This window comes from Pteronotus mesoamericanus, unplaced genomic scaffold, assembly GCF_021234165.1.
Source record: "Pteronotus mesoamericanus isolate MK-2021 breed Mesoamerican mustached bat unplaced genomic scaffold, CSHL_Meso_final contig_68, whole genome shotgun sequence".
Classification (NCBI taxonomy): Eukaryota; Metazoa; Chordata; class Mammalia; order Chiroptera; family Mormoopidae; genus Pteronotus; species Pteronotus mesoamericanus.
This window is the reverse complement of record NW_026555234.1, coordinates 12,604,431-12,748,609: the sequence shown is the minus strand read 5'-3', so window position 1 is coordinate 12,748,609 and position 144,179 is coordinate 12,604,431. Positions and strand designations below refer to the sequence as shown.

Sequence of the window (144,179 nt, the reverse complement as noted above, 5' to 3'; positions counted from 1 at the left end):
TATTTTTTTGAAAAAAGCATTTGTAACTATATTTAATTCAATTCTACCAGGCATCAGGCTCTGTATTGAGTGCTTAGTACACATTATATCATTTAATAAAGCATGCTTTCTGAAAATTGCTAGTCATCTGCTTGTTACCTTCCAAAACACTGCATTTTGGTACGAATAAAAATAAAGCTGGATGATAGAAGGCACTGTGAATCAATTTTCAATATGCTCAAGAATCAACATTACAGAAAGCAGACATCTTATTACCTTGGCCAAACTACAGAAAGTGTTGGCTTAGCTTTTAGCTATGGATTTAAATCTGTTCTGATAATGGTGACAGAAAACACAACAGAAAACTAAAACATATCTGGCATTTTCCTGTCAAATAAACCAACCATTACTTTGGAAATGAGACATTAGTCAAGAATTTAGGTTGATTCATCAGGACCATTCTAGGACATATCAAAAAGTCTGAGTTCTTCTAATTGACTTAAATCTTTCCTGCTGAGTTGTACACTCTGCCAGTTATTTGCAATGCATAAGTTGCTACACATTCTACTTTGGACCCTGGGCTTGCCTTTAAATCTGCTGAGTTTAAGGAATTAATGTTTAGAGACTTTATTAAAACTGTCACCATCACGAAGAGACTCGACTTTGGGTGGTGAACAAGCAATACAATATACATATGATGTATTATAGAATTGTACACTTGAAACATGTTATTTTATTAACCAGTATTATTGCAATAAATTCAATAAATATTTTTAAAAACCTGTCACCATCACATCCTATCACTCTCAAGCAAATGGTTGTGTTGTAGATATGGTGGAAGCCTACTGGGGATTCGATGGAGAAAGTTACTGAAAGAATTGTCCAATGAGACTAGACAGATTCCTTATCATGCAGCATGTGCAGGATCTTATATCTTGGCTTCATCTACATTTCTATATGTATAGGCTCAACACAAACAGACTAAAATCATTTGTTCTCAAATTTGGAGATAGTCATAATCAAAAAAGAAACATGTTAAAAATGCAGCTTCTTGTTATCTTATTCTAAAATGCGTATTCAACAGCTCTGGATTAAAGTATATGATTCTTTATTTTTAACATATGCCCCAGGTGGTTCTGATGCAGATAGTCTGGACAACAGATTTTAATTTGAAAATCATTAATCTAGAGGCAGCTTGGCTGTCATCCACTTATCCAATTTTAAGTTATAAAACTTAGTCTTTGTAAGCAACTGTGAAATTGGTCTAAAAATGGATTCCTGTAAAACTAAGATCAAATAGGCCAAGTTATACAATGGTTAGATCTCAGAAAAATCAATGAGAAAATACCATGTTGACTGGCATAAAGTTTGTATGTTCACATACACACACATACACCAGCCTAGTGGCTTGACAGACAAAGCTATTACAGCATCTCATCTCAGTCACTCAGCAGATAAATTATCAAGTATATCAGAGACATAATGTAAAGAAAATAACTATTGTAAAACCAACAAGAACTGCTATAACCAAGTTGCCTGGTAGTTTTATACATACTAGTATGACCACAATAAACGAGGTACTCTATTCCAGGGTAAAGCCAACATTAATGGACTCGGGGTAAAGGTTCAATACCCAAGGACTTCCAAATTCTCAAATCTTGCCATGATGATTATTCTTATCTCCCCATAAGGTTCCCAAGAGAAATATATCCAAATGCAGAAGTAGCATGTTTAGCATAAAAGAACCACTAAATTAATAGCAACACAAAGTCCTCCTACCACTTTACGCTGTTACCCAGAAAAATCAGAGCAAGTCTGTTTTTGGTGGGTACCTAAGAGGTGCCTTAAATGTCCCCCCTCTTCCTGCAAATCTGAATTTTTAGACAATGATACAGAGTCAAATCTGTGGGGGGAGGAAGGGATGAAGGGGTAGCAGATGGAGGGGAGAGTACAAGAAGAGAGAAAATGAATGAGTAGACATGGAGAGCAGGCCCTGGCCTGAGTCACCTACCCCATCATAAGCTGAGAAATATTGAAGAATAAGTAACTGTGGTTCCCTAGGATGGCGGCCCTGCCCTGATCTGCTTATTATATGAAGAGAAATCATAAAAGAGAAAGAAAGATGCCATTCCCACCTTTAAGGACTGTAAGCACACCTGTGACCCTAGTAAGACCCCCAAGGAGAGCTTTGATCTGATCTATCATATTAGCAAATGCTTCCTAGGTGGCAAGAACAAAAGACCTAGGGTAGTGACAGTAGAAGGGAAGTCCTAGTTTGCCCTGGCTATGATTCACTTGATGATGGGTTTGGATGTTGACATGAAATGGTCAATCTCTTCCCTCATTCCTATTCTCCTTTCTAAACCATAGCCACCTTTCAGGTTTCATCTAAAACACACTCTTCTGCCTGATACCTATGCAGACAGTTCTTTCACTGTGATCACATGGCTTACACCTATATCGTTCATTAGCCAGCTCACCTGTTGACAGATTGTGAATAATTATACTCATTAGAAAGGAATCTAACCCTAGCATGAATTCACAGAATAATCAGGAAGCATCTTAGATATGTGATTATGCCTTGTCTTCCTAACTAGATTCTCTGTTCCTCAAAGAAAACAATTCTGTTTTGAATATTTTTGTAATCTTTGTATGACCTGTAATGTATAATCCCAGAAATCCCCTCAGTTATGAAATTCAGTTTGCAAACTTTCATAGAGACAAAGTTTCTCACCCAGACAAAGTGAAGCAATCTGCCAGCCATCAACAGATGGTTGGGAATGGTCCCCTGAGACATGACAATCAGGCCTTTTATTAATTAATTGAATGTCTGAAGCAGTATCATGTTATCAACTTATTTGCAATAAAAAAGAAAACTATGAGCATGCAAGTATATTTGAGAATTTTGGGGGGGTTTTAAAACTCAGAACTGTCAAATACTTATAATTCTTTTACAAAACTTCACACAAATATGCTAACAAGGTTTGCTTGTCAAGTGTTCTGGGACTTCTGAACAAGTGGGCCACCCAACTGTCTTTTGGATCCTGACTTGGTCTTAAGTTAAAGAGTTGGACTATCTGTTCCATGTGGTAACTGTTCAGTACATTTTGATCTGATTTTATTTTAATTTCTTTGACTTCACAATTAAATTTTAACCTTTTCAAATACAAGGACCACATCAACTCCTTCTTTTATATCCCCCTCAGATGACCAAACATAATGTTAAACAGAATTGTCAACCATAGAAAGAGAACGAGATTAAAAAAATCAAAATATATTCATAACACATATATGTGTGTGAGAGTGTACCTGCCAACCCAGATATTTTCCCTCCAAGAAAGAACCCAGGGAATAAAGGGAAAAGAAAGAACCTGGAGAAGATTTTCAGACTCCTGTCTACAATGGAGTGTGTAGGTTTAGGTCAAACAGCTCCATTTCTTCAGTGGGAGGCACTCAGTAAGTACATAACATTAGGTAAATTGCCTAGCTATTCTGTGCCTCAGGTTACCTCTCTGTAACTGGGACTGACAATAGTAGAAGGACTCATTTATGTTGACACTCTGAGGCTTAAGAGTGTTAGGGGTTGGAAAACTATAGTCCATAGCACAAATATGGCCCACCACCTGCTTCCTATAAATAGAGGTTTATTAGAACACACACACACACACACACACACACACACACACAAGTTAATGCATGTGAAGGTCTTAGAGCTTTGCCTGTCCCCCAGCAAATGCTCAGTGAACATGTGTTATGGTTTTTGTTGTGTCAGAAGACATAGTAAATGTAATTCTAGTTCTGCCACTACTGAGCTTGTGATTTTATGTTTCCTCATCTGAGAAATGGAAATACTTAAATATTTAAGCCAGATAATCTCTAGCAGTAATTCTAATTTTGGCTATCCACAGAAGAAAATACATATGGTGTTTGAAATACCATATGAATACATACGGTATTTGGTATTTGACAAGGGGAACAGAAATAGAACAGGGTAAATTATTTGACAAAAAGGTTTCTGCCTTACCCTGACTAGTGTGGCTCAATGGGTTGGGCATCGTTCTGCAAAGCAAAAGGTCACCAGTTCAATTCCCAGTCAGGGCACATGCCTGGGCTGCGGGTTCTGTCCCCTGCAAGAGGCAACCAATCAATGTTTCTCTCTCACACTGATGTTTCTCTCCCTCTCTTTCTCCATCCCTTACCCTCTCTCTAAAAATAAATAAATTTTAAAAACAGATTCTGTCTCCCCCTTTCTCACCCCAAGTAAAAAGCAGCTAAATCAAGAGACAGGATATAAAAAGTGATAGTGATATTATAACAAGAAGGAAGAGACAGTTGTTCATTCACGGGTCTATTGCTTTTATTAACTGGGAGACACATTCACTCAGAACTTTTAATTCTCCAAATAACAGGTGTTGTAAACACCATTATCTGTTTGCTTGTGCCTGTAGCATTTACCCTAATTCCTCAGATTAAAACTGCAGCTTCTAATATTACAGGACAAGGATGGAGTGAGGAAGGCTTAATGCAATTCAAGATATTCAAAGGTAAAAAGCTGCAAATGAAAATTATCACAATGAACAAGAATAAAATTATTATAAAACTGTCACATTTCCAATATTTCATATCACTTCTGACCATAAGCTCTGAAGCTATAAAAGCAATATCTTTTACTCCCCAGTGTGCAGTAGTGATGGTTCGCATTCTTCAAGGCTTATGATGTTAAAATGCCTTTAATTATGTTCTGGATAGCTATTCGTAAAGCATTCTTAAACCTCTCCAAGGTCAACGTCTTCCTTCTCACTGTTCCTCAGATCATCACTCTCTGATTCTAGCTTCACTGACACAGTATTCATTTTATCCTGGGGAAAGACACAGTTGCTGAATTGGTCACACTGGCATCCGGGACGGGAGCAAGAATTGTCCCAGAAGGTTCCTTTGCTGGGCACTTGACGCCTGCATGGGTCTCCTCTGCCATTCTTTAGAGGTCAGCCAGACAGAAAATTCAGGCTGCTACTTAATGCAATTCAAATCCGAGCTCTGCGCACAGCCACCACCTTTTGGGGCCATTCGGAGACCTTGAGTATCAAGCAGATGGTAAGCTGCAGAGCCCCTTACGGATTTGTGTTTCTGGCGACACCTTGCAAGGGGGGACATGAAAGCAATGTTGAGTCGCCAAGAGCAGTGCTAAGTGGGCACCTTGAAACCTGGAAACCTAAGTCAATCCATTGTTTAGCCTGAATATAAACAATTGCTGGCTATGCTGCATACAGTAATCGACTTTCCTTTCAAACCATTAATTTAAATGCTCAGGCACCAAAACCCAAAAAGGAATCAACTTCATGGATCGCTGGCCTTGTTAACAAATAGCGAGTGGGGTAAGTTATATTTCAGGAGCCCTGGCTCACCAAGCTCTTGTTAAGGGCAGAGCAACTTTGGAAACGTCCTTGCCTTCAGGGACTTTCTTTTCATCCACATACGCATCCACCCACACAGGCCCATACATCTGTTTCCCTTCTGTGAAATTTCTGTAAGGCTGTGAAAAACAAGTGGAAAGGAAAACCAAAGCCCAATGCTATGCAGGAAAATAACCCAAGAACAACATGGGATATGAAGTCATTACCAAGGGCCACCCAAGTGATGAGGAACTACTTCATTTCCTTTTAACAATTTTTACTAGTAATTTTAATGTGGTTTCTCTGCTTATGGAGAGAAATCTCTGCCCATTATAGGAAATGTGGAAAATACAGAGATAGCATGCAATAAGTGCTACTACTCCAAAACCACCACTAATAACATTTTGATGTATTTTTACCTAATTTTTTCTAAGCATCATTATATTGTCAATTTGCTTTACAGCTTTTCATTTCCAGCTTAGACATAATCACAACCTTTAAATACTTCGCTTATTTATTTATCACCTGTCACCCCATCACTGCCCTCAAACCCTCCTCCTGTTCTAAAAATTACACTCCCAAGGGAAGAATTGTGTCTGAGTCTGAGCTTTGCAGAACTCAGGACCAATTAGACAATCAGGGGTATCCAACCCACGGCCCATGGGCCACATGCATCCCAGGATGGCTATGAATGTGGCCCAACACAAAATTGTAAATTTACTTAAAACCATTTTTTGGGTCATCATTTTTCATTAGTTTTTGTGTATTTAATGTGTGGCTCAAGACATCTCTTCATCTTCCAGTGTGACCCAGAGATGCCAAAAGGTTGGACACCTCTGTAAGATTATTGAATGCATAAATTAACTGGCGTTCTATGGAACATGTAAGTTTAGATCTTACATTTCTCCCCTAACATTATAGCAGTATAGGGAGCGCACCTGTGTCTCACTACACAGTGCCCGCAATCTCTACACTTCCTCCAAGTGCTGTAAGAACAACAGGTCCCTGCAGCCTTGAAGAGTTTCATGCAAGAGCAGCTGGAGGATGCCTCACATGGACTTTTCTTCCAGCCTGAGAGCTTCCCTCATTGCACAAACAGGGATCCTCACGGAACCCTGTGGACAGCCTGGAGCTATGCCCATGAGGCCTTGACTAACGGTCAAGGAGCCAGTGGATAAATGCTTCCTCTTTCCATTCTTGAGAGAGATGGTTCTAAGTTATATTTCAGAAAACCTCTCTGCAAATACTGGTGGGATTGAGCTTGTGGGCATGGACCACATAAAAACACACCCTTCTTTGGGTCCTCACTCTCTGCTCTGCCAGCCTGCTGCACGGAATTCCCACCCCAATGACACGTCCTATGCACAAGCCTTCATCTCAGATTCTACTTCATGGGAAATCAACCTAAAAAACAGAATTTTTATACAGCATTAAAAATGATTCACAACATGGTTTTTGTATAATAGTCCACTAATAGAATACTACAGTCTGTTTAACAACTTTAATAATACTGGAACTTTAGGGTGTATATAATTTTTAATCTTATACATATAGCTACAATAATCACCTTCACATGTAAAAATTTTCTTTATTTAGGAAATAGAATCAGTGAGTCAAAGCTAGGAAATTTTTAAAGTTTTAGATCATATTGACCGACTAGTTTTCCAAAAAGCTGTATCATTTTATAGTCCATTAACAATATATGAGCTTTTATTTGTTTGTTTGTTTGTTTTTACCTCACTGCAACCTTGCCCGCACTGAGTATTATCCTTGTTTCTAATTTTGATAATTTGGGAGGTGAAACATAATTCATTTTAATATTCAGTTTTTTATTTCTAATATTTCCTCCTTTAGTTACTGCTTCTTATTGAAGACAAATACTTTCTAGAAGTTTGTGAATGTCTAAGTTAGACATATTATATGACATGATCCAGATCACCCAGCAGACAGCCATTGGAATTTGTGAGTGTTGGAGAGGAAGTCTGGGGAAGGCGTGAACTGGAACAAAAAGGGGAAGTGAGCTCTTCAATTGAATAAATATGAGTGCCTATTACATGTGGTTCACATGGGAAGATATTAGAGATCCAAAGGTGAAAAGGACCCAGAACCGTCATCTTGGAGCTAGTCTAGGGATCATGCCAAAGAAAGAATTGAATGCCTGATCTAAAGTCATCTTACAGGAAGCTTCATTAAGTTTGGTTAGACTGGAAAACAAAACAAAACAAAACAAAAAGACTAATTCAAAATCCTCCCAGAGCAGGGCAGGAAAAGTGGATTGTGTGGGCTGTACTGAGTTTGGTTATAAAAAAATATTAGACAATGCTGGTAGATTAGAGATAGACAACAGGTTTAGGCTGAAGTGACATGTAGCAGGGTAGAGGGCAATGTAATATTATAAGAAGAAGTCCTGAGCATAAGCAAAAGGTCACCCTGGTTTCAACAGTGAAATCAACAACTTTTAGCTTATGGCCTGAGGCAAGTTAATTTCTCTGGTCTTCTATTACTTGTGAAATGAAAATTATAATAACTTCTTGACAGTGTTATTATGTGAATTTAAATAAGAGACTATATAAAAGGGCCCAGGAACTTATAAAGGCACAACATAAATAACCAAAAAAAGTCAAAAAGAAAAAAATGATAATGCTTTTTTAAAGTCAAGGACAAAATTCCTCTGAGGATGAGGAGTGTATTTTGTTAAGTAAAATATATCAATATCACATTTGACTATAAAAAGATCAACCCAAGACCAGAGTCTGAGGATAGAAGAAAGACTCTAGAAGAGAGAAACTATTAAGAAGGTAAGAAGTAAGAACAAAAACAAACAAACAAACAAAAAACGCTGATTAAAGAAACTTTCCCAACAACTTTTTCAAGAATGAAGGATATGAATGCAGTATATGGATGATGTATTATAGAGCTGTACACTTGAAACCTGTATAATTTTATTAAGCAATGCCACACCAATAAATTCAATTAAAAATTAAAAATATACATACCCTTTTTCTAACAATCTTATCATAAGAAGAATTTTTCCATTTAAACAAAACACCAGTATGAAAAAAAAGAATTAAGGATATGAAACATTCACATAAAAGTTTTTTGCTACGTGGTGACTATAGTTAATAACACTGTATGGTATAATTGCAATTTACTGGTAGAGTAGACATGACATGTTCTCATCAACATACACACAAAAGGTAACTATTTGAGGTGATAGATATGTTAATTAAACTGGTTGTGGTAATCATTTCATGATATATATGTATATCAAAGCATCACATTGTACACCTTAAATATATACAATTTTTATTTGTCAATTACACCTCAATAAAGCTGGAAAAAAAATAAAAATGACTTTTCCTTATCTGCTCACCAAAACTGGATCTGCAAATTTTGATCAAAAAAAATTTGTGCAAATTTTTTATTTAATAATTGTTCTAAATTGCATATTTTATAATTAGTAGGGTTGAAGACATTCTTCATTTTGACATAATAAAAATATTCTCTTGTAAAAAAAAATTCTTTCTGGACAACACTGAGAGATAAACCCCTCCTTCTATGTCCAAACTACAACACAAGCACCTCTGTGATGCATGTGTTAACTTGACTGAGGGAATCACTTCACAATGTATATGATCTCAAATTACCACATTATATACTTTAAGGATATTACAATTTTTTTGTCAATTATACCTCAGTAAAATCTGGGAGAAAAACGAACACCTCTAAAAAAACTTTGCTATGCACATAGTTTAATACCAACTGTGTAAACTAATACGTACATGTGGGCTTAAGATTACTAGCAGCTCTCATTTTCTTCTGTAGTCAGGACTGGTTTATTGAAAAAATTGGTTAGATTGGGGAATTATAAAAATTATACATACATACCTAAAATATTTTTCTACTAATCTTCACATTTGAGTCCAACACCGTCTCAAGTGAAGTTCTCTCAGTTAGCGTCCCTGTTATCTTTCTTACATAAACCATACTTATAATACAGCATTAATTTATATTTTTAGTTCTCTGTAGGGGAATGAGAAATTAAAGACAGTTGCAAAGTAATTTGAGTACAGAATCTTTCTAGATCGTTACAAATTTTCCAAATATTTTGCTGTTGTTTTCCCCAAGTTTAATTCAATGCTCTTTTATTAAACAACTGATCTTTATTGAGACTTGCCATCATAATTTAATAATAAATAAAAGCTCTCTTAATTACTTAATCAGGATAATAGTTATATAAATTAATTGGTTATTCCAAAAGTTCTGTAGCAAACAATTGGAAATAACAGACACCTCTATTTTGCTAAGCATTCAGCTTGACAGGTAGAGGTGTTTGTGCATGGGCTAGTTCCTGAGGATGACCTAAAATGACTTTTCTTTCTAGCAGTATGGCATGCTAGATAATTCTAAACAACTCTCCAGATAGAAAGAGCTAAAATGTTGGATTAAAATATATATGTATATATACACTTCAATCTTCTAAACTCATTGTTGAGTTGGCACAAAGGGAAGTAATTCACAGGGGCCAAAAAGGTGATAGCAAGAAGCTTGAAAGGTAAGATGATACCAAAATGAGATTATATGTACAGATTTTTGGTAAACCCTATTGTCCTTGAGTGTGTACTCTAATGTTGTAAAAGATGCAGCAGACTGGAATTAAAATCTAGGATGAGCCCAAGGATGGAGCCTATGAAGACAAATTCCATAGGGCTCAATCCCCAAGGACTACATACCCACAGTGAAAACCGATTCAAGGAAAATAGCATTTAACAATTCATTGCATTTATTGATTCTATATTGAGTGAAAAGGGGGTAAAAGACCCCTTCATTCAAGAAGTTGTTACCAATAGGCAACCACTATAGAAGCTTAAGTACAAATTCATATTTCCATTTTGGTGAAAAAAAAATCCCACAGTGAAGTAATCCTATCTTGATAATGCTGTCAAATAGCCTGAGCAGTTACAAATGTGGTTTAGAGAAATTCAACAACAATGCAGGTCTCAAGAAATTCTCACAGATAAAGCGCCAAGGGAAATGAGCAACTCACACCCCAAAAATCACAAAATACAAAAGGAAACACAAAAGTGACAGCCAGCACAAACCAAGAGCTGGCAATACCAGAACTGAAACTGCTCAGCAATTGCAATATCAGATGCAGAATATAAAATATACAAATTCGATATGTTTTTAAAAATAAATGATAAGCTTGAAATATAAGTATAGAAAAATAGACTATAAAGAACAACTAAACAGAGTTGGAAAAGATCCAAATTACACTCCCAGAAATAAAAAAATTAATTATTTAAAATAAAAACTGGAATGGGTAAATTAAATAACAAATTAAAGACAACAGCCAAGGGTGTTAGTAAACTGAAAGATAGATCCAAATAAATTACATAGAATTATCTCAGAAAGTAAATATTTTGAAACATTAAAGAAGTTAAAATACATAGGGGGTGGAGGGATAATGTCTAACATTAGCATCATTGCTGGTCCAGAAAGAAAAGAAAATTTGTCAAAATGGGCTAACATGGTGTAGCAACAGTGTACGCCTCAAATTTACTGCCTTAACAGAGTGTATTTTTTATTCACATAAGATCCAGTGTGAATCAGGCAACTGTTTAGGGAAATATTCTCTCCTGGGTATCCCAGAGATTTTTTTGCTTCTTCCATCTCAACAAGTGATCTCTACAGCTATTTCCAAAAGAGAAGGGAAAGCTGGAGCGGTCACAGAATAAGCAGGAATGGTATGGGACATGCACAGCATTATCTCTGCCGCCATTTGCTCTTCAGTCATCATATCATTCCATTTTTCTACCCACACACAGAACACACTCAGCCCCAATCCAAAGTCCCATCTAGTCACTGCCCTCTGTTCAAAATCGAAGAATTCTGAGTCATGTTTAGATTGGTCTCTTCAAACATAGCATCCCTTATTCCTGAGATCTAGGAACTAAAAAGTTACCATAAATCTCCAGGCCACCAAATCAACAATGGTGAAATGAACAAAATAATTACAATGAATATTCCCATTCTGAGAGGAAAAGAGCGGGAGGCTGACGCCAGTCTCTGAAGTCCGCAGAGCAGACGCTGTGCGTGCTCCTTACTCAAGAAACAATTTTCTTCATTAAGCCCTGATTCCCTTCTTTGGAAGAATTTTTGTCCATTGGTTTCATGTATGCGATGCCATTCTTCGTAATGCTATTCCTTTTTAATTATTGTCCTTGGCCACATCTGAAGTGGGCTTGGGGAGTCAACCATTCTTGCGGTCTAGCCGGGTTTCACAACTGACTTCCTGTTTATGGAAAGTTGGAACTAAAAGACTATTTTAAATCTTAAAAAATACCATCTGTTTCTTAAAAAAAATTCATGCTCATAACTTCTTTGTCAATATAGGTTTCCTCAAAACTTATTAAGATTCTGATCTATTTGCTTTCAGTCAGTTACATACGCTAATAATGATACCAGACCTATGCTTAGAGACATTGTTTTCAGATATGATTTCTTTGTTTTCTGATCCTACACATCTCTTTCTCTTGACTGGCTGATACTAACTAACTGCGGTAACAAATGGGGTAGCCAAATCTATAATGTGATTTTATCCTGGGTCATTTTATCTATTGATAGATTTTGCTGGCAACTTTTAGATCTTTTGATATTCTCAATTCTGTAAGGCTCTGAGTTTCCAAAATCTCTTTATTTCTTATTATTGTGCTTGAAAACTGGCCCCATCTCTCTTACACAAATCCCATCTTTATACCATTGTCATGAGTTGAAGCTCATTTCAATATAGAGTTTTTATGTACAGAATTTCTCTTAAGGTATGACCTTGGGGTCAGGTCCTATGAAAGGGAAAGGAATGTGCCAGGATGGAAGAGAGGGGGAAATTGAGACATGAAGAAGACATAACAGCCTCAGCCAACCCCACAGGGAACTGTGGAACTAAGCTGGTCCAAGAAAACTGTCACAACTGTGGTCAAAATGGCTGGCTGTTTATACATCTGTTTTGATCAGCCATTGGGTGTGAGTCACAATCAGGAAGGTAGTGACTTTGGGTAAGTTGACTATCTGCAGCTAAGGACTTCTGCGAAAAAGCTGTTACAGGAATAAAACTGTCAGAAACAAGGGAGTAAGTTCTTCTGTGAAGAGAAATCTAGGCAAAACCTCTCTTTGTCCATTGTAGGCTATCCTTTGTGTCTCTCAACCATATATCTTAGTATATTTGAGGAGCTACTCCTTCATGACTCCAGGAGGCCTCTTTTTTGGGGGAGGGGAACTTGGAAGAGGAAGGTTAATGGGAAAAACAGTCCCACTACCATAAATGGTATCTGGGCCACAACTGATATTCAATGTTACAATCCCCTTCTACAGGATAAAATCTATGAATGTCATGGTGTAGAGTCAGTTGCATATTTTTTTGGTATAAACTTGCATATTTTTTGGTCCCCTGGTCTGACCAAAATTATATGGGATGGACCAGTAGTCAAAGATCTGTAAGTCTTTTAATTGTGGTGCTGTTTGAGGTCCTACAGGCAAGAAAGAAAAATGTGTACACAGACTATATGTCTATTCCTGTAGGAATCTATCACTGGACCCTCAATGGTAGACAGAGCTAAATGTAGTAGTTAACTTGCCACTACAGTAGCTATTGGTCTCCTCAATAAATGGTGCTATATCAGGGCCTCATCCTTCATATCTGGTATTGATTATGTGGACATTTGGTAACAGCAATAGCTACATCAGCCTTGGTGAGTGGGAGCCCATGCTATCGAGGCCATTCATGGCCTCATCTCTGGCCATCCAATTCACCTGTCCATTATCCAGCATGAGGGTGATAGAGGCGAGTCAATGTCAATCAGCCAAGTTATTTGGTCCTCTTCCACAGTGGATGCTCTCTGATGGGCACTAATATATCTTACCAAGACCTTTACAGGTGCATTCACCCATCTGCCTCTATCCCAGATCATCTTTGCCCTGGTCATCTAATATTTCTCTTTCCAGATGTTTGACCCATGTCCAGGGTAGTTGCATCTTCCCATAAATCAATGTTTATTTGAACCTGAGGTGATCACTCCTCTGGCCCCACGAAATTGATGATCAGGCGCACTGCTTGTATGTCTGCCAAGACTGGATGGGAAAGAAACCCCTTCCACCCACATTCCATTGTCCATAACTTGGTCACGTCATTCCTAACTGAAAGAGAGGCTAGACAAGCTAATCTTATTCTGTGCCTGGTACATTCAAAGTACTGTCTTTGATTCAGAGATAATAGCGAATAGAAAAAAGGTAATGTTCAAATTAACAGTTGTTGAGAACTTTCCAAAACTACTTAAAGACACCAGTTCTCAGAACTAATAATTGAAACATATCCCAAAAGGATGAAATAAAAAGTATCCACACCTGGGTCATAATAATAATACTGAAGAACACCAAGAAGAAAGACAAGGTCTTAAAAGACAGATTGCCCACAAAGGAATGGTAATTAGATCTACTGATGATTTATCAACTGCAACAATAAACACCAGATAATATTAGAATAATGCTTTTAATGTATGAGAAAAAAAGTTGAACTATTATTCAAGAAAAAGAATAAAGACATTTTCAGATAAATAATATATGAGAAGCTCAACCTAGTACAGACACTCCCTAGAGTACAGTCCAGGGACTGTACTTTAAGCAGAAAGGAAATGATCACTGATAGAATAATTGAGATAGAATGGTGGAGAAATATAGATGAGAATTAAAAGACAGAAAAACAGCTATATTTAAACTGGGGAGGAAAGTGATTAAGAGTTAGTTATTTAGGTCCTTGAATATCTGGGAGGATGATAAAGTGAAGGTGGTGGTAGTCATGATGGTTAAATGAGTGTGTTAAAGGTGTTATGGTAAAGGAAAGTACATTGAGCACAAACGTCCAAACATGCAGAGGAAAGAATAAAATGAGAAGATCATTATATATGTATAAGTGCAATAACATGATTATATTAGAAAGCATCAGAATGAAACAATATCTTTTTAGGTGTTTATATCAAACCATGAAGGAAATTTAGAGAGTAATTTAGAGAAAATTCAGCACAGTGGTTGCCCTGGGGAGAGTGCAGGGTGGGAGGCAGCAAGAGAGATACAGTGATGGAGGGGCACACAAGGTGTCTATTGGCAAAGCTGGAAGTGGGTGCTAAGGGATTTATTAATTATTATCTTTTAAAGGAATCAGAAATGTGTTTAGTTTTATTTAATATGCATGGCATATTTTATCAAAAATAAATATATTTTTAAAAAGATGAATATGTGAGTTGATGACTAGGTGCATTAACTGGATTAGGGGAATCCTTTCACTATATATATTATATATATATTATATATAATCCTTTCACTATATATATATATCAAATCATTATGCAATTTAAATACATTATAACTTTGTCAATTATACCACAAAAAAGCTGAAAAATAAATAATAAATTAAATAAACAAACAGACAAGGAAACGAACTTAAAAAGCCTGGCCTGCTCACTCTGAGTAGTCAGAGTATCATGAGTGTTAGTCAGTATAGGTTGCTAGCACATAGGTTATTTTAGAGAAGGAATGGAGGGTATCAATGAACACAATCAATAAATCCATCAAATATATTAAATGTTAAACATACGAATCTGCCAACTTGATTAAGCAGAGGCCAGTTAAGAGCAACTCCACTCTGGGAGTGTGCAACCATGTGGGTGTGCCCCCGCCCCCGCCAGGGGAGGGGAGCGGAGCAGAGGAGACCTAGCAGCCTTCACTGCTTCTGGTTTCGTTTCTTGGAAACCACCCTAGATATTGGGTGCAGGTTTGTCTGACTGTGAGTGTTAAGACCCTGTATGTATTCACTGCATTGATACCGTGTGCATATTGAATTTCATCCTGTGGGCTCTGTCTCTTTCTATGCAGCATACGTTCCTCCATGAAAAGCACAGCAACAGGTTACTGTGTAACCAAAAAAAAAAAAAAATGAGAGTGAATCAGGCTTGTATTGCTTCTAAAGTTGCTTGAATAGTGTCTGCTCAGCTCCCTGAAGAAACTTGGATAAAATAATGGTGTACATTTTAATAAAATATGCAAGGAGTTTGAACATTAAAACTGCCATTATCAGTATTACCATTATCAGTAGAGAAGTTGTATACCTAATTCTCCATACATTATGCTAAAAATTAAAGCATTATATCTAATACAATGTCAAAGACAATGTTAATGCAAAAATTAACTACAGCAAAGTACAAAAGCGAAAGAAGGGAATTCTAAATGAAAAGATTAGAAAGATGGTAGCAAGAAGATATTATTAGCTTCTAGAATTAATGTGAAGTTTTCTAATGCAGCACTTTGAAAAAAAAATCACTCATGGAAGTTCCACCTGTAGTCATTTACAATTTCATAAATGATATGTAAATGGCTAGTTAAAATGCAGTATTGACATTAGTATGGTAATGAATAAATAACCAAGAAATACCCAAGAGTGTGTTCATCTAAACTATCTCAATTGGCCAGACACTGTGCTTGGTCAGAGTGAACGAAGAAGACGAGTAAGGAGATTCTGTGCTCACATAGTAAGTTCTTGGGTCCCATATCTCTGTCTCTTTGTAGGTGTTTATTGACACATTAGTTGAATTATGGCAATGTGGTATATTGGATCAAAGTGCTTTCAGAATACCAATGAATAAGTAGGTTAATATCCGCCCTGAATCTTTAGAGAACAGGACATTTCCAAGAAGAAAAGTATTCAGCTAGCAGAGATCAAGGGAAAGAAAGATTTTTTTTTTCCATTGAAAAAGTAAGGTAATGCAGAGGTAAATGGATGTGAAAGGTTCAGAGTACCTGGAATAGAGGACAAGGATAGATGGGGGCCATATTAGGAAACATACTATTCCAGACCAGAGGCCTTGTACTTTTTCCTATAGAAGACATAGAACCTTCAGAGCTTTTTCTGAAGGGGAGTATATGCACAGGTTCCTTTCTATAAGGAGGACTTCTGAAGCAAAATGGATGGTGGATTTGGGGAAGGGCATCATGTCTTAAGCTATGTGTTAGTGATCAGCGAAAAATAGAGACACTATCATGGCTGTCCAGATGCTGGAAGCCTAGTGGGGTAGTCAAGTAAATCAGAGTACTGGCAATTGCTATACAGACTATTGTGTTGTGATAGATGTATGCACTGTGATGTTCTGGAAGTGTGCAGAGGGGCTACCTACCCCAAGGTGGAGAAGTCAGGGAAGCCTTCCAGGAGAAAGTGTCAGCTGAACTGAGCCTAAGAAACGAGGAAATAAAGGCTGTTCTTTAACTCAGTGCTCAGACTATACCATAGTGTTCAAAGATCATAACTGATTCTTATCCAATGGTATGTAGTTTAGGGAACATGACAGGGCATCTATCTAAACATAATTAATTTAATCAGTCAATGAGATCATAAGAACAGCATTTAATCTTGTTAAGCACAAGGAATGTTTAATTTATTAATCATGCACAGAGAATGTTTGTCAAGGACTAGGCACCAAAGAAGCTTCCAGAGAATTTTCAGAAGTGCCAAAACTGTAACCAATGAGATTCTCCCATTGGGGTGGGGGTTAGAAAAGGGTCACATTTTGTTAAGTCCCTTTGGATATTGAGGTTTTATCCTCTGGAGGATAGTTCTGCCACCCTCTAGCTCAAAAAGCTTGTTACCTAATTGATATAGCAAACTTTTATGCCAGAAAAAAATAACAGTCTAAAACAAGGTTCATTAAAAAGGTAGTAGTAAGGGGAGTATGATGCAAAAGAAACTTCTCTGGGGGCTCTGAATGAGGAACTGAGAAGTGTGCACTAAAGGATTCCAGGCAGAGGGTTATTCTGAACAGACAGCCTCCCTCCCTTCCTACTTCCCTCCCTCAATAGCTCTTTCCTCATTCCTTTCTTCTAATAGGTATTGAGCCTAGAATTATTTTTGTAATCAAAACCGTAGCCCTTCACCGCACGTGGCTCAGAGTTCGACAAAGGGACAGCAGAAGGAAATGCACCCTGCCCCCTTCCCTCCTGCACCTACCTCCCTCTTATGGAGGCACGAGGATGGGGTTGATCATGAAAAACAACCTAAAAAGGTGATGCTCCAACTAAATCAGGAAGCTGGAAGGTCTCCAGGCAGAAAATAGCTCCCGTCAAAACAAAATAGAGACTGTGCCTTATCCCAGGAACTGCACGGATTGGAGTGCAGCAGGAGCTTGGGGTGTGCCCGAGAGCGACAAAGGGCAGGACCCGAGACGCAGTGCAGTGATGACCCACAGGACAGGACACTGCCCTGGCTCTCCCAACAGGGAACAATAGGAGATAAAGTTGAGTACCTTATCGAAGGTCCTGCTAGGAGGGGTCCTAGAAAATAACAGATGGACTTTGCGTAAAAATGGTTCCGGATAGCTCTTCAGAACTCTGTTTGCTAAGCAATTTTACACACTTGAAAACCATCTGGATACTTTAGGCCTTCTCACTATAGTTTGTTACCTGTAATTATTATTAATTAAGGCTGAGACTTGTGTGTATGAAAGGAGTGTGGAAATCTGCGGGGTTCATTTTCATATTTGTCAACTTTTATTTGAAAACAGCAGGTTAAATTGTGATGTGAGCAACGTTTAGCCTCAAACTCTCCTGCAAATTGTTTTGGTATCTATGTAATCGCAGAAGACTGCTTTGGTCAAAGCTCCTGAACACTTTTTATTGCCAGTTTTGGCAATAAACCTGTTAATTAGTTAATTGTAAAACACTAGTGAATCAAGCAAAAAGAATCCATCTGTTTATAAAATTTCAAAGATCTCTTCTGGGCATAACATTTAAAAACAAAAGCTGGCCTGCACTGTATTGCCTACTAACTACAAACCATCTCCGGAATATTTGTACAGTCTCATCTTAGGGCTAAGAGGTGATATTTTTAATGCAACCATTTGTCGTATTTGAAGGTAATTTTGCAGGCACATGGTGCTGCATACAATTTATTTCAGGGACTGCCGGAAATGGGAAAATTGGTGAGGGATATACGACTTTTTCATCTATATCCCAAGCTGAACCTAGAAATAATTAGCCAGGCAGGGGGAAAAAAAAAAAGCAGAAGAGCATTTCACACAGAGAAGCACAGCTATAAAAGCCAGAAGGAAAACAAAAATCAGAGGACTGCGGAAATTCCTTAAGGGAGGAAATCTGTAGTGTACCTATGGGAAGGGAAAGGGAGAAGACTTGCGAGCTGGGCGGGGGCCAGAGTGAAAAATTAAATGTCCAAGAAGAGGGATCTTCCTGAAATGTTACCACCGAAGTTATCTAGAGAGTCTGATGAAAATCTGTTTTTAATAAATGTCGTGGAAAACTGGGAAGAGTCCTCGGGGCCTCCTCCCGGTGCCCAGAGGGAAGTGCAGCAGGAAGCCCAGGAAAAGCCTGGATACTCAAAATAAAGTAGGGGAAAGGTCACGAGATTTGAGTCAGTGATGTGGGCTCTAGGCTCAGGTCTGACCAGCTGGTGAGCGAAGCCTTGTTGTTTATCTTTCCCGGGCTTCTATTTTTCTCTGTTAATAGGAAGTGATTTGGGGACACATTTACTCTGGGTTTAGGGGGATAGATTTATATCGTTCCATTCATAGTCAGTTCTATGTATAACTCAATTATTGATAACCATCAGGAAGCAGGGAGGGCTTTAGGAAATTTCTGCTACTGATTAACCTGACCTGTTTCCATGAAGGTGCAAGGCCAGAGGCCATATTGCAGCATGAGCTAAGACACCCACAACTGCAAGTATTTAGGTACTGGGGAAGAAACAAGGTTTGAAATATAAGGTGGCAAAAACTGGCCTATGGTCTACAATCATAAGCAGAGTTTTGATGGACACCTAATCATAATGAAATTATTGCTTTTGTTGTCTCGAATTTTTTGTTACTATTTGCCTCGCATTGTCAGAATGATTTCCATTGATTTTTTTTTTTTTGCTGCTGATCTTCCTAGATTTTGTTTTGTGTTCCATTTATTATCTGACTCATTCTCTCAGATCTTCAATAAACAAATTTCAAGATAGCACAGGAAGGTACCCTTCAGATATGTCTACATTCAAATCATTTGTTCCGTTTCTTTAAACATTCTCAGATATCTTTCTAAAATGTCATTAAAATGAGAATAGATTAGGGCTCTGGAGAGGAGCATCAAAGGCTCTAAAATTTTCAAACATTCTCTCTTTCACTTCTGCTTTCCCTTTCTGTGGACTTCATTCCTATGTCCCGATGCAGCTAGCTATCTCAGCACTGCGGGGCTACTACTAACTTCCATGCTCATATTTCTGCCTTTCCCATAGATTGCCCAGTTGTAAATTAAAATTCCATTTATTTAATTATTTTAAGGCTTTCTTTCCTTTGACATTCCCATCTCAGGACCCAGTGGACATTTGTTATTAAATCCTGATTTGTTCGTGAAGCCCTTACTTAACTATCCAGCAAAACTTGAAGAGAAGGTAGCAGGATGTGATAAAGTAGTGCACTGAGTTGGGAGTCAGGAAAGGTGGCCTCCAGTACAGTCCTGAGAGCTTTATCACTTTTAATAATTCATTTAATCTCCTTAAGCCCCAGTTTTCTCTACTAGCGGAACAGGGTTGACCAGATATCATTTGAGATTGCTTCCAGTTAAAACATTCTGAGATTTGATTTCCCAGGCTGTTTGGGGGGCATCTATTTGCTTTCAGCCCAGGCAGGAAGAGGCCAATGCTATTGCAACCTGACAGCTGGGGAGAGAGAAAATGAAAGCTTTCCTGAGTGTCCCTGATGCTCCTTTTTTGTAAATAAATGAAAAGACTTCACTTTCCAGAGCAAAGCCTGAGTTGCAAATGTCATTTTTTTTCTTCATGGGGAGGTGAAAAAATTAGCATTTAAAAATGTGCCAGCATGTAACATTTCGTTTGTTTCCATAATGTCTGATTTAAGGATAAATATTTTTTTTTAACACTAAAGGCAATATTTCCTAATTCATCTGGTTTACAGGATCATTTACATAGTCAATGGAACATTTATTTTATCTGACCAGAACTGAAGATGATACAACATTCTTGGCTGATATTAAAAATATATAAGGATGGAATATTGATGGCAATACACAATATAGAGAACAGCCCAGCCGATGCTTTACAGATGATAAGGATGAAATGGTTCCTAGCTAAAGTAAAATGATAACCTCAAAAGATATAGATTAATGACAGTAGTTTTTAAGATTGAAAAAGGAAAGGCAAGGATAAAAGAGGAATAAATTTAAGCATTTCAACGAAGGATGGAGAAATTGAAAGGATAATGTTAATTGAATTATGTGTTGTAACCAGATAATACTCTATTATACAAAGATGAAAGCCACAGTCATATCAGACCATCTAGTGGAATGATGTCAACTGGAATCCACAAGGGTTATTTTTAAAGTGGCAGATTCTAATGTGAATCCAAATTTTAGGCATACAATTTTACTTTAAGCTTCTTCATTTACAATGGTGATAAACTTGGTTTGATTGCTTACGAACATATATCCAGATTTATGGCAATATCGGAATAACTACATGCAGTTATATTTCATCCACAATTCATTGATTCATTTTATATACTTATCAAGTTCCCCTATGTGTCCATAATCCCAAATGGTTCAAAGGGTCCCATTTGTTTTTTCAATATTCATTTGTTCAACAAACCTTTCCTAAGTAGCTTCTGTGTGGAAAGCACTGTACTATAAATTTTAGAGCCTGAAAAAAATTAATACGCTCTTTTAGGGCAAGTACTATATCATCTTTATCTTCCCATGCCTAGTAAGAGGACCTAGACTAATATATGTAGTTGATAAATGTTAAAGGGGATTAAACACTTTAGGGAGGCAGATATACATAAAACTATGAACTAAAAGAACCAAATAATATCTTACATGCCTAGAATCATGAACTGAAAAGGTTGGAAGAGATCTTATATGTCATTGAAGCTAAGGTTTCCTAAGTTTGTTCCATGGTATAAAAGTAATGGGTGTTACCAAAACAAAGAGGATTGGGAGATTTCTTGGTCAAATAAGTTTGGAGAAAACAGAATCAAACAAGTTTCTTCACTTCTCAGGGACTTTGGTGTGCTAAAATTTTGTATTTCTCAAAATCAGATATAGCACATAGCATTTCCAACCGTATTCATGCAGGGGGTCACTTTTGTTGAGCCACATCTTGTGAAACCAACGGTCTGATTTTGGGAAGGGGTCAACTAGTACATTTTCTTAGCTTTACCTCTCAATCCAAACCACACCTCACTCAGTGAAAGAGAATTTTATAAATCTGTTTAAATAGCTCTATGAATGAGTGATTCATCCCTTTTTTTTTTTTTTTTTTTTTTTGAGCAAACAGGTTTTTATTATTAGATAGCTCTCATTGCTAGAGGTCTTTTGGAATTTGAGCTGCAATCTGCTTTACAGTCCATTACAAGTGTTGGCAAACAATGGTCTGCAGGAAAAATCTGGCCAATGTCTCCTTTTGTGTGGCCTTTAGGCTAAGAATGGTTTTTATATTCTTAACGACTATAAAAAATATGCAACAGTGATTATATGTGACCCATCCAGCCTAAAATACGTATAATCTGGATTTACAAAAGAGTTTGCAGAACTGCACTCTAAAGAAAAGGTGTCCATTTGTACCCTTCACAACAGCATGGATGGAGCTGGAGAGTGTTATGCTAAGTGAAATAAGAGACATTGAAAGGCAAATAACATATGATCTCACCTATAAGTGGAACCTAATGAACAAAACAAACAAATGAGCAAAATAGAACCAAAGACATGGAAATAAGGAACAAACTGACCAGAGGGGAGGTGGGAATGGGATAATGGGGGAAGGGAGGGGGAGGGTATAGTCAAGAAACATGTATAAAAGACCCATAGTAATGGACAACAGGGTGGGGATTGACTAAGGGAGCGGGGTGGTGGGCAGGGCAGGAGAGAGCAATGGTGTGGGGGGAATGTGGACAACTGTAACTGAACAACAATAAAAAAAAGAAGTGGTGTCTGGACTTTTCAATCATATACTCTGTGTTAAGCACCTTCTAATTTATTGCCAAAAGGTCCTTTACAATTAAGTGTTAAAAAGACTGGCTTCTGACCTGGACTCTCTCTTTCCCTCTCTCACCCACCTGCTCTGAAGGAAGCCAGTCACCATATTGTGAGCTAGTCTATGAAAAGACAAGGAAAGGAGAAAAGCCTTTAGCCCACAGTGAGGAACTAAGGCCTTTATTCCAACCGTCTACTGGAACTGAATCCTACCAACCACCAAGGAAGTGAGCTTAAAGCAGATTCTCCCCCAGCTGGGCTTTCCAATGTGATCACAACCCTGGCCAACAGCCTTATTTCTAGTTCATGAGAGACCTTGGACTAGAGGAAGCCAGCTAATTTACACCCAGATTCCTGGCCCATATTAACTGTAAGATTAGTAATGATTGCTGTTTCAACATGTTATATTTTGAGGGTGATTGTTACCCAGCAATATATAACTAACACATATTCTGATTCATAAAAATAAAATTTGGTGTGTGCAGTTCATATGTGTGTGTATGTGCATATATATGTGTATATATATATAGTTATGAATTATAAACATGCACTACTGCAAACTTTTACTTTAAATACTACCAAAGCTGACATTTTTCTTAATTTTAGATAAAAATAAGTAGAGAGAAAAGTTTTAATAACCTGTTATGGGTTCAGACCCTGCTAGATTGGTTTGCTTATCATTTGATGCGTCTACATCTACTTTGGAGAACACTGTGCTGGCAATGACACAAACACTCCCAAAACTGTGGACACTGAATTTTATTTATCTGATAACTGTGTCATTCAGTAGAATCAGATCTTTTTGTCTGAAATATTTTATTTGTTCAGAAGTGTTCACTCCTTATTTATGTTAATCAATGGGCAACTCATCACAGATGTCACCTTGGAAACCTATACTTAGGTTTGTAGGAAATTTTCCGATGTCTAAGAGAGTTTATCTGTCTTAAGAGTTGCCTGGTCACTAAAAGGGAATGTTAGCAGCTGTGGGAGAAGCAATTAGTGTCCATTCTATCCTGATTGACAATTCTGTAAAAGGCCCAATGGCATTTTCTATGGCTTTACAAAATGGTGACCTTCTGTTTCAGAGTGCTGGGTAGCTATTGAGTTCTGGATACAGTTATCATCATGCAGATGCCCCATGTGGTTTCCAATTAGGGAATCAAGCCTAATTTCACTTCCCAACCAGACTGAAATATAAAAGAGAGAGATAAGACCATCATAGTGAGGTATGAACAGAGATTTCAGGCAAGCAGAATACATGAATATCAACTTTTAGGAGCATTCAATTAGAAATGCAAAGGCAGAGCTCTCTGAGAAACTGGGAGGCTCTGGATGAAAGGAGGGAGATTAGTAAGAACCCTGCGATGAATGCACTGTTTCCATACAATGCCCTAATCAGGAGGACAAGTGGCAGTTGTTATGAAGCAGTGAGATTCAGAACAATGCCTTTCCCAGGAAAGCAGTCACCACGAAACAAGGGCTGCAGGAGGACAATACGGACTTGTACACTTGAAAGAGGATAATTACTTTAAGACATTATGCCCAACATCTGGTGAGTTTCCTTGGACCAAAAACAAAAATACTAGAAACTTGGAAGTAGTGGGTTATTTTTCCCTTGACTTCCAAACTTCCTATTTTTCTCACTATGCATTTCATATTATCTCAATTATCTAAGTTAGTGCATTAATATAGAAATACCATGATCTTCCATTTTCCCTAATTAAGACTATTAGGAAGACATTTTATGCTCTTATTTTTTTAATGAAATTCAATTTGAAGTCACTGTATCAGATCTTATTAGCTGCTACATTATAACATATAATATTTCATTGGGGGCAGAATGCCTAAATCAAAAACTAGATCCAAACTTGAAAAATACAAACTATGATGGTAACATAGTCATGGTCCTTTGCATACATTTCATCCTGCATAAAGGAAAACTTTCCCTGTGTCAGGTTTTAATCACCAGTGTCCCCAGGAAATACTACGGCACGAGAGAGCTGGGAAGGAATTTTACCATTCCAACTTTTTACTAATAGGATGTCTAAATTAAAGTTTGCACATATTTTAAGAAGGGGGTGAGAGGTGAATGATTTGACCCACATTATAAATATTTAAATTTTTAAATATGATGGGAAATTTTTATTTAATTAATACAGCAAGTACATTTAAATGTTATCTGCATGTTAAGTGTGAAGCGGGGCACACGGGGAGGGGCATACTGGAAGAAGCGGTCCCCAGTGGCCAGCACCCCGTGGCTGCTTAATACAAGGTATTTGAATACATGACAAAAGGCCTTACTCTCTTTTCTAAAGGAACAAGTAATCTAGTTGGAATTAATAGACATTTCTTCATGTGATCTTCACAATGCATCTGTGAAGTTCTGGAAGGTTGCTTCCTCAAGGTCAGAGAACTAGGGAGTAGTAGAGCCAGGAATTTAACCCTGTCTTTCCGACTCTGGAATCCAGGCTGTTAACTTAGACCTTCATCTTTCAGCTGCTGACATTTCCCTATTCTGAAAGCTAAGGACTGCTCTCAATGATGTCCTGCTAGTCTTGCAGTCCTGGACTCTTTTCAATGTTTTCTTCCCTCATCTATTATTCTCCCTTCAAAATGCTATAGAATAACAACCCAGCCTCCTACAGGAAATCTTCCAGCCATAATTATTAAAACACAAGTAAACATGTATACCCTCTCCCCCGGAAAGGTTGAGGGGAAATCATCTTTCAAGTCAAACCTTGAGGCTACCTGGCAAGCCATTTGGCATGTACCCAGAGCTCAGAACAACCACCACCAAGACAATTGATACTCAGGGATGTTTTCTTTGTCATTGCTGAACAGGAGGGACCTTCTTCAATGATTTTCTGTCACCACATGAAAGTGATAAGTTCTATGAACAGTTTAATGGCCAAATAAAGGATTTCTGGATACCCCATGGAGGGGATTCTCAATTTTGCTGTGCTCCCAGTACATCTCACAGATGTGCTTCAAGGACACATCGATGTTCAAATTTTCTCCAAGGCTCAGAATTGTCCATTTCTCTTGGAACAGCTCAGCACTGGCAGGGCTCAGCTGAGACTAAAGATCAAGCATCTCAGGAAGTTGACAGTCAGTAAAATATGGGGTCATATTCATAGTTGATGGGGACAGAAAGGCTTTTCATTTAAGGTCTATTTTTAGAAAGCCTTAAGAATAAATTTGAATAAAAGGTACTATACAATAGCAAATATGCCAAAAAATAAAAATGACAATTAGGATTCCTCAAACAACAAGAATGAGTTGCTTCACTCAGCCAAAATAGCTTGTTGCATGATTTTGATTTTTGTTTTTACAGCATTATATTTAAACTATACCATTCTTTCTTAACACTCCATCACTCTTGGAGGAGGTTCGGCCACTCATAGCTAATAGGATTCCATTACCCGGAATCCAATCTGAGGAAGAAAACTGACAACTCTGGTTCCCCATAAATGGACAGATTGCCAAATGTAACAAACACGGAATTCATGGAAACACCACAGAATTGGTTGCACTCAGTTTTTCTGTTATGTCTTACCTGTAGTGTACTCACAGTATATGCTGCATTCTTCCTGTAACCATGATTGTTTAAGGTCAGAGACTTGCTCTCTCTGTCCTCTAGGAAGTCTTCCCCCATCTTTGGGCCATTGTCCATTGGACACACTAGACAGTGATATATGATCATAGTGAGAATTACAAAAAGTTTTAAATCTCAGGTAGTTTTTTCAGTTTACACTATACTTTCAGATCTATAATTTGGCCCTTGTAAAACCTTTGCTATGAAAACAAGCATTTTATAAATTAAGGAAGAAATGTGGAGAAGTTCAACAAGATTAAGATGACGATGAAGGCATTTACACAGTGGAGTGGAAATCTACTCAGATCTTCTGATTCCTAGGCCAATACTCTTCCCACCTCCCCACCATTAAAACTAACTCACTGTATGCATTGAGAGCTCTCAAAGTGGGCAGTAGCAGTATCACCTGGCAGCTCATGAGAAATGCTAATTCTCAGTCACCCCACACCCAGAACTGCTGAGTCAGAAAGTCTGGGACTGAGCCCAGCAATCTGCGTTTTGACAAGCCCTCTGGGTGAGGCTTATGCCCACTGATATTTGAGAATCACTAGCATATGCTAAACATGGTAGCCTAGATGATGCTGTGATTGATATACAACTTTATATTAGACTTCCCAAGGACCATGCAACATGTTCCTACCTACACTATCATAAAGTCATCCCAGAAGCAGTCCCTGTATGAAGCCTCCAGAAGATCTCAAAGCCATGAAGAGCAGAAAGGCTTATCCATATAATGCAGGTGACGTTGCCTTTACTTAGCTTCTCTTCTCCTTTTCCAGACCATGTGGAGATAAAGAAGAGGGTTTTTACTTCTTGAACTCAAGATTCTCCAATAACAATTTTATTACAGTAAAAATTCTTGATCTCAATGCAAGTCTTTTCTTAAGAGTCTTCAAATCTTTCTTAATCTGCCCCAAACAGTGTTCTCACTCAATTCAAGGGCAGCCAGAAAGAGTGATTTCTTCTCTCCACCTTCACGCACTCCAGGAACTGTAAACATCACTTCTTTCAAGGTCTTCTTCCCACTGTAATTTAAACTGTATGTGTCTTGGATTTCATCGAGAAAAAAGAAGGTTAGGCCCCCGTCATATGCTCCATAGCTCTCTCCTTTATAGCACTCATCACACTTCTAATTACTTGTTCAATGTCACTTTCTAATTACTTGGTCCCCACATGGTCTCTAGTAAGACTTTTAGAGGCCCTAAGCTCTGACAAGATAATGGTGTCTCCTCTGACACCATATGGATTTTGGAATTAAGAAAAACAATCAAAACTTTCAAGTAACTTTAAGATGTCCAACAAGGTTTCCATAGTTCCTACCATGATGGCTTCAATGCTTTACTCCAAATATTATAGACAAAGCCTAGTTTGTAAAAGAGGGAAGCGAAGGCAGCTCCTCCCTTGCTGGTTCCCTAAGCATATGTCTGGTCCTCGTGTTGGATAACCCAGCATTGTTTCCATGTACATTGCAAGCTTCACAAAAACCAAAGCTGTATCTGTCTCAGTCACAGTGTAATCCCGGCGCCGGCACAATGCCTCACTCAAGATAGGTTCTTCAAAAAAAGAAAAAATTGTATTGAATTTATTAAGGTGACATTGGATAATAAAATGATATAGGTTCAGAGGTACAACTCTATAATACATCATCTGTATACTGTATTGTGTGTTCACCACCCCAAGTCGAGTCTCCTTCCATCACCATTTATCCCCTCTTTACCCTCTTCTACCTCCCTCCAACCACCTTCCGCTCTGGTAATCACCGTAGTGTTGTCTGTGTCTATGGGTTTGACTGATGAAAGACTAAGAGAGTGAGAGAGTTGGTGAGTAAGTGAATGAGTGAATGGAGCAAGGGGAAGAGAATGAGGTAGAAAAGATAAAGCGGCAGAGAAGAAAGGATGAGAGAAAGAAAAGAGGGTAGTAGAAAGGAGGAAGGAAGGGGGAGATATGGTAGAAGGGCAGGAGAAAATAAAACCAGTGGGTTACTATCTTAATTTTGCTCTAGGTTAGGAGGGAGATAAATTGACACTAAACTCCCTACTCCATTGCCACCGCTCAAAGAATCATGTTCCATTATTGCTTAATTCTAAAATAAATGTTGTCATCATCCTTTATAGAATTATGAACTGTGTCTTTATTTATTTATATGGCACCACTTTCAAATATGTGACAGCCCATTGTTCATGTTGTCTTTGCCATGGAATTAGGGAAACGTAGCATAAGCTTTACATTTGCAGCTGCCATCCAATCAGTAAGGCGGGCCCACTGTGCAGGTAGCACTGTGATACATGAAGTTAGCTATTCAATGGTCGCAGTCCTTGGGACTTTTGATTTCTGTCACCCTGGAAAATAAACAGCATTTGTGCTGACAGCTTTTTTTTTCCCAATTCACCCCTCTCTAATGAATCTATTCTAAACCAAGATATGCATTTAAATAAATTTTACACACCTATCAAAACAGCAATATTAACAGTGCTTGTTGCCACAAAATCCCATGCAAATTACAGGGAACTTACACATGCAATATATTTAGCCAAAATGGGGCTTTTAGATGACATCAATCTTATGAGTTGTCAACACACAGCAAGGATACGCAGACCTTATTTTCTGCTTTCTCTTGGTGAGAACAAAAGTAGGCTTTGGCACAGCATATAAATTCATCAAATAAGCACCCAAGAACAGAGTTACTGCACAGGCTAAAGTTGAGTAAAGAAGGCCCATATGCTGTATAAAAAAGCTTCTATATCTTTAGGTCCCCAGATCCTAATGTGACAAGGATATTATTATCCAGTAGAGTCATAAAGCCTTTTATAGAGATATTTTCCCTTTAGCCCTGTTATTTTAATTTGTGCACAGATTTTAGCACAGGCCATTTCCCTCTGCACGGGCTTTTCACTAATAGAATTATACTGTCTTAGCTCAAAATGGCCTTTGGTTCTTAGTCCACTGGGCTTAAAAGATTATTTTCTTACGGTGGAGAGCTCCCCATACTGCCCGGGAGCCCACCGTTTTCTGCACGGAACACCCCAACCCTCTACATTCTTCAAGAGGTTACACAGCTGGGCCCAGCAGGAAAGTGACAAGCATTGGAAAGCTCCAAGAGCTTATTCTCCTTTGGCTGGGCATCTTGGCTTCTGGACCCCTGTCAACGCTATCACAGCACATGCCTTTCAATAAAAGGAGACCCTAACAGGATTAAATGTAATTTAGAGTCAATAAGGAGAAGTTTGCCATCGGGCAGAATTATAATAGACAGTATGATCAGAAAATAGACAATCTGGAAGGTTTTCAGAGATGTATTCTACTGTAAAAACGAAACTCAGAAAAGAGAAGAAACTTCATCCCTAGCCCGATTCTTTGACTATTTCCATCTTGCATATGAACACATTGGCAGTCTATTAAAGCAACAAAAGCCGTGTGTTGTCATTCATGGGGAGGAAAAAGAAAGGGGAAGACACTTCTAGGAGAATTCAAAACAGAGTGTCATTTTTCCGTCTGTCTTCCTCACTTACGTAAGTGGTAAATAACGTTTCCAGTTCTGCATGATATGGAACATGAAGCCATGAAAGGTACATGGAGCCCACCACAGAATTGAATTCAATGCAGGACCATCCCTAAATCATCACCCAGCAGGCAGCAGCATGGGGAAGGCAGCCAGTGTTCTAGAAGGCAGTCCCCATTTTCTGGGCAGCATGGATCTGGGGAAGTCACTGAGGAACTGAACAGTGGATTGGAATTCTGGGCCAGGGAAGGATAAGCCTCCCCTCTCAGAAGCAGGAGCTGTTTCTTTGAGCTGTAGGTGGGTACCCTGCACTAAATCAACTGCTCAGTGCAGACGGGAGGAGTGAGGAAGCAACGCAGGCACAGAACAAGAGTTGATTGCCTGAAATAATTCCCAAAGTTGAGTAAAGAAGGCCCATGTGACTCAGTTTTGGAATCTTTGCACTGATATTAACAGAGAAAAATCATAAAAGCTTAATGGACATTGCAACTACTACTCAGTGGACAGTGTTCTAAGTGACCTTGCAAGTACCATTTCATTTACTTCTCAGCAGGAAAGAATCTGAAGTGGTATTTTGGTGCCTGGAATAGGCTGTGTGGGCTGCAGTGCTGTCTCCACCACTTACTAGCTCTATGGTCTAGACAAATGATCTTCTGCCTGCCTCAGTTTACTTGTCTGTACCTCACAGGGTTCTTGTAAGGTTTAAATGAGTCAACCTATGTCTTAAGTTTCTTTTGCAAAGAAGAATTTGACTACCTAACATTCAGAGCACCAATGTTTTAATACACATTTATAAATTGCTTAGATATGCCCGATAGCATGCTAGGTACTGGAATGATGACAATGAATAACACCTCAAATCATTTACCATCTAGACGAGTGTCAGGTGTGACAGAGATATAATAAATTAGTGATTACAAACTAGAGGTAGCAATTATTTTTTGAATATCTCAAAACAGTAACATGTACATAAGAAACACGAGTTGCCATGACATGTTTAAAGTACCACCTTGATGAAGTAATGTGTGTACGTGCCAATTTCTGTCAATTTCACCAATGTTCCCAGGCAAAGCCATTGCTGACTTACCTACCGCCATTACACCAACAGCACAGGAATCACCTGGACTGCTCAAGTTTGTCTAAAGGACAATGCGGATGTGGGGTGAATGTGGTAGAGGCAGGTGGGCAGGGCAGGGAAGAGCAATGGGGGAAAATGGGGATAACTCTAATTGAACAAAGAAAGTTAAAGAAAAAATTAAAGACCTGTGGAACTAAAAAAAATATATATATATATTCTAAAAATTAAAATAAAAACAGAAAACAGGAGCTAAGTAAGGAAAACTTGAGAACAAATCATAAAGTAAACAAAATAAAATAAAAAATTTTAAAAAACTATAATATCACTACCCAGAGAAAGAGAAAAAGGAACTATCAGGACATTAACAGTAGTTATTTCTTTCCTATTTTTTATCTCCGTGTGTATAGTTTAAAGCATATTTCTCTATCTAATACATTCTTTGAATAGAGTATTAACTCTTCCCATGTACATTTTTAAAACTTTGGGTAGGGGATAATTTTAGATTTACAAATGAATTGCAAAGAAAAAAATAAAGCATTTCATATATTCTTCATCCAGTTTCCCCTAAAACATCTTACATAACCATCGTATATTTATTTATCAAAGCTAAGAAGTTAAGATAGGTAAAGCATTATCAATTAAACTAAAGACTATTTGTAGTTCCCAGTTTTCTTCTGATGTCCTTTTTGTTATTGTTGTTCTAGGATCCAACCTAATAAACAGTGTTGCAGTTAGGTTCCTGTGTACTTTTCAGGCATTAATTACACTTTAACTCTTCATACATGTACTCCCCACCTTAAATAGGACCCTTACCACATCTACTACACGTATTCTGCTACAAGAAGCTTTCAATCTGGTTCCTCCATCCTGCTCTCTTTTCCATCTTTCCACAGGTTGCTTTGGGACATGGACATGCTACTCAGAAATCTTCCACTTTGAGGTAAGATAAAGCCAAACATCTTTGAAGGAAATCAGAGAATCTCCATAATCCAGTGAAAACCTGTACACGCTCTTTGCTAAGATGAACTGCCCTTCAGCTCAGCAGGCCTTATGCTTTCCACTTCCATATTTTTACTTATATTGTTTATATTATCATAGTATTCTTTATATGAATATGCATGGTTTTTCCTTGCCCATTAAGACTTTATCTGCCCACCCCAGCAAGCAGAGAGCTCTCCCTCTGGTTAGTGCATGGAAGATTCACCTGGCATTGTCTACTGCTTCGCGTCTCTATCTTAGTTCCTCAACAGACCTGAACTTCTCTGGACAAGAACTGTCTTGTCTGCAGGATTGCACCTGTACAATGTAATGCACAGCTTAGTTTAATAAATATGCACTGATTAGGCTGCTGGAAAACTTCAATCCCAATTATTATAAAAATAATAGTGACTTCCCTTTTCTGGTCCAATATACTCGTATAAAGGAGCTTGGAAGTCATTGCTCCCTAACGAGTAAAAGCTGAACAAACTGATTATTCACAACTCTTCTTAGATCAGTCAGAGACTTGATGTCCCAGGGAAAACAGCTGCCACAAAAATTAGAGAGAAAATTGGAGAGACAGTGAATTGCAACTTAACAGAGCAGACACCTCTGCAGGAACGGAGGTAGGAACAATCTGAACTGTAATTGATGAATTACTTTCAGATCACCTTGGACAAGTCTGACATTTGAAAATAATGGCTTACACTAATTGTACCCTTGCCATGTTCCAGGAACTGTTGTAAGCATGTAGCAACCATCATCTTATTTAACTCTCACAACAGCCTTATGAGTAGCCCGTTTTACAGAGAGAAAACTGAGGCGCAGGGAAGTTCAGTAAATTGCTTAAATGGGAGAGCCAAGATTTAAATACAGGTGAACTGGCTCCAGAGCCTGCATTCATAATGATCACATTATATTTATTTGCCTTATATTGGATACCAATAACCACTCAAGCAAGGTCAAATGTAGCCAGTCATGGGTCAGGTGACACTTGCAGACACCAAGAACACCTGAGACAACAGACCCTGGCTACTTCTACAAGCAGCACATTAATTCTCGCCTTTGGGAGTCTCTCCCCGTGACCCTAACGCAGAGCTTCTCCACATCTTCCCGGCTTCCCTACTGCCATAATTAAGAAGGTTGATTCTCCTTCATGCTGCCATAATTCTAAAGGCCATCACAAAGTGTCTTTACGTCAAAATGTCTTCTAATTTCATTCTTTAAGGCTCATCATGCTTTGTGCTCAGTACTATATCCCTCCCAGGACAACTGTAGCCTAAAATATTGTGATCAGTGATGAATATGCATTCTCTGGGTAAGGTGTATTGCTAGTAATTAAACAGTATTAATTCCATCAGCTTTGATTTATTCTGCTCTCTCGGTAATGAAGCTCAGTATTTTATTTTCTTTCTGCTTAGCACTGAGCCATAGAATTGGTGTTTAAGGATTATCATATAAATCTACTTTTTGGTCAGTCAGTGTTGGGGAATTTTTTCAATATATTACAAATGTATTCATTATTCCCTCGTTCATAAAAATAATTAAAAGCTACGGGCCAAACACAAATTCCCTGAGCACAAAAGCCTGACTGGAACTCTACTGCCAAATACCAAGGTTGCCAGCTTTCTTAGTTTATGGGTTTCTTAATGAGAACTCATGCCTTCTCATTCACTAAAGGGCTTAGGTGGACACTTTCTGGTGGTGGTTGTGGGAATTATAGAACTAAAGCTCTACATCCCAAAATGAAAATGGGCTACTGTTATCTTCTGCAAGTTTTTAGCAATTCAGAAATGACCGGCTCTAAAATAAAAATTATTTAAAAATTATTTAAGAGTGCTCCACAGATGTTAATAATATGTATTCACGTTCCCTTAAAAAAAAAAAAAAAAAAAAAAACCCGGCAAGGAAGGAATGTAGAAAGAAAGAAATACAAGGAGATCCAATCCATCACTGTGATATCTGAGTTTCTCCTTAGATAAAACAGACATAAAACATGTGTTTTACAAGCCTCAGATGACCTTCAAGACATCTAAGTACAGTATCTATGGATTTTTTAAGTATAATTAACAACTCCTGTTTTTCCACTTAAAGAATCCAAGTTTCTGTCTCCCTGACAGGCAAAAGCCAATCAATCTCGTTTTCAAATGCTAATATAAGCAATTAAAAATAACATTAATTAAAACACTACAGGGGCTGTTAGGTTTGGGGCCGGTGGATTTTGTTTTTTTCTTCAGCTTAACCTCATGGCAATCCTAATTTACAGGACTAATTAGGGAGGCACTGTTGGTTTGATCCATCTCTGGGATAAAACGCTGGCTTTTAAAAGCCGGCCCAGAGCTGCAGAAGGCCACCACGTTGGGAGGAAGCTTGGGAGCTGCAGCTATTGCATTTATTTCACCTGGTGGACCTAATGTGACAGATGCTTTTATTTACAGTGCGAATATTAATTTTCTGGCTTTGGGATCCAGAATACAGTGATCATTTGTATTGTTGTAAAACTTGTAAATATGCCCTGTAGGATAACTAATATTCAAAGCAACATCCTAATTAAAAGGAAAACTCAGTTGTCTTGCAAGATAATATAAGAGGGCACATAAATTGTAAATAAGATACATGGTAAAAATGAAAAAGACAGGCTGGATAGGAGAGGAATGAAATAAGATTTGGAAATGTGCTTTTTAAATGAACACAAATTGTGAGATAATGTCTCATTGAACAATAAAAATAACAAACCAGCATAAAAGATGTAATAGAATTTCCTATGTATACCATTTAAATCTTCATATAATTTTCCCCAGTGCATCCATGTTTATTGAACTACTATAACATTTCTTTCTTACTCTGTCCAAAGTTACTGAGACAGTGTTCTTTGCTGTATATAATCCCCCAATTATGAACATGACAATGATCCAGAAATTGACCACAGTTTTTTTAAAAAAATGACATAGTGTCTGCTGAGAGCCAAAAGCTTGTGAGCAGTTTTCTCAAGCAAGCAGACTGAGAATACAGAAAACAACCTTACCCACCCATCTCCCCCTGCATAAGACAACTACACAACTTTGCTTCTTTTTTTTTCTCTATTCAAAAGATGAAGAGCAATCTTCCTCAGTTCCCAGCCCACAGTGTACAGGACAGAGAGCTGAGCTGATGCAAAAAAGTGCTGGGTCCCGTAAACACGCACCAATGTGACATCAGGAAGATGCTCATCAGTGCATCCCCGGTTTCTCAATCTGCAAAATGGGGTGATAATAATTTCCTTAGTTTTAAGCCTGATAGCCCGATGAATGTTTAGTAAATACTACTCAAATAAAGATGTGAGAGTCCAAATTCCACATTTGTGAGTTTGCTGGAGTGGAGTCCAGACAGAGCCCGGCATCGATTACTAAACAAGCTCAGAAAAACTTGAACTACACTCAACCCCATAGATATATCATACTTTTCCATTACCACCACAATGAATGGTTCCCCCTCTGCTTAAGCTCCTGGTCAAGCAATTCATGCACGTGTTCATGGGTGTTATCAACGTTCGTTTGGATCTTAAAATTTCTTAAAGTATCCAAAAGTAAAGACCCTGCCCTGCTAATTATGTTGCTTTTCTTTTGGTGTCACTATAGAGTAGGAATCCAGTTTCTGCTAAATGTCAACACTCATATTGTTTCTGGCATTTGTAGCCTAATTTCTTTTATTAATATATTATTTGCCAAAGTTCATCAGGCAAGAGAAGGATGTACTTGTTCATGAATAGATAAAATATATGCATAATTCATTGACACGTCCATTTTATTAAAAAGGTTATCAATTGATTCCTTTGGTTATCAATTATATAGTACGCAAAACTATATAATGTGACTAACTTTTAATTGTTATTTTGTACATTAGATTAAACATTAGAAAAATTATGAATCTAATAAGAAAAATAGCTTATGTAACCAGAAAAAAATAGGCTTGTAAAAACAAGTATTCTTCATTTTTTAAAGATTTTATTTATTTTTAGAGAGAGGGGAATGTAGGGAGAAAGAAAAGAAACATCAATGCGTGGTTGCTGCTCCTGCGCCCCCTAATGGAGACCTGGCCCACAACCTAGGCATGTGTCATGCCTGGGAATTGAACCAGCAATCCATTGCTTTGCAGTCTGGCACTCAATCCACTGAGCCACACTGGCCAGGGCAAAAACAAGTATTCTTAAAATAAGTGCTCTGCTATTAGAGTTGCAAATCATAATAAATTTTGCATTACTTTTTGTAGAAAAATTTAAAGAATTTAAATAGAGGTTTCTAAGTCTATTTGATTTCTTAATATAAAAATCAATTTCAGTGGTTTTCTATTCTATTTTCTAAAAGCCTCACTGATCTCAATGGACGTGGAGGAGAGGCCATCATTAAATACGTCCCCTGGCATTGCATATCCAGACTTCACAATCGCGGAGCGGCTGGGAGGACCTGCTTGTTACAAAGGCAACTTGAGCTGGGCTGAGGGATCACCAAAGCGGATTTCCTTTCCAAACCCGAAGGCCTCTTTTCCAGGTGATACTTGCCCAGCGATTTTGTCTATGGATGTCCCTCTAAGCCATTGTTTCGAATGACCTTGGCATACTCCTTGGCTGATGTATAAGGGACTCTGCGCCTCTCTGGATCTTCAAAATCGACGTGGAAGAAACCGAACCGCAGGCTGTACCCCTGCCTCCACTCAAAGTTATCCAGAAGAGCCCATGCACAGTAGAGTTTAAGATCGACTTTATCAAGGTGGATAGCTGAAATTACAAAAGAAAAAGAAAATTCAAGAACAATGACCGTGGCTGGGACGGTTTTATGAGAACACAGACAAAATCCCTGATGACCAGTGTGGGAATCCTCCTTGGGCAGGAGGTCACAATGGGAACAGAGAAAAGCCTCTCAACCCCTTTTCCAATTTTCTGTTTTAATCAAGCTGGGACTTCTCTGAAGAAGGTACATGACATATTATTGTAATTATTTGGTATTTATTCATTAAGGCACTTGTATTCATTCATTCATTTACGCAATACACATCTTTTCAATAAGCTACTTTTCAGATACAGAGAAACACACAGTTTCTTCCTAGTGCCTAGCATTATATGCAGTAAAGACACTGCCCAGCATCTAAGTGCGACTTGTAAGTAACCCAGAAAGTCCACTTGTAAATTGAAAGAGGTGATGATAACATGGCTGAGGAAGCCCCAGCACTTAACCTTGTATCCCCATGACCAGATGGAGACATGTCTTATAATCCTGGACATAGAATCTCCACAGTGAAAAGAGTCAGCACACAGCACTGGCTGTACCTATAGCCCAGGCAGAGGGGCACGAAAATGCTATGGCATCCCCTGTGCCCCACACCTAAATGCAGAGTGGCGCGTCAGTCCCCTTCAAAGGCCCGAAGCATTGGATCACCCCCTGAATATGCACATGCACAAACACAGCATTCTATGTACCTTCAATCGTACATGCCCCAGAACACAACTATGGGCTCCATATTAAGACATGAAAATGCAGAAAATTCTCTAAGTAAGTTTTACACTGGGTCCATCACTTTGGTCACAGAAGTGAGCTCATTTTTTATGAGTATTTTTAGGTTGGCAAAACTCTGAGGTTGTGTAGATCTTTGCATTGAGTATTTTCTTTTTAAAAATAAAAACAATAAACCATATCTATAGGGTGTACTCAAATCCATCACTCAATTCAAAAATTAAATTTAAAAGGAAGGTTTACTTTATAAGATAGACATATTCTAAAATAAATAGGGTGAAAATGCACATCCATGTAAGAAGTCAAATTTTAATTGTGCCGGGGGTTGCTTTCCACCAAAGTGACTCTTCTAGCTTCAGCAAAGCAAGATCTACCTTCTGATTCTTTCTTTACTGTAAATCTATATTTTTCAGGTCTCTTGTAAGCACTACATCCATATATAACTACATATGTGCTGGTCTCCAAGTTTTCTTGGAATTTTCTTTTCAACTGTGGATATCCCATGGACAAAGTGTTCCTGCCAGGTTAATTGATGCATAACCCCTCTACCTTTGTGCAGGGAGACGTGAAAAGTGCTTACCATAGAAAGGGCCTTATGAACGGCCTCCGGGCAGAAATTAAGCCAAGCTGTATTGGCTCTTTTAAAATAAAGTATTGCTGGAAAATGAAATATGTAACATGCAAGCACACCGAGCTTTGCAGGAATTAAAACATGCATTAGATATCCCTTCTCCTACTTGTCCCCATTGCCCTATGTGTTCCTCTCCTCTTTGTCAACCACAATCTGCAAAATACCAGTTTTTAAAAACGACATATTTTAAAAATCTAACAAGTTCTGGGTGGTATCTCTGTAAGAATTCAAACAATCAAAGGCAAATATCAGGCCAGAAAACAACTACCTCCTGCGACTGCCTTGTATTTCAACCTGGGGACATGGGAGGATCTATATATTTTTCTCTCTTGTTTGCAGAACCGCTGCCCAACAAGCACGCCTGCCAGGTAGAAAGCCAGGCAGCTTCTGAAAACACGCGCAGTCCCACTGATCATACACAAAAGGATTGATTCATGTGCGAAATCAGGGGATAAAAATGATGCCCCGCCCACTTGGAAGGGGACAGAAAGGAAATCTCGGCGATTTCATTGTTAACGGCCAGGAGTTCCACAGCAGGTACTAAAGCACCCGAGTGACACTCAAGGATGTCTCTGCGCTTTCAGCGCAGAAACAATTCAAGGAGGGAATTTCTTAGTCAGGGCTGAGGAGCCGGCCTGCTGGATTCCTTCGCCCCGTGCCCCCACTGGGAAAAATTACAAACCCAGGCTGGAGCCGGCACGCCTCTCCTCTTCCAATCTCAGGAACAGAAAGAGACCGTCATCACATTTCTTGTCACTGTGATTTATGAGGTTCGAAGTCTTAGTCGGGAGAAGCCACTTCGGCGGGTTAACTTTCTTGCTTTAACCAGAGTTGGAAGCAAAATAAACACAGATTTGCAGGACCTGGAGATGGATATGAGGCGCACTGGGATGAAAACGCCACTCACCGCAGAGCCAGAGGTGGTCTGGGGCTGAAAGGCCGGGGGAAGGGCCTCACGGCGCGGTGAACCTGAAAGTGCGAAGCTACAAGCGTCTGAGCCTTGCTCCTGTGCTATAGCCATGGTCAGGCTGGTTTAATGATGAGAACCCTACGCCAGTGTTGTACTAAACACACACATGCATGCGCACGTGTAAATACTGCCCCTCGCTAGCCAGATTGACAAGGTGGCGGCACAGGGCACGGTCCTCCATGAGACTGCCCTAATTTTTGACTCCAATTATAGTTCAAAGGGTTCCCCAAACCACCCTCAGTTTCACTAGCTTGCTAGAAGGACCCACGGAACTCACAGAAACCGGTTATTCCCACAGTTATGGTTTATTACAAGGAAGGATACAGATTAGCATCAACCAAAGAATGAGGCACACACGGCAGGGTCGGAGGGGTTCTGAACACAAAACAGCCATTGGCTTCTCTCCTAGGCATAACTGTGAAGTTATCAAATGAACCAGTGGACAGGTTCAGGGCCATGGAAAAGGCAGCAGACCTCACAGAAGAGAAAGGAGAGAAAGGCCCAGGAATGAGTGAGAAGAAAAAATAACAGCCTCTCTCTTTGGGGGTTCAGGCAACAGCAGGCTGCATCATTCAAGAAAACCCTTCTCATGAAGACAAGCAAACATGGTGTACAAAATTTTAAAAACAAACCTTCAAAAACAATGGAAAGCTGACAGTTTAGTAGGGAATTACCACGCCAAAGAAGAAAGCAACATTGAGATTGGCAGACCTGGCAGCTACTTTTGCCTGATGCGATTTTCTAATCTTAGGAAATCAGAACCATTTTCTCTTTTCTGGGGTGAGGATTGGTGTCAAAGCACAAAGCCAGACAATGTCAGACACCTAGTATGAGACTTCACACACAGAAAACGAAGATCCCCAAAGACTAAACTAACAGAAGGGTGAGCCAGAAGAAAACCAGTCATTGGAAAGTCTCAGGTCACCTGGTGATTCAAAAACCAACAAATTTGGATTTTTGATTGAGGTGATCCCAGGCTGGTAGTACCTTAAGTTCCAGAAAGATATATGTTTAAATTACTTATGAAGAGATATACCTATATTCTAAACCTCTCTTTGTTATTACAAATATTTTAAGTGCAGTTATCAGCATGCAATCAAATATAACCAGACAGGCACGGACAATGAGGACATTAAAAAAAATCAACAGAATGAATAAGCAACAGTAGCAAACCCACAAAGAGTTGAGTTAGAATTGTCAGACTATAAAATACTTATGTACCCTATGTTCGAATGACAGAGACTAACTTGAAATATCTCTGAGGTTCAGATACCTTAAAAAATGATGCAGCAGATTTGGAAAAGGACCACCTACACACCGGGGTTTGAATCCCAGGGGCTGCGGCTATACAGGTGAAAAGAGCCTCCCGTTTCGCTCCTGTCGTGAGAACTAAATGGGAGAGCACGGGCCCCAGCACGACGCCTGGCCCCCGACGGGCTTCTGTTGCTCTCCTCCCCGCCCACCCCTTCGGAGAACGCAGAATCTCAAGGACAAAGGCACGTCGCTGTGTCCTCGCCTCCCCGCCCAACCTAAACAGTTTTCTAAAGTAGAACTTGGGTTTACATAAAAATCTTGGACTGTGTGAAAGGGACAACATTCGGACTGAAAAAGGTGATTCTAAGGATGAAGGCCCAGGTATAAATAGACTATATAAATCTGAAAACAGAACTCTTACATCAGCCAACAGACTCCTTTCTTTTCTCCAGAGTGGCATCTCCAAGTCATGGCCTGGCTTCCCACCTGTCTGAGTCCTAAGGAGCAGTCCTGAGACCCCATAAAGCACTGAGTTTCAGACGTCAAGGTCTCAAACCCGTGTGATGTTAGGTGAGCAGGTGCATTTTGAAAATTAATTCTTGAGCAGCAAATCCTATCCTGGACGTGGAAGAAACTAATAGGATGGATATGAGTCAAAATCCTTAAGTACAATGCATCTAAGTCGTTGTCATACAAGTCCAATAGGCAAGATTCAAAGCAACCTCATGTTCAAAGTCATTGAAATAGAAAGGAAATATGTGAGACAAAGACATAGGAATTTATGAAGGGTCATAGGGATTGACTGCTGAGGGAGAATCTTCTATATGCATCAATTTATTGCGAATATGTGGTGTGGAAGAATCAAGATGATATAAGACATGGAGTCAAAGCAAATGTCAAAAACATCTCAAAGTGTAGACTCTGACCACCTAAACCAGTTGTAAGTACCTGGGACATAGTTTAAAAAGTTCATTAGCCCCATTGTACTAACATCAGAGTCTCTTGGGTTGTATTATAGTCTAAAATCATATGTTGAAGCACCAACCTCCAATACTTCAGCACATGAATCTTGCTGGAACAGAAAGTCTTTAAGGAGGGGATTAAATTGAGGTCATTAGGATGGGCCCTCACCCAAAATGACTGTGGTCCTTCTGTCCTTCTAATGAGAAAGAGAGAGAGAGAGAGAGAGGGAGAGAGAGAGAGAGAAACAGACACCAGGGTGTGTTTTCACAGAGGAAAGATCAGTGAGAACACAGCCAGAAAGTGGTTATCTGAAAGCTGAAAAGAAAGACCCCATATGAAATCAAACCTGCTGATACCTTGACCTAGAACTTGCAGTTTCCAGAACTGTAAGAAAATTAATTTCTGTTGTGTAAGCCACCTAGTCTCTGCCACTTTGGTATGGCAGCCCTGGCAACCTAATACAGGCTAAGACCTAAGAATTCCTATGTATAATAAATTCCCTGAGTGATTTTTATACTTAATCAAGTTTGAGACTTATAAGTCTACAATAAGCTCTGAGAGGCCACTATGATTTTCTGAACACAGTTTGTAACCCCAGAGGCTTACCTACCCAGGCTAGTAAATATAGGTGAAAATCCCTCAGCCCCTCTCTCTAAGAGTCATAGCCAGAGGAGCTCTGGGCAAAGAGACACAACTACATGCAAGCCAGGTCACACTACCTTACAGAAACATATGGATACTAAGTGCCTAAGGTGGAGACACAAAATGCTCAGGAAAGGGATAGGGCACAAAATGCCTTTACATCCTACTGCTTAGTCAAAGCCTAGCCTCTTCCAGGGACCATGAAGAATCTTCTCAACTCATCATGTGCAATGGGGCGACTGATCGACCATACAGAAGATTTGTCCATTCCAAGCCTGTGCATGTACCCTTATTTGGAAAAAGGGCTTTTGCAAATGTAATTAAGTCTAGAATTTCAAGGTAAGATCATTCTTGTTAATGGTGAATCCTAAACCCAATGACAAATGTCCTTATAAAAGAAGAGAAGGGAAGAAGGCAATGTGAAGGCAGAGGCAGAGGTTGGAGTGGTATGTCTACAAGCCAGGGGATGCCAAGACAGCCACCGGAAGCCAGCAGAGAGCCAAGGAACAGATTTCCCCTCAGTCTCCAGAAGGACCAATCCCACTGATGCTTGACTATCAGACTTCTGGCTTCCAGGACTGGAACAGAATACATTTCTGTTGTTTTAAACCTCCAAGTTTGTAACAATTTGTTAAGGCAGCCATAGGAAACAAATGCACGGGCAGTTGCCAACTAGATGTTGAGTCCCAAACCATCCACCTGATTTTGCTGTGTGCTTACGAGAATCTCTCTCAAGGCCTGTCAAAGCCAAAGAGAGAAGGTCTTCCCAGGACACAGTTGAAGCAGAGCTCCTGGCAATCACCCAATAACTTTAAAAATGTGTTCCTCTGAGTTTGGTTAAACACATAAGAGCATCACCGTTGGAGGACAGCTTTAGCTGAATACCACTTCCTGCAAGAGAGCTGGCACACAGGTTGTTTCCCCTTTCTTTGGAGAAAAAAATGCAATAAAGCAACATCAGGAAGATCTAAACATAGAAAATGCACAATAAGCGCCAGCCCCTACCCCCCCAACTCCAGGTGAATATGAGTGGCTGAGCAGCATCTGCGAAAATGCCCAAATAATCCCAATGCAGGGAGCCTCACCTGCACACAGGAACTCTTAGGGGCAAGAACTACGACTCTCTGAAAAGAGCATCTTTGAGAACCAAAGGCTAATTTTTAAACAGTTTATAGGGAAGCACCTATTAACCATAAGCAAGCAGTACAGATATCTTAATTATCTGCATTGTCCCTATTACTTACATTACCTGCAAACAGCAAGCAGTTGAAAGGGATCATGTAAAAACATCCGAATAATAAAATTAATCTGGGGATAGATAACATATTCAGTGTCATGTTATATTTCTCCATCAAGATTACTTTTACAACGATTTCTGCTGCAGCAGAGAAGGTCTTATGGAAACCAAAATTCTCAGCAAAGGAAGCTCTCTTCCACCAGGAAAGCTACGTCCTTTCCCCTTTTTCTGCCTTTCTCCCCTCCTTCCCTCCCTTCCTTCCTGCATTCCTTCCTTAATTTTTCCTTTGGGATTTACTTTCCCCTTCTATAAAATGAAGACCTTAGTATCTTCTCCCTAGGACTGTGGTGGGTATTAAATAAATTAATATGCATAAAGTTCAATGAGTAATGCCTGGTTTATGGTGGGCACTCAATATACACCACTTGCTGTTACTGTTGTTATTTCTCTCAAAGCCTGGGAGGTCAATGAATGAACCTTGTTTTATCTCCTCCTCCCATCTGGCTTCCAACAGCTTTCAGAGGGTGTAGAGTCAGCATAAAATGCTCAGTGCTGAGAACCAGAGAAATCGGGGCACCAGGGGAAAGTGTAGCATCTGGGGCAGGGTTTGTGCTCTGTGGGAATGGGTCAGCTGTGGGTCATGAGAAATAAATCATTCAGGAAAAGGAATGTAGGGCGAGGCTGCCAGGAACCTGGGGGCTGCTGAAGCCCCTCCTCTCAGAGTGGTCAGTGGTGGGGACGGCATCTCTCAAGGTTTCTGGGATCCTACATAACATGTTATGTTTATCAAACAAATATGTATTGTGCTAGGAATCGGGAATATAATTGTAGGAAAATTAAAGAGTTCTTGTTTTTATAGAACTTAACAGCCAATGTGAAAGATATATCTTCATCAAATCACCATCCTGTGAGCCTTTAATGACAATCTGTGCAAGGTATAATGAAAGAAAAGAAGTGGAAACTGGGAGAAAGAACATACTCACTGACATTTATTGAGCATTTAGGTACCACTTGAAGGGTTTCATGCGTGCATTCATTCATTTGATCTTGACAGCAAACCTATGAGTTAGATAAGTTGTATCATTGCCCCCATTTTACAGAAAAGGGAAAGTAACCTCAACAAAATTCATCTATCAAGCATGTAGGAGAGTTAAGAGGTTGGAACCCAGACAGGTTAACAGCTGAGGCTGCAGGCCAGTCCATGACGCTACCCAGTCTTGACAACATGCTATAGTGGAAGATGTATTTTAATCACCAATGGGGTAGAATGGGATGAATGGAGTAGTTTCCTGGATGAACTAGAGCTGAGAGCTCAAGAATTAGTTGCAGTTGTCTACACCTATCAGTCCAAGTTCTTTCTCAGTTGGAAGTAACAGAAGCTGACCTTGGCTGATGAAGCGAAGAAAGGGTCAAGCAGAAGAACAGGCTCAAATAAAGCTTTTGGGAACAGGGACCAAAAGCACACCACAGAACTGGTGGGTAGAAGAAACTGCCTTAGCTGCTCAAAACTCAATGAGCAGTAGGTCCTACAGTTCACAGTACTGCCAACACCCATCTTTCCTGCAACCATGGCAGCCACCAGCACTCAGCCATTTCTGCACCAGAAACTAGACATGGAAACCACTGTCATTCTCAAAAGCTGGGTGCTCTGCTGCCATGCTCACCAGCACAATAGATTCCTCCATTCTCAGGCTGTTCACTTTCAAATTAAATTCTCACATGGATAAGTCTGACTGGCAGAGACTCACTCACATGCCTGTATTCTTGCTCCAAAGAAACCTGGGGAATGTCATTCTTTACCTTGCCTAGACAAAACTCCTAAGTCTGGACATTCCTCAAATGTAGCAAATGTAGTCAACAAGTGCTAGACAGCTGGCATATATGACAGATGTTTTCTCACTGGATGACGAAGGGCAAGAGTAATCCAAGTAAAAGAACAGCATGCTTGAGAAGATCAGACATGGGAAAGTTCACGGCACATGTAAGGAGCTTAAAGAAGATAGTTCAATGGAGCATAAAGAATTATCAGGAATGTGTGGAAACAGAGAGTAGAATGGTGGTTACCTAGGCCTGGGGGGGAGGAACACGGGGGGATGTTGCTCAAAGGGTACAAACGTTCAGCTTTAGGATGAGTAAGTTTGGGGGAATCTAAGTATGGTGATTCAAGTTAACAATTCTGTATTATAAACTCGAGAATTGCTAAGAGACTAGATCTTAAATGTTCTCACCACAAGAAATAAATGGTAACTATATGAGGGGATGGAGGCTGTTAGCTAATGCTACAGTGGGAATCATTTCTCAATGTAAGTATATCAAGTCAACACATTGTACACCCTAAATTTACACAAGGTTTTTCATTTTTTTATTTTTATGTTTTACTGTTTTTCCAATTACTTCCCCCTTTGTCCCTCCCACCTGCTTGCCCCCACTTGTTTGAAAGAATGTGAAGGGATTAGTCAAAGAACATACATGAAGGGCCCATGGACATGAACAATGGGGTGGGGATTGACTGTGGAACGTAACACAATTTTATGTGTCAATTATATCTCAAAAAGTCTGGAGGAGAAAAATAAATTTTCAGGGGAAGGCCTCAAGGCAGGGGCTGAGACTGTAGATCCTTCTAAAAATTTTAAGGATTTTGATCTTTATCTTACCAGCAATGAAATGTCATTGAAGGAGTGACTTTCGCTAATTTGCATTTTTAGAAGATTAATCTGACCTCTGTGGAAAATAGATTTGAGTGTCGCAAGAATGGAATCTGAGAGAGCATCGAGGAGTGACTGCAGTGAACACAAGGGAGAGGAGGGGGGTTCACCTGGGGTGGCATAACTGAAGACCGAGAGGACCAAACAGATTCAACAGATACTCAGATAAAGTCAACAGGATTGAACATATCACTGATGACCAGTGGTAAAGGAGATAAGGCAGTAAATTTAATACAATGTGATGGTTGATGAGTAAGTCTTTGCAGCAGAAAACTAGACACAGGCAAGTTTGAGGAGGAAGGCATGGAAGATAATAAATCAAGCTTTGGCTGTGATGATTTTTAGGTGCCCGTTTTTACCTCCAAATGAAGAGATGAACTGATAGTTGAATAAATAAATGAAAAGTGCAAACTACAGTTGGAGATGAAAATGTAAATTTTGCAGTTATCATGTAGAGATAGTAATTGAAATCATAGTTGTTGAATAGAATTTATAGAATAGGAAAACAAGATTTTTGTGTAAATCTTATGGTATTCTATCATTTAAAGACACGCTGAAAAGAGACCTTGAGGAGGGTCAGAAATGGCCTGTGTCCTTGACCTGATGCAATCACAGGTGACACTTTCTGTGGATGGAATCTGACCAAAGTCACACACTACAAGGAGAGAATTTGGACATGAATCCTATGGCTGCCTGACTCCAAAGTTCACAATCCTTATATGAGAATAAAAAGACAAGATTGCAAACCTAGAAAGACTGCAAATCTAGGACAGAGGGTGACATCAAAGGGTCAAAGCCACTATGGACATCACATAGCCAGACCACAGGGAGGACATCAAGTTGGTGGAGGTGAGGGAAGCACCAGTAACATCAGTCCCCTAAGGGCAAAATCTGGGCATCGAAGTGTAGCTAAAACTCTCAACGCTCCTCCTTACCTTCTCTAATCCCCCTGTATCTCCCCAGGAAAAATTCAGGATCAAAACCAGAAACTTGCCCCGAGGAGAAAGAGTAGCACTCTATTTAGAGGACAGTAATTGCACCAAGTTTTTCTGGGGTGATAGTTTTAAGGGGGATGCTATCATACAGTTATAGCCTATGGGGGCTGGGCTCTCTCTTTCCCACAGTCCTGAAGTCAGTGGTAAGATGGCACAGAGTCTCTCCCCGTTGCAGCACACTTGGCCAGTGCTCACACTTTGTCTCAAGTCTTTCTTTTCCTTTCTTGTCAACAGGCCCAATGCCTCTGGACTTGGTTAGGCCTAGGACAGAGGCAGGCTTGGTGGGCTGCTATCTGTTGTTCTAGTTTCATTTGCTAGGACGTGGTGTAGTGTTGTGGCTTTTTATTTTATTAGAAAGGTAAATTCAGAGCTCCTAAGATGAATTTAGGGGAAACTGTGATCTTTTCGGCCTGTTTTAACTCTGGTCTTTGGACTAATTCTAGCTCACCTCTAATCTAGGCAAATAAATAAGTAAGTAAATAAAAAAAAATAAAAATGCCATATGGTTTAGACTAGCTCACTAGACTTCTGAAGACAATTGGGGACCAAATACCCAACTAATAGTAAAGTTGTACTTTTTCTTTTTTTTAGTCATTTTAGCATATATGTCTTCGCTGGAGGTAGGGGCAGAGATGTGACTCAGTTATGGCAAAATTTAGGTCATGGGTTTCCTAGTCAAATGCACTGGGGGACGGAGGGTGGGGGGCATGGGTTTCCTAGTCAAATGCCCTAGGATGACCCCAAAGTTTATATCTTCAGTCCTGACATTTCTCTAACCTACAAAAATATACAAATAACTGACTCTTTGACTTCTTCTTTTGGGGTGTAAATGACATTTAAAATTTAATATGCATATTTATACACTAGTATTTAATGCAACATTATTCACAATAGCCAAAAAATGGCAACAACCCATATGCCCCTCATTGGATGAATGGAAAAACAAACTGTGGTGTAAAAAGCTACAATGGGATACTTATTTTTCAGTATTAAAGAAGAATAAAATTTTGATAATTTTAAAACATGGGTGAACCTTGAAGACATGCTAAGTGAAATAAGCCAAACGCAAAACACACATATGGTAGGTTTCCACTTACTTGCATTACCTAGAATGTCAAATTCACAAAAACAGAAAGTAGAATAATAGTTCCCAGGCATGGAGGGGGAGTTGAATGGGTACAAAGCTTCAGTCTAGGGCAGATGAAAACGTTCTGGACATGGACAGAGATTACGGCTGCACCACAAGGTGAATGCACTTACTGCCACTGGTTTGTGCACTTGAAAATGATTAAAATCGTAGAGTTTGTTTAAATATTTTAAAATATATTTTAATTTTGAAAGTTTAATAATTAAATTTAACAGTTAACATTTTATTTCAAAACATTAAAGTAAGTAAATAAAGTCTGTGTATGAAACAGAACCCTTGGTTTTCAGTTCTTCAAACCTGCCCCCACTCTAGCTTTTCTAGTCCCAATAATGGCACCATCCAATCAGCTCTTCAGAACAAATACCTACAAGTGAATCATGCTTATTCTATTCCCTGCCCATCTGTAGCCAGCTCCGCCTCTATCCACTCTTCTGTCTCTCTGAACTAGCATAACAGCTTCCTTACTGGTCTCTCTGCCACAACCCTTGCACACAATGTAGCCAGAAAGTGTTCTTTGAAAAACATTACAGCTATATTCTTGTTCTGTGTAACTCCCCCATTCAATGGTTTCCTGTTTCACTTAGTGCAAAATTTAAAATCCTTACACAACCTTTAACAACCTGTGTGATCAGGCATCTGCCTAGGTTTCCTACATCTTTTCCTTCCTGTCATCCACTCACCTTCCTCCAGACACACTGGGCTTCTTATTCTTCTTGAATTTTCCCCTTTCATTCTCACCTGGGTATTAGAATTTTAGTATCTCCAAGGTGAACAACCAAGACTTCAAAAGTCTTTAATCCTGAGTCCCCACTCAGGACCTGATTCCCTGTTACTGCCTTCCTAGGCTGTCCCTATTCCATGGAAACCAGCCTCTGCTTCCAGTTCTGACCTAGGTAGTCCAACTCTACACCCACAGAGATCTAAGATTCCCCATCACTTTCTGCTGGCCTCCCATGTCTGACATTTCCCAAAAGCTTCTCCATGGCCACAGCTGCTGCTAACACTCTTTATCTGTGATTTCTGATGTATCTCAGAGAACCTTTATTTGGCTTTGGCTGTTTTTCTAGGGTAGTCCTCCTGAGTGCTGCCCCTTTCCTGAGAACCCTGGATGCTCTCAATACTATTGAACCATGTCAGTCCACTTGGTCCCAGAAGTCCCGTACCTACCACAGTAGAGCTACCACAAAGTAGAGTAGAAGAAAACATTCCATCATATGGCCTTATCCCTAGGCCTGGGGTACACACTTTGGAAGAGCTATTATTTTTCTTTAGGCCATAAGAATATTGATCCATTTGTATCTAGAAATAGCCAATCTCTAGTAACTACAGCTACCTAAGAATAACCCTCAAAGGAAGTAGCTGGCGCTCCAGATGGAAACATCAGAGTCCTGTATTTCTACAGATGAAAGGCTAAGTTCTAGGTTCTATGGTGCTATCAGTTGGAAAATATGGACCATGAATGAATAAAAATTGGCATAACTACATGTGAGGGGAAAGAAAAATGTGTAGTTTTGCTGTAAGGCCTTAAAACCGTAGTTTGTCAAAATGTATCCTTAAATAAATGGACTAATATTAACACTTTCCTCTTCACTTCTTTCATTCTTCCTTACAACTACAAAATACATTATTAAGTATATGCTATACACAAGTTAATTGTTTTAGGCAGAGTGATTCTCATACAGGGGAGAAAAATCTAAGGTAGACCTTGTCCTCAAGATCAAGTAGTCAATCAGAAGAGCAAGGTTCCCTGCTATGTGACTTTACTCAACACCTTTAAGTTCCCTTTTATAAGATGAATAAGATGTGAAATTAACTATTCGTTCAGTGTCTGCCTTGTACTCCAGACTCTAAACTCCATGGGGGCAAGAAGCACATGATCTTATATTCCCAAAGCTTAGCATAGTGGCCAATAAAGAACCACTATGAACATTGTTTAAATAAATGAATAACTACAAATAGATACAGAATACTGAACATAATGTTAGCACTGTAAGAATAGGCACCATGGGTAAGGAGAACAGGTAAAGGTAGTTCTAAAGAAGGCAAGATTATTTTCTTGACCAAGTTGACAAAATTCAACTTCAATTTCACCTTGTCCAAATAAAGAGAAAGAAATACCTTCTGCCAATCTGATCAACTCACTGCTCATTTTGTATGCTAGAATATTTTTCCAGGATCACTTGACTCCAAGATCATGTCCCTTGTCAGTTACTGATATTCCTATACATATACAATAAATGGTGAATAAATTATATTAAATGCTCCTTAAAAAGCCATTCTCCGAGGAGTCAATGACACCTTTTGTTAATGACAAAGGGAGAAGAAGCAAGTGTTAGCATTATCCTCACCACAATAACACCACAAAAACACTTCAAGTGCTTGTATACAGCAGCCACTGTAACTGCAGAGAGTGAAAAGATAGAAGAAATTAATAGAGTTGAGAAGAAAGAACAATGACATCTCTTTAAAATGCTACCGTGTAAGTTTTCACATTGCTGGCACCAAGTTCAAGCCCAGGTGTGTATGCTTCACCCAGACTGCCTGCCCTGGCCTATTGTACAAGTCTCACTAGTCTGCTTTTTAAGGACAAGGAAGGACACTGCTTGGTGATATGGCCACAAGCTGTTCAGGGAAGAGACTTTGCTCAGCACATTTCAGCTACTGAGCAAGGCTGGGTTCGTTTCAGAGAGCCACATAAAATAAATAATCATGCAAAAGCAGATTTGTTCTGATAGGGCTCTGACAGCTGCTCCGAGAGGTGGGTCCTTGCAAGCCCATCTTTCAACAGTGAACTGACCCAAAGATCCAGGAAAGCTCCAGACAGGACCATATGGCCTGGAATAAAAACATATTTCAAACTCTGTTTATTATGCATATCTTTCAAAGGTTCACTACTCTGTGATGAAACATTGCACCTGCAAGGCTTTAATAAGCTTCCCAAGCTAGTGCAATTATAAAATTGCAGGCACCTGAAGAATTTGTCTTCTCTAACACTTAGCCATGCACTGCCCACCAATGACTGGCCTCATTCTTTTTAATTACATAGGTTTGCAGTATTTTGTAAGCTGCAATCAATACTTATTCAGATAATAAAATTCCTTATAGACCTCAGAGTGAGGGCCATGAAATATCTCTCCTCCTAAACTTTGGGGACTCCAACATTATGGCATAAATAAAAGCAGCCATTCAATCATGCAGCCCTGCAAAGACAGAAGAGCATTTGACACGAATTTCAGATGAGCTTTATCCATCAGCAATGGCAGAGGAGGAGGAGCATGAAGTTTCCCTCTACATGTGAGCTCTGTGACTCCACATCCGGTTCCAGTCATTGAGAGGCAGAGTTTATTCATTATTCACTCAACAAATATCTACTGAACAACTATTATGTGCCAGACTCCAGGCTAGGTATGGTGGTTCAGAGGTAAATAGCATGAATTTTCTGTGCTCAGGAGCTGACTGGGTCACTGAGAAGACAGACCCAAAAAGCACTTGTTTGGAAAAGCAGAAAGACACTGTGGGGGTGATTTAGCTCTCCTGAGAAGTTCAAGGACAGCTTTCCAGAGGAACAGACATTTGAATCAAAACTTGAAATATAACTAAGAGTTCATTAGCTAGTCAAGTAAAAGAAGATAACAGCCAAGTCAAGGTTAGAACTTTGTCCATGTGTCAATTTTAATGTCCACGTCCAAGGCCATGAGCAGGGTGATTCAGTTTGAGCCTCTGAGTCCTATTTCTCTCTCTGCCTCTAATTAGCTTATGCATGAACCAGACACATGTGTCTGAAGTTGCTCATATGATCCAATGATTGGTATAAAATGGGTGATCTTGTAGGTCTATTGGCATTAGAATCTCTCTAGGGTTCTTCCCAAACTAGGAATCTATAGGAAACTTGGAACTCTTTAATTTCTCCACCCCAAAACAGTGCACAGTGGTACATCTTGGGATTTTATAAGTGTATTTTATATAAGATGCCTTAGCCTAGTCATTATGCAGAGTGATGAAGTGGCTGAGTTTTGACTCCTAAGATCCTGTCTTATTCTTCTTGAGCCCATGGTATCACATCCAAAGAGCTTTTGAATTGTATCACAGAAGGATGATATTATACTCAGCCTTCAAAATGAAGAATGTAGGATGACCAATAATGGTAGATGAAATAAAGGTTTTTACTATGAAACTACATGGTAGAGCTGAAGACATGTAAACGAAGTGACTGTGGTTTCCTACAGGTACCAATGAATAGGGTTTTCTATTTGACAAGTGCATGAAGGCACAGAAGAAAGGAGGGGTATAAGGGAGGGAGGAATGAAGAAGGAAGGACATAAAGGAGGCAAAGAGGGAAAGAAAAGAAAGGGGGAAAGGAAGACAGGGGGAAACATCTACCTGCTACCGTCAATAGGATCTCTAAACTGTGTTTGTCTCCAGGCTCCCAATGATAGCTCACAAGTATATTACCAGGGCATCTTTCAAGTCTTTCCAGACTCAAGGAGGACAGCAGAGATGTTACCAAAATATGGCACATGATACTGACCAGATACATAAAAAAAGGAACAGCTATAAATTATTCATTAAAAATCATGTTCAAAATAACCATTAAAGATTGATGGTATTATGCCCAGTATATGGACACAGAAAATTAAGTTCAGAGGAAGTAAATGTGTTTAAAGCAATTAAAAAAAACAAACAGGTAACAGAAAGAATTGAAACCCAGATATCTGTCCCCATTGTCCATAGTCTTTCCAAGACCCTATCATGCCCTTTTCCTAATTCGTCTTCATGAGAGTTCATGCCTCTGAGTAGGAGGTAAAGAGTAGCTAGTTTTGTCCTCCATTGTACTTATCCTTTGAAAGACTGTTGATCACAGCTCTGTAGTTGGCCACAGCAGATGAGTGTCAGAGAAGTTCTGGATAAGTGCCTGACACTAAGCATATGACTGACAGGGGCCTAGCCAACCAATGTCTCTTTTTATGACTGTGCTGTCTCTCATAGATCAGTTAATCTTTTCTGGTTTTGAGTAATAAAAAGACAAAAATATTTCTAAGAGGCATCAGAAGGGAAATAGAATAGAGAATGTGCGTGGGAGTTGAAAACCTTATTTTTTACTGTGAACTGCAGGGCAGAGAAAAAAACATCAAAGATTTTTGTTTTCTTTGGCTTATGCCAGGTCTCTACTAGTTTTAGAATTCTATTGTTTTTCTTGATAAATATTAGCTTTGTTTGGATTTTCATAAATCTACTCTTTTATGAGCTACTTCACTGAAGTTAAGAAAACTTACAGACCACCTCTCTCATTCAATTTTCATTGACACCTCCAAAAGCAATGTTCCTGAATAATGGATGGGGTGAATTCATTCCCATTTTAGAGCTAATAAGAGAGTAGCAATTCACATTCACTGGGTGTTTACTGGATCCCAAGCACTGTTTTATATGCATATTTCATTAGCTTTTTCTAACAACCCAATAAGGTGAAAACTTTTTTATTGACACTTTACAAGATGAGAAAAATGAGATATAGGGAGGCTATGTCCCATGCCAACCATCATGCATTGGATAATACATCTCAAGCATGGTCTCTTTTGTAAGCCTCTTGTAGAGTGGAATGGATTAGCAACTTGGAGATGATACTTGATGGACAACAACATGACCTTTTCATTGGGAATAATATTCATTCTTTCATTCAATCAACACTTACTGTTTTTGTTTTAAAACGCTGGGAATACAGACACAACAAGAATATGATTCTAATCCTCAAAGGTTCCTCTATCTTATAAGGAAGAGAGAAACATAAAAGAGTAGATATGATACAGTGTGACCAGGGCAAACACTGGGTGTCATAGGCCACAGAAGACAACTCCAACTCAGTGAATTCTTAGGGAAAGAGGATGTCAGACAAGGCTTCTTTACAGCAGGTGATGCTAAAATAATCTTGAAGGGCAGGTAGAAGATAATGAGGAGTAAAAGGCCAGAAAGCACAAGAAAAAGACAAGGACATGTTCTGGGAACTACATCTAATTTGGTGTGACATGAGGCATCGATAAAGGTAAAAGGGCAAGAAAGACCCTGGGGAGGTGCGTAAAAAGTGTGTAAAAAGCCATGTCATGTGAGGACCTTGCTTGTCATGCTAAGAAATTGGAATTTTATGCTGAAGGCAATGAAAAACCACTAGGGAGGCTTAAGCAAGGGAATGAGAAGATTGAATTTGCACTTTAGAACCATCATTCTGCCAGCAAACTCAGAGACTGGAGGCGCGGAGGCCAGTTAGGAGGCTGCCGAGGCCTGATATTTAAGGAAATTGCAGTGGGAGAGGAGGGAGGGGCCAGATACTAAAAATATTAAGGAGAAGAATCAACTCTTACAGGCCACAAATTGGAAGAGTTTATGATTACCTCAGTTTTATAGCTGTAGTAACTGGTTTAATAAGAAAGAATTTAGTAGAAGGATCAGATTCAGGCAATTCACAATGATAATGAACATGAGGCTTTAAAGTTTACCAATGAAATTGAAAGATATTGTTTCATTATTTCTTTAAACAACCATATGGGTGGGTATTATCCTCATTTCACATGAGACCCTTGAATAAAGAGATCAAGTGACTTGTGCAAGCCCCAAAAGTAGGAGCGGGAAGAACTAGAAGTTGAACTTTTCCTTAAATCTCATTTCATTTCCCCTACATAATCTGATACACATAATAATGCTGATGGTTAATGTGTGTTGAATGTCCATGCCCTCTCTTAAGAACTTTGTAATCATCAACTCAGTCCTCACAGCAGCCCTATGCAGTAGGCATTATGATGTTCATTTTATAAGGGAAACAAATGGGGACAAAGAGGTGCCAGCAATAAGCTGTACCAGTGGGGGCAAAAAATCGGCCATTTCCCCGGTGAGGAGGGTCTGGAGTCCTGGCAAGCAGAAGCACATCTTCGCGTGTCTTACCAGAGCCATGATTCTTTAAGAGGCTAAGAGAGCTAAGGAAAGGTGCAAGCCCTCACTGCTTAAACCCATACGTGAAACATGGGAGCCGTTTCCCTGCCTCACCCCAATCCCTCCAGGGCACAGGCGCGGATGCCGGGGCTGCCTCCTGAAAGCCAGAGCCAGGCTCAGGTCTCTGGCAGGAGTTTTCAGCGAGGAGGCGTTTTCTAGCATCCTCAGTATGCTGGGCTGTGTCATCCTGGAGCAGGATAAACAACCGTGGGCTCGACTGCCCAATGCGTCAGGCTGTGGAAATGGCCCTCCCGGGGACACGACTCACCAACAGCCCGATAGCCAATTACTCAGAGCGCGTTTAGAAAATGAGCTCTCTCTGTACTAATTGGGGCCCTGGAAAAGGAAATGCACAGTGAGAAGGCGGCGTTGCCTGGCCAGATGCCCTCTTCTCTGCAGCCCCTCGAAAACGGAAGTGCTAGAAAAGGCAGGATGGGGCAGCGGTCCGGCCACAGCTCCAAGCCTGGGCTGCCTGAATTCAGATCCCAGGTCTGGTATTTAGCAGCCATGCAGCCTTCAGCAAGTTATTCTTTCCTTGGTTTCCTCATTGGTGAAAGGGGGAGCATTGGACTTCGGGACCCCAATCAAGTAATACACCAATGTCTATCGTGTAGGAATTATTCAATAATGTTAGCTAGTATAACTAACTTCCCTAGCCTACGTATGTGGAACAAACCACCTTAGTCCAAAGAATTTGATATAAAAAGGTCCGAGGAGGGAGATGAAATTTACTCAGGTTTGAATAAATAAATGTACCCAGGGCATCTGTGAGGTCTGCTATACTCCTCATGTGGCAACTAATATGTACTTTATTATCAACTTGTATCATGTGTTACTAAGTGACTTTGCATATACCTGAGTATCAGTTATCGCATCCATTTTATTTTATGCTTTTCCAAGACAGGTTTCATGTACCTTCATGCCCTCCAGTAGCATCCAAACATTCAATAGACATTCGTTTGTGGCCTGATGTCCTTGAGGAAATGTCTGCCTTTCCTGATGAAAACTGGAGTGAATATTTGTGAGTCTGCTTTACTACCCGAGAACACTTAGTTTTTTGAGATTAAAAGATCTTAAACAATTTCACTTCCATTCATGTTTTGGTGTCAAATTAGACAAATATACAGTTAGATCCATAGAACCTACTAGCAGTAAAATAAAGCAAGGTAAGAACTTATGCTTATGAACCACAGGTAGTTTATGAGGGTTTAATAACAAAGTTAAAGTAGTGGAAAAATAAAACCTTCATGGTCTTAACTCCCCTGGAGTTGGACAAAATTAGCTCAAAAAGTAGAATGCACTGAAAAGTAAATTGATGTTCTGCCTTAAATTACTGTAATGATGACTAAAGTTATGTAAACTTGACCAAATAGTTTTATGGTGTAGAAAATTTGAAGTATAGTTTAGTATACATTAAAAACATTGCTATTATTGCAACATTATTAACCATTGTATGAGTGTGAGTACTTGATGATTATTTAAAATTATAGATGTCAAGGTAAATATTGAAAATAATAATGTAATAATGTGGCATAAAGTCAACTATTAATATTTAATCTATTTTAAAAGCATAAAAATAATATGTTGACTTGTTTAAAGGAAAAATAAGAAAAAAGTCACATTTTTGTTAAGTATGTAGCAGTTGAATGGTAAAGTCAGAACTATACACCTTCAGACGTGTCATTTAGACCAACTTAGGAAAAGAGTTAAATTACTCTTTATCAAGTTTCTATGGAAATAACATTTTACTTTAAAAAAAGAGAAGGAAATCCTGAAATAACTTCCTTTCTTAAGTGTAATCATTTTCCTGGTTCCACAAGCAGAAGCAAATACAATGTGACTAATTGCTAGCTACATAAAGATTTAAATCCAGGTCTGAACACAGGACAATCAAATTATGTAATAGCACAGTAGCCAGAAATAAAACCAACACATCAATGCCATTTATTCAACATTATTAACACAAATAAAATTTGCACCTACAGTGCTGTGCATTAAAATAACTTCTCCTTAATCAAATAGTAGTATTTTGCTATGTCAATCAAATTAAACCACCAGAAACACACAAAAAGAAATCAATAACAAATCTTTGAAAATGATGACACTTATCATGTTCAAAACAGGTTAATTACATTTCTAAACAAACTTTATTCTTTCAAGTGGGGATGTTTGTTTTCTGTTCTGTGCTGAGAATGTACTCGACACAAACATTCAGTTAATCTAGCCATATGCTACCAACCTACATAAACTAAAAAGAGAAAAACAAAAACAAACCAAATATAGATATAAAAAGATAGATATAAGTATAGATATATATTTAATAAGTCCTCACTTAACACTTTAAGCCAATGACACAAAATGAAACCAATTTTACCATAGGCTACTTGATATAAACAGAAGATGGATATATATCCATCCACAAACAATCCTACTGGAAACAGACAAATTTAACTGTATCGATTTTTGGCAAAAGTGGACTAAATCTTATGCCAAGAATGAGAGTCTAAAAATTCTGGTGAGAAATGTTTATTAAGAAACGGCCTTGCATACAATTTACCAAGCATCACTCATAAAGAAATAGAAAACCTGAAAGGACCAAATTCAAGTAAGGAAATGGAATGAGTAATCAAAAACCTCCCAAAAAAGTCTTCCAAAACAAGACAGCATCACTGGTAACTTCTACCAAACATTCAAATAAGATTTAATATCCATCCTTCTTAAATGTTTCCAAAAAACTGAAGAGAAGGAAATGCTTCTAAAGTCATTTTTGAAGTCAGCATTACCTTGATACCAAAATCAGACAAGGACACCTCAATAAATTACAGGCTAATATCCTTGATAAATGTAGATGCAAAATTTTTCAACAAAATCTAAGCAAACCAATTCAACAATATATTAAAAGGATCATACACCATAATCAAGTGGGATTTATTCCAGAGATGCAAGGATGATTCAGCATCTGCAAATCAATCATTATCATATATCACATTAACCAAATGAAGTATAAAACCATATGATCATCTCAATAGATACAGAAAAATCATTTGACAAAATTTAACACCCATTTGTGATTAAAGAAACAAAACAAAACAAACCTCTCAACAAAGTGAGTGCAGCGGGAACATCTCAACATAATAAAGGTCATATGTGCCAAGCCCACATCTAACATCATACTAAAAAGTGAAAAGTTGGAAGCTTTTCCTTCAAGACCAGGAACAAAGAAGGATGGCTACTCTTGCCACTTTTATTTAACATAGTATTGGGAGTCCCACCCAGAGCAAGTAGGCAAGAAAGAAATAAAAGTCATTCAAATTGAAAAGGAAGAAATAAAACTGTCACTATTTGTGAACATGATTTTATACATAGTTGGCCCTCACATCCTCGTATCATCAGGTTTTGCATTTGTAGATTCAACCAACCAAAGATCAAAACTATTCTTGTACAAAAAAAAAAAAAAATCCCAGAAATTACCAAAAAGCAAAGCTTGAAGTTACCATGCACCAAGCACTACACTGAATTCATGTGAATGTTATGATGTGTAGGCATACCCTGCAGTAGCCTATATGCAAATATAGGTTAAATGCAAATATTAAGTTATTTTATATATGGAACTTGAGTATCTGCAGATGTTGATATCCACAAGATATCCTGAACCAATTCCCCATAGATACCTATGTACACTGTATAGAACACTCTAAAGACTCCACCAAAAATTTGTTAAAACCAATAAACAAATTCAGTCAAGTTTTGGGGCACAATATCAATATATAAAACCTGGTTGCATTTTTATACACTATGAACAATCAGAAGGAGAAATTAAGGGAAAAATTCCATTTATAATTGCATCAAAAAAATAAAATACTTAGAAATGAATTTAACCAAGGAGGTTAAAAAAAAAGTACACCAAAATTGTAAGATATTGACAAAGAAAAATTAAGAAGACACAAATAAATGGAAAGGTATCCCATATTTATGAATTAGAATAATTAATATTGTTAAAATATCCATATTACTCAAAGAAATCAACAGATTCAATGCAATTTCTATCACAACTCCAGTGGCATTTTTCAAAGATATAATGAACAATCCTAAAATTTGTATGAAACCACAAAAAACCTCAAATAGGAAAACCAAACTGAGAAGGAACAAAGCTGGAAGCATTATGCATTTTGATTTTAAACTATGTTTCAAATGTATAATGATCAAAACAGTATGACATAAAAATAGACATATAAATCAATAGAACAGAATAAAGCCCATAAATAAACCCACACATATACAGTCAACTAATTTATAATGAAGAAGTCAAGAATATATAAATGGGGAAAGAACAGCCTCTTCGATAAATGGTGTTGGGATAACTGGACAGCCACATACAAAAGAATGAAACTGACTATTATCTTACATCATATACAAAAAATTAACTCAAAATGGATTAAACACATGAACGTAAAACCTGAAGCCATAAATATCCTAGAAGAAAACATAGGTGTTGATCTTGACATCAGATTTGGTGATGATTTCTTGAATCTAACCCCAAAATCAAAAGCCATAATAGGAAAAATAACCTTATGGGACTTCATCAAACAATAAAACTTCTTCACAGCAAAGAAAACCATCAGCAAAATACAAATAGTGAATATGAGAAAATATTTGCAAATCATGTATCTGACAAGGAGTTTCAAAAGAAGGCATACAGAGAGCCAATAGGCACATGAAGAGATGCACAACATCACTAATCATAAAATGATTACACACAACCTCATAGCTAATGAGCTCACCTGATATCACCTCATATCTATCAGAACGGCTATTACCAAAAAGGACAAGAAATAGGTGTTGTTGAGAATGTAGAGAAAAGGGACCCCTCATGCACTGTTGCTGGTACAGCTATTGGTACAGCTGTACCAATTGGTACAGCTATTATAGAAACCAGGATAGAGGTTCCTCAAAAAACTTTAAAAATGGGACTACCATATAACCCAGCAATTCATCTTCTTGGCATTTACTCAAAAAATGTTAACCTGAAAAGATATATGCATACCTATATTTATTTCAGGATTATTTACATTAGCCAAGATATGGAAACAACCTAAGTGTTCATTGATATATGAATGGACAAGGAAGACATGGTGTGTGTGTGTGTGTGTGTGTGTGTGTGTGTATGGAGAGAGAAAGAGAGAGAATGGAATACTACTCAACCATAAAAAAGAAATATCTTGCCATTTATGAGAACATGGATGGACCTTGAAGATATTATGATAAGTGAAATAAATCAGACAGAGAAAGACAAATTCTGTATGATCTCACTTACATGTAGACTGTAAAAGACAAATTAAACAAACAAATCCAATGAAATTAAGCTCATAGATACAGAAAAAAGAATGGTAGTTGCCATAGGGGAAGGAGGTTGAAGAGTGAGCAAAATGAGTACAGGGGATCAAGAGGTACAAACTCCCAGTCATAAAATAAAGGGATATAATATTAAAAAAGGAAAAGAAAAAAAAGAAGAAACCCTATGCCCTTGTTCCCTGTCAATAGCTTCAGAGACTTACTGTAAAATCACTTCAGCAAATCCGCTTAACTAAAGAGAAAGATACCATTTTTAATGGCCTTGTGGGCCCTGAACTTCCCATTGCTCTAAAGTTGACAACAGCCTCAAGGAAAGCCCCAGACTGAAAAACAACCGCATCACCCACTCTACTTGAGTAATATTCTTAACTTAGCAGCCTCTGCATCCACCATGAGCTCACATTTGAAAGATACAGTCAAGGCCAATCTTCCAAAGTATGCACCACAGTAGCCTTCATCTGCAAGTTATGAGCAGATGAACAATACAGATGCAGCAACAAGGAACAATGTCTGCTCTAAAGTGCATACAGAATGAAATGGAAGGGGAAAAAAGTGTGTAATGTATTCAGTTTAGGGGAAAAAAGACACGTTACCAGTTCCCTAGCCTGGTCTTGTAGCTGCCATCACATGAGAGTGTGGGAGTAAAATGTGGAATGTAAAACTTTCCCCACTGGCAAAGAAGAGATGAATGTACAGTGCCAAATGCCCATGGGGCCTCTCAACATTTGTGCAGGGACCTGGTTATTCTTTGCAAAAATAGAAACAGTCAAAACTATTGTGTCAAAATTAAGAAAGGAGTTGGCTTTTCTGCTGGGAATTTGAAATTTGCATTCTGTTAAAACCAGTCAACTAAAACTTCAAAGTAAGTTTCTTTGTTTTGTCTCAGATTTACCATATATAGCCTAATTAATGCATCAGTCATTCACTTATTAAGTCAACAAATATTTTCTGAAAGCTACCATCCAGGCACCACCCTGGATGCAGGGTTGCAGCAATGAACCAAGCCAAGAAAGTCCCTGGGAGGGAGTGTCAATAAACAAGTACAGGCATGTATACATGAGGCGGTGATAGATGATATAACAAAAAATAAATCAGGGTAAGAGTTGAGATTGTCGGAAGATGCTATTTTATATAGCATTGTCAAGGAAGTCCTCACTGATAAAGTGACATTTGGACAAGATTTACAAAATAAAGGGAGAAAATCCTGAGAATTCACAATGAGACCGTTCTAGGCAGGGGAAACAGTGAGTACAAAGGCTCTCCAGTGAAAGCATTCTGACATGTCAAGGAACAACAAGAAGTCCAGGCTGCATTTGCAACACAAGAAGAAGAAGGTTAGAGTACAAGTGAGAAGGAGTGGGGCCAGGTCAGGTAGGAGTCTTACAGGCCATAGCAAGAACTTGGACCTTATTCTGAGTGAGATGGAAAGCCAATAGAGTGTTTTGAGCAAAGTGACATTTTCTGACTTAGCTGACGTGAGAAGAATATACCACTAGGAAGCAAATGCTGTTCAGAGAACAGCGAGCATTCAGAGACAGCCACTTTCCCACAGAGCTTGCTTCTGTCAAGACCTCAGTTTATTGCCCACTGCCATGATCACTGTCAACACCTTCCAGTCAACACCCGACCCAGGATATATGAGAGGAAGCAGGAGGAGAGAGAGGGCACCTTATGATAGCGGTAGAGCAGCAAGCATCCTTTCTTTCTGGACCTCTCTACCATCCCCTTCGGCAATGCTGAGGAGATGTCGTGTCCCTCCCCCGTCTGCTAAGTCAAGGGTTGGTGATCATGTCTCTTCTGGAGGGATGACAGTAGGAACCTCAGAGTGCTTAATGGTGTGAAGATGTGGGGCACAAGCAGCAGCCAGATGGCAGAGGTAAGACAGGCAGCGGTGTGGGGACTGCCTGTCCTCACGCAAATTACCATGGTAAGGATATACGGGTTTCCTATGGGTCGACTAGATGTCAGAAGACAAATGGAGTAAAGCACTTCCACAACAGTCATTCAAGGCCCTGGGGTGAATGGCCTACCCATGGTCTAGACTGAAACTGGCAGGAAGAGGCCAAGACTGAGCCAGACCTCCTGGGCCAGCAGTCTGTGTGGTGAAAATGTGAAGCGGGCTCTCCCAAGAGCACTCATACCCGTAACCCTTTAGGAACCCGCCACATGGTAGAGTGACAACCAGTCAGGAAAAAAAAGTGACTGAAGCATTCTGAGAAAACCTGGAAAGCCCCTTAACCCTAACCCTAAAGCGTTCATGTAATAATATTGTAATTCTAGTAATATCACATTGAGGAATTTGCAAAGATGGCTTTCCATGAATACAATTTAAATTGTGAAAATGCCCCAGTGAAAATTTTTACATGAAAGTCATCATAAGAGACTAATTAAACAGAGCTTATATATTCTCCTTTTACAGAATGGAATTCAAAACAATTCTACAGAGAAAGTTTTAATAGTTATCTCATAAAGTCATTCACTTGCTCTTGGGGGCTTTCCAAATTTTTGAAACTGTGCAAAAATATCACTTTAAAAAATTGACTGCTTTTAAAAATCCTATGTACTATTCACTGAAGAAGTGTCCTGGTCTGAGGGAAGGGCATTAGAATGGGGTGAGGCTGGCTTTACCTTTTAAACTGTGATTCTAGGGATAAGGCACTTCATTTTTCAGAGACTACATCTCCCCGAAGGAGTTCCTAAAAAGTGTTCCTAATATGTGTCTATTTATGGTCCTCTGGGGAGGGTTCTTCCTAATATCTTTTACCTCCCATCCTGTTAATGACTCAAAGTATCTGGGAATCTACATGTGCACTTCTCATGGGCATCTGTTAGTTTTACCTACCTGGCATCTCCCTCCCACCAAACACTGGTAAGGACCCTGTTCTTTTTCTGGAGAAACTGCACTGCCCACACTCAGTACACATTATTTAGATGGGACTGGCCCATGCCCTGAATCCAAGTACAGGCATGAGACCTATTTCTTACCAATCAATATATTCCAATACTGAAGTCACAGTAATTGGTTCAAGGATGAACACCTGACTCAATCTAATCAGAACTAAACCAAGCATGGAGAACATTGTTCTCTTCCCTCTGATCTTGAACTTCAAGGATATAAGCCTGGATCTGCTAGAAACCAACACAAGGATTAAGTCGAGAAGTTGAAGAAAATCCACAGAAAATAGAGCCAAGAGATGGAGAAGAAGTAGATCTCTTTGAGCCTCTGAGTTCAGTTTGTTTAAAGAATTTAGACTTTTCAGTCCCTTGAGCAAATAATTTCCCTGGTTTTTGTTAAGATTTTTTGTAATTAAAAGAGATATATTTGGTATACATGATCTATAAACTGAATAATTTATCCAGTCTAATACAGAGATATGCAAGTATTTTTATGATATGTTGATAATGTACCAAATAAAATATAAATCAGTGTAAAAGTTTTCTAACCATTTTTTATTAGAAATTTTGTCAATCAATTTATAGTGAAGGTTCAATAAGAAAATTGTGGACCTGGCCAGGTAACTTAGTCAGTTAGAGTGTCATCCCCATATGCCAAAATTGCATGTTCTGTCCTACCTCAGCACACATACAAAAAGCAATGAAGGCATAAACAAATGGAACAGCAATTCAATTTCTCTCCCTCTCCCTCTCCCTCTCTCTCTCTCTCTCTCTCTCTCTTCCTCTCTTTCTCTAAAAATCAATCAATCAATAAAAAATTCTTACAAAATTTTGGCAGTCCCTTCAGGTTCTAAAACCCTAGGATGTTTAAGAGCCCTTGCATTGCATAAATCAAGTATAAATCTCTACCTAAAATGGCATGAGGGACATTTGTCCTCAGAGATTAATCAGTAAACAGCTGTGTACGTTCACTTGGTATTTTAAAACACAATATCTTTGAGACAATGATGTTACACTGCAGGTTTTGCAGATTACAGACATAGAAAGAAGGCTATGAATTCTGAATTAAATGAAAAAAACATTTAAAATACAAAAGATGCCTTTTGTTTTGATCTTTTTTCTGGTGCCAGTGGAAATTTCACACTGGGTAATATAAATCACCAATGTGCTAATTAAGCTGTGTCTCTTACTTTAAGTTCTTTTTGTGCTTCGCTCAAAGTGATAACAAATAGAGCATCATCATTTTCCTTCGATCCCAGATCACAAAACGTCCACAGTTGTAGGGACACAATAGCCAGCAAGAAATAAGGCGTACAATGTCACCCACCACAAAACTTGGAATATAAAATGTTAAATTTGCAGAGGTATGACTAATGGGGTGATTTCTATTTTTCTAGCAACTGAATATCCAGTCCATGAACTGAGCACATATAGTACTTAGAAAACAGTCTTAGAGGAAACTGACAGATATATAGGGCATTTTATCTTGCATTATGTGATTTGTAGAAGTAATCTCAACTGGAGGTACTTTAAAGGAAGGCGTTAAACAAGTGTAAAATAATCTACAAAGTATTAAGTGTTTGCTATGTCGCCAGCCAAGTCCAAGGTGATTGAGGAGGGAACAAGAAAGTGAAACCTGAAGACCCCTTTATACAAATGTGGTAATGAACTTTTAGGAGAGATTAGGCAACAAAGCAAGTGACAGAATTCAAATGTTCTCTCCAAAATCTCTGTCTCCACTATTCCATGCTGATGTTAGCCATCTGGCTGTGGGTAATACCCATATTACCCACAGTTACATAACTGTGTGCCTAGGATGGGTTCAGAGGTAAGAATGCAATATGACTTAGGGTCTTCTCAGATATTTAGTAGAGTTTGAATGTATACTTGTATATAGGGTCTGATGGACATACGCTTTATAGGATTCACTTCTTGTGGTTAGGGCTAGCCTTCTCCATGGCTATATATTATCAGCTGAGGGATGCTACAAAGTCTGCCGCAACGCCATCACTAAATATGAACTTTTGAGTTATCGCTTTGATATACTCCAGTAAAGCTTTAAAAATGACAACAGAGTATCTTCCATGATGCTTCGTTTTGAGACTGACAAAGACCCAGATGTAAACAATAAAGATTTATATATCTAGGTAATTAAAAGTTGAGAGACATAGTAGCTAAAGGGAAGGGTAGATCTGGCACCTCAGATGATCTCACCGAGGATCCAGGCTGCCTCCATCCATCTGTTCTGACTCCCAGGAAACCTGCTTCAGTTTCAGCAGTCCCTCAGAGCCCCCAAAGCTCCCAGGTCTCCCCTTGTGAACAGAACTCAATGGCCAGAGTTTCAGACTCCCCTTTCTCACACCACATGAGGAAGACCAAAGGGCTCCTATTGTAGCTCCAATGGGAGAGGGGGAAATCATCTTTTTAGAAACACCAACAAACATCTTCTTGCATCCTTTTATTTCTTACTGGACTGCATCCCTGTCCATGCTCCCCAATTAGAGTCTTGGAGATGAGTCTCCGCCTTGAACTCATTAGAGTTTCTCTCTGAATCTAAGGGTGAAGTCATTCTTGCAAAAATTAGGTGGCTGAAAAGGGGACCAAATGAATCTCTCAAAGGAAATGTGGGACAATGTTCGAAGATGTAGTATATGCCCATTAGAAAAGGGTAAGGTATAAAACCACTTTAGGCTGTTAATTCTTCATCAGGATACTGGTATGTACACTGATTGCCAATTATGGCACCTAGCCTGGCACAAGGCAATGAGAAGAAGAGTGTGCGGAGGATGTACATCTGGGTGGGTGAGAAATTGATGGAGCAGGCAAATGCAAGAACTGGGACAACCTGAGAGGACTGAGCGCTGCAGGTCACCCGTGAGTATCAGAAGTTATGAGGCAGAGCAAGAGGGGGAAGACAAAAAGGTACAGGAAAGAGAAATTGCCTACTTGACAATTTTGTCTTGTCTGTGAGGCATGAGCCAGAGGACAAGCAGGCTACACAATGAGAAGAGATAGACTCTGCAAAAACAAATATGCATTATAGAAATTCTCAGATGGGATGATCCTCCCGAGAATTTTGTTATGTCCTAGCTAATTAGCCAAGTAGATGATTCATTTTACTCTTGAGATTCCAGTTTTCCCTGAGGGGGGAAAATATTCAAGGTCTGCAAAAAGAGAGTCCCAGATTACTGTGAGTGTTACTAAATACCAAACATCCACCCTTCGGGGCCTGAGCCTAGCAAGGACAAAGCAAAGACAAATCGTCTGCTTTGGAAGTAGCCACTCCCCTCACACTTCCTTTCATCCCCTTCCATCTAATTTTCCTGTTCCCTCCCCTAGCATTTAGACCTGGAGATATCCCATGCCGTGGGAATGCGGATCTTGGAGAGAATTCCTTTCGTTACTGCCAACATATCCAGCAGGGAGAATCATGCACTATAATGTGGGTGGAACACAAGAGGCATGCCCAGTGCCCAGTGAGTTAGAAGAGCATCGCTGGGTTAACAGCGGGTGAGAGCAGACAGCTGCAGATCTGCTCTTGAGGAACACGTTTTCCCCCAGTACAGAATGGGGCTGTGAGGGCCAAGAGGAAGGTGTGGTTATACCTAAAAATAGGATGCAACAAGAGAAAAGAAATTCAGCCATGAAAACATTTGCCAGTATGTGGCCAGCACATGCAGAGACTGAATGCCCTGAGTAACTAGTATAATTTTTTTGCCCCATGTAGTAATAACATTATAATTGAGGTGGGAACATCAAGCTAAAAGATGACGATACTGTTAGTCCTTCTTGTGCCATGGTCATCAAGCCAGTTTTTAAGCCTTTCTTTTGTTTCATTTTCAGCTTTCTTCCAGAAAGAGAATATGTCAACTAATTGACATAAATATCTTAGGTTCTTGACAGTGTATTTCAAGTCATAAATTAATAGACATTTTTGTTCACATATCAGTATCTTACAAGTTACTGAAATGAGTCTACTCTATGGGAAATTTATACTATTCTCAGAGACTATTCCCAGAGTATATAATGTTCCGTGAACATTATCACTGACCTGATAATGTCTTCCAAAGAGCCTTGCCCAACTGCTTGGATGGACTTTCTCGATAACATTCCTTTTGCTCATGACCTTCATACTACAACAGCAACCCAGAGTCATCAGCAAGGCCAACCTCATTGCATAGGATTAGCCTCTGCTCTAATTATAAGAGAGGCCTTCATGTGTTGAAATTTTGTGGTCACTTTTTTCAAAGTAGACAAAAGTCAAAACATCATACAGAATTTCAAAGCTGTTAGTATCCTGATTTTTTATACACACACACACATATATGTATATTTATGTTAAATACATACATATATTAATTTGGTATCAGGAGTTATACTGTTTTATTTTTTCTCTTGGAGAACTGGCATGCATCTTTTCATTGAGTAAAGTATGCAATTCACAGTATTTTCCTTTTTGTCCTGGCTGAGAGGTGACTCAGCAGTGAACAAAGCACAGGAATCGTGCTAACCTAGTGTTTTGGTTTACTTACATCCCTCACCCTGTGCTAGTCATACTGGGCTCTAGCCACGTTCAGAAAGAGCTTCCCAAAAAGAAACTATGTAGGATCATGAAGAGCAGAGAGTCTGATCATAGGTCAGCTACATTACATCTGGGATGAGCTAAGAGATGAAAAGGCAGGTAATTAGTATAAAGAGTGAGCCAGAGTGGAGAGATAAACTACAGACAATAAAGTAGGAGTGAATCCCTTGTCGGTCAGAAATAATGAAATCTAAAGAAAAGGGCCAGCCAGGATGAAAATCTGCTGAATTCAACAAAAGCACTCCACCATCTTCCTTGTGAATATATCGATGGATTTCCCAGCCCAGCTTAGATTCCTGAAGAGTCACCTTCCCTTAGTTACACACTTTTGTTACTAATCTCTCTAATTGTATATGTTAACTTTATTTTAACAAGAAAAAAATTCTGAGGTGTTCTAAATTAAATTATAGCAGTCAGGAGAATAAAAGAAAAAGTCAGAGCAGTTAGCCTCTTAATAGCTGGGGGCAGCTGAAAAAGGACCACTCACATTCCTGAATGTATGTTGGAGCTTTGAACCAACATCCAGGCTTCTAGCAGCCCTCCACGACATGGGCCACAGCCTCCTGCTTCTGCATGAACTTCCAGGACTATTGCCTGGAACCAATCAAAAGATGGCAATGTTTCTTCCTTACAGACTGTGTTCCAGTCATAGAACTGCTCCCACTCCGCCTTATCCCACCCCCTTGTCTGTAGCCAGTATAAGTTTTTTCATGACAACCTTTCTTCTCTCTATTTGATGTATTTAAAAAGCATGTCAACTCCAGGATGGCAGACATGTGGCCTTTTTCTCCCAGCATTTTTGCTGGTGGTTTAGACTTCAATTTCCAGGACCTGGTCCTTTGTGGCCCAATAAACCCTGTGCTTTAAAAATCCTTCCAACCATGGAAATTAAGTTTTTGTTTAAGAGCTTTAGGCCCCCTATACTCCTATGTGAAAGCAAGTAGACAGACTATAAAATACTCATTTAAAATATTGACATGATGTTTGTAGGGGATAATGTGCAGTGTATAAACTACATGTGGATGGGATGACAGACACCTGTCTTTAAAAATACAATTCTAAGCTTCACTCTAGGCCTGGAATCTTGAGGAACAGCAATAAGGAGAGTGTGGCTGGAGCAGAATGATGCAGAGGGAATAATTGGAGATGAGGTCCAAGAGTTTAAGTAAGAAGGTGGTTATGTCGGACCCTGTTGATCAGCTAAGGGTTTTCACTATTACCCTGTATGGAATGGAAAGCCATTGAAGAGCTCTAGGCAGAGTATTTACATGATTTGTGTTACTTTTTTAAAATTTTATTTATTGATTTGAGAGAGAGAAATATTAATTTTTGTTGTTCTACTTATTTATGCATTCATTGGTTGATTCTTGTATGTGCCCTGACTGGGATCAAACCCACAACCTTGGTGTATCAAGATGGCATTCTAACCAACTGAGCTACCCAGCCAGAGCTGATTTGCCTTATGTTTTAAGAGGATAAATGACTGATGTAAGAGGGAGAAATGAGAAACCAGTTAAGATCCTATTCCATTACTCCAGGAAAAGATGATGGCAGCTTGAACCTACATGTTTGGAGATTAATTTGCTGAGAAAGCACAAAAGAAAGAGAGCGGATAATTGACTCTGTGATTTGGGGCTCAAGTAATTGGAAGTTTGGAGTTGCCACTGAACAAGCTTCAGGCATATAGAGAAGAACAAGACGCTTGTGTCTCTGACAACTCACAGCCTAAGAGAGGAGATGGACAAGAAAAAACAGTCAATAAAAGCAAATTCCGGTTCTTAGATGCTGACTTTGTACCAGGCACTGAACTCAACATTCAACAAATAAAACACAGTTTAGTCCTCATAATTATTTAGTGTGGTTGATGCAATTAGCCCTGCTTTACAGATTGGAAAAAAAATAAATAAGCTTGGCAGACTAACGTGACTTGCCCAAGACCTAAGAGCCAACAGACAGAATTGGTTTGAACCTGTAACTGTCTAACCTCAAACTTATGCCCTAACGACTGCACTTTAGTCTAACTCTGGGCTCAACTTGATTTGAGGAAATCAGGGAGGCAGGGTAAATAAAGCTGGCCCACGCGTGCGGGAGCCGTTTACCCATGACAGGATGATTGCCCGATCACTTTTAATCCATAAAACAAGAAGGATGGACTCAATGATTTCCCTGGTTCCTCTCAGCTCTAAAAGCCTATAATTTTAAAACATGGTGATGCTTCTTTTCAATAAAGTGAAAGTCATTTTTATTCCTTAAGATTGAATAGCATATAACACAATTCTCTTATTTATACAAAGCTATTCCAAGCCAGGCTGAATGGTGCCTCAAACCTTAGAGTTTGCCCATTTTGAAATAGAAAGAGTGTTAAGGGGAAAAGAATAGCAGTGAATAAAGAAGGGTGAACGAGGAAAAGGAAAAGGCACATCAAGGAAATTAAAATGAAGTTTAAAAAATTGTCTTTTTCCAGAAAATGGAAGAATTATTACATCTTTTATACTGAGGCATCTTGATTGTTGACTAAAAATTCAGTGACAACTAAAAACGTATCTTGAGTGTTAACAGAAACTTTAGTTTTCACAGTCTTTGTTGTTCCCGAATATGGGTGGTAATATCACACATTCAATTTATCACAATAGCAAAATCATTTGAAAATATTTTTTACCCAGACAAGATCATACATGGCCAGAAAAAGATAATGCCATATATTTAGGTTGGCCTTGGATTTTGAATATGTCAGTGAGAATGAAGTGAAATTTGGCCTAGATTTAAGGAGTCATAAAAACAAGTTTGGATTTAATTAGGAAAGGAACAAGCAGCATGCTTTCTTCAACATCATCACTAAATTCATAATGGGCGTCCCTACTGTACGTATGTATCTCTGCTGTAGCAGGCAGCTGTGGGGATTTGCCGACACTGAAGGCAAATGAAGTCACAGTGAAATGATGCCAAAGTGTTATATGACTGTGAACAGAAAAAGGAAAAGCTCTAAACTGGCGTTTAAAATTGTATCTCATGGAACAAGAGTGTCATAATCCAAAGGGAAGGGCTCCCCCTTTCTCCCCCCTCTCTTTCCCATATCCCCCCCTCCCCCTCCCTCACTTTATCCTTTTGTGGTTACCTTCATAGGATGTCATTTATATAATGACTTCTTAAAATCTTAAGCTTTAAAAAATGTGTAAAACTGCAACTAAGATTATAATGAATGGATTTGATATTTAAAAATATAAATAAGATTGAAGGCTTCACCCAACATATTAAGATCATCACTCCGAAGTCCACATCCATGGGCATGGACAACAGTGTGGTTGGCCAGGGGAAGGGGCATAAGGGGACTAAATGGTAAGAGAAAAAATACAATAAAAAAGAAAAAATCATTGTTGTCTCTATATACTTCCTGCAGATTGCTGGGGAAAATGACATTTAGTTATTATAATGGCTATTATTTTCTTACAACATATGCTAAGCAAAAAAACCACAGTAGAATGTTCAGAAGGCACGATAGACACCTCACATAAGAAATTCAAGTAACAAATAAATAAAACATCCAGCCTTCTCTGAAATTAAAATAAATGCAAATGAAAACAACAAAAACATATGTGCAAATGTTTATGTCATATTAAATTAGCAAACTGTATGTGGTGTATATGTGTGGGTTTTAACGATAATATTCGGTATTAGTAAAGATGTGGCAAAATAGGTATCCTAAAAAGTATTAAGGAAAAAAACATTTCCAGAAATCAATTTGAAAATATACATCTAAATGTTTTTAAAAGTGCATAATTTTTGACTCAGTGATTTTTCCTCTAGAACTATTATATCTTAAGAACATCAACAGAAGCTGGGTCAAAAAATATGTTCCAATGATTTATATAAGCTGTTAATGTGAGCAAAAGCATCTAACTCTCCCAATTTCCCTATTCCTATAAACATTTCAAAATAAACAGTAGGCCAAACCTGCATTAAGTCTGGAAGCCATAAAGGATTGGCTCCATTTGCAAAAAATATAAGGTTTCTGGTTTGCCTGCTGGAGGGAGAGGGCAAGAGGCACCAGATTGACAGAACAGAGGATAGATCAGTGTGGACAGGAAGTAGAGAACACACCTGTGGAAGGCAGACATCATCAACAGGAAGACCACAGCCTGGATTCCTCCCAAGTGAAGAGAAATACAATTAGACCCCTGAAAAGGTACTGTCTGTCATAAAAAGAGGACAGGCCCCTAAAAAGTAGAGAAAATGCTTTACACTGAAAGAAACTTATTGCAAGGAAAGTATGAATATTTTGAAAATTTCTGTCCTTTTTTTCTGAAAAAGATATGAACATTTATTGTATTTATGAAACTAAAGTAAGCAGTCTTGAAATCACATGCAAAAAACACATGGTGAAAATAAATTTCTGAATCAAAACCACCATGGCAGTAGAGATCAGATAGTCGGGCCGAGCTAAAAGTCAAATTAGTAAAATGAAACACACGATTGGAAATGTGTCCAAATCTCACAGAAAGGCAAAAGGATTTAAGTATAAGAGGAAAAAGAAAGACATGAAGAACAGATTTAGAAAAGCCAATACCCTGTATGTAAAAATTAGAATTTCAGTTAGAGGCCATGATAGAGATACAATAGCGTGAAATTTCCCTGAGCTTAAGACGGACCTGAAACTATGGTTGTAAATGGCTGTTGGCAGGCTACAGTAATGAAAAGACGGGAATCATCTGTTAGGTATCTAAGGAATAAACAAATATTCTCATAAACGTCCCATGCAGACACTCGATCCCCTGTAAAGAAACACAAATCAGCTCACAAACATTGCTTCCACAGCACTGACATCCAGAAGAAAATAGATCAAACCCCTAATTCAAAAAGGAGAGGGAGAAGGAGGACGGGGTGAAGGGGGAGAATTTTAGACACCGACTGCTACTCATGTGCAAGGGCAACAGCAATGCAGTCTCCAACAGTATATTTCAGAAATGCTGTGCAAATATTACACCTGCATAAATCTCTTCCTGAAGTATTTTTCAAAAAGATTCTACCACTTTGTGATCATTCAGCATTAAGGAGCACACTGGCCTGAAGTACTTCTTAGAAACTAGTGCTTTTTTCAGTTCTCAGATCCAGAGAATCAATGTTCTATGCAAATTATGCTCCACAAATAATAACATGAAAAATTTTAGATTTCTCTTTAACATGAGAAGATCAAAGCCCTTACACCAGCGATTCACAGCATCATCTGCACATTAGAATCTCCTGGAGAACTGGTGAAATCCCTAAGGCCCAGCCCACACCCCCAACATTTAAATTAGAATCTGTTTCTGCACTCCCACTTCTATGGCAGCATTGGGCACAATGGACAACGAGGAAAACAGCTTAAATATCTGTCTACAGATGATAAGGAAGATGGGAGATAATTGATAGATGATCGCTAGAAGATAGACACAATGGAGTATTACTCAGCCACGAGAAAGAAATCCTGCAATTTGCCACAGGGATGGAACTTGAGAGTATTATGCTAAGTGAGATAAGTCAGATAGTAAAAAAACATATTGTAAGATCTTATTTATATGTCAAATCTAAAAAAAAAAAAAAAAAGCCCAATATAGAAACAGAGAATAGAATGGGTCTGGGGGTGGGGGAAATAGGAGATGTTAGCCAAAAGGCACAAACTTCCAGTTATAAGATAAGCAAGTTCTGGGAATAGAATGTGCAACATGGTGACTGTACTATACACTTGAAAGTTTCTAAGAGAGTGGATCTTAAATGTTCTCACCACAAAAAAAGAAAAGAAGTAATTGTGTGAGAACAGAAGTGTTAACTAACCCTATTTTAATGGTCATTTCACAATGTGTACATGCAGTTAAACATCAGCTTGTACACCTTAAAATTATACAATGTTATATGCCAATTATATCTCATTAAAGCTGGAAAAAAATTACAACCACCAGGGGAAGAACCCAGTACTGTTTAAATCTCCCCAGTTTATTCCAATGTATGCAGTCAAGATTCAGAATCTTTGCCCATATAGACCAAAACATTGAGTACTAGGGGTAATGTAGGGGTAATGTTTTCTTTCCCAGAATGTGCAAACTTCCATTTTAATATTTTTAATTTCCCAAATGTATTGCTTTGTCAGCTAAGATCCTGTTAAAATACTTGCCTGACACACTACATGGACACCGTAGGCCTTGCTGGTTGATCACCCTTCGTGATTCCAAAGCAATGGCTTGGGAAAGCTGTCTCTGTCACATGCTTCCTTCATACTGTATTCCTTACTCTTGACAGATGAATGTGAACTGGGTTTGGACAACATAATTTTAAACTGGATTAATTTCAAGGTCAACAAATGAAAACTAGACTCATACAGAGACTTCAGCCAACAGAGAAAGTAACTTGGTCCACAAATTATGGCAAAGTAATATTTTTAAAAACTGCTCAAGTATCTTTTATATTTACTAATATAATAATGCAAGCAAAAGTTAACTATCTGGGCTATAATCTACTCAGGGTCAAAGTGGTTCCCAATGTTATATTAAGCAGCCTAAAGAAGCATATTGATTCCTCAGGTCACTGTGATAGAATGTGGATCAGTGACTGCAGAAAATATTAGATATATTAATGGGATCCTAACAGACTTGTTTCTGGAGTCTACGAAAGACAGAGAGGCCATATCCATGAAATAGTCAAGGTCATGTCTTTAGAATAGATCAGAAGATTCAGACAAAAATGTTATATTTATAACCTGATATCTAAATATAACCCCAAAAACTGTTTCACAAAGATATTTACTTATTAATGTCCTCTACTGCACTGAAAAATGTTTCCAAGTCACTTTGTGATTGATTGGAACAGATGTGACTTAAGTGTGCTTACTTATAATTCCATAAAATCTCTACTTTATAATTCATGTTTTTGTCATCAATGAGAATCACAGAGATCCAATTCTAATAAAAAATATTTATTTCAACAGAGTATGATTAAATAAAGCCAACAACACACATCATCTTGAGTTCAGCCCTCACATTAACTTTGAAGACCAGAAGAGAAGTGAACCAAAAAAATGAAACTAATCTTTTATATGCTATAATCTTCCATGTCACGAAAGCAAAGTCACTAGAGCATAATTATTCTAAAAACTAAAAAAAATAATTATTTGATATGATAGCAGTACTAATTATTACTATAATGGCAATCATGTTATAACATATAAATGTACCAACCATGTAAGGTATACATGTTGTATACCTTAAATTGCAAAATGTTATATATCAAATATACTTCAGTTTTTTTAAAAAAAGCTAAAAAGCAAAGCCAAAGCTTATACAAGAAGTCAAAAGCAGAACTTGGCTATGAAGTGGTATTCCACGCCATGTTCTTCCTGCTGGGCATAAGGTTAAGTATAATTCCGGTAGGTTGGCAGTGTTTTGAGACAGCTCTAATGTGAAATTTGTGAGAATTACATCAGAGCCTTGGTTAAAACTCCCTGAGATCCACAGAATTTAGGACTAGAAGTTGATCATGTCCAGACAGCAGCTGTGCCTTATATATCTCTGTATTCCCCCCCAGAAGCAAGAGCACTGCAGGTACTCAATATACATTAGGTGGTTGCCCATACCAGTGAATGACCCTCCCACGTGGGGCAGACATTCTCCCAACAGTGCCTTTGACAGATGGGCATCTGGCATCTGCTTCCACGCCATCTATTGACAAGTACCTAATGATCTCCTGAGGACATTCATTCTCTGATTCAGGCCCACTAATTGTTAGAAAGTTCTGTCTTATGTTGAACTGAAACTTGCTTTCATGTAATGGGCCCCCATTGGCCTGAGTTCTGCCCTCTCTGAAAATACAAAATGAGTCTTTTTCGTCTTCTACCTGACAGCTCTTTAACAATTTTAACAAAACGAATAAGGCTATCCCTATATGAGCTCATCTTAGATATTCTTTTCTGGGTTCAACTTAAATTGTTAATAGTACTGTTAATACTCAATGGTACCATGAATGGAAGGTAATATTCCAGATATAAACTGAGAGTGATGCTTTACATATTATAATCAGGAGATTTGCCACTGAATGCAAGCAAGGCAAATTCTTAAGTGACTAAGCAGATATACTTGCCTCCATGAAGCACATTCAACTATGGCTACCAGGCATCTAGTTTCGACTCCTTTCAAGTTTCATCTCTGAACCAGGAATGTAATCACATCATTTCCTTATCTAATATTCCTCAATGATTCCCATGATTTTTTTTCAAATCAACAAGAATTTTGTAAGTTTCTATTATGTGCCAGGAACATTCTACATCCTGGTGTTCCAGAAATGAGCAGAGAAGTGTGGTCCCTTCTCTCATCAAGCTTTTAGTCTATGGAGATGTGTCAGGTAATAAGTAAACAACTAGGGTTAAAAATACAGGTTAACATCTAAGGTGAACAACTGAAAATAAAGGTAAGCAACTAAAGTTAAAATTACAGGTTAAGAAAAAAACAGAAAAAGCTGATCGTAAATGAAGGCCACATGTGAGTCTGATCCTCAGTGAAAGCATCTGTGAGAAGGTGGAATTAAACTAAGACCTGCGTGGTGAACGTGAACAGACCACCATAATGCAGCGGCAAGCGTGGTTTTGGTCTCTCCTAATGAGCCTTTTGTCATCTGCAAATTTGAAACGCATTCCCTCAACTCTTCATCCAATTCATTGATCAAAATGTTGCATGTGACAGGGTCACAAAGAAACTATAGGTACCTAGGGAGTTCCCTGGTAAACTGTCTTGTGCAACATCTCATTACAAGGGCTTTGAAAAGCAAACATTATGCTTTCAAGATTTCCAAAGCCAGGCAGAATTTCTCTTTTTTTAAACTCCCATAAACTCCCATCACACTGCCTGTTGTGCGGTTGTTTTCGCCTCCAGGCAAAGCCACCTAGTGAGGACCAAAGGAGCTTGAACGCATTTCAATGTATTGATACGTGTAGCACCAGCTCCAGGGGGAGCCGCACAGCCCGGTATCTCAGCTCAATACAATTCCAACTTCTCTCCCAGATCAAAGGCACAATTTGCCCGTTCTGAGTAGCGTGCTGTTGAGTTAGCAGATGAGGCCGAGTAAAAATATACACTCTACGAGTGTGTACATAGAAGGATCTTGAGGGCAGTGATCTGGGAAGGGGGACACTGATGGATAAACAACTCCTTACACCTTCACTTGGCCCTGCCAGCCTGAACCACTAGCTAGAAAGGCCTCATGTAAATACTAAGCACACATATTTATTTAGATTCCAGTTGCTAACCTATTAAGCATACTAACTCACTCAAACTCTATACATGCTACAGGCCTTCACACCTACAGTGCCCCCTACACCAGGACTGCTACATGTGACTACGCAGGTTTTACTTCACACAAATTTGGGCGACACCGGTGTCATAAGGTCATTGTAGATTTCTTTAGTTCTTCTTGACCGATTTCCAGAAAATATAAATTGTTTCCAGGAACAGAAGTTTCCTTCTAAATGGTACAAAGATACCATGTGGGCTAGCTGTAGGGCTGCTTTATAAACTCCTATGTATAAAAGGTCTTTCAAACATAGGAGCTACTCAAGGATATTCAATGCAGAGCTGTTTGTAAAAGTGAAAAAATGTCCATCATTTGGACCCCAAATTTCCATCAGTAGGAGAATGGATAAATAAATGCAGTCTGTTCATATATCAAAATACCATGGATCCATTAAAAAGAATCACTTAAAGCTAAAAGTATCAGCATAGATAAATCTCAAAGAATGTAATGTTGAAAATTGATATGTATAGTGTGACATCATTTATATAAATAGTAAAATGCATGATAAATGTACAAATAGCTGATGGGTACATGCATTTGTATCAAGATATAAATCTAATGCCAGGTAGATGTTCATCAGCTTCAGGATCATGGTTATCCCAGGTGAGGCAGGGAGGAAAGAGCGTTTGCTAAGAGTACAAAGGGGTTTCGCCTGGATCTATAGCATTTTATTTCTTTTTAAAATGTGAAATATATGTGACAAAATATTAACATTTGTTAAATCTAGGTCACAATTATATGGGTACTTACATTTTTCTGTATGTTGAGGTAACTTTTTTTTTTTAAATAAAAGAGAAAAGAAGTTAAGCTTCATTTCCCCAAAGGAGCCACTGTGTTACTTCCCTTCTGATAATGAGATCCCTATTATGCAGTGCCTTTCCACATTTCTTTTTCTTTTTCTTTTTTTCAGCAAACAGGGTTTACCTCTCAAATTACCACTTTTTAACCAGTAAAAGTGGAGGTGTCTTGGAGTCCTGGTTTCTCACCTTCATTCTATGCAACATAACAGTGCCCCAAAGATATCTCGGTGGAACGTAAGGCTTCACAGAGCGCAGTTACAAAACCACTGACGTGACTAATGGTGAAGCCCTTTTGACCTGAATGCCAGGAAGCCATGACCAGTTTTCAAGGTTTATGTCAACCTCTACGGTCAGGTTATTTGCATTCTGCCTTTGCCTCCTGTGTGTGGCTAGTGTACTACTTGATATTTCTTTTTATCAAGAACCTGAGCATAATCAAATGGCCCATCTTCAATAACTGACAAAAATTACCACCTCTCAACAAGTTTAAACTGGCAATTCTTAACTGTCCTCCTTACCATTATTCTGAATAACAAAGCTTATGTTAACCAAAAAAAATATTGTTAAAAACATAAGTACAAAAGGAAGGTAATTTTTTAAAAATCAAATCTTCCTTAAATAAAAGGAAAGCAATAAATGACTTAGAGTGAATAAAATTGCGTACATTTGAAAGAGAATCCAACATTAGGAATGTCAAAAGTTGAAAAAGAACTTAGACTTACTGTGATCATCTCACAGTATATACAAATATCAACTCATTGTGCTGTACACCTAAAAATAATATAATTTATATGTCAATTATACCTCAGTAAAACTCTTAAAAAAGTTAAAAATAAAAAACATCATATAAACTTCCTTCAATTACTGACAAACAAATATTTTGTATATTTCTGTGTCCAATAATGTACTGGTACATAAAACTAGTGGAGGTATTTTAATGTCCATTTTGTGAACATTCTTAAGTTTTATCACTTTATATTAGCATAAATTTATTTATCCTGTCAGGTGTCTGATGCTATATTAATTAAAATGTCATACTTGTTAAAGAAGCCTATTCAACATTGCAATTGACCATTCTAATCTACCAAAGTTCAAAATCATGGTTCCCAGAAGATTCAAAGGAGTCATATAATATAAATACGGTTTGTCAAAATGAAAAGTGTTTGTAGAAGTTAAATAGGTATAGGTTTTCTGTAGCTACAGAAGCAGTGATATTGATGCCATTGAGTTTCTGGCTTTTAATATCCATCTATGTGAGAAAAGAAATCACTTTGGGGAGAAATTACACACAATAGCAGTAACAGGAAACTTACCTTATCAACTGAAGGACAGCTACATAGTGATCTGAGTCTTAGATAAATCACAGGGTTAGAATAGAATGCTAATTGCTGCTTTCTGGCTATACACCCAGGTTCCTTATCCTCACCTAGTGCCCACCCAGATCACCAAAGAACACCTCTACACTTTGACCAGAGCACCCTCGCCAATCCAGCTTCCATACCAGGATTGAGTGTTGCCCAGGCATGGAAAGCAGAGTTAACTCTTCACCAGCTCTTTTCCCCTTGGCCTTGCTCTCCCTTTGAAGGGAACAATCTGCCTCCTTCTCCTGCCACAATTACACTCCCTGCACTGGAGTGTCAGCTGGCATGTGAAGAACATTATGGAAGAGAAGACTATTGGGTTGAATGGGAAGGTTTCAGGGCTAAGCAAAGATTTAAGAGACAGCAGAATAAGGCTGGCCAAAAAAAGGTTTAATGAATACTATGTTCTATGGTGATCAATTGAACCAATAAAGTCCATCTGTTTGCTTGAAAATGAACCTATTAAGATCACAAAGGGATAATAATGCTGTTTAGACTTTGAAGAGACATTCTTAACACAGGTTAGTTGTTAAGCCACATTTTAAAGCAGCCTATGACATTATGTCAGGGAGTGGGGCAAAGAAGGAGAGGAACTGTGGAAGGTGAAAAGAAGAATCACAAAAATGATAAACTGCATTGTGAAGTTTGCATCAAGAAGGTTATATAGCCTAAAAAGCCCAGGGAAAATAAGTCTAAAAAACAACTGGACAAGAGTAAAGGTTGATGAAACACCAAGACAGATTGATTACTAATGTCAGTTGAGATGACCATCTCTAGAAATCCATTAAGGAAAAAAAAAAAAAAAACAGACAACCACAAGGGCTAGAAGATTGAGTTACTCTTTTTGCACAAAATCAGATAGGATGACCAGCATTATGACCTTGTGATCAAAAATATGCAAGGAGCACCTTGTGTAAACTAAGACTATTGTCTAAGGATAATTAAAGATTAATTCTAGAATTTTCAAAAGGCAATAAGTGAGCACATTGGCTCTAAGAATGGACGCAGAACTAGGGTGGAGCCAACCCATCCAGCAAATGCCCAGTTTATTCATAGGTCAGAACTGGGGGCTCAACACTCTACAATAAACTCCTTATTAGTCAGATAGTCAGGAAGTGAAGCACTCCAACTAATCAAATATTTTTTGTTAATTGTTACCACATGCAGAAAGATTACAAATTTTTAAAGAATGAGAATAAATTAAAATACACTTAACACTGAAACTAAACTGATTATAATTTAATCTTTCTCTAATTATTCAGAATGCATTTCAGGGCCATCAAGAGAAGCATAAATTATCAGTGCTTGATGACTGTGCAGGAAGTCACAGTTTTTCTAAAATCCTGTTTAATAGATGCTTGGTAACAAAGAATTCACTGCACTAGTTATCATTTGGGGGATTTATGGGCTAGGCATTTTGCTAGGAGATGAAGTATATCATTAATCCTCACGAAAAATAAAATGTTGCAGATGATGAACTGATATTCATAAAGTTAGAATAACTTGTCCAAGGTTACACAACATGAAAGGGTGCCAGAGCCAGGCTTTGAATGTAGGACTGTCTTTAAAGAATATTCTCTTTCACTATGTCAAACAAGCGAGTTATTCTTGTGTAAAAGTGTTAATAAAATTCACTGGCTCTCTATACAAAACACAAAACTTACGCACACTCAATGGGTTGTGCTGTTTGTTTTTCTGATGAAGGTTTTTTCTGAACCATTCTTGAGACTGCTATCATGTACTCAAGAGGCCAGCAAACTTTGGCCATAAACTACTTTTAAAGGTTTTTTTTGTTTTTTGGTTTTTGGTTTTTTCATGAAAGGCCAACAGCTCATTCAAAGAATCAAGAACATAGCCTGAACATCTTTGGAGGAAAAATGCTTTAAAAGGCTAAATGAGCACAGCCTTAGCCACATGTCAAAATGATTGACCAATAAATGCATACACTTAACATACTTATTTTTATGCCATGATCAAATTTTTGTGTCTCCCCACTTATCTTTAACTATAAAATGTATTGGATTTGACTTTTACTTAGTAAAGACTCTGGTCATTTAAAATTATTGAAAACTCTAGTCCAGGTTTAAATTTATTAAAGAAATGTATTCTACTTAATTAGGAGGGAAAAAGTTATTTCATCACCCAAGGTGAGACAGTCTCCTGTCATTGTCTACTTTTTAGTTCCAAATTCCTTAATTTTTTTTTAATTTTTTGTGGAGATTTTTTTCTTTATTGGAAAACTTTAAGACTGAATACATTAAATAAAACCAATTTCTGGGGGAATAAAATCAAAACCCAGAATAGAAAAAAAGTTAACACTGTCTGGGCCATAGCAGAACCCAGAGAATATATTCTTATAATTGAAAAAGTCTAGGTGCTTCATACAGGCTCAACTGCCAATAAAGCAGCTTTCTAGAAGGTGGGCGCTGTTGCTGATACTATACTACGTCTCAGGTGAGGAAAAACCAGACTCCTTTATGTTTTCACATGAAACATATATGGCATCCTGTTCACCTTCACTCGCTAGCACCCACTAAAATGCTTCAAGGTTCAAATGCCTTTTCTTCCTCCACCCATAATGGTTTCACTTATCTCCAAAGCAGGCAGTGATTCCTATAATGGAATTTCACAAACAAGAGGGGAAATGCGGCTTAACTTTAGAATGGCACAAAATAATCTCAAACCAGGATACTGTTTCATTAGCTAATCTCATTCACACACAGGAGACTTTGCTGTGGCTGAGGTGACCTATTCAAAGGGACAGGCCTCCCTCCCCCACCCCTGCAAGTAGCATTTCCAGATAAGCCGTGAGAATCTTTCTATTCCAAAAGAAACTATTTTCATCTCTAGCACCAGGATAATATTTTTATTGTATTGAAGCAAAAGCTACATAGACAGTAACTTGGGGTAAAAGGAGTCCTGATTAGAGTAAGCTCCTTGCTTAAAAGTTCAGAATAGAAAAAGAGACAGCCCATAATATGAAGTCCATACACAAAATTATGACAGGAAGGTAATTCTGAAAATGCTACAGCTTGACCCCACTTTCTAACTGAAGATCTTGCTCACAGACAAAAGTTAAATTTAAAGAAAGTTAAAATTGCCAACTGCCTCACTAAATCAAATTATGCTTTTATGGCAAAGCTTGAAAATCACACTTAAGTGTTTTAAAACTTGATAGATGAGGTGGTGCCTGGTATGATTGTGCTCTGAAAGGCGACTTCACTACTCATGGAGTTGTTCAGCTGTAGATTTTACTCCAATGCTTTGGACTGATTTGTTCATTCAGTTTCCTCTCTGAGATTTTACGCTTTCTACGGTGACTTTGTTAAACCTGAATCTGATATGGTCCTTCTGATTCTGAACTCCAAGGGAGAACTTTCTCAGAGGAAAGAAAGTGAGATTCATTTTCTATATGAGTGAAATAGCAGAGGAAACGCCCAAATTGAAGGTCAAGAAAATGTCACCTAGAACCTGAATCAATATCAATAAAAATAGTTCATTGAAGATCAAGGTCTAATTTTATGACTAGGTAAGAAAGATGTTCAATATCAAATTAAGTAGCTAGGTGAGAAGAATGATGAAAGTTAAAATAAGACTATTAATTATAATTTCTTAGGCTTAATTTGATAGCCTAATAAATTATGGAATTCTAAAAAAAATGAGATTCTTGACATAAATGCCTAAAAAGGATATTTAGAGGGTCACATAATTCTTAAACTGGAAAGGTCCCAAAAAATTAGCTAGTTCAGCACTTATATTTTTCACTTAAAGAAACTGAGGCACAGAGAAGTTAACTGTATTTATATAAAGAAAGTTTTAAAACTTTAGCTTATACTTTAGTTATTGTCACAACAAATCCAAGTTTAATATCGAAAGGGTATAATCAGCAACCATGCATAATCTCAATGCATGAAAATTGTTCTCACAAGAGTAAAAGCAATCTATTATACCATTTCTTTAAAAATTAAAAAAGAGCAAAATGGTAGAATGAATCTAATATTTCATTAGAATTCTCAGGAGTAATTCAGTTTTCCTGATAATCTAGACTCAATCACCTAATCACTCCTTAAACATTTACTGAGCATCTACTGAATGTTATGTATATAGCTCAAACTCCAAAATTTTATTCTAGTTGGAATTTTGTCTTTAAAAAATAGTGAATAAAATCTTTATAGACATTGTTCTTACCTATGAGTACTTATACGAGTTAATAACTTCCATTTTCTCCTAAAATGATTTTTTCCTCCCTTTCAAGGGTTATAATGGCTATTATCTTCAATAATCAAAATGTCTTTCAAGTCCCAGCTATTCAATCATCTTATTCAACAAGCACTTAGTCATGATAGGGCTATGGTTGTGCAAGAGGTCCATGAATCAGTTTTGGCACCAGTTTTTAACGCTTCTAATTCATAATATTGCTGATTTTCTTCTACAAGGTGTGACGCCCTTTATTGGAAAAATAATATAAGGTGTGATTAACCAGTAATTCACCCAATAATGAGTCTAGGAAGGCTGGCAGAAACAATATTTATGTCACTATAGAGTGACTGATCAGCATAAGTAAAGTTGAAGTAATAAACAAGTAAGATAAGAAGACCCTAGACAGGAAGGCTATAAGAGTGGTGAGCCGCACGCTGCTTAAGGTCTGATTGTCAGTACTACAAGTCCAGAAACATATTTTTTAGTGCACCCAAAGCTAATCCCCACTGATATATGTGCAAGACGTCAATTTACAAGACATAATGTCCCTATATTAATTTATAATGGAAAATATCTGTCTCCAATCTTTGGAAAACTCATGTTACGTTTCCTGAGAACAAACAGCTAACACCTGGCCATCCACTTCTCCCTGTTCTCTCCATGACCCCACAGCTGTCCCACGGAATCCCTCCCAACAGCTATCCAGGCAACCCCTGCTCATCACACTGAGACGAATTCCCTTAGCTTTGTGCCCAGGCAGTGCTTCTTATTCTCAAGATAACTAAGAGGCCAGGTAGTTATTTTCAGGTTATTTTGGACATCAGGAAATAAGAGCTAATGTAGGCAGATACTTGAGGATCACTTCACCTAGGCCCTGGGAACACCCTGAGAAGTTCGCCTTCTCTCAATTCCTGTAGCCCTCTCATCACCTGAATGTTCCAGCATTGCTCTCTCCTGGAGCAGCTTTAAAAATATCCTTACTTGCTCAAACTCCTCTTTTCATTTCCTTTGAATGTATACCCTGAAGTGGGATTGTTGTATCAGGTGCTAGTTTTATTTTTCATTTTTTGAAGAAGCTTGATTCTTTTTCCATAGTGACTGAACCTATTTACATTCCTACCAATAGTGCACAAGAGTTCCCTTTCTCTACATCTTGCCAATACCGACCTTGATGATAACTAAGCCATATATGCATTCCTATATTTATTGCAGCATTATTTACAATGACCAAGATATGAGAACAATTTAAGTATCCATCAACAAATGAATGAAGTTGTTTTATATATAGATATATATCTATATCTATATATATCCATGCATACAATGGAATGTTATTCTGCTAGGAGAAAAATGGAAATCCTGCCATTTTTAGCAACACAGATGGCCATTTAGGTCATTATACTAACTGAAATAAGTCAGGCAGAGAAAGGCAAGCACTGTATGATATCACTTATATGAAGAATCTAAAAAATAGCCAAAATCGTAGAAACAGAGAGCAGAATGATGGTTCCCAGAGCCTGGGGGGGGGGGGGGCAGGATTTGGGATATGTCATTTAAGGGTACAAACTGGAAACTAATAGATCAATAAGAACTAATTAGCATACGAGCTAATGCACACCACAGTGATGTAGTCAACAATTCCATATCATAAATTTCAAAGTTGCTAAGAGACTAAGATCTTAACCATTCCAACTACAAAAAAAGAAATGATAATTATGTAATATAATAGAGGTGCTCACTAACTGTAGAGTGATAATCATATTGCAATATATAAATGTATCAAATAAACACGAATACCTTAAACATACAAAATGTTATATGTCAATTATATTTAATTTAAAAAGTCATTATCAAATTCTTCCCCCTTTTCCCCTTTTTTAACAAGATTCCATTGAGTCTACCCTTCATATTGGAAAAGTAGATTTTCTTCTGATAAATTACACTTCAATCATTTTACAGTTTTCTTTTAAGTTATAAAAAAATACTGAGCTTCTGTTTGCCACTACATCACACAAAAACTACTAGACAGATTGTCATAAAAAATGGAGGGTATATATGAAATGGCCTGAATTCTTTTGTTTTTTTCAAAAGAGGCTTTATAGTAGTCAAACAATTCACTGGGCTTGGGATGGTGGGGGACCTTAAGTAATATCCCCTCAGAGAAGCTGGGATTGAATTAAAAAGAAGCCCAGGGAATGTCCATCAGAAGGGGCACAGCATACGTATTGGGGTTCTACAGAAAGGGAAGTTAAAGAATGGCTTCCAATCGAAAGTACCAGGGCAGATTTTCTGACATGTGATGCAGCTGCTTTCCCCATGGACAACTCCATGGAACCTGTTCCCAGGAAAGCAAGGCACGGGGTCCTCCATCTCTAAGAGGGAGAGCCTGCTAAACAGTGTGTGTCCCTGATCGTAGCAACACATGCACTGCACCTGGAAGCCTGGTGAAGTGGCTCAATAACAATGTGTGTGTGTGTGTGTGTGTGTGTGTTTCCAAGCTTTAACAAGTGTTGCACCAGTCACCTGGTCACAGTACTTGTCCCCTAAAACCTCTGAATTGGTCACACCACTAGAATACAGAATCTGAGAACCACACAAAGTGAAAGAATAATGAGCACCAATTCCATCCCTTCAGGACAACTGAGGTCCAGATAATGCATTTTGGCCAGAGAGAAAAACCTTAAAAGTATAAAGTAAATATATCAAATATGAAAATAATATTTAACATTTTAAGGTGTTTGGAGCACACATAGACATAAATTGTCTTGTATTTTCACAACCGACTTTGAGTTAGGCAGGACAGCAATCAGCATTGCTCCCATTGAACTGGTAAGGAAGGGGACCTTCAGGGAGCCCTGAGACTACTTCTCTAAAAGCACTCTAGAACACGGACTGAGCCCCAGCATCACCCTCCCAGCCCTGCAGACTTCTATTCCGCCATGCTTCATGTGGCAAGGGACGGCAAAGGTAACGATGCCACTGAAGGGAAGTAAAGAGAAGAATTCAGGGAAGGTCATCTGGCATATCTGTTCCAGGTAAACTCTGCAATCTCTGGCTGGCTGACGTTCTGTGTGGTGTGAGTATGCAGGTTGGTGAAACACAAACATATTGGAAATTATTTTCTCCTAAACGTCAAATTCCACAAGTCTGTAAACTAACACACACTAATAATTGTGGGGCATAGCCTTCAAATCTCCTTCTTTCTCTGCTCTGCCATTGATTCCTCTTTGTTAGCTGCCACCCAGTCCCACCAGGTGTGACAGCACTGAGGGACTCCAACGTCCCCCTCCTCAGGTACCTCAAGCTGTGAGCGGTCTGCCACCCATGATATGAACTGCTGCTACGCAGAGGCTAAGCTCACAAAGACTCAGTTTGAGAAGCAATACAACAGTAAGTATAGAATGGACATCCACATTCGGGTACTTGGGTCTCTATTCTGAGCTCGCAATGGATTTTTAATTGGTTATTTTTTCTAAAAGGTCAACGTATTAACCTTTGAGATCTTCCCTTAATTCTTAGAATTCTTAAGTGCACATTTAGAAAAACACAGGTGCTTAACACATTTTGTCCAGTTAAATGGGCCTCTGTGATCTGAAATTGACCTAGGCAGGTGGCTGCCAGTTCTGCACTTCGTGGGAAATGGATGTATTTCTCCTTTACCCGCTCTCCAGGAGAAGGGGAAGAGGGAAGGGGAGGAGAATGCTGACAGACAACAGCAGGGTAGGTCTGTGCTCAGCATCCTGCCTTGGCGGTATACCCGAGCTGCAAGATTTATAACCTCCTTGTTACAATGCATCAGCTTCAACACTTTTCAGTGAAGTCTTCAATAACTTTGATGACATCTTGCTGAGGGGTTTTGTCATTAAAAGCCGAAAGCTGGTCATTAACAAACCTTCTCTGCAATCATGTACCGCTGTGCTAACTCAGGCATGGATCTGCCTGGAAAGTTAGGCTTGCTCAGAAACTTTCCAGAAGGCTGCATTTTTTTTTTCCTGTGTGGGCTATATTTCTTTAGGGAAATAAGAGACAGTTCCCTATCACTTAATCATTTATTTCTCATTATCCATTGACTAACTCTTCTCTGGTAGACACAACCGAATTCAACAAATGTCTGCAGAACACCTACAATATGACAGCAATGATGCCCAGGGCTGAAGACATAATTATAAGAAAGATTCTGCGCCAGTTCTCAGAGGGTGCATGGGGCCCTTCCAGAAAAATAACCCATCATTTACAAAATCCTTCCTCATGTGCCAGACTCTGCATTTAGGCTTGATAAGAATTATCTTCTTTACCTTTCTTTAGAATATAAATGTTCTTCTTATCCCAGTTTAAAGATCAAATGGCTGAAGTGTTGTCTAAGAATTTTTTCTAAATTGCTAAGCTTGGAAGGGGCAGAACCAGGTTTCAAACCCATGTCTTGTCTGACCTGAAGCAAGTTCGTGTGCTCCAAACAACAGAATTGGGCCAGGCAGAAGGCAAAGACCATGGCATTCCAGGATGAGGTGCTCATCAGGAACCAAGTGAAAGGCAGGCACATGCAGGGGAGGTATGAGAAAAAGGCTGAGCCCAGGCTCGAAGTCCCTTTGGGGAGAATTCAACCATGATTGGAGTATTGCCCACTGGGAATAACCTTTACCCACTTCTCGCCTCTCCAAGAACATTCAGGTTATTGAGGTTTCCATTGGCATTTTGTACACATGGACTTAAACTTGCCTGCTGGCTCTGCAGCAGCAAGGCCTGGTATACATTTCATGGGCAGAATAGAGATTCATAGGATGTGAGAAAAGTTGAACTCTTTGAAGATCACTGCTTCTTGAACTTCTACAAAAATTTAGGTGGCAGAGTAATCCAGCTACCCAGTTGCTTGATAGTTGTTTCTTCTGCCAGTGATTTGATTTTTCACCTAATCTGGCAGCCTCTCTGATGGAAATAATGAATGAAGGGAGATGTTGCTGCTTTTTCCTCCATGGGATTCCACCTTCCTTGACGGCCAAGGAAGGTGGAATCCCATGGAGGAGCTTCCCCAGAAAAAAATGATAGAGAAACAGGCCGACAGGAGGTATACTCTGCTATTAACTTAAGACACTTGGGGGGGTGGGGGAGGGAGGACTAAAAACACTCTTGGGATGATATGTTTAAAATAACAATAAAAATAAGTTGAGGTGATAAATATATTCTTAAGAGTACACATTTTGTCAAAATACTAATAATTATTACCATTGGTTGAGGGCCCACTATGTGCCAGGCAATTGTTAGCAGGGGGTCACACACTAGCTTACTAAATGAAATCTTTACAAATACCATACCAGGAAAATTATTATCCCATTTTTATAGATGAACGAAGTAAGAGTTTGGAGGATGAACAATGTGCCTAGCGCCCCTCATTGAATATTCAGCCGAGCCGGAGGGCAAGCCTAGTTGTACGTTAGTTCAAGTTTTTGGTGTCTACACTGTGTTGCTTTACTTTATCTATATCTACATTAGTTAAAACACAATAAAACACAATCTACTTAAAGGCACTTAAATTATACAACAATTAAAAAGATGTCAACTGACTTCTTTTTTTTTCCTGAAATGACATTTTCCTCTTTTTGTTTCTTTACCCAAAAGGAGACAAAAACATTAGCTTACATTTTACTCTCCAATTAATGCTGTGGGATTTTACCTGAAAAGATCAGTAAGTTCTCCAAGCAGACACCATTGATCCAACTGTAGTGTCATTATGTGTCTGTCCATATGTGTGATGTTGGAGGGAAGGATTTGTTCATGGCTCCCCAGGTTCTGGCGGGTTCTCACCTGCAATGCTTCGCACAAATGTCTTCCTTGGCCTGTTATTATTTTTAACTGCTTGTAGTGTGCTTTTACTAGTAAAGTACTGTGCAAACAAGATCATCAGTGCTACCTTGGAGGCATCTCAGGAATTCGATTAGTAAGTACAGTTCTTCCCCTCTGATGACAGGAGGGACAAGAGATGTTTGAGCATTGTCCAAGGTCATAGGACCTGGAAGCTCTTGCAGAGGCAATGTGAAGCACTTTCAAAGGATGTATGTTAGCCTTGACTGGGTAGTTCAGTTGACTAGAGCATCATCCCAATACACCAAGGTCACGGGTTCAAATCATGGTCAGGGCACATACAAGAATCAACCAATGAATGCATAAATAAATGGGACAAGAAATTGATGTTTCTCTCTCTCTATCTCTCTTCCTCTTTCTCTTTCTAATCAATAAAAAATTAAAAAACAACCCACCCAAAAAAAAAAACAAAAAAAACAAAGAATCTACGTAAGCCCAGAGTACCAAAGGTAAGGAAAAGGCAAGCGCTCCGAGTCAGAAAGCCCTGGACTCACAGGCCTCATCAAACACCGAAATAGCAGCAGCAGCAGTAATAGTAGTAGTAGTAGTAGTAGCAGCAGCAATACAAACAGTCTGCCTTGTTCCAGCAGATATTACTTAGTAACTTTGTGACCTTGAGCAAATGACACACTTTCTGTAACTCATCTGTAAAGTATGAGGGATGACCTCATGTTACTATTTTGAAAAAGAAATGAGATGGTCTCAGCTAAGACTCTCTCTGTTCCAACTGATAGAAGCCCAGTCAGAATCAGGCAAAGTAGAAAGAGCACTTAATTAAAAGTAATGTCTCTCAAGAACAAGCATGCACCTGGGTCTGAGGAAACACTAGAACTAAAGGCCCAAGTGCCATCCAGATTCTCTCTCCATTTCTTGTTGCCACTTCATCCCGATGCACCTGCAGTGGTCCTTCCTCCTGCTTAAGCTGAAAGGGCAGGACACTGACACCAATTTCCCCCCCAGGCCAGGCTAAGAGACAAACCGAGTGGTCCAAGTTCTAAATCCCAGGGAAGAACTGGGATTGGCCCAGCTCATGTCAAGTATCTACATCTAAATCAATCAATCACCTGTTGACAAGGGGCAGTATTTTATTCTACATACGCGGCTGTCCCTGTGGTAAACCTGAGGGTAGGGGGACGTGGATATTTTATAGAAGAAAGAGGATTATTACTAGAAAAGAATTTTACCAGAGACGAAATAATTGATGTCCATTGTAACAATATATGAAAAATAGTTATCACTGCACCCAGTCTAGAACATATACACATATGTATGGGGGTTTTGTGGTCAATATGTAGATTTCTGCACATTTTAAAAGATGATATTTTTAAAGCATAATAAATACAGTATTACATTTTAATTACAATGAATATAGAACATCTAATGTTAAAAAGCAGAAGAGAATGTAGATGCTGTGAACAGCTTATGCTTTAGGCGCATAGCACTTTCTCCATTAATTTAAAGACAATAGAAAATCAACAAATTGGAAAACAGGATTTTGTTTCCTTACCCCATCCTCTTCTCCTGTCCCCCAGAAACTCAAATCTTCTCACTTTTCCACTCTTGCCTTCAGAAACTTTTCTGCCTTTAGTGTTTTTAATTTTGGTAGGCCCACCACTGAAATTTTATCATTAAAAGTCTAAAGGACCATAGAAACTACAGGAAACTATTTCAAAGAGCACTTGAATGACCTTAAATGTTTAACACTAAACAGAGCGCCAAGCTAGAGATGAAAAAACCAGGTCCTGGTTTTCCCTTTTTCCCCAAAACACACAGGACAATTTTGGACAAGTCATTTGTGGTCCCTGCGTCATCATAAATCTGCATGAAGGTTACTAGCCTACTTGCCTCTCAGGGTGAATCTGGGAACATCAGGGGATTAAGGCCCATTTACAAGGAGAAGTGAAAAAAGAAGAAAAGAAGAGAGTTCCCTTTCTTAACAGACTGTGAATTCCCACCTGAGGAAGAATATGTTTTCTGTGTAAGAAGACAAAAGAATTATTTTGCTTGGATTAAACTCTAGGAATCCAGTTGCACTCTGGCAATAAACTCTAGGCCCCAATAAGGGATCAAGTCAACATATTCCAGGTTTTAGAAAGAAATCACTTTGTGTTGCTTCCCAGAATTCCTTCTGGCTGCTGCCAGTATATTACTAATTAATTTTTAAGAAAATAGTTTCAGGACCTTTCAAATAGAATGATGAGACAGACGTGTGCCTACCATGTTCAAAACAATAAAAGACATTGAAAGTCTCATCTTTCATTGAATTTTGTTTCTATGATATGATTCCTCTATAAGGAGAAGAAATTAAATTTATAAAGCAATAGTATCCCAAGTGGCAGCTAAAAGGGAAGAATTCACTGGTTTAGAAATGTATGTTACCAGTTAAAGATTACTACATATTTGCGTTCAAGTATGAAAAGAATCCCATGAGGGAAAGAAGTTACCAGAATAATAACATTGTCTTGAAACAAATTTTACAAAATCTATAGGACAAAAAAAAAGTTCCTAACGGGGCTGCTTGGTTACAGCCTAAATGAAACATACACTGATTGAAGACTCACGCCACTTAAAGTTTATTACACAAATGCTTAATTGTTGTCCTTTAAAGATTCGATCAATTCATTTCTTGGTAGTTAGGGTATTAAAATATGCAAATAAGCATGCGATAGTTGATCAGTGCTAATCTTTTTGCAATAACTAATGTTCTCTCTCAATAGCTACCACTCCTCCTGTTCATGTCACCTTCACCCAGGAGTCGCAAAATGCTGAAGACAGTTGCTTTTTACTTGATTAAATTTTCAGAGGTTGAAGCTAGGCCAAAATCCTCACCCTACTCTTTCCTAAACACTTTTTCTCCTCTTTCTTAATTACATGGCTTTACACTGATTTGCATGAATTTCAGCTTTCAAAATCATTGGTCTTTGCTGAATGCAAATAGGCACATAAGTTTGCACAATTGATCTTTCATCATTCCAAATGGTACCTTTGAACAGTTCCTGGAACGTCTGTCTGAAATACTCCCAGCGCTGAGTGTCATCAAGAGGCGCGGGGTCACCCTGGGGAAACCCATTCTCGGTGATGTAAATTACAGGGTTATTATACGTATCCTGCAACAAGAGAGCAGAAGTTTTATTCCAAACAGATGTAAAAAAAAAAATGGCTCATAAAATCAGGTGCATTATCCTCTATCTTCTCTAAGCTACAGCCCAAAACTAGTTTCATCAAATTGCACTGACCCTATTAACTTAATTTTCCACGCACTGATCTTTTATGACTAACAATGGAAAAGCAAAACTGTGCAAATGTGCATGAAGAGAGTCAAATGACTCCTCTTCTAATGGGAAGACAGAAATATCTTTCTTCCATCAGCATCTGCTGATTGTCACTGCTCTTTAACCCTTTTGCGCCACCAGCAGCTACATTCTCTATCCCCCACCCCCACAGAAGGCGTCCTGGAAACCGCTAACTTGAAATCTTAATTTCAGCTACCTGGACACCATCCAGCATAACAGAGACCCAAAAAGGACCCAGCTATTTCAACCTTAATATGCCTTTTAATAACCACAGCCATGATACCAGCCTGAAAAATATATCTAAGCTTTTCCTAAGTCTGTGGTCATGTCTGACTTCATTTTATTTTTTTAAGTATATTTTAGTACACTATGGTCAGGTCTGACTTCATTTTATTTTTTTAAGTATATTTTAATAGTGAGTCCTATCTCTGTCCATGGTGTTTGAAACCCTCCATCAGCTAGTTACCCCTCACCAACTTACGGCCTAATCTTCTCTTCCCAGGCCAAAAAATGTATATGCTATTGCTTAAAATCACTCTTTCCTAAGGTTCGTATACACATATACATAGACTGTCTTTCCATCTTCACATATTTGAGCATACATGGACATCAGTATGCATTTACCTTAATGTATTTCAGTAGTTTACGTATTCCCCATGGCACCACATAGATCCCACCTAAATTTATCCAAGATGGGTCTGGAAAAATTTCAATCTCTGCATCCTGGAAAATACCCAGTTCTCCTTTATCATTCTCCTGGTGCTTGACTAGGCTACTGGAATAATATTGCACAGCAAAGAAATCAGCTGTGCCTTTGATCATCCTCTTCTCTTCTTCTGTAAATTCTGGAAGCCTGGATGATGGATAGCCTTGCTTTTGACTCATGGCAGCAACCTGGGACTTGACCACTTCCGGATAATCACCATCAATAAATATGGGTTTAGCAAAGAAATCCAAGTGGAAAGCCAAGGTTCTTTTAGCAGCTTCCTGATCAGACACTGAGTTGGGATCGGCTGGCTCCACCCAGCCAGCAAAAAGTGATAGGGACACCATTCCCTTCTGCTCTTTTCGGAATAAGGAATCATAGCTATGCCAGGCTCTCGCATGGGCCTTAATCAAATTATGAGCTGCTTGGTAACCTCCGGTTCCTTGGTGAGGTATAGCTGGAGGAAACATACCAAGATCGTATGCCAGCAGGGCAAACAGATTAGCCTCATTTATGGTGATCCACTGTTTGACTCGATCCCCAAATGTACTGAAGCAAAACCGGGCATATTCATTGAAGGATTCAATGGTTGCCACCGACAACCATCCTCCTTTGTCTTCTAAGGCCTGAGGCAAATCAAAGTGGTAGAGGGTCACTATAGGAGTAACCTGATTTGCTAACAAATCGTCGATGATCTTGTTGTAATAGTCAATTCCTAGGAAAAAGAAAAAGAAGACATGTAAGAAGACAAGTTGTTTTTAGTATGTTGGGAATAACTTTTAAGAGGGAGAGGATTGGAAAGAATTTCCTAAATAAAGTTTATTCAAAATAAGGTTTATTACCTCCTATGTATAATCAATTAAAGGCTGAGAGGAAACATAAAAAATTCCAAGGAAGACTGACTGACCAGGTAGTGGGAGAGAGAGGGGGTGATGTGTTTGTGGGAGAAAGGGATACATTTGGACACATTGCAATCACATAACTTTGTGCCATTGCTACACACTGAGGTCAACTTATTTATGTGCTTATATGAAGGATTTGCCTTTTAACTGCACTAGAATACAAACCCCATAGTAGTGAAAACTTTATCTATTTTATCTCTGGATTTTCCAAATCCTGGCACTGTATGGGAAATTTGGTTGATGCTCAATAAATATTTGTTGAGTGAATGAATAAATCTCAATGGTATTGAATATAAGGTAAAAGAGCAGTGCCAGATAACTGCTTTAGTGCTTCTCCAGAACCATCAGTCTCAAAAGTCTAGGGAAAAAGATGCACTGGGCAACAACAAGAGCTAGGCATGTGTCCCAGAATGTGGGATACAGGGCAGTTAGCACACTAGGGAATACCAGGCTGGGGAGTCTGCTCTAAGATTCTGACATTGGCCTTGGGAATACAGACCACCTCTGGCTCAGGCTATAACCTGATTCTCCAGCAATGCAAGTGGCAAGAGAGAGCACTCAGGATTGTGGCAGAGTTCAGAAGAATGTTATTCAGTTAGAGATGCTTTGCCACAGGAACCAGTGCCCAGAAAATGTTGGGTCCAAACTGATGATGACTCTTACCTTGGAAGAGACTTTCTGATTTATTGGCTGATTCTTGTATGTGCCCTGACCAGGGATTGAACCTGCAACATTGGTGTATTGGAACGACACTCTAACCAACTGAGCTATCTGGCCAGTGCTACTTTGTATGACTTAATAAGAGTATGGAGGCAGCCTAAGCTTAAAAGACATAAACTGTCCTTTCTTTTGAGAGTTTTTTTTCTTGGATAATAATTATAATTTCATATCAGTACTGTGTTTCATTCAAAGTTTTCATAGAAATAGAATCCTTTTCTCTTTTTTTTAACTTTTATGTGTCTCCTTTAATCAGTCATTCATTTATTCATTTCTTAAATGCACATTTATAGAGAAGCTACTATATGCTGGATTTAAAAACAGACTTAAGATAAACACTGTCCTCATCCTCAGGGAGCTTAAAGTTTAGTAGGGACTCAATACATTCATAAACAATTACAATAGAGTATTATTAGCAAAGATGAAATACAGAATGCTATTTAAGCCTATGATAAAGAATACCCATCCCAAAGTGAGGGCATTTGAAATTTATTCTGAAAGCAATGTATCGAGACAGTTTCAAAGGTGAACAATGAGGCCAAGCTACATCAATTCAATGCCAGCTCCTTCACAACTATCTCAGTGACCTTGGGCAAGTGGCTCTTTCTGAATTATCTTTCCCTTTTTGTCAAATGTAAACAATAATAGAAACCCACTTCAATAATAATTATGAGAGTTTAATGAGTTTAAAAGTTGAACATACTTTCCACAGTTTTTGGCATAAGATAAGGGTTTAGTATAAGTTAGCAATCATTCTAATAATAATTGTTACTGTTATTGTTGTCATTAGTGACATCTAAGCTAGTATGCAACAGATGAATGTAAGTTACCCACATAAGGCAAAGAGAAAGAGTGATCCAGGAAGAGATAAAGGGAAAGCAAATGTCGAAAGACAAAAGGAGGAGTGGAAGTAAAAAGAAAAAAAACCCCACCAGAATGTGAACAGAGCTTGCTATAGCAAGGGAATCAGCCATAATCGCTTGGATTTGACAGAAACCCAAAGGCTGTCAGGGAAGAAGGGAAGGGGGGACCTTCATGTACATGCTGATTGGAGGTTGGTGGCACAGGGCGGAAGTGGAGCATCTTGGTTTGGGGAGCATATCTGGCTTTTTCTGGCCGGCTCTGAGTTGAAAGCAGGGGCCAGGGGAGCCTCCAAATAGAGAAGCTGGAAGCTGTTGAGAAAATTCTGCACATCTGCAGTGACCGGTGCAGAGGTTCGAGTTTGCCTTCCCGGGCCTCTTATGCAGACCAGAGTGTCATCATCATGTATGGCCTGGCCATTGTTTGTTTGCATTTTTATTCCCTTAAAATAGTATGGATTTTTCTGGGAACTAAAATTTCAGTATAAGGAGAGCATATAGCTCAGCAGAGGAGGAATAACAATGGTGAGAGGTAAGGTCATTATGCAAGGTCATGTGTTGTCTGCCTGTCTATGAAAGTGGGTATTTTTAACAAGGGCTCTCTTATCTTGCCAACTGGAACATAATGTGAATCATGTGTAACAACGCCATCCTTGGAAGACCCACTTGAATGCCATTATTCACTTTGTAGACAGAATAAGCCTCCTACCCCACCCCCAAAGATGCCCATGCCCTAATCCATGGAACATGTGAATATGTTACTTTAAACAGCAAAGGGAACTTTGCAAATGGGAGTAAGGTTGAGGATCTTGAGGTGGCATGATTTCTCTAGATTGTTCAGTTGGCCCCAATCTAAACACATGAATCCTTAGAAGTGAAAGTGGATGGCAGAAGAGTGGGTCAGAAAGATGTAACAGCTGAAGAGACAGGAGGGATGACAGCCTGAGAAGGGCTCGGTCCCTAACTGCTGACTTTGAAGATGGAGGAAGGGAGCCATGAATCAAGAAATGTAGGTGCCCTCTAGTTCTGAAAATGGTCCTTGGCTGACAACTGTCAAAGAAATGAAGACTTCAATCCTACAACCACAAGAAACTGAATCCTCCTAACAGCCTGAAGGAGCCAAGAAACACTCTTCCCTAGATCCTTCAGAAAGAAATGCGACTCTGTAGTCACCTTGACCAGACCTGTGTCAGACTTCTGACCGATAGAACTCTAAGGTAGTACGTTCATGCTGTTGTAAATAGCCAAGCTTGTAGTGAGTTGTTCCAGCATCAACAGAAAACTAATACACTCACCAAAATTTATAAAACTTTTTCTTTCCTCTCTTAGTGAAAGAGCAGTTCACCATCCTATCTCTGGACCACTGTAAACCCACAGATTCTCATTTGTAAAGTGGGATATTCAAAGATGGTATAATGAAGTAATTTTGCAATTGGTATGTGTTAAGGTTCACATAGCCAATTCCTTCCACTGGCTTTGCATATAAAATCAGTTTTTGTTTATTGTATTCATACTTAAGCCCAAAAGGTGGGTATTTTTGTCCTCAATCAACATAAGAGAAAACCGGGATTCAGGAAGAATTAGAACTAGACTTAAAGAGCCAACATTTAAACCCAATTTGTCTCACTGTAAAGACTGGCTGTTCCCATGACAACACTCCATTTCTCCCATTTACTAATGTTTCAGAACCAGAAATGTAGTGACTCTCTTTTACCAGCCTTAATAATCACATACTTTGGAGCTGACTCATAACATCAGATTTTTTTCTTGTTTTCTTTTCTTTTTTCTTTTTAAGAATCAATGATTTATCTCCTGTAAGCATCATTAGATATGGCACAATCATTAATGATGACAATCACTGTAATTCAAACAACATGATAATCTTTAGTTGAACTGAAGATAAAAAAAAAGTAAGTACTTTTTTTCTCATTTGTCAGCATGACAGAGCAATAAAGCATTGCATAATTAATATTTAACATCCCAGGATGAAGCATTTTATTTCTGGTTTGGGTAGCTGATTTGGTGTTGTGATGAAATTTTCCCATGATGCAGTGGAGTGAAATTTTTAAGGGCAAATCTCCAGAGTCAGACGGTTCAGTGGAAAGATCATGGACAAAACACATGGCCTCTCTACAGCCAAGTTTCTTCATCTGTCAAAAAGGAATATTAGTAACGCCACCTCATGAGTGTTGGAAGTATCAAATAAGGAAAAATCATTAGAGGGTTCTTTAGCTTTACCAGACTGGAACAATTCTCTGCAAAAATGTGTATTTTCAAATGAGCATCTGTTACCAATCTAGGCATCTTGAAACTTCAGTTATCACTTGAATCTTGTTCTGCATCTGGATATTAGTAAAGGATTGACTATTTTAAGTATTGAATCTTTCATAGCTTTCTTACATTGTTACTACCAGGTTCTTTGTTTTAATGAAAACTATTTCTTTTTAGTTGTTATTTGAAAATATGAAGTAAATTTGAGTTAGAGGTCTTTTTGATATTTAAAAAAAGAAAAACATTCAGCTTAAGTCAAATATAAAGGTGGCAGTAGGGACCGGTAGCTAGTTGGTATGGGATCTAGTGAACATTCTTTGAAGTGATCTGGAAATATCATACACCCAATAACAGAAAATGATTACAAGTAGAACTCAAGGGATTTGAAGCTGGAAGCTGAGAAAAATCTTTGCATCTCAGGAAATTCTGGTCTCTCTTATCCCAGCTTTTCTTGATAAACCTACTACATGCCTTTCTCACAGAACCAGTTTTCTTTACGTGTCCAATTTGCCATTGTCTCGACATGGCCACCCCATCTCCCACGGCCAACCACCAATCAACTCAGCCCCTTAGCTCCTTAATTCCAAACATCCCTGAGAAAAGAAAGCAATAGGGCAAGATGCTCTTTTTCAATGAAGTCACACAAATGGAATGCCCCCCCAAAAGTCTTTCCCTCCTACAATCAGGCATGGCCAGGAGTGGAGCAGGATTGTGTAGAACAATGAAATTGGGAAAATTCCCTGAGAAAACAAGGTGGCTGGAACTTGCAAAAATGATGACTCAGTACAGAAAATAACTGAACTGGAATCCTCCTAGGCAAACTATAAATGTAGGAACGTAGAATTCATTGTGACAGAGAGGCTACCATGCGTCAAACACAGAACTCTCTAAGTCCACTCCCCTCTAGACTCCTGCCACCGGTCTCTCTCCCTGCCCTAGATTCCCTTGGCACGCCACCTGTATTTGTTCCCTACTGCTGCTCTAACAGCTCCCCACAAACGCAGTAGCCTAAAACAACACGAATGTATTCTCTTACTTTCTGGGCATCAGATATCCAAACTGGTTGTCACGGAGCTAAAATCGAGATGTCAGCAGGGCTGCATCCCTTCTGGAAGCTCTAAAGAATTCATGTGCTTGCCTTTTCCAGCCTCTAGAGGCCCCTTCTTCTGTCTGCAAAGCCAAGACTCTGACATCTTCTCTCCTTTCTGAGCTCTGCTTCAGTCCTGTATCTTTTCTCTCTTTACCTCATCCTCTTGCCTCCCTCTTGTTAGAATTCCTGTGATTACATTGGAACCACCCAGGTAACCCAGGATGATCTTTCCATCACAAAGTCCTTAACTTATTCATTTCTCTGAAGTCCCGTTTACCAGGTAAGATAATATATTTAGAGTTTCTAAGAATTAGGAGGTGGGCAAATTTCAGGAGGGGTGCTCCACACTGCCCAACATAGAGTAAGAGATTAATAAGATTCCTGTTGTTAATTTTTTTAGTTAACATTCCTGTTAAATGCACGCATATTTTAAATCTTAAAGTGAACAAGAAATTCTACATAAGCATTCCTTTTTCTTTCATTTCCAATGCCGGAGTCCCCTTGTAATCACCTGCAACTTGTATTTGTGGCAGATATGAAAATGCATTTGAACACTCGAGAATACAGAAATATGTGATTTCAGCAGCCAGCTCGATCTCTTCTTGTTAAACCTCGAAAACTTGGCATTTGAAAGAGAAAGGCTGTGTAACAATTCCATTTTGTAAAATACTCTTCCAATTTAACAGCATAGGATTTTATAAGTTTCCAAATATCTTCCAATCACGCTTCAACAAAGAAAGTCAAACACACACACAAAAAGGGGTTCCTTGCAAAGAACAGTGACAAGGGATTTCCGATTCTTCACATGCTCTTTGAGGAAATATTTAAACAGGAAAAAAAAAAAACAAATGATGGCCTTTCTGAGTTAAACCAGTTCCAATTGCTTCAACAGATCACTGCACAAGCATAAGCAACTGCTTATTGAAAGTCGGCCTCCTGGAAGGACCTCCAGTGCCCTCGTGTTCATGGAAGAGTCTGAGATATTAATCAGCTATGGTTTTACAAAAGCTGGGCAAACAGAAGGCTCAGGGCTGGAGGCACGTGATCCCCACGTGAGATCTGTGTGAGTGATTTCCCCGCATTGTTCAGCGGGCCCCTATGACTCCATTACCGCCACCCTCCCCCTGCCCCCCCCCCCCGCCCCCCCCCCTCCCCCCCCCACCCCCCAGGTCTTCTACTCCCTGTCCTGGGACTGCTGAGCTGCAATTTGTTCCATGAACAGCTGGACACCTTCAGCTCATTTTAAATAGCTTGATATGTCGACATTGGTACAGGTTCCTAATCCTTCATCCGAAAATTAGGGTGACCAATGTGTTCAAAATGATTGGGTTGTAAAGAGGAAACACCATAGATCAAGTTTAACACCCCTTGTGGTGTCTGAGACAGTATCCCTTAATACTTCTGCAGTGAAATATTTAAATATCTTCATCAAGCAGAATAAACTGAGATGATAAAAATCTTTTGCATCAATTTAGGGCAGCATTTGCTGCCAAATTAGTTTTAAAACTAAACTTGCTAAAAAGGATTCAGTATTCAGAGACTTTTGGATTTTAGAATGTCAGATAAGGAATCATGGACTTATGTTACAAGCTGGTGGGTTATGTTTTTATTCTGTTTTTAATTTTTCTGTTTTTTTACCAACCAGATGGAAGTTCAGTGAAAACTCCAAACTCTTGGAATCATGGACTAAAACAGAGGACAGAGCTGTAGCGATGGAGTTTTTTCCACTTCATTTTACCAACAGAAAAACTGTAGCGCAAAGAATACAAGTCATTTGGTGAAGTTGTAAATGGGTCTAGACTAGATTCTAGGTACTTGATATTAGACAGACGTGGGTTGAATCAGCCCCATCAAAACCTGTCATCTTAGCAAATTTATGCCTAACCTACACCCAGTAATAGCTTCTATTTACAGAACCTCCTCACTCATGGGGCTGTTGGGAGAATTAAATCTTCAAAAGCAAGCACAATATGGGCACAGCGAGTTGCTCAGAGTACACGCTCAATAAGAGGCAACCATTCCTATCCTTAGAGCGAATTTTATTATTGTGATTGACCTAATTCAATTCGATTCAGTAAGTGTTTCCTAAATTCCTGTGTGCAAGGTACTGGACTAGGTAACAGGGGTGAACAAGGCAGAATTACTTCCCAATATACCATAAGCAATTCGAGGGGTTGTCTTACACCCATGTTATGAGTACACAGCACACAGGACACACAGACATGATACATGTTTGTTGAATTCAACTGATGTGTTCACAGTCCAGCAGGGGTTACAATAACACTAAGGGTGAAGAACATGAGGCATATCCTAAGAGTTTTACAAAGTGCTAGGAAAAGAGAAAACAAGATCTCTTCTGTCTTGGACTAAGGAAAGATGTTTTAAAAAGAGGAAACATTTGTGCTAGGTTTTAACAGGGGAACAGGCATTCAGGGGGCATAGCTGGGAGATAAGGAAAGGCCATTCCAGGCAAAAGGAAGGGAGTAAGAAAAATCTGACAAAGGTAGTATATTTAATAAGTGGTCAGTTGTGTGCTCAGGGAAATGCATGGGTCATATGCATGGGGGAATTTCCGCTGGTAATGAGTCAGAGGTGACTTCAAAATGGTGTATGAAGGAGTGTAGACTGTCCATTGAGGCTTGGGGTGACTAAATGTTTTTTCAGATTACTTTGTTTTTAGTAGAGATTATGTAAATAATGTAAGCCCAATGACTTGGGCCAAGCTTTAGAGAAATTGCTGTGGTAGCCTTTTGTATAAAGAATTAAAAAAAAAGAAAGAGAATAAAAGCACAGTGGAACCTCGGTTCTCGAACTTAATTCATTCCGGAATGCTGTTTGAGAAGTGATTTGTTGGAAAAACCAAATCAATTTTCCCATTAGAAATGATGTGAATTGAATTAATCTGTTCCAGACCCTGAAATTATTGCCTGTTTTAACCTTTCTCATATACAGTACATGTCTAATGTACTGTTTAATCTATGAATAAACACTTTAAAAGCAAAAGGACATGAAATGTAAATGAAAATTTAACAAAAAGGAAACAAAATGTACAGTAAAAAATGAAAGTTTACGTACACACTACAACTTACCTTTAATGTTGACAGCCACTGATGACCGAATATGGAGAAGAAGAGGTAGAGGGATGGAGGGAAGGATGCTATTTTTTGGAAGGGGAGTCCCCTTCCTTTAAAACATCAGGTAGCTGTTCTTCCAGCCTTCTTTCTCTCTTTCGTTTCTTTACTCCACCAGAACTTGCTTCAGGCGCACTGGGCCTCTGTCACTCTAAAAACCTATCCAGTGATGTTTGTTTTTGCCTGCATTTTACCACTTGCCTGAAGTGAAACACTGCATTGTCAATGAACAAGTTTATTGCACGGTTTGCTACTTCTGTGTCAGGGTGATATTTCTCGATAAAACTTTGCATTTCTCTCCATTTCCCAAGCATTTCCTTCATCAGTGAAGTAGGAATACCCTCCCTTCCCTCTTTTTTATCTTTTCAACTGCAAATTGAACATAAGCTTGAGAACCAAGATTCCACTGCATCAGCATGAAAGGGTTGTCAACTTGAGAGCTGAAGTTTTGTTCAAAAACTGAGACATTTTTTTCTGTGAACAACTTGGTCAAGAATTGAATTGTTTGAGATGGGAGACGTTTGAGATCCAAGGTTTGATTACAAATAGATTTATCAAGGGTATATCAAAACATCCTTGATGAGAATGGTGAACACCTAAACTAGGCCAGGGGCAGAGAAGATGGCTAGGAGCAGAGAAGTTAAAGAGACATAAGCAGAATGGATCACATTTGGCAACCAAGTAGATGGAGAAAGAAAAGAAAAGATTCTCTTAGTTTTTAGTCCTTGGGGGCATGGTGCTTCCAGAGAGGAGAGAAGGTACAGATGATGCATTAAGAAGGTGGAAAATTATGAGTTCATTTTAAAGCTGAAGAGAAAATTAACTTTTGTTCAAAATCAGACAATAAAACTGGCCAGTGATGTCAAGAAAGTAGACATTCCACCAACAGCAGTTAATCTTAGGGCTCATGTCTTTAGAATCAGGCAATGAACCTGCTAATCTCGTGTTGTTCCCATTGGGTGGAGGCTATGCTAAGGCCTCAGGTGACACATGAGTCTATGAGTTGTGGTTCCATGTCACAAGGTAGAGAGCTCGCTTGACATAAAATGAGCATTGCAGGTGCACTATCTATAAATGGTCATCATATGTGGTTCTTAATATGCATGAAGTCAGATCACTTACTCAAAAAGAACACCTTAGCATTCATGAGGGCTCTCTAGGCCGGCAACGTGCTCAAGCAAGCAGGTGCCTTCACTCGGGTTCCTGCATGTGCCCGTCTTGCACTTAGAAGACCCTGAGAATGAATGAATGACTCAGACACCTTTCGTGCCTCACCTAGTCTCAACCCTAGAAATTGTGTAAAATCTTTTCCAAGACAAAGTAGCAATAAAGGTTGTTCATTAAGAAGCCATTATGTTGAGCACTGGGGTCACGAGACTTCCCTGTAGAGAACCAGATAGTAAACACTGAGGTTTCGTAGGCTATCTGGTCTCAGCCGCGGCTAGTCAGCTCCATCATTCCGGTGGGAAAACAGCCATAGATAGCATGTAATGCTTGGGCATGGTTGTGTTGCCACACAACTTAACTGACAAGTATAGGTGGCAGGCCCAGTTTGGCCCTCAGGTCACTGTGGCCAACTTTGTTGCGTGGAAGGAGGTGACCAGACCTCAGATTTAACTTTCAGATCCACTGTTTACAAAATATCTGGATTTGGACGTGTGCCTCTGTAAAATGTGATAATTCTACCTTCTAGAAAATGTATGTAAAATGCCTCATGAATAACAGCCTATCATATAGGGTGTAATCTTTCGAATCACAAGACATAATACAAATAATAGTTAACACTTATTGAATGATTTTATGATATACCAGTCAGTGTAAGGACTACAAATATTATTTTATTTAATCTTCCAACAACTCTCTAAAAAAGGAACCATAGAGCATCCTTTCTACTTGTAGGGAAACTGAGGCATCAAGAGATGCTTACACAGATAAGAAGTGACGTAGCTGTCACTTAATCCTAAGAAAGTGGACTCCAGTTTCCTTGGTACTAGTTAATTAGCTCCATTAATTCAGCTGCTATTGAAATGCTCAAAATCACCTCCGGTTCTCCAGGGCTTTTCATATCTCCTCCCAGAGTAACACAACTGAAAATAATTTATACACAACTTTTGAAAATTCACCTTCGGGTTAACACTCAAACAATACCATAAATAAAACATTTATTCCAACCCTCTTCCTGCCAATCTCTCTCCCCCACCCCCAACAGAGATCTGCAGTTAAGGGAAAACAGAATATTATTGAGAAAGCTAATGCACGCCCATTTCACCCATTTCAAACAGTGTATCCCATAATCGCTCCAAAAAACTTGCAATTTCAAAGCTACACTGCAGAATAGCATACTGGATTAATTATGCCAGGCTGCAGCAATAACCTTGAATTAAAGCTGCAACCTTCTATTTTTAAGAAACACTTGCCTTTCTGGTTGATGAAACCTGTCGTCCCATCAGGTAACAGACGTGACCAGGAAAGAGAGAAGCGGTAATGAGTCAGTCCAAGCTGTTTGATACATTTCAAATCTTCCTCCCACAGAGTGTAGCTGCCACAAGCTACATCACCAGTCTGGTTCTTGAAAATTCTCTCTCCTCCCTGATGGGTGAATGTGTCCCAGACATTCGGGCCTTTTCCATCTGCATCCCAGCCTCCTGAGAAAAAGAAGAAAACCAAACAGTTACACTCTTGACATCAAGAGGCCTATGTGGAATGTAAATATTTGTCACCCAAAGAAAATACCTCGTTAACTCAATGTACCATATTTATAACTTTAAAATATGCCTTTAAAATAACATGCATGAGAGGGTTATGTGTTTTGCTGCCCTTGATCCCCGAAGCTGACTGGTGGCAAATGAAAAATTATTGCACAGGGCAGCCGCATAGCAGGATTTCATGGTTCATTATCTGAAGAGCTCTCTCTCGGCTGGTCAACAGAGGGGAGCCCTAGCGTACAATGTCTGAGTGGGAAACCTCCTTGTGAACATTTCTCCTGGCCGTGACTGACACGCCTTGTCCTTGATGTGCGTGACCAAGCCCCGAGCCCTTATCGTTGGCCCTCTACCCTTGAAGCCTATTCTCCTGATACATAACAACAGAGCCTGTGATGGCCTGGTCCCGTATTTGCAGGTGAGGTGCCAGTTCCCACCATTGCTGATACAGCAGTGCTACCCTACCTTCACTCATTCGTACGACGTTATGTGTCAGGCCCTATGCTGAGCACAGGGACACGGGGGCGGGGGTGGGAGGGGGCTCTGTTGTGCATCCTGTCTTTGGGGAATTTAGTCATGGACGAAGCTGAAACAGCCAACCTGAAGGCCGTTGCAAGATAACTAGGGAGTGGCATTTATCCAGATGTGGACTTCAATCAGAAGTCTCTTAGAGAAGCGACTTCTAGACTGAAACGTAAAGAAAAAGTTGGATCATCAAGGTGAGTCGCTTGGAGGTGGGGATGGGGCGAAAAGAGAGAAAAGAGTCAGGATGTCAGAGGTCAGAGAATGGTGCACATTAGAGGACCGGAAAGTAAAAATGATGTTAGATTGGGTATATCTGTTCATATAGAAATTTTGTTTAAAGAGGTAGCTAGAACCCATTTTATAGCATAAAGGATTAATTTTTAAAATTTCATGACCCCCTAACTGTACTACAAGGTACATAGCCTGCACACACACTTGTATATTTTCATGAAGTGATTATATGAGGCAGAAAAGTCTGTAATAGCAAAACCTTGGAGATAACTTACATCCTATCAACCGCAGGACAGATCTTAACTTAAGGCGTATCAATAGAGAGGGAACACTAATCAACAGTGAAAACAAACGAATCAGAGCCTAGGTAACCCTCTGCTGTGATCTGCGCGTTTGCACCCCCTAAAATTTGTGTCGTAAAGTTGAGGTCGTAATGCCCAACGTGATAGGATTAGGAGTTAAGTCTTTTGGAGGCCGTTAGGTCGTGAGAGTAGAACCCTCACAAGTAGCATTAGTGCTTTTTGCGAAAGGGACCCCGTGGCGTTCCCTAAGCCTGTCTGTCAGAGAAGACAGCCCCCAGCCGCGCTGTCATTCTGACCTTAAACTTCCAACCTGTAGAACTGTGAGAAATAAAGGTTTGTTGTTTGTAAGCCACCCAGCTTGTGGTATTTCATCACAGCAGCCCGAATGGACTAAGATACCCTCAAAATTATAATGTTAAAGAACAACAGAAAAATCAAGATTCCAAACAATATACACAGGGATGAATAAGTGAAGAAGAGAAGTTTCTACGGTAATGAAATTATGCTGTATAATACTGTAAGGATGGATATATGCCTTAATACATTTGTCAATACCATAAATGTGAACTTTAGTTAATAATGTAACAATATTCCTTCATCAGTCACAACAAATGCCCCACACTGATGCAAAATGTTAATAGTGGGGTAATGGGGAATGGGTTTTATGGTAATTCTCTGTCCTTTCTGCTCAATGTTTCTATAAACCTCAAATTGTTCTAAGATAATAGACTTTAGTCTGCAATCATAGAGAGAATAAATATATTGCATGTTTATTATGTTTTGTACATTTAAAAGTATGTAAGACAGCTCACATATTTTTGAACACACACATGTGAGGGAGACATATAGCAACATGCCTGGGCTAGTGATGACATTTGATTTCCAGAGCCCACACTCTTGTCCATTATGCCAGATGGGAAAAAATTAAGTCAGTCAAAAAGAGAACAAGAAAATCAGAAAAAAATAAGCATACATGATAATAAAAATAAAAGCATAAAGTATGACTGTAGGACAAGGTATAAATTATCACTTATAACAGTACAAGTCAATGGACTAATCTCCCCAGAGAAATGTGGTCAGACTAGATTTTTTTTTTAATTCAGTGACATACTGTTACCCAATTCACCTAAGACACAAGAACACAGACAACTGAAAGTCAAAATATGGATAAAAGATATCCCTGCCCCTCGCCCCCCAAAAAAAGAAGCAAAGGACTTCAAGGAGGAAAGCATGAATGAAGATAATGTGGCCACTACACAATGACAACACTGTTTTAAACGTGTGTGCATCTGGAATTTGGTTTCAAAACGTGACACAGCCGAAAGGGAACATCGCCAAGCCCACTTTCTAATGGGAGGTTTTAATTAATGTGAGTTTTACCAAACATTTAAAAAAGAGAACCAGAAAACTTTACTCTTGCACAAATTATTCCAGAAAATGAAAAAGGAAGAATTCCTCAACTTATTTTATGTAGCAGGTATAACCTTGATACAAACATCTTTCTCGGTAACTGAGAAAAGAGCATCAGACTGGCAGATATTAACAAGCTTGATCTAATTGATACAAATGACACTGCACCGCAGTGAACACAACAGCTGAAGAATACACTCCATTCTTTTCAAGCAGACAAAATCATTATGAAAGTTGAACACAAATTAACCTATAAATAAAAACTCTAAAAGTTTCCAAAGGTTGGAGAAATGCCTATGACAATCTAATAAATTGGATTAGAGTTTATTATTTAAAGAATATTAGAAATCCCAGAGTTCAGGGAGTTCAGATATCCGAAAAGATACATTTGAATAACTTAAGGGTTAAAGAAAGTATAAGAGTGGTCACCAGAAAATATTAAAAATTAACAAAAGTGAAATATTAAAACACTGGGGCACCTAGTTTAAGATACTTAGAAAGCTTTAATGAGCTTATTAGGACAGAAGCAAGCCATCACTTAAAATTTTAAAAAAGAAAGAGAAAGAGGAGGAAGAAGAAGAGGAAGCACAGAGAAGAGGAAAGAGGAGGGGAAGGGGCAGAGGAGAAAGAAGGTAACCCAAACAGAGGGGAAAAGTAAGGTAAGATCAGAAATAATACAAGAGAAAACAAACAAGGATAGAGAGGGTTATCAGAGGAAATGGTAGTTTTTAGAAAAGTCTAACAAAATAAAAAAAAATGCTGCAAAAATAATTGTTTTAAATGAGAAAAAATTCAAAGTATTAGTAATGCAAAGGGAAACAGTTACAAAAACTGCAGCAATTATACTGAAAAAAGAATAAATTGTTTTAAAAACTTTATATAAACAAGTGTGAAAAATTATGTGGAAATCATAAATTAAAACATCAAAATAGACTCAAAAAGTAAAAGAAAACACTTGAAAGATCTTTTACACTATTTAACCAGTACTTAAAATGTTCCATAAACAAAATAGCATGCCAATTGGTTCTACAACTAGTTCTACTAAACACATTTAATAGAACTCTTACAATTAGTCCAAAAAGAAAACAGAAAAATTTCTCAATTCATTTTATGTGGCTAAAATGTCCTTGATTCCAAAACCAAGAAAAGAGCTGTACCAAAAAAAAAAAAGTTATAAACCAGTCTCACTCATAAACATAAATTGAAAAAGTAAGTAGAGACATGGAAGATTTTTTTTAAATAAAAAATCTGAATTAAACTTCAAGAAATAACAACTACAATCCCTGTGATAAAAATGTACCAGATGGATTTAATAGTAGATTAAATATTGGAGCAGAAAAGATTAGTGCACTTGAAAATATAGCAAAAGAAACTCTTGAAAATAAAACAAACAGACTCAATATATATAAATACAGGATCGGTGACCCATGGGGTACCTTTAGTCAGCTCAATAAACATGTAATCAGGTCTCCAAAGGAGAAGAAAGGAAGAGCACGAAAAAATATTTGAAGAAATAATGGCTGAAATTGTTTTTAATGTGATGAGTACTATAAACCCACAAATTCAAAATCTTTAGGGCCCTAGCACAAAACAAATGAAGAAAAGCATGCCAAAGCACATAATAAAAGTCAAATTGCTTAACACCAGTGAGGAAGAGAAAAATTTTACAAGCTGCCAGAAGAAAAGGACATAATGATTACAGGAACAAATATAAAAATACAGCAGGCTCGTTGTCAAAAAAAAAGTGCAAGCTAGGAGACAGTGGTGTAACATCTTTAACATAGTAAAAGAAAAAAAAAATCTGTCCAACTAGAATATTAAATCCAGTAAAAGTATGTTTCAAATATAAAGGTTAAATACTTTCTCAGACATACAAAAGCTCAAAAAATTCACCGCCCATAAACCACTCTATAATAAATTTTTTAAAAGTCCTTCAGGCAGAGATAACAGATGGAAGGATGGATCTACACAAAGGAAAGAACACCTGAAATGGTAACTAATGGGTAAATATGTAAGACTTTTTTATTGTTTAAATATCTTTAATAGATAATTTATTGTTAAAAGGAAACTAATAACAATGTAGTATAGCACTGATTACATATGTAAGTATAAAATGTATGGCAGCAGTAGCAAAAGGCCAGGAGGTCTCCAGAGAAATGCAAGTTTGCTGTCATGAGTCTTCGATTACACCAAAGGACAGTCGTATATTGTTTAAAAAAAAAGTCTTAGATTACACATGAAGTAGTGTAATATCATTTTAATGTTGACTTTAACAAGCTAAAGATGTATACTATAAATCCTACAGAAAACACTAAATAGTTATAGCTAATAAGCCTGAAAAATATATAATGGAATTATAAAAATAATCTAAAAAAGCAAAAGAGAGAAAAGAGAAGAAAGATGAACCAAATAGAAAACAAGTAGCATGATGGGAGATAGAAACGTAACCATACCAATAACTTCATTAAGTGTAAATGAGTCTAAACAACCCAATTCAAAGAGATTATCAGATGGAATAAAAACACTAAACTCAGCTATGTGCTACTTACAAGGAACTCACTTTAAATATAAAGACAAAAGGTTAAAAGTGACGGTTGGAAAAAGATGTACCGTGCTAACACTAATCAAAGAAGACCGGAGTAGGTCTGTTAACACCTGTGTAGATTTCAGAGCAAGAATATTACCAGGTGTAAGAAAAGCCATTTCATAATATTAAAGGGGTCAACTTATCAATAGGACTACAATTTTAAATGTTTATGCACCTAATAACAGACATTCAAAATACATGATGCACAAATGGAAACTGCAAAAAAAAATAGACAAATCCACAATTATAGAGAGATATTTTAATTAAAAAGACCAACAACACTATAGAAAAATGGACCAAAGGTGTGAATAGTTCTTTCACAGAAGGAGAAACATATGGCTAGCAAACATTTTTAAAAATGTAAGAGATCATTAAAAACCTGGGAAATGCAAATAAACACGAGATACCATCCTACACCCACACAGTTGGCATACATTTAAAAGTTGGGCAATAAGAAGCATCAGAGAGATTATTGCATGGCAGGCATGTTTATACACCATCCTAAAGGAGAGCAATATGGGAATATCTAGTAAAGTTGAAAGAGCACATACACCAAAACCCAGTGATTCATGTATCACCACATAACCTGTTCCTACAATGTAGACCAGGAGACATATATACCCATGATGCAACAACCACAAAACCCACTCTGAAAATTACCAAAATTACCTTTGTCAGGACAATGAATCACTGAAAGTATAAATAAACTATGGAATAGTCATATACAGAAGCTAGAATGAATGAACAACAGCTATACAGATCAACGTGGATAAGTCTCCCAAATACAATACGAGGCAGGGAGCAAGGTGTAAAAAACACACACCATATATTTCCACTTATTCCATGTCCAAAACATGTTGAATTAAATAATAAATTATTTAGCTATCCATTTTCATGTGCTAAAACCATAGCAAAAAGCAAGGAATTGTTAAATGCAAAATTCATACATCTGGGAAGAAGGATAGAGATAATATTAGAGAGGAGTTCTAGAAAATGGTGTGTAGGTGGATAGTATTTTTTTATACCGTACACATAAATTACAATTGCTATTTTATTTTTATAATACATTTCATTGTTTATAAACACAATTTATTGAGTCTTAGCTCCCTGTCAGTCCTATACCAACATCTTATACCAACCACCTCATTCTTTCCCTCACAATAACCCTAAGAAGATATACTATTATAATTACAAGTAAGAGCAAAATGAAGCTAAGACTCATAAAAATTAACTTTCCCAAGATCACATATCACATAGCTAATAACTGGGAATGTCAAAACGTGACACACAGTCCTACCCTTATTGACACCAACCGATTAAACCCTATTAAGTCTACTATTTATAATTTAGGCGAGTCTTGGACTAAATGAAATCTTTATTTGTGAGTTAATGTTTTGGTTCACATTTAGACATTTCATAACTAATTACTGCATATCCACTTTCCTTTGGGGATCTCACAATCTAGTTAATATCAGACAAATAAAATCTTAGACCACATTAAGATGAGTTCTATGAAAAGCATGTAAAAATACTCTGGGCAAATCAAGAACCAAGCCATCAAGAGTTACTCTGTCATTGGAAGTCAGATAGACTTGCCCAAGAGAAAACATTTTAAGGCAAGTGTTGAAAGATGACTAAGAGTTGTCACAGTGAACCCAGTAAGGGAGAAGCAAGCACATCTCTCAGTTGCAATGCTGAGGGTGAGTTGCAGAAATCAGGCATTAAGGGTGCAAAACCCAGTGGGCAGGTTATTGCAATATTTTTGGCAAGAAATGATAAACTCCTGTATTGTATTTTTTTAGTAATTTGAAAGAAAATAAAACTGTCTCTGAATTCTCACCATACTACGACATAGGTGGCATTCCCACAAAAATGTAAAATACTGATATTAGTTATGAGGCTAACTATCGAAGACTTCCAAGGTATTGTGGGAAGAGCACACATTCCAGATTCCAGCATAGGAAAGTTTAAGTCCTGTCTCTACCTGAGTCTCTATATATTAAATGAGCGGATAGTATCCACTTCATGAGGTCCTAGGAAACATCATCTGAGCCAAAACAAAAGTGACTAGCAGGGTACATGGCAGATGGCCTGTGCTGAACAGGTGTTAGTTTTCTCCTCTTCTAGATTCAGTGCAATGAACAGTCACTATATTTACACAAAAAGTGACCAGTTGCTCTTTTTTCTTCTCTCTGTAGCCTGCTCTTGATACGAGAGTACACACATAGGAAATACTCTACCTAAAAATACATGCAAAATTACCCATGATTATGAATCCAGTGTCTGGGCTTGTATGACTGGGTCTGCGGGGCCCTCAGCTCCCTGACGGAGGAGCCAGCATGGCAAACGGTGTCCCGCCCCTTTCCTTTCCGCCATGATGATGTCTTTTGAGAAGGCGCAGATCTAAATAGACCTCAGCCTGTTGCACAAAGTACAACACATCAAGTAAAAATAAATAAATGTGTGAGTGGGTGTGCATGTGTGTGTGTAGGCTTTTTCTTCAAAACCCCAAAACAACGTTACCACGTCACCTCTTTAGTAGCATTTTCTGAATCCCCACAACAATCATGGCCTCCTTGTGGCATCCATTATAAAAATAATACAAGGTGGTAGAGTTATCTTTTAAAATATCTTGGAGCTCTGTCAAGGCACAGTCTAACTTGTTCTCATTTCTCTGTCTCTTTTCAGTAGCAAGACTGGTATATGGAAAGAACATGTGCTGACTAAAATCCTTGAGTGGTGTGCTTAACCTAAAATAGGAATAATAGTGTTTGCTGTCTCATTGCCTCACAGAGATGTGAGAAGTTATCCTCATGTGTGTAAGTTATTGCAACTTCTTCATTTGCAAGAAGAAATGTGGCTAAAAATTTAAGTAATCACCATTTGTAACTTCTGACCTGGTGTGGTTTCAGGCAAAAATACTTATTTTTATCACTAACATTCATTAAGTACATGAGACATGACTACTCTTTGTGAAAACCTGAGGTTGCGTTGAGCAAAGATAACTCTGATCAAGAGGCCGTCCTCTGTATCAGAAGCTAGTTCGAAAGGGACAAGGCCCCGAAGTGACAAGAAAAACTACCAAACTTCATAGAAATGCATTCACTATCATGTCACAGGAGGATGGTAGGTTCCAGAAGGAATGTCTCCAAGGAAGGAAAAAAACTGATTAGTATCTGATGTGTTTGAACACGTCAAGAAGCAATTTCCATTTCTGGCAGGCAGTGTGGGGAAGAATTAGTGAAACAATCATAGAAGGGGAGCCAACAACAACAGACAAGTATTAATTCTTAGGCAAAACAGAATCATTCAGTAGCTCACTTGTGCACAGTATTTATATAAAACAGTGATATAAAAACTGAATGATGATTTTAAACAAAATTTGTTAAATAACCAAACTAGAAAAATAGAAAAAAAGAAAGTTTGTTTTGTAGGCTGTAAGCAGGCTCTTAAATCTCGTCTTGCATAGGGGAAGTCAGCAGGTTATATTTTCAACGAGAACATCAAATAATAGCTGTATATGCATGCTATTTAGAAACATAGTAAGTACTGGAAAAAGACAGTGAAAAGACTCAAAAGCATTGTCTTTGGGGAAAATAAATAATAAGTAGAATGGAGTGACATAACCTTTCTTTGTTGTTGGGTATTATAACTCTCACAGTACTTAATTGAGTTTTTAAACGATGCACATATGTCACTAAGGTTAAATTTAATAGAAAGTTAGAAAAATAAAGATAACCACAAGAAAAGAGAAACTGTAGACCTGAGTCCCCAACTAGTAAGATCTGGGTCACGGTCAGGAGTGTATGACGCCTGAAGGAGGATGTGGAAATGGGCAAGCGCGCTCCGTCTATCCGGCGACTGGGCACTCCCGGTGTTTCGTGGCGGGGCCTACAGCGAGGCCCAAGTGCAGAGCAGCCACACAGCCAGGAAATGGCCAGACCGAATGCCAGCCGCACCTGCACTGGGAAACGCTGTGATAGACGGGGAAAAGAGTAAAGAAATATATAATGGAGGTGGGGAGGTAAAAGAACGGGGGAACAAAATGAAACTACTGCATTAAAAATAACGAATAATGATATGGCAGGTTAAACGTAAAACATGGGTATTCATAAAAATCATAAATCTATTACATAGTCCTGTTGAAACAAAAGTAAAGATTAAGAGGAAAAATATTTATCATGTAAACACTGATAAAAAGTCAATTTAGCAATATTGATTATTATATAAAAATGAATACAAAGAAAAAGCATTAAAGGGAACCAAGTAAAATTTCCATATTAATAAAACTGACAACTCACCAATACTTTATAGTAATCATGAACTTTTGTGCATTTAACAATATGTTTTTAAAATGTTCAAGAAAAATACCTGTCATGAATGCAGAGATATATTGAAAACTCCACTAACACAGGGAGAGGCTCTTCTGAAACGGACAAAGAGAATTTGATTAAGATGGTTTTATAAGCTTTTCCTCTTATGGACAGATGTGCATTTATGACTTCATACATATATGTATGTGTATACCTACATGTGATACACACATGTATGAAAGAGACAGAGATTTTTACTCATCAACAGAAAATTATTTTCAAACACTTTGCAGTATTCACAAATATTAGAACTCATGCAGGCAACATTCTCTGACAAACAAAAAAAGAGAAAAGGAAAGGAGAGAAAGAAGGAGAGGAGAGAAGGAGGAAGAGAGATTAACAACAGAACAAGACAATCTAGCCACTTGATTTTTTTTTTAATTCTAACTAAATCTTTGAGAAAACAGAAAATAAAAACAGAAGGACTTTTAAGAAAGAATGTGTTATTAATATTATCTTAAGAAAAAGGCATAAAACTGATGACAAATATCGTTAATGCAGCTAAATGCTTGGAAATGAACTTTTCCCCCATTGATGGAGGCTGAGGTCAAAGGCAAGAGAGAGGAGGTGATAAGCTAGAAGAGACAGCTTTATCTGTATCTAGGATTTTAGGATACTACCTACCAATGGGAGGTCTCTGAAAAAGCCACAGGCAAGTTCCTGAGAAAAAGAATCAGCTCTAAATATCTGCCAAACTCAGATGTTGTGAAACTGATACAGAGATATCTGATTACGATAACTCAGATCTCTGGAGAGAGGTAGATAGGGGCCTTAGAAGGAGTTTGCCAAGGCGATTGTGGGCAATCTAGGACGAGATTGGCTGAGAAGCTGAACGCCTCCAGAGAACAGAGAAATAAAAGCGGGGCTGGCTCTCAGGCTCCTGAGCGGGCTCTCTCCCTGGCTCTGGCTCTCAAGCTTGCTCTCAGGGTCATTCTCAGGTTGTTCTTCTTCAAGGGTGCCTGGATGATCATGCTATAGAGCTGCCTGCATTTCCCAAGAGCAGGTATTTTGTATGGGAAGGATCTCCAGGCATCACCTAAGATCAGGCTGGCCTGGCAGAGGGTGGCAGGTTTACTCTTTGGGTGTTCTAAGGGGAAGAAGCTCTAGAAGCCTGCTATTCTTCCAAAATTGTGTATTTTTTTTTTATCTCATGTTGTTTTTAGTTTGTAAACTGATCCTATAGAAAAAAAGATAACTAAAAACTAACAAGGAAAAAGATAGAACTCAGGTGTTAGTTTCGCCTTAATTGATAGGCTTAAGTGATTAAAGCCCTGACTTGATAGGCTTAAGTAACTGCTTTCAAATAAAGACTCCTTTCCTCGATCACCAAACCTTTGCCTCTGGGATTTTTGCCTAGAGGGCTGCAGCAGCTGGCAGCAGAACCCCTAGTGCTGTTTGGTAACAAAACCACTCTTAACAACTTTTCATTACCTCACTTTCGACCAGGGGAACCAGGTTCTACCAGGTCAGAAGCCTTGGTAAACAAGTGGAAATAAGAAAATCAGGGAAAGAGGATGACCCACCCCGCTCCTTCAACAGAGCTAAGAAAGAGCCTCAACTCCGTGTGGAGTTTAGATCAGAGTTGGAGTTTAACTATTTCATAGATGAATTACTCTGAATACCAAAAATGAGACTGTGCTTTGCAACTAGAAGAAGCCATATGTGTCAGCCAGGGTCCCAGTAGGGAACAGATGGCACACCCACTGGGTAACTGAAGAGACTTTCATAAAAGGACTGTTTACAATGGTGTAAGGAGAGTTTGGGGGTGGCAACAAGGGATGATGCAGGACCTCAGGGCTCACAGCAGCAGGAAGCTGTTAGCACCCATCAAGGGGCTAGAAGCAGAATCTTCCCAAAACCTACAACCCGCAGTGGCTTGCTGAGACCTGCCCGGCGGGAGAGGAGCCCTTCATGGGGGGACGCAGACAAACCACTCCAGTCCAGCAGGGAAGGGACCAAAAGCACAAATACTTCGGCTTCTCTGTCCTTCCATCCAACTGCACTGTCTCCGGCTAATGCTTCCCATTGATCAATTCCAAACTGAAGCCAAACGACAATGCCACCCACATAGGTTGGCCACCCAGTGCCAAGAGTCAGGAAAGATGGAGAGTGGATCTGGGTGGGCAAGTAGGAAATATCGAGTACCCAATAAAACTTAAAGCCACCAGAGAAACAGAGCTCCACTATGTTTTCTCCTAAAGGACAGAGAAGTGAAAGGTAAACAGAAAAGAGTCCCTGAGCCTTCGACGTGTGCCCTGTGCTGTCATACTATACAGCAGAATGTGACTCTCATTTAAATACTGATTTAATAATTCAGAGAGGTGATCAGTTCTTTTAGGAGTGAAGAGTGAGAGGACATATTTCAGTCTTGGTTCTGGGACTCAACCTCCTGGACACCAACCCTGTACTTGCGTCTTTTGTTTTCTGATGACCATGACGTCTTCAGCTGCAGAGACTTCTCAGGCGCCCTCTGCAAGGACTTCAGTCCTATTGAACTTCGGTGGCTTTTTGTCCTAACTGCTTTTGCCTTTGCTATTCTGCTGCAGTTACTTCTATCTTTCAATTAAGTCCCTTGTCATGCAGCCATTAATGCATGGGATCACTCTCTCTAGTGAAAGACACGCTTCTCGATCTCCAAGCGAGAATCCCTCCTATTCCTTTCATCCATCAGAACATTGCACGAATCTAAGCGAGCCTCCCTTCGGATTGCCGCTGTGGTCACTTGAGCCCGATTTAAAAGGATAGAACCATATACTGGAAAAAGCATCATGATTGTAATAGTAGCTCTTATTGATTAAGCCCTTACAAGCACTTTACATGTATAGGGAAGAAAAAAGTTTTCCCTGACCCTCTAAGGGTTCCTGGCTGGGTCTTCAAATTAAACCACTAAAGAGAGAGTAACAGGAGAAAAGCATTCAAATGTATATAACAGGAGGGAATGAAGACCCAAAGAAATAGTTAGGCCTGTGTGCTTCGTGCCAGGGGTGATGAAGAATGGGCAGTCACAGAGTAATAAGATAGGTGAAGGAGCACGAGGTAAGTGTAGCAAATTGGGGGGAAACTTAATAAGGCCTCCTGCTTGAGATTCTCCGCGGTGTCCTTGTGTTTCAAGGCTAAGAACGCTCTTTTCCTCCGGGAATAGAGAAGGCACCTCTCCCATGGGTGTTTAATCACTTGTTTCAAGGGAGAAAGGTTGGATGAAGGTCATAATGACCTTCCTGTTACCGCTGTTTCCTAAAACCCCTTCAGTTCCAAGGTGCCATATTTTGGGGTACCGTGTCCTGAACCCCATCATGCATTTTATTCCTATTGCTATCACCCCCATCTATGTATAAAGGAATCTGAGCTCTCCCTGAGTTTAAGGATTTAGAAAAACTCATAGAACTGGTAACTGATGAAGTTACAATTTTTACCTGTTGTAACTGAACTAAGACTTGACTACATCCTACAACCTTTTCTACATACTAACTTATCTCTGCACCTGACTATGTGACCTTCAGAAAGCCACTCAATATCTCTGTGCCTCAGTTCCTTCATCTGCAAAATGAAAATGATAACACCTGAGTTGTCCTACTTGGCAGAGTTGTGGGGAAAATTCACTGGATGCATTACTGGAGCTGATGCATTTAAAATGGATTTGTTAGGAGGCAATGTATAATGCCATTGGTAATAAAGTTTTTTCCCTAAGCTATACTGTCTCCCCTAAGAAGAGATCTGAGAAGAGCTAGTCATTTTAGAAACACACTTGGCCTTCCTGGCCTCCCTGAGGACTACGGGCCTGGTTCTCCTTTCTGGCCCAGCTGGCTACCCTGGCTCTCCCTGGCTCAGACCTGTTGGGCAGGCCGAGGGAGAGCTGCCCATGCTCAGGGCGCGGTGCCTCTGAAGCTGCCTTCTCTGTGGCCTTGTCTGCTTCCCTTTCAAAATAACAATAATAACTTTCTCTTATAACTATAGGACAAGAGATCAAACATCAGTGCTTATAACGCAAAAGATGCCCTGCACTCAAACTGCTATTGTCCAGAAGAAACACCCTCTGCAACGTTTAAATCCTTTTAACTCTTTCCTTCCTCTACTACATGAAAATTACAAAGAGCACCTTGCAATTAATCTGTTACTTCCTAGTGACATCATGTGAAACATAAAATACTCCAAAAAACTGTGACTCCTGGGAATTTGCCTGGCCTAATTCCAGAGGCAAGTCAACCCAGGACTTTTATAAACACTAATTTTATTTTCATTTTTGTCTTATCAACCAGAAATCACAGATTTTTACTGTACGACATAATTAAGCTAAAAAATGAGCTCCCTAAATCTATTCTATGAATTGGGCCAGGTAAATTAATTCTGCTTGTCAGTGAAACTCAGATGTCTTACTTTAATGAATTCCATTTTGATATGTTTCCTAGAATGCCTATCTAAACTTGGCATTCGTGAAAATGGGCTAATGACATCTCTTTTTTTGACAAATGAAAATCACAGGCTTTGGAGTCAGCTGGATCTTTCATTATCCTCCCAACCATATTTAGAGATCACACATGTTACAGTTCCTGGGGCATGACTCTGGGAAGTCTTGTCCCCATTTCCCTAGAGAAGTGAGACCACCTGGGGGTGCATTTGACCTGGAGAACTTGACCTGAAGAGAGGTGGGTCCTATCCAGATATTCGCACCTAGAGAATTCTGAACCCACAGGTGGATTCCTGACAACCTGCCCAATCAGGAATGTGGGGTTTTATTGTTTTTTCTGTAACTTAAAGTATGTCGAGAACTCCCACATCCTAAGCTACTCTGGACAACTTCACTTCTTTGACTGTGTGTTCTTATCCGTAAAAATGGAGTAATTATGTAGGGAATGGGTGAAATGTCTGGCATGGTGGTGAATAGTAGTTGTTTAAAAAGGCAGCTATCATTGTTATTGGTATTATTCTTTTCATCCCCATAATAGCAAGCTTTTCCTATACATAATTTTTACATTTTCCAATACCCCGTGAGACTTGCCAAGGTATATTTAGATTCGTGCAATATATCCGAATGCATTTAATGACAGGCTCTGTCATCAGGCCACTCTGCTACAGTTTTTGTCTTCTAGAAGAATGCTGTTTAGATTAATATACCACAGAAATGAAAAGCCCAGCTTGAGGTATTATTGAGTCATAGTCCAGCCTGAGGAGGGCAGAACCCTCCATACCCTGCAGACAGGGCTACCCCTGGCACCGATGGCTCTTCCATATCTGTATGTGATCTACGTTTTGTTGTACTTGAAATGGTTCATTAGAAGAGGTAGGGACATCTGAAATGTCACGGCAAGTTTCTCTTGGCCCACTGTCATGTTTCATGAATTCTGACGCTGAACCCATTTGGATTAAGCAGTGACCCAATCCAAGCAAATTGCTTCTGTGCCTCTCATGTCCTATCCCCTGTTTACGTCCTAATACATCTGCATTGTGAGGCTCAGGAAGATCCATTAAGTCCTTGGGCGGTGTTTACCGCTAATGTTGTATTTTTTTTAATTATTTCTTTGAGGCTCAGCTTTTTCACAATAAAGTGATAGAAAACTACTGTGCAGACAGTGAGTTAAAGACTTTTTTAAAAAGATAAGGAAAGAATAGCATAAGATACACAATTTCAGCCTGGGAATTCTCAAAGCAATCCCTTGGGTGAGAGACAATATCTCCAAGGTTTTAAGAAAAGATACAATTTACATTTATTTGCAGACACCAAACTGGAAGAAAACATTACTTGCTGTCAATGCTTTTGGCTTTAAAAATATTTATAAGAATGAAATAGTTGCCTAGAGGTAGACATTTTATTTCAATGCCATAGGTCAGGCACATTGGATAACACCCCAGATAATATTGATGTGCCTTTGAAATTTAAAATAATGTTTACAGAATTTATTTATTCATTCATATATAGAGCACCCATCCTGAAGTATCTGGGACACTGAACAAGGTTTACATAAATCTGACTGGTTTTTTTTTTCCCCTCTGGGCCATTTGGCCCAGTCTGGTAGACCATAAATATTCAGTAATACTTTGCAATGACAAAGCATCTTTTATGCAAACATCTCTAAGTACATTATTCACCAATATTGCAATCTCCTTTTTAACCTACTGGTAAAGTCACAGAAACTAATTGACTTTCTTCAAGGTCCCATGACAAATTGTTTACTTTGTAGATTAGAGGGCAGGTGTCCTGATCTTAGCTATAACTAAAGGGAGAAACAAACAAACAAACACATTTTTTAGCTGCTTACACTGATGACTGACACTAAATATTTCTAAATTGACTCTATCAGGCAAACCGTCCTCCTTAAAGATGTTAAATGTTGTGATGCATCCAATTGAATTTTATCACTTTTGTTCCAGTTTGCCCAAGGCCAGTTACCATTTTCAGAGCCCCAAGAATGACCTATTTTAATTGAATCCTGTGACAAACACTTAAACTTTTACTCTTTAATCCAATCAATTTTCTAAATAGAAATTAAAGTTGGATCAGAAAAAGGAAACTTTTCGTGGCAGTAAGAGCAGAGCTGTGGCAACGTGTTTGAGCAAAGTGACAAGGGGGATTACTGTGAGACTTGGGCAAGCCTCACACAGTTCAGCTTATCCAAGCAAAAGAATGTAATTTGAATTGTTTATTTTACCTCTTCTCCCAAATGTTGAAGGAATTCAGGGTAAGTATAGAAAATTCAAAAAATACTGAAAAATGAGGAGATGTTTAAAATCGCCCACCTCCGTGACAGACTTAGGAACACACGTCGCAAACTCCGAACCTCAAGGAGCGTAACTGGCTGATGGCCCCAACGGCAGACCCTAAGGTCCGTGATGTGTGCCCGGGTCTCCACGGAGGCCACACCTCCCCCGGCTGATCCCAGCCGATGCCCCGTAGGGCAAAGCTGCTGCGATAAACCAGTCCCTGAAGTTGCAAGAGTCTTCTGACAGGTGCCTTTGCATCAAGGACTCCCCCAAAGACTTTATGAACTTTCCTTTGCTCTGTACCACAGTCCAAATGCTTCACTCAAACTTCCTTTCTTCCTTTCCTCCCCTTTCCTCATCCTACCTGCATCCCAGCCTCTCCTGGCTCCCCCGCGTTTCCTTCATGAGCATTTCCCCTGATAAACATGCCATGTTCCATGCCATTCTGGCGTCGGCTTCCTGGAGGGCCCAGACAGACACGCCACCTGATGGTGACGATGGTGATGGGAAGGAGGACGGTGGCGGAGGTCATCGTGACGGTGGCGGAGAGGAGAGCAAAATAAGGACTAACATTTGTTGAGTTCATTAAAAAAATTCCAGGCCCTCTGCGAAGGCATTGTTGAAATGACTCTATGTACTTCTCCCAATAATTTCCAAAAGGTAGAGGGAAGTACGTCGTAAAGAGGTTAAGTCACAAAATCAAGACCAATTAACTGTGAAAGTCAAATTAGAAGTCTTGTTTTTACTAAGCCAGTAGTTGTTTGTAGGTGTTAGTAACTACTAGATTATATTACCGCTCTGTATTAATATTTTACAGCCTAATCTTCCAGTCCTTTTTCTGGATCATTATTACACAGCTATAATTACACTTAAAATAATATCTTAAGTCTTTTTTTAAAAAAATAAATTTTTATTTAAACTTTTTGATTCCTCAAAATTTTGCAATCATCTATTTCACTTTGCTTATATCGGGCTGGTCCAATCATGCAAATACTGTTAGTTAACTTATTCAAATATTTTCCATATTTGTATCACCTATATGAAGAGCTTCCATATAAATTCTGTGTAGTTGGGGAAATTTTCCAAGCCATTAAAACAAACAAAGGTCAAACAAGACAAAGGCAAGTAACTTAGACAATCGGAAGCATTAAAACATCCCAAATAACAATACCCAGTCTCCAATTTTAGAATTTATTGGCACTATTAAATAGACCACTTAATAACAACCTAATGGGCTTTTTTTCTAAACAAAACAATTGGTACAATGAAATGCACTTAAAAAGATTTACATCCCATAAGCATCTTTCTAAGAAAGAACATCAGCTTGTAACTTGCAGCAGCTTGCTAATTCAAGAGCAGGACTTTCTGATAACAGCAAATGCCACTTAGAACAATTTGAGGTTCCTTTGATGCATAAATGAACTGACTTTCCTCAAGGTCCCCCAAGAATCACTGGGTCCATCTTCAGTCTTGGCATATTTCTGCTGATGTCTCAAAATAACTCCCTAAAAACAGAGTTTTCCAGACTTTTCATTGTAAAGACTGACTGGTAGCTACCAATAGTTTCTACTGTATGCCCACTGGCTGTGTAAGGGGGCTGTCCCATCAAACCCAACCTCCAAAACAGCTTGCATTGCTTTGCTAATAGAACTTTAAGGCAAGTTACCAACACACTACCTCCCAATCAAGTTGTCCCCCCAGAAGTCCCTCCTGCATGGGAAGGAAGCTACTCTGTCCTTCACTCTCACTCCTCTGTTTACTCCATCTTTATTTTTTTCTCAAGATTTCATTTATTTATTTTTAAAGAGAGGGGAAGGAAGGGAGAAAGAGAGGGAGAGAAACATCAGTGGTGGCTGCCTCTCAAGCGCCCCCTACTGGGGACCTGGCCCACAACCCTGGCATGTGCCCTGACTGGGAATCGAACTGCCAACCCTTTGGTTCACAGGCCCGCACCCAATCCACTGAGCTACACCAGCCATGGCATGTATATGCCATCTTTAAAGTGCCCCTTCTGGAGTTTGGATGGGGTTTGAGCAATAATTGGGCTGCAATATATGTTACAACTGCTTCTACTCTGTAGAGTTGGAAAGACTGTTTCCTCAGCTCGGCTGCAGGAAACAAACCTGCAGCTCTGACTTTTAGATGGACAAGAAACTGAATCCCTAAATGTTCTCCTTGCCTCTAAAATTGAGCACTACTGCCACTCCCCCCCTGAATGTGACTACTCAAGGGTTAACCCCTCCCTTGAAAGTCCATATTCTCTGCCCCACTCACTTTGGCTGTGGGTTCCACGTTGCCCTTCGTTGCTTTGTTTCTTGTGAGCCTTCTTACATCCTGTTCCTGCTCTGTCAGTAATAAGTTGTGTGATGTTGATCACATCGATCCATCTCTCTGGCCTTTATGAAATAAGTAATGTGTGTCAATGTTGTAAAACCATGTTCCCTGGAGAAGAGTCACGAATTGCCATGCAGGGAAGAAGCAAGAAGCAATAGAGAGGGAAATGCTGGGCGGGCGGGCACAAGTTCGCTCGTCCCTCCAACCAGAGAAGCTCCGTGTCTATCTGTTTTGTTAGAAATCTCAGTTAGGTTTTCCTTGAAAACCTAGCTCTGCTGCATTAAAAAACGTTTTCAAATCACTGGACTGAAAGATTTCTAAAGTCCTTTCTAGTCACTTCAATATTCTGAAAGAATGTTGGTTTCATGTGGGCTCCTTCTGAGCCTTTCAATTCTTTTCAGCATTTAACCCAGATTTTGCAACTGTTGCTCCTCTTTTTGTGTCCCTCGCTGACCCTAGTTCAAGCATTCTCTTCAATTATCACTTCAACTATCCTCTGCAAACTGGTGACTACCGGCAAATCCAGCCAGAAATGGAGATGTAAATTTCCGGTCATCTTTGAGGCATTTCCACTTACATACCCTACGGGTGTTGCAAACCAAATGGAACCTAACCACACAAACTCCAAACCTGTTTCATCTCCTGGGTGTTTTACTTCTGTTCGTGGCACCATCAGCCCTCCAGTTACCTTAATTATAATCACAAGAGTCACATTAATCTTCCTCCTGTTTCCTTCACACCCTACATTGCTTTCATAAACACATCCTGACTCTTCCTCAACGATGTCACTTTTTTTCCTATTCTGTCCCCTCCACCCAAATGCAGACCTTCATCTTTGTACGCCTCACCTATCGCAATTGCCGAATAACGGTTTCCCAGCCTCCCTCTCCACTCTTCGGTGCATCTTCCACACTGCAGGCAAACGCTTTCTAACATAAAGACCCAATCATATTATTCTCTTTGCTTAAGAATATTTTATGGCTATCAAGAATCTGTTGCATATGTTCTAATACCGTCTCCTTAGCTGATACCTTACATACCTTTTCTATCTTTCCAGATTCAAATCCTGCCAGTCACCCTGTCATCGGAAAAACAGGGCCTGTGGCAAGCTTTCTCTAATGCACAACTTCACAGAGCACTTGTTAAAAAAAAAAAAAAAAAGGAAATTTCTGGATTCCATCCATAAATACTGTTATTATATAGCCTAGTATGGTGCCTCTCAAATCTATAGTTGAACAAGGGCTCCAGGCGACTCTAATACATTTTAAAGTATCGGAATCCTAAACCATTTACCTGGAGGTGATCATACCATTCTGCAAATACAACATAAGTATTCACGCTTTTGTGCCATGGCTCAAAATGTCTCCTCTGCTTCTGTGCCCCTCCCCATGTCTTTCCTCAGGAAGAAAACAAAACAAATTTCTTCAAAGTCCAATTTTGATGCCCATAACATCCTCCCCCAATGTTATTCTTGTATCCTCACCCCTCCCACCTATTCTCCAATAGCACTTGGTCTGTCTACTGTTAGAATTATTACATTATATTATAGTCTCCCTCAGTAGAACGTTGGATTCCAATGATCATTTTATTTACTTTTTATACCACCAGGCTCTATTATCCAAAGTAAATAAATATTTAATGAGGATGAGGTACATAGTAGTAATTCAAATAAATATTCATTTAATTTAATTTCATTAACTCATGCCAGAGAACCCAGGCCTTCCAGTAAGACATGAAGACAGACCTTTTTTGAATCTTGCATGATTTCTCTCCAAGTAAGAGAAAAGTCATCATCAATAACAAGCCAATCATATCATAGATTTAATATGGTCGTATCTGGTTTTTACTTGAGCCAAAGAGAATGTGCCGAAATGGCTCTAGAAGATGTTTTGGCCTCGGCTGTGTAGTGTCTGTGCTGAGAACCAACCCCCCAGTTCTCACTCCATCAAATCGGTCTTGTTGCAGGAATTCGTTGCGTGCCCACATTTGGCATTGTGGGGACCCAGAGGATACATCAGAGTCCCCATCACCCCCATCCCCTTATCTTGATCTTTACACAAACACAATAGGCAATGCCCAAGCCCTTTTGCAACATTTCACCCTGTGGGAGAGCCTTAGCCTCCCATATTCTGTTACAGAGAGGCCGAGGTGCACCCGCACCAGTGCCTGCCACCTAGACCTGGATAATAATTTATAAGATATATGAAATAATAGACCAACATGAGAAAATGTTACTCTTTCAAAGATCCCCAAGTATGCATCTGTATGATGGACTGCAATGACTCCAAAGGAAGATTATTGTCTTTAGAGTAAATAATGTACTTTTTTCCCCAAGTCTCAATGCCTATATTTAAATGATTATTCATGGGTGCTGGGGGAGACCTTAAGCCTTAGCTTGGTAATTCCCAGCACAAAAATGGGTAATGTCTCAAAAACCTTGTTTCTGAGTCAACTGCCCACAAACTCACCATTGTGTCTTACAATATGTTCCAATTTCCCAAGCCAACCCCCAAACTGATTTATCTCGTTACACAGCTGAAGGATATTCCGCGATACCTACTCCTATTTACAAGATTGTTCCTTAGAGAAAATGTTCTCTGCATTCCCAGTCAAGTGGCATATAAATACTTTCTCCCTGCATTCAGGGACACACGGAGAAAGATGAGAGGATGAAAATGAGAAGTGAATGAGATCAGATATTCCCAGGAATCAGAATCCTGTTAGTCATATACATACATTCAAAAAGTGCCCTTCTCTTCTTGATGACTGCTCATTAGGGGCAAAGATTTGTAGCCTCCACATCAAGAGAGAAATTTTTAGAATTGGAAGTGACTCCTACCCTCCCCTGTAGGCCAACCTAGTTGAAACATAAGACGATTTGACATTGAATGTGAAACTGGCTAACCTCTTGTCTATATTTTACATTTTCCCTTACCTCTATTAAGTACATACTGTAATTAGCATACATTTTAAATAGGTTGTAAATGGTTACATCACAGAAAATATATCCCTGCTTGAATCAACTTAAAACTAAACAAATTTATAGTTTCAAAATATAAAATAGGCTTCATAGATGGGAAGAAAAAAAGTACACTAAGTTGGAGATTTTTCTATTATTAAAATGTAAAGGATTTTTAAAATCTCATTTATTTTGTCAATTGGTTCTGCTTAACATTCTTCGGCCCAGTCCACTCTCAATTATCCATGCTGAGGAAGGGGGATCAGTGGCCTGGATAATCTAAAACAGCAGACAATTTTAAAAGCCCTTGTGTTTGGCCTGGGCATACTTTACAATCAAACTCTGATTATTCACACTAATGAAAGGAAGGGCAGACACCTTGAGAAAGATCCAAAGCTAGTACAGACCTGCTCAGCTGGCTGAGGGCCCCTCGAGGCAGAGGCCCATGTGGCACAGCAGAAGGAAAACAACAGAGCCCAGCCGCTGCCCATGGCGACCACCCATTCACCCCTGACATCCGAAATACCAGCGCTCAGCTACAACATCCGTATCAGCACCTTTCCTGATATTAGTCATCTTTAGAAGCATGCAGTTACCTCCAAATGCCCCCAAGGAAAAAGCCATGTTATCCAGGTTGTTCCAAATAGTTAAGGTAAGAATAGATCGTCCACGTGCACTGAACACTTCTTTGGGGGTTCCCTTGCCCCCACCTCACCCCAGCCCATAGTACCTCTACCAAGCTCACAGGAGCACGTGCAGAAGAGCAGCATAAAGGACAGATATGAAAGAGGCAGAGTGTAGGAGCAGGAGAAGGTCCAGGCTGGAAGTTAGGAGGCCTGAATCTCTGTCCCCTGTGGGTCTCTGCTCATGCCACCAGCCAGCGGTGCAGTCAGGCAGAGGGGACAGGGTGTGTGACAGTGCCTGAAGGTCATGGCACATTTAAAGAACCACATGTACTTTGTTTTGGTCAAAGAACAAATGGAGAAGAGGCAAGAGATAAAAATTGGGATGTAGTCGGAAGTGACAGAGGGTTTTGGGGGTTTTTTTTATGCCACGCCAAGAAAATAATTTGTTTTAATAATCACTGAAATGCATTGAACACTTACAGTTTGCCCAGCGCTGCTCTATGCATTAGCTGTTAATAAACACATTTAATAATTACAACAACCCTGAGACAGACACTATTACTGTTCTCATTTTACAAATGAGGAAACTGAGGCACGCAAAGTTTAGATATCTCCCTAGATCACACAGCTGGTAAGTAGAGGAGCCAAGATTCAAACCTAGTCTGTTTGATTTCAGGGTTCATTCTCTCTCTCAAAAAATGGATGTGGTCAGAATTTTACAAGACCCTGCTAGAAGCCATGCGCCAGACAGCCTGGAGCAGAGTGGAGTGGAAGGAAGCAGACTTTAAGAACAGAAGGAACAGTGAGTTTCAGACCTAAAGGAAAAATAATAGTAATGATGAAAAGGGATATAATCAAGACTTTTAGAGAACATAGAATAAAAGCATTGATTAAATAAAGGAGAGAATATGAGGAAAAGTCTAGCAAGAGTCCCATGTTTCTGGCTTAGGCATTGTGTGATGGCCTAATCCTTTTTAAAGAACCACTCAACCTTGTGCATCAGTGAACCTACCTGGAAAGCAATGTTACCCGATGGGCAGGCCCAGGCATGAACTGCACAAGTAATCCCTTTTTTTTTCCGCAGTATGATGTTACCACATATCCAAACAAACAAATGTCCTATCTTAGCTGATGAAATTAGCGGTGACTAAAAAAGTTATGTATGAATTCATAGGACAATATATAGAACCTACACTCTGAACAAATTATTGAGTGGTGGAAGATTTTTTTTCTGGTTTTTCAAAGTTAAATATACTGACTCACATTTAGCTTTGCATGTTACATCCATGTGTAACTATAGAGATACAGGTAAGGGAGAATGGGCACCGGAAGAATAAAAAAGAGGCACACATGTTATAGGTTATCAAAATATTTATAAGTATCTTAAAGAAATGAAGACAACTTATAGGATGTTCCTATTAGGGCAATAAGAAATAAAAGGGTATGTGTGCCTGAAAGTCCGTGAATGTATAGAAAAAGACTGGAAGTACATACTCAAAATTGGAAAGTACCTCTCTGGCTAATTTTTAAATTTTATTTCTTCCTTGTTTATATGTTTTTAATGTTCTACAATTACCATGAATTACCTTCAAAATACACACATTTTGTTTGTTTCTAAAAATATGTGATTCATATCCATTTTGTATTTAGAACTTTGTCAATACAAAAGAACACACAGGAGGGAGCCCCTTACTGATAAATAACCTGCATATAATGACAGTGATGTCAATAGATACCTTTTGGCACTGCCCTTTAAGCCAACTAAGATATTGGGACATTTGGTACACTGGGAATATGAGTGTTGAGAATTAAGGGCGGTTAGAAATATGAAAAGTACCTGTGGCTTAGAGCAACTGGCCACAGAAGCAGATGCCTGGAAACCTGTCTTTCCTGGTCACTGTAGCCTTCTTTCCCTCTGGCTTTCCTCTCATTGTCTGAATATCTCATTCTTGTTATATTGTCTGAGATTCCATGTTATCTATACCCTTCTAAAAGCATAGGACTAGAAAATTCAGACCTCACATCCAGAGATTGGACATGGTAGAGGTGATGAGGAGGAGGATAATGGTAAGAAGAGGGGGGAGGATTCAGTTGTTAACTTTCAATAATACTTCACAGTTTATGAGGCACTTCCCTATATTAACATGTATTAATGAAGACCTCCAGTTCAAGATGGGGAACAAAGTACACGTATTTCATTCTTCTTCCTCTCACAACTCCATTGAAATGGCAGTAATTTTTTTAAAGAATCCGCAACAAAGCTGAAAACAAAAAAATAAAGTTCCAGTAGAAACGTTTATTAAATAATATCTAGATAATTGAGAGAAAATAGGACTGAATTGTCTGAGAAACTAAAACAAAGAATTACAAGAGAAACTCACACACTTAAGGTGACCTGTAAGGATTAAGAGGTGTTCCCCTGGTGAATCTGTGCATCAGCCAATGCAGAGAGCAGAGCAGAGCAATGGTCACAGTAATTAATGAAACGATTATCTGTCCTATCACATGCTGGCCTGACTGATTCCTCTCCCCAATAATCAGAGCAGTTGGTGCTGCCTTTGCCCCATGTCCAAGTCCCAAGACATGCTTCATAAAAGTGAGAGATGTGACTGGGATGGATTCCTAAGAAGGGTAGAATGCTACTGAGCAAGTCAATAAAAGTAGAACTCTGGAGCTGAATGTGAACTTGAAGTGCAGTGGATAAAGAAAACATAAAAGTAAAAATCGTAAACATCCTTCCTTGAAGTCCTCCTTGTCTGGCAGTTGCTGAAGTCTAAGTCTTGGCTTCCTCACTCATACACATTGTCCTGTCATGAGAAGACTGACTACCCATAGGTTCCCACCCACTTGCACAGAACCCTGCTTTTTCTAGAGTGAGTCCTATTTCAGTTCAATAGAATTATCTAACTTCAAAGGAAGCCTAGCTCAGTTGCAAATAGAATTCAACATATTCTCTCATTCATAAATATGGACAGGCACTCAAGAATGGCCATACCTTTGACCAAAAAAAAAAAAAAAAGCATGAAAGACAAAGACCTAAATAAACAAATAACCCAAAGAGCTCAAAGAAATATCATTAAAAAAGAATTGCAAAAGAAAGAAAATGTGTTTTTCAAACTAGCATTCTTAAAAATATTTGTGTGGTGACTGCATCCTGAAAACAAAACATATCTTCCTAAAAATGAAGCAATTAAGAATAAGAATGACTTCCTAAAACCTAAAATTATGATTGCCACAATTAAATATTCAATAGAGGGGTTGAAAAACAGAATGAATGAATCAAAAGTCCAAATTAATAACCTGGAAGATAAGGGAATCAAATTTTCAAAGAAGCAAAATATGTAAGATGAAGTTCTCCAATATTCACCCAATAACATTTTAAAAAAAAGAGAGACATCAGCATTAGAAACTTTACAGGTGAGAAATCTGAGGCCTGGAGAAGTCACTTAACTCTCCAGTGGTCCACAGATAGAGTTGGAATATTCCAGATGTGTTCTGCTCAAAAGCCCAAGGCTTAAATTCAATCAGCATATGGAAGTGTGGCCCTAACGGCTGTTTAGAGCTGGCACCCACACTGGTAAGTTAATATAGGTGCCAGCCTGGTCATGACAGTTGTTTACAGCTGGCCTCTCCTCTGAATGGCCAAGGAAGATGCTAGTCCGTCCCAGACTGGTTGTTCCCAGAGGGCATCTATTCTCATTAATCAAGACAGATGCCCATCGAATCTACACCTATTGTTTACAGTTAGCATCTGGCTGGTGATTGTATCAGTTGACGAATATTGAATATCATCCCTGTCTTAGCCCATTCTCTTTCAATGAAGCCACGTAATTTCATTGTACAATCAAAAAAGGGGGCAATATTTGAGGGCTGTTTTGTTTTTTTTTTTTTTTTGTGGATCTCACATTTGAAGCCGAAGAAAAGAAATGAGGGTGATCTCTGTCATAGCAACTTTAAAGCTATGAGAAATTTTATGGAAAAGTGTTGACCTCCCTTCTTTCTTTCCCCTGCCTCCCACACTTGTAGTCTATTTTCCCTCCTTTCTTAGGTCGTTCAAAGAATAAGTGAGCCCTGTTCTAGAAGTCTACCGAGGGTAGCCAAAACACCAAGCTCCAAACTGGGATGTTTAATCCAAGAGGCTTAGCAGGGTAGAGGAACCAGGCTCCACAGCCAAAATTGGCTGAACGGAAAAAGCAAGCAGGAGGGGGTCTAAAGTAACAGGGAGGCTGTGCTGAAAGCTCCCACAGTCAGGCAAAATGCGCCTCCAGCGCAGATTCATGGGGGCCAACTGAGTTTTGAAAAGGTACCAAGGAGGAAACAGCCTCGATAGCATCACCATAGACTGGACCTAAAACCAACCACTTCAGTTGCCCCCTTACTTCTCCCATTTTTTTCAGTGCAAAATTAACCCCAAATTTCTTAACATAGAATTTCATCTTTGACACACCAAGATTGATAAATGGCCAAAGTCTGAAGTCAGTCCCAAGTTCTACCAACGTAAAGCCAAAGTCAAACTTCAATCAAATCCCAATGTTTTATTAGTACCCATTGTGGCATCGAGGTTGATAATGGCATTCATAAAACTGAGGACTTCGCTTCCTTAGGAACCACAAGCCCAGGTCCCACCAGGAAGGGCTCACAGAGTAGCTGAGACTTTGTTTGGAATTTGTGGGGGTCTGCAGAGCATTTTCACCCTGAGGGGCCATTCCTGACATCGCTGGGAGTTATAAGCTCACAAGGGCTGCGGAGTTGGGTCCCAAATGTCATTTTCATAGCTCCTCCGTGGCTTGCCAAGGAGAAAGTAAATAGGATGCCACTGAGCTACTTGCTGTTTTGTGCCCCATCTCCCCTCCCGCCAGAAACAGAGTCACCTTTGCAAAGGGATAAAAATTATGGGAATTTTTCTGTATTTTGAAATATCACATGAGATTCACTTCTGTAAATGATAATTATCTGCACTTTCTCCTAATCTAAGAAATACATTTTTACAGGTTTTACAATGTTTTTCACAACCCACCTAAAACATATAATTTTCCTCCTGCTTATACCGCTAGTTTAGTACTTACTAGATTTACAGAGGGCTTTCCTCCACAAGGCTCAAGGTACCACACAGAACTCTTATATAATAAACATGGCATTAAACGAATCTTTAAAACTGTAAACAGGGAAGTCACCTGCGTGGTGGTAGAAAGGATATGAGCCAAGACGGGAAGAAGGAAGAAGAGCCCTGGGTCTGGGGAAATATGCAACCAAGTAGTCAGGATGTTAGGGCACCAGGAGATCAGAAGGCCCTGTCCCGTCCCTTTCAGCCAGCCCCACCTGCAAAGACGCTGACAGTGCCTTCTCTGCCAAATGACAGAGCCCAGGCAACTCCAGTTCCGGGCAGGGGTGCGGTGTGGGTATACAGGTGAGCGGGGAAGCGGCGGAGAATGCTAGTTACCACTCAGGGCCCTTGAGAGGGTATCTTTGCAAACAAACATACCTACACAGACAACTGTGTTTTGAAAAATCAGTGGAAAGACATGCGTGGTAATGTTTTATAACACATTATTATAACAAATCACCAAAACTTTATATTTCTTTTTCTTCAACAAGTACAATTCATGTTCAGTTCTGCTGAGTGCCTGGAACCTCCAAAGGCTCTCCGAGGCCAAGGCAGCCCAAAAGCTCAAAGATTCTCAGTAATTCCCAGGCTGCATTGATTTAACAAAGCCACATGTCGATGTCCTGCATGTGTAGTCTGTGCAACCGTGGAAGGGTATTTAAACAGCAGCTCTCCCAGCAGCTGCTGGTAGAATGAGCAAGGAAGGAGATACTCTTATTTGTGGTTCAAAGTAGAAATGAGCATTTTCACTAAATAGAGCAGACAAATAACTCACCTGACAGTGCAGAGTAGGAAAGAATCTAGCCAGGAAAAAGAACAACAGTAATAATATTAGTAGTAGTAGTAGTAACAGTAGTACCAGTGTTAATAATAATAGTGTTGTTTTGTTGTTTACTGGGACTATGTGCCAGGCACTCTTGTGCTCCAGTTACGTATACTAACTGGTTTAATCTCCAGAACAAACCTACAAGGTGGCCATGACCATTTCCCTAATTTTACAAATAAGGAAACTGAGACAAATAAGTTATTTGCCCACAGCCACTCAGATAGTTAGTGCTTGAACTGGGATTCAGGCCCAGCACAAAAGGATAGATAAGAGTTGGAAAAGAGTGAACACAGAGAAGTCGCTGTGTGAGTTAACAAAGAGAGCAGGCACGTTGGCTCAAGTTCCCCTCCCTAGAAGCTGTTGATAGAGAGTAAGCAGCACAATAGCATGTCTGAGGCAACTAATAGAGGTTTCTCTCTCACATCGACATCTTTTGATGTCTCTCTTTCTCTCTCTCCAATCAATGAACTTATCCTTGGGTGAGAATTAAAAAAAAAAACAAAAACATGGGGCTAGGGCTTCACATCTAGGGAGTCTGGCTCCAGAGCCCATCATCATAGGAGCCATGCTATGCTTCTTCTGGAACCTGATTCTCTTCACTTTACTCCGGCTCTGTCCCTGCTCCTCTGTGTGGTCCCCTCTCTGATCTGCCTGACCTCTCTCCTAGTTGCCTCTCCTGATTTTCATTCCTAGAGGGACAGCCTCTTCAATTACTCAATATTGTCCCAGCCAATAGGAAAACTGTTATTTTGGGGGGCCTTGGCACAAATGTGTTGAAGAAACCAAGGACCAATGCCCAGAGCTGCCAGTGGACATAAACCGATGTCTGAGGGACGCTTGAACTGACAGGAAAGACCGCGGAAGCTTGGTGTTCAGCCCTCACCACCTGCCCCCTGCCAGGCCTCAGCAAAGGGTCACAGAATGTGAGCCCCTTCTGTGTGACGTGGGATGCAGTTTCATTTCCACAGTGAGAGGCTCTGCAACCCTCTTCTTTCTTCTCTTTCTGCCTCCTCACCCACCCTCTTCCCGAGACACACAGAACCCTCCAGAAATACCTCATCCCAGCCCTGCAAAAGGGAAGGAGCTTCTCCTACCTTCCACCTGATACGCTGCGGTGGCCGCCCCCCAGCCAAAGCCTGCAGGGAAAGCCATGGGTGCAGGAGGACAGCGGGGCACACGGAACACTCGCTGAAGGGAACGCTGTCCTTCAGTCAGAGCAGCCCAGCCACTGTGGCAACAGCAGCTAAACCCTCACCCTCGTCAGGAGTCACAGAACGCAACTGTGTATGCAAATAAGACAGGGTCCGATTAAAGATTCCCATCTGACTGGCCATGACCTTAATAAGGTGGAGACTTTGGACCAGGCGAGCATGCCAGCCAATGCCCTTTTCCTCTAGGCAACACTCCCTGCTCCTCCTAACAGAGCCTGCGGGCTGGGTACGACCACATCCCTGCTTTGGCAGGTCACCCATTCATCTGGCTTTTTGCCTGTGAACGAAATGCATAGGCAATTTTAAAGCCACACAATCCTTCTAGAATTTTCCTCAAACAATCCCTCCCAATTCCTAATCGACGCTCCTTAGCAGTAACTACTCTCAACTATTTCTTCCGGTACAGGAGCCGCCCTTAATACATGTGAGGGAAATACATTCCAAGACGCCGTGGGGATGCCTGAAACCTGTGTGTACCATACACACGTATACCTATGACAAAGCTTAATTTATAAATTAGGCACAGTGAGATACTAAGAACAATAACGAATGATGAAATAGAACAATTTTAACAATATACCGCAATAACAGTATGTGAACGTGCTCTGTCTTAAAATACTTTACTGTACTGTTCTCACCTTTCTCCTTGCGGTGATGTGAGACGACGCAAAGTCCACGTGATGGGAAGAAGTGACCAGCATGGGCACCGCGACGTAGCATTAAGCTACTCTTGCTCTCGGGGCCATTTTTAAGTAAAACAAGGGCTGCCGGAACACAAGCATTGAAACACCATGACAATTGATCTGCAAACCTGTGATTAGAGAGGCCCTCCAACGCCGGGCAAGGGGGTGAGTCGGGTCTTGGGCAAGACAGAGTCTGACGTTGCAAGAATTTTTTATGCTACTTAGGTGTGCAACCTAAAACTTATGAATTGTTTACTTTGGAATTTTCTCACCTAATATTTTCAGGCCATGGTTGACTGCAACTAACTGAAACCTCACAAAGTAAAACTATGGATAAGGAGAGAATACTGTGTTTAATTCGACATGGTTTTAATAATGCGATGATGCTTTTAATTTGTTTTTAGATTTTAGATTATGATTACTGACTTCTAGATATAGGAGTAGAAAATCCTAGTTCATTTTCTCTCTCTCTCTCTCTCTTTCATCCACTGAACAGGATAAAATGACCTTTTCAGTTTAAGTAAATATTTGTTATTTACATTCCTATGACTATATATGGTTCAAAATTCAGCCATGCATAAAAAGTTGCATGTAAGTAAGTACAAGTTGCTTACATGCAACTTTTTACTTTCCCCAGGGTTAATCAACTATCTGGTTTTTATATTTAATTTTTCCATACCTGTAACTAATTGATCCCCAGACACTCTGACCAGAGTATACACCCCCACATTGTTCAAACCCCTCTGTTTTCCTGCTCCATTCTGCACAGTTTGCTTTTAGGCGGCCGACAAGCTAGCTCCATAACCTGCTACCTCCTTCCCTGTCTCCTGAGCTTTCTCCCTCTTTGTTTCTCCTTCCTTTTCAGAGAAGCAAATCCTCAAATAACTTTCTGAAAGAAGGGGTGTGAAAGGTGCACTTTTTGAAACCCTGTAGTTCTAGAATTGTCTCTATCCTAACATCACACTTGCTATGTATTTGTGTATTATGGCATTTGATGATGGAGAGCATTTTCACTTAGAAACTTGAAAGCACTGATTCATGGCTTTCTAGCTTCCAATGCAGCTATCACAAAGAGGGATGACAATCCAAGTCCTGATCTTTTCTGTGCGACCTGTGTTGTGTTCCCCAAGCCTCTCTTTCTGAAGTTTCACAGTCTTGTGGCTTGATGTGGGACTCATCCAGGCACTCGGCGTGTGTTCCACAGTGATGCGGAATGTTGGCCACAGGGAAACTGGGGGAGGGTCCCACAGGAACTCACTGTACTGTCTTTGCAACTTTCCTGTATCTCCAGAAAAGATCCACAATTAAAAGTTCATTTCTTTAAATGCTCATAAAGAGAGGAGTTAGGCAAAATCAAAGTGAGAAAAGTTACTTTTTCAGTTCCTCAAGTCGCACTAAATTATCCTACACTGTCATGACAGGAACACAAGATTGAAATGAGGTGTAACTAGGCTGAAATCTCACCCTCTGGTTATCCTAACCCCAAGAGGAAAGGTGTTAATATAAAAGGAAATGATGGGAGGCATTTAAAGGTACATGCTTGGAGATATAAATATAAAAAATGCAGGGCACACTACTGAACTGGGTCCCTACATTCATTCAGTTCTGAAGCAATCATCATAACCTCAGTGAAAAATATATATTAAATTATTTTCATATGGACCACTAGATGGCAGCATTGCAACTTTTTTTAGGTTTACGAGTTGCTGTACAGAGTGTTACTAAAATTTAGTTATCTCGCCAGGGGCCACCTGCCCCAGCAACCCCTAGCTAACTGCTACTGCTCTCCTGAATTTCTCTCGAAAGGACACTCTACCCTCTAACGTTCCACATTCTCTGAAGTTACGTGACCACAAATGGCAGAATTTTGTTTTTCTCAGCTCTAATGGAATTCTCTAGTATAGGATTCTCAAAAGTTTTGGTGTAAGGACATCTTTACGCTCTTAAAAATAATTGAGGACCTTACACAGATGTTTAAAACATGAGTTATATATTTTTAAAGATTTTATTTATTTATTTATTAGAGAGGGAGGAAGGTTGGGAGAAAGAGAGGGAGAGAAACATTGAAGTGAGAGAGAGAAACATCAGTCGGTTGCCTCAAGTACACCCCCACCAGAGACCAGGCTAGAAACCCAGGCATGTGCCCCAGTCTAGCACTGAACCTGCGATCTTTCACGTTATGGGATGAGGCCCAACCAACTGAGCCATGCTGGTCAGGATGAAATGGGGGTTATAGCTATCAATATTTACTCTATTCAAAATTAAAACTGAGATTTAAAAATAATATTTACTGATGACTTCTTTTTTAAATAGCATTAAAAGCATGCGAACATAAATAACACATTTTATGAAAAAGAATCACTCTGAAACAAAAAAAAATAACTTCGTGAGAAGGAAGTTTTACATTTTTGCAAATCTCTTTCGTGCCTGCCTTAATAGAAAGGTGGAGGCTCCTATCTGTTTCTTATTTGATGTGTTGCCTGCGGAAAACTCCTCTGCCTACTCACAGAACAGGAGATGAAGGTGAAAAATGCCGATCAGGTCTCAGTATCATGAGGAAGAGAGTTTTGACCTGCTGGGCGCTCAGAAAGGTCTCCAGAGCCCCAGGGGACCCTTCGCTGTCATGGCACGCTCCCCAGGCCCGCCCACGGCTGCCCACTACCCTCCGCGCCTTCTCTCTTTCAGAGATCTCTCTCCACTAACATCCGCTGCACGAGGGCCCTTTGGCTGTAAGGCAGGAATTTGCTGCCGCTATCTTGAGTAACAAGAAATTATTTTACTTCTTTACTTTCTTTCTACAAAAAGATTTCTGCTATCACGGTCGTATCCAGCAAGACTGGCTGGTAATTTAATATGCCGTTATTTCAGGCCCCTCCAATCCATGTTAGGGCCATACAGGAAAACATAGGTCTTATGAAAACTACATGTAAGAAAAGATGCCCGATGCTTCCATTCTCTCACCTCGCAGCCCTGGTCTGTACGGGTTCCACTCTCCAATCTCCACACCTGCCACCGTCCCGTCAAGTCCACGGACCCTCTGCTTTGAGGCACAAGGGTCCCCTAAGTGTGTACATCTGAAGCCTTAGGTTCAACTCCCTCCCCCCAAAGCACACAGTAAGTAATCTCTTTGAGATCCTGCCACCTTTCCAGGGCACTGCCTGGGACCAGCCCACCAAACACTGCCACTCAGGACAGCCACAACCGTCCACTGTCCAAGCTGCAGGGACATGCAAATGACTTGCATCACAGTTCTGACTATGGGTGTGCCTTCGCAAGAAGTCCCAGGAGTGGGAAGAGACTATAAATCCAGTGTCTTCGGGAGTAATATATATGTTAATGCATATACCTCACAGAAACTGCTTTGTTAACTGCAAAATAAACTCTTATTCAATAAGGATTCAGCCCCATTAGTCATGACTCGGACCCACCCAATTTGAAATATCGAGAGTCAAAAATCCCGGCATTCAAAATGTTCCCAGGTACCTGTGTCAGGAGAAAAGCCCAGTTCTAAATAAGCATTTTTCTGTCTGCAGCAAAGGCAGCAGAGAGCCAAGTCCTAATTCCTTTTCCACCTGGGCACACAATGAGACCACATTTGTCAGGCCCCTGTGGTTAGATGTGGCCGTATGATTTGAGTCCCATGAATGTGGGCAGAAATAACGCACATCACTTCCAGGCTAGGTCGCTGGAATCTGCCCACACGGTCACTTGTGTTTCATCCTCCTGTCCTCAGTCCCCTCTCACCCACTGGCTGGAGAACAGAGGCCCCAGGGACTCCGTAGATTGAAGGAGCCTGTTTTCCATATCACTACGTGGAACACTGCCCACTACTGACCCCACAAGCAACCCGCCTCGGATGACGGTCTGAATGTTTACTTTGCTAAGCCACTGAAATTAGGGAGTTGCTGAAAAAGTCCCTGTCTGAATAATGACTACGTTTTGTAAAAAGGCCATGGAAATAGTTTCAAAAATTCAAAGAACTTTTCTCCAGCAGGGGAGCTTCTTTGGTGATATGTCACTGGAGGAAAAAGAAAGTAGAAGGGAAGGTAAAGGAGAGTGAGGTGGGGTGAGGCATTCCAAAGGGCAGATCCCCCCCGCAGTTGGTTGCGCAATGGATTATTCATCTTGACTTTCTTCATTCGCCAACAAGATCTCGTTGAAGCTTAACCGCGGATGCACAGTCACAGAAGTGCTTTCCAAACAGGGCCCTTGACTCTTGAGAGTCATCAAGCTGTTTTTAATATTTCAATAATTCTAATTGCAATTATAAATTCACTTCCTATCAGCTCTCCCAAGCTATCTAAAACGTCCATTTTATTGCTTTAGACTAAATTATACAAACTCATTGTGCTAATACCAGCTTCTCATGCATGAAAATGCAGAAATGAATTAGTAATAACAATGCTCTCGGTTTCTTAGTAGACAGAATCTGTCAAAACATGAAGTCCAGAAAGTAAACCAGTTATAAAAGAAACATTTGCTTGTGAAAATTCAGACAGCCAAGGTACAGGGGCGTGTGTGTGCTGGGGAGAGCCAGGGGCAGCGGCGTGTGTTAATGTGGGTCTCCCAGGATTCAGCCAACCCTCAGGGTTCTCTTAATAATACTCCGCTTTCCTTTGGGTGTCTCTCTTTCTCCTCTGCAGCCTATGGGCTTCCGGAGAGGCTGATGCTGCACCCCACCCAATAATCTGCCCTCTCCCATGGGTTAATTCAAGGCCATCATCACATCTCACCTCGTTTTTTACAGGGATTGGATTAGGGGACCCAATCAAACGATGCATCAAGAGGACATGTCCTTCTGGTTTCTGAGGCAGCAGTTTTTGCCCCCTTTCACAGAAGCTATCTAAAAAGGTAGACCCTTCCCACCACACAGGAGTGGGAAAGCTTGGAGCAGCCATTTCATAAATAGCTCTCGGCTATAAAGCAAAAATGGAAGGAGCTGAACCTTTGAGAACCAATAAATTTCCTTTATGGTTTAGGCCTATGTAGGTTGCTTTTCCTGTTACTTGCAACCAAAAAATTCATATACAGTTACACATATATTTGGGGTAAGTGTGTGTATCCATATCGATCTATATCTATATTTTCATATATGCACACGTATATATGTGTGTGTATATATGTAAGATATATGTATATGTTATATCAATATATTTATACATGTAGCTTCATGCAGATGTAGATAAATGACTACAGACATAGACATTTATGAAGGTGGATGTGTGTTATACGAGTATACATGATTCACATGCACGTCTACATATCGTAAAGCCTGTCCAAATAAAGGGACTTTGTTGGATATTTTTCTAGCTGACTTCAATGTTGTCCCATATCACCAGCTCAGAAATGAAGATATATGTGAGCTAATTAATGGCAGGCTCAAGTGGATTCAATTACATTATTTGCATTAATTTACTGAAGGCCATCCACCCCGTAAGATTTATCGTGAAAGCAATATAAAACAACACCAGTGCATCAGTCACTATTTCAAAAAGCCACACTGCTATACAATTACAGATTTGCTATTGAGTAATTTTCAAAACAAACCCCCAAATGCTTGCCCTTCAAAGTGTTGACAGGCTGGTACTGACAACGGCATACAAGCAGTCACACACACCACTCAGCACCACTGAAGGCTCTAACAATACAAAGCAGTCGGTCGAGACAGAGCCCGCAGAATGTCTTTTTGGAGCCTCCCAGCACACACCCATAGTGAGGCATCGGATTCCAGCAGTAACACATTTCAGGGCATTGCCCATAGTGCCATCGCCAATGATCCCATCCACCTCGCTGAGGCAATCGGAGCATCCTCTACCGTTACAGCCTAAAGTCCCCGGTATTTCTTCTCTTGAGTATTTGCAGAAATGTTAAACTGAGCTGGAATTCAGCTGCCGTGAGCGAGGCACGTAGGGCACGAAATTCAAGGAGGTGCTCTGATTCAGTCCTGCCTCCTGATGGTAATGGCCATAAGGAGCCCACTCAAGTTCAAAGGCCTGGCTATAGACCGCAAACTAGTTTTACATCTAAACGTCTGTGCCAACACACAGGTGTGCTGTATGCCTCAGGACTAGTCTGCAGCTAATCCACCTAAGTCCCACGAGTGTTTGCACATTTGAGAGTATCTTTGATTGTTAATCTCACTTCAGAGATTGGGTTTGGAACTTCAAAAGCACTTTCTCCCTACGGTGAATAAAGCAAGGCGTCGGAGGCCCACAATCTGGAAAGAAAACATAAAAAGATTGGAATGGAGCCAAATAAAATATAAAACCAAAGTGGAAAAAAAACAATTTCAGCGATCATAAAATTACTGTAGATGAACTGTATTGGAAGAGCGAGCACGGCTTTCTGCACAGCCTGTGACAGTCTCGGAGAAGCTGCTCTGACCTTTCTCTTTTGGGTTCTCAATCAAAGGCCACTAACTACATCGCCCGGGCACCCCTCTGAATCCTTCTCTTGACCCCCTCCTACTTCCTGCCACACGCATCCCACCTCCAAGCTCTGCTGGCTCTCGAGCCTTCACGTCCTACTTATGTCAAGTCACCCTCATCCCTGGGGCCCCTTCTCTGTGCAAGGGTGATGGAAATCCTCTCAGGACTAGAGTTTCAAATGGATACCTAACTTCCAGTTTTTTTCTCCATCCAATAGTTTTTACTGCCCTCTTGTCCATCTTTCTAAAGCAGAAATTGTTCAGAGATTGTCCCCTGACCCTCAAGTTCAAACTTCTTGATCTATACAAAGCCCACAGGACCTAGACCCCACTCCCTTCTGCTCATAGTCACGCTAGTGTTCCTTTTGTAAGCTCTTCTGTCTTCAGCTTTTCAAATCTACCATGCTCCATGCTCTTGCTCAACATTGATTTTGGACAAATGATACCACCTCTGCTTAGAAATTTCTCTCCCTTTCTCTGGGCTACCTTCCTTCTTGTCCACTGGCCAGGTTAAGGTGACTTTTTTAAGGGCACATTCCCCAGGACAAGTTAAGTTTCCATTTTGTGTGTCCCTTATCATAACACTCACGGCATTTTATTTTAAACGTGTTCAGTTGTCTGATTTTCTCATTAATGCATAATTTTTCTGAGAGTAGGGATATCCTTATCCTGGCAAGCTAAATATGAAAGGCTCATTGGGTATATTTTTCCCCATATTCATCAAGTCTTTTACTAATTGAGCAATGACCATGAGTCAGGCACCATGCTAAACTCTAAGGACAAAGTGGTCAACCCATCCAACCAAGTCAGTCCCTGAGTGAGCTAACAGGGTTGGAATTATCTTCCAATTTACTAAAGTCCCCCAACTTTGTTTTAATAGCATCCTATTTTACCCCAAGCAACTGAGGAAAAAAATTGAAAAGTAGAGCTACCTGTCGTTTTCCTAATGTATTATAGATACGCCTTCCTCTAATACCTTACAGACTCAGTAGAGAAAGGACAAGGATGGGGGGAGTGTCTGCTCTGCTGGGCCATGAGACTGATGGAGAGAGGAACTGTCTGGGACCATTGCCTGAAGTGGATTTAGGGTTTAAGCTCAAGGTGCTCCACAAAAGGATGTTCATATCCTAAAAGTTGTCTGTGAAACATTTCAGCCTTAAGGTAGCTGACATACAGCTCCTCTGTCCAGGGACAGTGTGGGCACCTCTCAGCCCCTGTCCCGAGCCAAGGAGCCCGTCCTCCTTGTTTTCTGGAAGGCAGCAGTGGCACGTCCTCACATTCCATTTTTTGGTGAACCCCGGCATTGAACAACAATACATTAGCACAACCCAAGCCCTCCATTTACGTCTTTGCTCATATCACTTAGCTAAAATATACTCTGCCCATTTTAGTGATTATAAAAGACTATTATATTCTCATTTCATGTGTGAGTTTTATGTGGTCACATTATGACTAATGATGTCTTGTATTGTAATCTTTATATACAACAATCAAAAGGCATAAAGAACGAGCAATATATTAATATGATTCATGAAGTCAAGGTGAGGCTATTAAAATACACCAAGACAGTTCAAGTCAGTAGGAAAGAGCTTGTACCAAATGAGAATTTTCCCTGAAAACTTCTCTTGATAAGCTTCACTCCATGTGTGTGGAGTTTCATTACAGAGACCAACATAATATACACAAACAACACACACACACACACACACACAAATCTACTTATAACAGTGCTAGAAACAGAAGTTTTAGCTTCTGATAATGGTAGATAGACCAGTTTGAATCAGAATTATCCTTTTGCCAATTTGAAGTGCAAACTCTAAGTATAACATCAAAGACAATTCTATGATGGAGCTCAAGGTGATACAAAAGTGGGTACACACTGAGGAAGAACCAAACCTTGAAGCAGGACAGTGAAGTAGAGTGCAGTCTTCTTTGTACAGGCCTGTACCCTGGGGACACTCCTCCTGGAGCCTCAGCAGGAAACCTCTGAAGGTACGGAAAGGGGTTGGAGGGAGGAGACAAGGCTAGACACTGAGGGCAGAAATCCAAACAAGGAGGAGCTAAAATGGAGGAAAATGGACATGTTTTCACTATATATATATTTTTTGGGGTTACCTTTTCCTTAAAACACATACTAATTTCCCACACACCAGCATGAACTAAATTTTCCTTTATGAAAACATTTTTCATTAAAAAAGATGAGTCTCATAAAGTAGGTAGTAATGCAGGTTTTAGAAAGCTCTGGCGAAATTAAAAGGTGGTATCCGTATGCCTGGGACTTAAGCAGCTCTGTCTTAGGCTATTTTCACCCGCTTTGAACCCAGGCTCCAATCGATAATCCCCATGTACCTCACATGCACTCCCACGGTGAGGATGATGTCTAGTTTCATCAGTTACCTCTATTGGGAAGGCAATTAGAACACTGAGTGTTTTCAAACTGCAGGTGGCACCTCTCTTTTGAAACAGGGAGCGGCAGAGGCACGTGGTTGGTGTCCATGGGCAGGCCGCAGGCGAACCTGGGCTGTTTCCTACGTATGCAAGTGTGGATGCCTTTCTCGGGGTCTCCGAACGAGAGTTTTCCCACCTGTAAACTAGTGGGCACGACTCCTAGTTCTCGGCATTGCTGTCAGGGATAAACCAAGACGGTAGGTGTGAAGAATGGAGACAAGCATCAGCCACAGCTGACACGACCTAAGTCGCAGGTAAGCCATTGCTGTCTAAGAAAAGCTGTTTGACTGTCAGAGCGCTGTAAAGACAGTGATAAGCCGGACTGGGCAGGGATCCTTTTCTGCGCAATACAACAAACATCCAAAAGAAACTAGTTCCCTGAGTCGATTTAGTTCGGCGGTGGGAGGGAGACGAGTGGGCACCTCTCCAGCCTTAGAACGTCCGAGCTCACCGTTGCGACCTGTATCGCGGAACGCTCTCCCGCGGCTCGCGCTGCTCAGTGGCTGCCCTTCATCAGGCTGCTTCTCCGAAGTGGATTCTCCCACTTCTCCAGGTACCTGCCCCTGTCGGTACATTCTGACCAAAGAAATGGGCCAGAAGTCATGTGCATGTATGGAAACGTCCCCCGCTAATTCTTTCCCACCGGGAGTGTGGGTCATCAGGTGCACCCCCTTTTCCTGGACTTGGGCCTCTTGCCATTTGTTATTCTAATCAAGTCCCAGTGCAGTCCAACAAACACTATGGAAATAAGTACCTCAATTGTCCAGAAAAAGGACACACTGTGTGTTCCTCGGCTCCCACACTCAC

At 39.4% G+C, this 144,179-nt stretch overlaps 1 protein-coding gene across 1 annotated transcript; it reads right to left on the bottom strand.

Moving 5' to 3' along the window:
- Window positions 1–36,068: 36,068 nt before the first annotated feature.
- Window positions 36,069–133,808, bottom strand: LOC129077696 (cytosolic beta-glucosidase). The gene is made up of 5 exons (XM_054582245.1): window positions 133,698–133,808; window positions 104,346–104,573; window positions 92,876–93,672; window positions 91,942–92,065; window positions 36,069–36,348 (listed from the first exon to the last, which is right to left on the bottom strand). Exons 1-5 carry the CDS (start codon window positions 133,753–133,755, stop codon window positions 36,146–36,148), a joined length of 1,410 nt encoding a protein of 469 aa, XP_054438220.1. The 5' UTR covers window positions 133,756–133,808; the 3' UTR covers window positions 36,069–36,145.
- Window positions 133,809–144,179: the final 10,371 nt, after the last annotated feature.

Excerpts from the sequence above, each read along its gene's own strand:
- LOC129077696 (XM_054582245.1), bottom strand. The coding sequence starts at position 133,755 with ATGGCTTTCCCTGCAGGCTTTGGCTGGGGGGCGGCCACCGCAGCGTAT. Across the intron at positions 92,066-92,875 it reads AACTACTGAAATACATTAAG|GATACGTATAATAACCCTGT; the intron begins GTAAATGCATAC and ends CTCTTGTTGCAG. Across the intron at positions 36,349-91,941 it reads GTTCCAGGAACTGTTCAAAG|CTATCCACCTTGATAAAGTC; the intron begins GTACCATTTGGA and ends TTGTAATTTCAG.